The sequence below is a fragment of the Lygodium microphyllum genome, chromosome 14 (genome assembly GCF_053477565.2).
Source record: "Lygodium microphyllum isolate KBCC chromosome 14, Lygodium_microphyllum_v1.1.10, whole genome shotgun sequence".
Lineage (NCBI taxonomy): Eukaryota > Viridiplantae > Streptophyta > Polypodiopsida > Schizaeales > Lygodiaceae > Lygodium > Lygodium microphyllum.
Window position 1 is genome coordinate 118,583,108 of NC_141148.1, and position 144,179 is coordinate 118,727,286.

At 40.4% G+C, this 144,179-nt stretch overlaps 1 protein-coding gene across 1 annotated transcript; it reads right to left on the reverse strand.

The window, feature by feature from the left end:
* Positions 1-8,896: 8,896 nt before the first annotated feature.
* FUS6 (COP9 signalosome complex subunit 1) lies at positions 8,897-90,138 on the reverse strand. The gene is made up of 6 exons (XM_087693284.1): positions 89,506-90,138; positions 72,492-72,812; positions 46,483-46,599; positions 46,255-46,340; positions 9,465-9,699; positions 8,897-9,360 (listed from the first exon to the last, which is right to left on the reverse strand). Exons 1-6 carry the CDS (start codon positions 90,067-90,069, stop codon positions 9,178-9,180), a joined length of 1,506 nt encoding a protein of 501 aa, XP_087549410.1. The 5' UTR covers positions 90,070-90,138; the 3' UTR covers positions 8,897-9,177.
* Positions 90,139-144,179: the final 54,041 nt, after the last annotated feature.

Sequence of the window (144,179 nt, forward strand, 5' to 3'; positions counted from 1 at the left end):
ATAGCATTGCTTTAACTTCAAAATATGAGATTCCATCCCTTGGTCACTCTCTGTGCATGTTGCATGAACCATATGTTTGAATTTACATGCATGGAATATTGAACGTCAAGTACTGGGATTTTTCTTGTTATTTTTATGGTATCGGTTTATTCCTTGAATGGAATAATATGCTACCTATTATTCTAAATGAGTGGTTGGAGTTCTTCTAGCTCTTAAGAGTTCAATGTTGTTAGACATGGGAACACCTTGCTCATGAACCAAGGCACTTGTCATTAGTCTTTTGCATAATAGGTTTGGCAACAAGGGAGGCCACATATATGCATATCTTTACCCTTGCATTGGCACAACACTTGATGATGGGTTCATTTTCCAAGCAATCTACACATATACATATATGCATAACAAATATGAGAGGGCAAGAGATGTGTGTGTGTGTGTGTGTGTGTGTGTGTGTGTGTGTGTGTGTGTGTGTGTGTGTGTGTGTGTGTGTGTGTGTGTGTGTGTGTGTGTGTGTGTGTGTGTGTGTGTGTGTGTGTGTGTGTGTGTGTGATCATAGAGAAAGAATACTATGAGTGGATATTAGTATTAATACTACAATTAGTCCCCAACCTAAATGCAAACCAAAAAAGATGACAAATGATAACTTGTTTTTGTTCATGAGAAAGCCCATGAAATATGAAATATTTTCTAAATCTGAAGCACGATTCCTTGTTAATGCAAAACCCCCTTCTACCCACATCAATTTGTCATGCAACCATTCCTAGTTTTGTCCACACTATGTGTTTTGCCATTGTTAGTTTGTCATGCAAGCATCCCTAGTTATGCATGGAGGAGGGATGGTATAGTCCAAAGGTATCTATCAAACAACAAGATTGGTTGCATGAAATTTCCTTTGAAATCCCAAGATCCTATCTCTTTCTGTGTCATATTCCCCTCACCACCTCTATATCTCTTCCACATTGAGGAGACAAAAAGACATGATCTTATTCTTCTATGTCTTTAACATTCAATATGGCACTTCTTTACCTTGAGGTACTTTACCAACAATCCAATTTTCATACTATTCCCTCCGCAATCAAGGGTACATCAAAATCTATGTGATCAAGTTACTTAGTGGCATACATACAAGACTCTTGCACAAGCCATGCTACCTTGAAGGCAAGCTCTTTACAGAGAGAAAAGCTTTCAATATTTTCATCAATTTCTCCAAGTAAAACATCCACCTCATGTGCATATTTACATGTAATGTCCATCTACCAAATGGATGATGGCATGCCTTTGTATGTTAAAGATGCTAACATAGCAATATTCTTTTATTAAACATGCATACTCAATAGCATGTCTTCTTACTATTTCAAGGGAATCTCAATCAATATCTTTAAACAAAATCCATCTCACCAACTAAACCAATGTTTCTATTCACAAACCAACGTAAGAGGGGGATATGTCACAAAACATTACGAGAGATATCATTGTCATGAAGATCTTGTAAATGCCAATGACATCCACAATTTAGGCATGCCAACTCATTTTCAAACTCTTCCTAAAATAAAATGAAATCTTTTGGACATGCATGATTGTATCATAGTCCAAACTATCACAAGAAAGTGCTTCATTGTTTTTGCATGGTGATTTTGGCATGCAATTGAAAAGATCTCTTTCAATACATGTTGAATATACTCCTCTCTTTCTCTATTTTCTTTTGATCCCTTTCATATGGGATGTAATTGAAAAGATCTCTTTCAATACATGTTGAATATACTCCTCTCTTTCTCTATCTTCTTTTGATCCCTTTCATATGGGTTGTGCATGTACTTGATCGTGTATTACTTTTGTGACCAATGCATCTACCACCTCATCATAACCCATCCAAAAAGTGATGCATCATCCATGAATTCTTGACTAAGTTAGGCATCTTCCTCTATATGCATATTATCATTCACCAATTATTTACCTTTGAACAAGCTCTCTTTGCATGTGTCTTTTATACATGGTACATACTCTTTCTTTTCATACTTGTGTGACATGATATCCACACCCCCACTCATATTGGAAAACTTGGTCTCCTATAATCACTCAAAAGCTCATATTTCAAAGATGGATGTTTGATTTCTTTGGCCTTCATTGAATGATTCAATAGCAAGCTCACTATTCTTCTATGTTCATGTTGAAGTCATTGCCATTGCTTTTAGTGCTTACACAATGAGCATGTACACATCATCCACGCCTCAAACCATGCTTTGGAACTAATTTCCACATGTTCACATTAACAAGGTCCACTAGAGAAATTTCTTAAATTTCAAGAAAAACAATGACCTGCAATGAATAAAGAAATTTTCGTTTTGTAAAAATATTCCAAATGGTTATGGCTTGCCAACATTGAAATTTCTAATGTTTGGGAACAAAATTTTAGCGCTATGTGACTTTCCATCACCTTGAAATTCCATGGGTATATAAATCTAAGTATGTGCTCCACATGTCGTAATGATTCAATCATTTTGAATTGTTAGTAATGCCTTTTCACCTTGCTAATGCTCCTAATACTTATCTATAAAGAAAATTTGTGACAACCCCAACTTTTGTAATAGATTGGTAATTAACAATGTTAAGGAAAAGCATAATTAGCATTTGGACCTTTTCCTCAAACTACTAAAAGAAATTTGACTCTAGTAATGCTTAAAATATCTCATTCTTCTAGATTAGGATACATGATCTTGGACATCTCTTTTGTCTAGAGGAATTTAAGTTTATCATAAGACAAAAATATGCATGAAGTTCATTTTTATCTTCATCTTCGTATAGCTATATTGAAACTACATGGCCTAGTGAGCTAAATCTAAGCAAATAACAAAGAGCACACACCAAATTAGAGAACTATGATTTCTTTCAAGGGCTGCATCACAAATATGCAAGTGTACCACATGCAATCAACAGAAGGATTATTTTATTTGACAACATATAAATGAATTTACATTATCAAATTTATGTTTTTGAATTTTATTAAAGTTTTAAAAAAGCCCTAGAAGTTTCTCAAAGAAACGGGGTTATTTTATTTCTTTATCATGTTAAGTAAAGGGGGATTTTTAATGCCATCTAGATACATGTGATATGGATAGTTTCTTATAGTAAGTGTAGAAGGGATCTCTTTATTTGAAAGAAAAGTGATTTAATCATGACTCTATCCACCCATGTGCTTCCATAGGAAAGCTTAGATCTCAATGTGGTTAAATTCTAAGTGAAGAGTTTAAAGCAAACTGGATTATCTCACACTAGATAAATGGATGATGATGGTTAATGAGGGTTGCCTTTCTATAGCCTACAAAGGTGGTAGTCAATATAACCAACATACCATGCAATTTATCTTCACTTCTTAGTTAGGGCCTTTATTAATGGGTCAAGGGCATAATGCCCCCACATCCCCACTATACAAGCCAATGCAAGGGCCATTCCATGTCCCCAAGACTCAAAATAGGGGTCCTTGATAGCTCCCACACTGTTGCAACTTGATGTAGTGTCACTTGAGTTGCTATGAGCTTAATTCATTTATCTAACCCATACGTTATATCCACAAAGGTCACATTTTTACCATTTTATCACATAGACCTCATTTGGCATTGAAGTTAGGTGCCAAAAAATGACTAAAACCACACATCTCTTCTCCTTATAATGGGGGGCCTTATAAATTTGAGCACCATAGATCATTTGTAGCACCTCATTTTCACATAGTTGATGACCTTATTACTTAATGGCAAGGCTACTTTCAAACAACAGTACAAGAAGGAAAAGATTCTGAAGCATTGAAATATAACCTCTTGAAATATAACGTTGCTTTTAACTAGTTTCCCCAACACTAATGAGAAAGTTATGGTGGAATGCATATGCAAGATAATCACCCATTTATTCCTTGTGAAATAATTTGACATTATTAGAACTCAACTATAACACATATGATAAGGAGTTGTTAGCTAAAGTTCATACACTTTAACTTTCTAAACGTTATCATGGTCAAAAGCTCTACGAGCAAAGTGTTAGGTTTTGTTGATCCAACCATCCATTATGATTGACGTGTTTGATGGATATCTTTCATTCAAACCTTTCACCCAATGATTCAAAAACCAATCCAATTGGGAAATGTTGTAGCTAATGCATTAGGTCATTATCATTATTGATGAATTGTGCCAAATGTTTTTTGTTATAACTTTTGAATTGTTGCAAAAATTTCCTTTGAGAAGCAATGGTCGTTACATTTTTGCTTGATGTAGATTTCATTTATTCTAAATTATTTATTGCTTTCCTGCCTTCAATATATTTTACCAAAGTAAGTATTTCTTTCATATGAAGATATATTGCATCAATTCATTGTTTCATAAATTTCCTTTAAAATTTTTGTAGCTTGAATGTGTTTTCTTAAGAAGTGTTTTGTTTCATTAGCGGATATATTTTGGTACTTCACAACTTCAACATTTTCCTTCCAAATAATGTGATTAACCTTTATGTCAAGGACATAGAGGCATAATATCCATGTTGCATGATATTGCATCTGATTTCTTTCACCTAACCTCAAAAAAGAATTAACTACATTGATTGCATAATAATTTATTTATCAAAATATTAAATGTTTCCATAGCATTTCAATGAATTTATCATACATCTTAACATATGGTGAGAAAATAGTGACAATATGATTTGGCTAGTATTTGAGTGTAAAAGCGAGTGGGTTTATTTTCTTCCTCATAAGAAACTACTCAAAGCCAAAACAACTATGGATATCTTCTCGAAATATATTCCTTTACACCATGGAATGCCAATGTCCATAGTTAATGGTAGAGACCCTAGAGTTTGTAATGCATATTGGACCATATTTTTTAAGAATTTATGTACATGAATTTCACACCATGCATTTTATCTAGACTTCAATGGGCTTCTAGACTTTTAATATCCTTACAAAATTGGTTGGATGGACACATAGGCAAGAATTTGGTAAGAAAACACTCAAAGCCAAAGAAACTATGGATGTGTTTTTGAAATATATGCTTTTACACCATGGAATGCCTATGTCCATATTAGACTTTTGGTAGGACATGTGCATAGACTAGAATTTTGCATCTAATTCAATTTGCAAACTACAATGCACCATATCCTTATGGAGGAAAGACTTAATTCTCAAGTAATGCATGATCATTCCCCTTCCACACTTACAACCCAGTTGTTTAATGAGATTCTTGAAAAAGCATAAAGTTTGTAGAAAAACATGCCACTTATTTTTTTGAAGCAACAACAATCCATTCACCAATCCGATGAAAAAATAAGGGAAGTCAAGAAGGGACATGTTCAACACTTCATAGTAAGAAAACATGGTAGAATCATTGTTTAGGGCCATCTAATGGTTAAGCTAGCCTCAACATCTTGACCATTTAGATAAAAATAATTGTGGTTCTAGGTTGCTTATAGTTGACACCTAGGAAAACCTCAATGTTTTTCATATTAGCCTCTTTGAGACCCTATAAACAAGCCATACCAACTTTTCCTATTGTTGATGGCCCACCTTTACTGATAAGTACTTTAGATTTTTGGAACTCTAAGTAGTCATTGAGCATCAAGGTTCTCAAATTTGTAGTAAATGTGTTTAAGGAAGTGATTGATTAAGTACAAGGTGTATTTTCAACACTTCATAGTAAGAAAACATTATAGAATCATTGTTTAGGGCCATCTAATGATTAAGATAGCCTAAAGAGCTCCACCATTCAAGATTATTCATGGGATGAAGCTAATTTTGGTTCTAGATTGCTTATACGATACCTAGGAAAACCTCAATGCTTTTCATATATTAGCCTTTTTGAGACCGTATGAACAAGCCATACAAACTTTTCCTATTGATGATGACCCACCTTTACTGAGACGTACTTTAGATTTTTGGAGCTACTAACGGTCATTGACTATCGATGGTCTCAAAATTGTGGTGAATGTGTTTAAGCAAGTGATTGATTAAGTACATGAACCATCATGTGAAAAGTCCATATATGTTTTTCATACATTTTTTCATCATACTCTAATAATTTGACACATACAAATCCAATTGGTCAATTTGACACAATTCTTCATTATGCCACCAAGGGAGTTGTACGTTTGCTTAGCTTTGACCAAAGTATAATAATGCTACAACACTCTCCTTCAATTACCAAATGTGTGCCCTCAATAGATTACATCCGAACATTTGATAGCATAGAGGTTCACCCTTGAAAGGCCATGTAACTCAACAATCAATTCACCATAAATAGATTAATCTCAATCATAATTGGCCCAAGACTTAATATAAATTTAGTGAGCATTAACAAACTAATCTCAATTATCATCGGCCTAGAGTTTGATCATGGTAATTGTGAAATACATTTCACTGACAGTGAAGGCGAAATGACTAAAACAATTGAAACATTTGGCTAAATCATAAAACGCCCAAAGTAAAACAGCTGACTAAGAAGATTTTTAAATGAAAAACAATTGTTTTTTAATGCTTTTTTCAGAGTTTTTAAACATTGGATATATGATAGATATCATTTATTGACATGAAAGGATTTGCATTATTTATAAAGAAAACTATATCACATATATTGTTCAACTATTTTGCTTGGGACTTGCCCAAAGGTGAAACATTTCAAGGTGAAACACAATGTTTCAAGGGTGAAACGTTTCATGGTTACCTTGACATTAATAGACTAATTTTAATTATGATTGGCCTAGGGTTTAACATTATCCATGTGAATACAAAGTATCTGTGTGAGTGATGCCATTAAATTTCATATTATTGTGTCACTACCTAATTGTTACTTTTAGGTCAAGAGTTTGTCAATATTTTCCTTTTGTCAATCTCTACAAACTACTCTTAGATGTGAACTCTACTTTTGTTTGGTCTGGTATAGCAAGGTGTCTAATGCTTACCTTTTCCTATGTTTCTTGGGTATTTATATGTACTCTCTCTCTCTGTCTCTCTCTCTCTCTCAAGTTGGTCAAAATAATAAAGCTACCTCATTTTGCATGCAAATCTCACGACTCTGCAAAATGTTTGTATCAATTATATCTAATCTCTTACCTTTGAGAAGTTGACCCTAGTTGTATTTGGTGAATCTTTTATTCAATACAATGAGGGAAATTATGATGTGTTTTTATTAATTATTTCTACTTTGCAAATAGCCTTTCCAATCAAATTAGAGTGCAATATTTCCACTAACTTCCAAGGTCTAGTGGCACACTTTTTGCGAGTAAGCCACACTTCTAACAAAACTAATGAATATACACATATCATTGTCTCCATCATCTTGTCATTGGTTTTACAAACCTTAAAGTATGAGGATGAGAATGCTCCGTGGCCATGCATCACTATGCTTCTATCCAATTAGGAAGAGGTGATCCAATCGATTGAACAACCTTGCACAATAAAAATATTTGATTCAACAAGCTTTCATTTTAAGAGGATGTGGCAACTTTTATGTACTTAAGATCATTTCTTTAGTTAAGAGATTAAGACTTACCTTTGGTTGAAAGATCCTTGCTTTGGTTAATTGAGTCTTACATGGCATGCCTATTGGTTAAAAGATCCTTGCTTTGGTTAATTGAGTCCTACATGTCATGCCTATTACTACTTCGATTAAGAGATTGAGACTTGTCTCTAGGATAAGGGAGCCAATAAAAATACAACCCTTCATACAAATACATTACTCCCCCCTATTTAAAGAGTATCAAGATGCTAGTACAAAGACACACTCAACAATGGGATTGGACGACAAAGACAAACTTGATGATGGGATTGGAGTACAAGCAATCCTCAACCTCCTTCAACCACATGGCTTGCTCCTTCAAAGGCCCCAGTTTGCAACATATTATCGAGCATTTTTTCCAACACTTGAATCTTGGTGAGCTCCAAACTTGTGTGAAGAAAAGTGGGGGCTAATAATTTTTTCCTAACCAACCTCATCCTTGTGAACGTCAACACTAAAGGGGTGCCGCCATATTGGCCCCCTTACCCTATGACAAGCCATACGTAAGGTGACTCTTGATGTTGTGGGACCCAAATAGGTGGGTGGATCACCTGATCAACATGGGCAAAACGCCCCTATACTTCTATCAAGTTGAATCATACCCTTCTAGAGGATAACATGATCAAATTGTGTCAACCTATGTGAATTGGCCTCAGGTTGCACATCCTTGAAATAGATGTGTGAGCTTCAAACTCAAAGTTGCATTTTTAACCAATTTGTGTCAACCTATGTGAATTAGCCTCGGGTATGGCAACTGGAGTAAGGAGCAAATTTAGTGATGCCAAAGGGCACCCGTTGCATCCTAGGAGAAAAGACAATATGTATGCTTATATACAAGCATCCAATGTATGCATCCATCCCACATTACAATTAAAACTCTAGGCAATGTGGCTTTTTAGTGAAGTAAACAATTCAAAACATTGAACCCTAAGAAAAGCTACAAATTAGGGCAAATTGAATCACTCAAGAGGACCAAATGATTTAGATGCTTTACTAGATGCAAAATAAGATGTGATTGAGTCATATCCTAGATTTTGGATCACTCAATCTAGAAGGTCATTGCAAACATTATCTGAATAAATGGAAATCCTAATAACTATCAAAAGCATGCCAGATTTTTCAACATATTTGAATGGGCATCTCTTTTGTATAGTCATTACTACATTCAATAAATGATAGATATAATGTTTATGCTATCGTCTCACTCCTAAAGAATTCCGACCAGACAAGGATGTATATTAACTTATACACCACTTGGATGTGCATAAATAGCAAAATAAAAAGCACCAGAACTCCAAAATGCAATGTATATCTCTTGTTCCAAAACAAATAAAATGTCAACATGCACCTCGTAAGTAAGACTCTTATACAAAGAGGTTTTGATTTTCATGCACTGTATGCAACTCAGGTACATTACAAAACGTAAACCAACAGGTATAAAAATATATTCCAATGTCCATCGTGTAACTTCAATGCATGATGCAGACACTCGATATAACATTCTTATTGTCTGCCTGCAGTCACCTGTTTTGCATACGCTTTTACCCATCATTTGATCAAGTTCAAGCTCACATTCAGATGCTTAACTACATGAACAAATCAATGATTCAGGTGCACCCTAAAGTTTCATTGACTGTTGTGGAGATCAACCCACCCTCTTATTTACGCCCCTCATGACAAAATCTTGCCGCAAAAGATTTGCACGCAGAAGCATAGCTCGTGTGTCTTGTTCAAAGTCTGCCCCAGTTTGAAGCACACGCTGAAATGTTGAATTCCTCTGGTCAGCATGCCGTGCATAAAGAATTTTACTGTGTGAATCAATACGAGCCTGAAAAGCATGATAAAAACAGGTCAGTAAATTTGACACTACCACCAGACACCTTAAGCCTGGCATTACAAGGACAAGACTTCAAATGCATCACATCCAGTTACCTGGATCTGGTTCTCCATGATTAAAGCTGCTAGCTCTTTTTCTAAACCAGTAATACTTGTATTGAAAGCAGAGGCCATTCTATTTAGATCCACAGAAATGAAGGGATTGGTGTATTGAATGAGAGCTTTGTGTCTGATGTCCTCGTAAAGTGCCTCAACATGGTCGTACAGATGAATATCAAGTGACAGGTTGGGTTTCAGTTTTTGAAGATAATTCAGACAAGAGGCATAGCGGCTGCAAAAGACATTAACAATCAAGTCATGAAAATGAAACCAAAAATGTAAATTGCAAACAGCATGATTGTTAACATCAAATAATGCCCAAATCAACCCCTTCCCTTTTCCTACTCAATGTTTTAAGACTTTGTATCCATGATCATCTCTGTTTTACTGCTGTTTTGGTTTTTGTTCACGTGTGCATGCATGGATGCACGTGTGTGCATGCACGCACACGTGTGTGCATGCACGCACACGTGTGTGTGCGCGCGTGCACATGCACGCACTTGCGCTACAACATGTCCTCGCATTTAGTTGCTGCTTTCAATCTAGAAGAATCAAATAATGACAACCAAGTTCCAGCCACGATTTTAATAATGAAACAATGCAGCTTTCTTCAAGTACTTGAGCACCATGTAGATATCCTTCAAATGTGTTATCATTTCTCGATTCTGTTATCTAAATAATGACTCAATGCAGCAGTCTTCAACTCTGTAAGCATATATGTGCCCAAAAGTACTAACTGGACAACAGTACATTGCCTAAGCTCGTCCATGGGATGACTGAATCTCTAACACCCGCCGTCAGATCCTGGACGTAGCACAAGGCTCAAGTATCTAGTGTTGTCAAAGAACGGCCTGACAAAGACCCTTCGTAAACAAATCTGCCAAGTTATCCTCCCTCTTGCAATACACCACATCAATAGTCTTACCCAAGTTCCTCTCCCAAATGAAATGGTAATGTATCTCAATGTGCTTCGACCTAGCATGGGATATGGGATTCCGTGCCAAAGCAATGCAACTCTAATTCTAGCAATGAAGTGCAGCAGGACATGTCTAGGGATAGTTGAGCTCTCCTAAAAACCTTTGGAGCCACACTATCTCACATGTAGTAGAAGATGCCACTCTATACTCCACCTCTGTACATGATAGGGCAACTATGGACTGCTTCTTACTACTCCGAAAGATAGCACTTGCTCCCAAACTAAAGCAATATCCTATTGTTGACCACTCATGGTCAACATCTCCAACCCAATCTAAATCTCTCAAACCTAGTAGAGCAAAGGTAGAATCTCCTGTATTAGTTGGATAATAAATACCTAGGTCAAGGGTCCCCCTCAAGTACCGCAAAATCCTCATTGCAGCCTTCCAATGAACCAACTCGAGTTCAGTCATGAAGACTACAAGCAAAGCTATAGGAAACACAAAGCAATCCAAGTATTTAGAAGCCATATCAACTACCTGTAGCAAGTAGCATCTATCGCTAGTGAAACACCCCTCCATCTCGAGAGTCATGAAAAGCTCGTACAATACCACTGCTAGGAGATGAAAATCCCCCTCAAAATCGACCAAATCTCATGACCTAGAAAGCAGTAAAGAAGGGCCATATGAGTCATCTCTAACATCTCATGTAGTACCTCCTTTGTGTACTTGACTTTCTGGGTCTAATCACCCATCAAAATGAGATTGTCCACATAAAGCATGAACAACACGTGGCCTGTGGCTCAGATATGTATATACGACTAGGGGTTAGCAAAGAAATATCGACGCCCTAACTTCACTCAGAGGAACGAGTCTATCTTCTCATTCCAAGTATATTTCAGTTTGTTTTAGGCCATAAAGGACCTTCTTCAACCTATAAAGTTTGCCATTCGATGAGGAAAAGCCAAGAGGCTGCTCAACATAGATCTCATCCTTCAAATCACCATTAAGAAAGGCAAACTTCACATTAAGCTAATAAACCAACCACCTCCTATGGTTGGCTAATGCAAAAACGGCCCTAATGATAGCCATCCGAGTTGTAGGGAGAAAGGTATCCACGAAATCCACTCCTGGACGTTGCACAAGATGCACCTTGTGCTTATCCAAAGTGCCATCACTATGGTACTTGGTCTTAAATACCCATTTGACTCCAATCAACTTCCTATGAATAGGCCGTGGCACAAGATCCGAAGCGCCATTCCGCTCAATAGGGTTAAGACATTTGTTTGAACATATGAAAGAGTGGTGCCTTCTTTGTATGCAAATGTAATATGAACTAGTCTTTAGGGTGTGGAGAGATGAGGATGATGAGTTGGAAGGATAAGAATCTAAGGTGGCAAGTCAAACTAGACTCAATGCAGTGTATCCAATGTATTTATGTGACTATTTAAGAGGCAAACTCTGTGCAAAGTGGATGAAGCTTTTCTTTTTTATCTCAAACATATAGCTATCTCTATCTATGACCCTCCATGAATTTTCTTTTCTTTCATTTGGTATAAGAGCCACCATCATTGTGCCTATGAGATCTCTATCATTTAAGCAAAGCATTTAAGATTGAAGGCAAGAAGAAGAGCCATCACCACTCAAGTTCGTAAGGGGCTCTGATTCCAAAACAAGCTAAGGCCTTGCTTGTGATCAAAGTTGAGGGGTTGCTTGTGCCATAAACGGGGGGGGGGGGGTTTGCGGGGCCGGCGGCTCTTCTTTCAACAAGGTGGAGAGCAGCTTATGTGCCTGTCAAAGACACAAAAGAAAAGAGAACTTCCTTGATTGCTTAATAGATGGGTTTTATGCCAAAAACCAAGTGCCCACTACAAACGAAAAGTCGTCGGCATCAAAGACGTACTCTTGTGCATCTCAAAATCAACACCCTCATGGTAGGTAGTGGCCTGTTTACACTCCTTTTTCATTTGATAAAAAGGCATTACCCTTTGTTTTAAGTGTAAGGAGCTTGCTTCTGAGAATCAAGACAACAGAAGAGAAAGTGATTTGCTTGATTAGCTAAGAGCTTGAAAGCCCCAAAATATGGGTGACAATTGCAAGAGCATGTCGCCATCCATTGAGCATCATCGTCAACATATTCTTGTCCTTCACAGATCAACGCTATTCAAAAAACGATAGGGCTGCATTTGTTTTGAGAATATAAGCTCTCTTGAAAGCTTGGTTATTAAGGTTTTAAACCTTCAACAATCAAAACCCCTATTCACACTCTCTCTTTTGAACTAGTTTATTCTTAAGCATTAGCGTTGTTCACACTACCAAGTCTGAACTGGCCCTTGTAATGGGCTGTTCACGCCGCTTGCTGCCCAAAAATTGGATAATGTAAAAGGCAAGGCTCTTTTTATGGATTGATACATACCCTTGTAATCTTCAAATATTTCCCTTCTTTATAACCGGGCACTGCCATTTTGAGTGAAAATGCCAAGCAGTAAGATCTTCCAATATATCCCAAAAACAATGCTCTATCTCCATTATGCACAAGTTTCCAATTTCATTGTTCAAAATCCAATCCAATACCATGTTTGTCATGAAACTTCTAAGCCAAAGTCCAATAAAATCCCAAATTCTATGTATTCCAAGATTATCCATGTAATGTCCTATCAAGCCATGTATGCCTTGAAGCTATTAAGCCAATGCAAATTATTGTAGAAGCACAATCACGCTCAACAGTAAGACCCACGGACCGCTTATTATTTCAAGCGTTTCAAGCGAACGCCTATGGCTATCTCTCACCTAGCCAATGCACCTTCAATCCTACCGGGGTGTAGTGAGCTTACCTCAATGCCCGAATGAGTTGCCTTCTCCCTCAAGTACACTGGTAGCTCCACAATTCGAGATGCAAGCTCAAGCATCCTCAAGCCTCCACCTCCAAGCTCCATCCTCCATAGTTGCACGCGAGACAAGAGAAGAGAAGAGAAGAGAAGAAGAGAGGAGATGATGGAGAGCTTCACCTCCAAGATCCCTTACCCTCACACGCTCACTCCCTTACACTCACACTCTCACACTCCCTCTCTCAAGCACACACAAGCAAGCAAGAAGGAGAAGAGAAGAGAGGACACTTTACCACACACCAAAGAATGAGCTTCTCTATTCACTTTTTGGCTTTTATACATGCCCTAAATCCCTTGGTCACCCATCCCCTTTTTTACATGACCGGCCATTGTGGCAAGGTCCTCTTTTCCCATTCCCTTTTATTTACCCTTTCTCTTTACCTATACCCATCTACCTTTTATAATCGGCACAAGAAGGAGCCTAGCGTTCTTTTACAAAAGTTTTAGGGATGCCTTGCATTTACAAATGTGTCTTTTCCTTTGACTTGATTTTTTAGGCCGCCCTTGTGCTTTTGATTATTCTCCATCCTGCTTCTTCCATTGCATTTGCATTCTTGACTTTTTTTTTCTCCCTCTCGAACTCGAGTTAACATTACCCTCCTCCTAGACGAGTGCAAATCCCATGGCACTTACGGATCTTTGTTGATGAGGGCTTGGTTCTTTGAAGGATGGTTCCCGAGTTGATGGTGGGGCCTTGTGTGGATTAGCACTAGGTGAGAAGATGCGGCAAATGGTTGCATTGATGGAGGCCGAGGGTATGTAGAGTGGATGGCGAGGCCTCCGATGTCAATGGTTTGCAACATTCGTCTTTACCCGAAAAGAGAAAAAGTGTGCTACCTATGGGGAGTGTCTACCTTGCCATGTGGTGCATTGTGCTTGTGCTAGTGGAACTAGGAGTTGGGTCGCGAACCACAGCAAGCCTAGGTGTTGTCCCAAACTTAAGGAACCAGTTTGTGCATAAGGGAGATGCAATGGATGTAGCTTTGGGTGACAGGTCTAACCATAGGCGAGTGTAACCTCCCTAGGTATGTCCTGCCCTTGATGTGCCCTAAGCGTGATGTGGGGAGTCAGAAGAGGGGCTAGGGGGTTAGACACGGAGCCGACGGACCAAGGCCACTGAACGCGCCTAACTTGAAAACCCCTAGGTGCAGTGACTATAGCCAATGTGGAGTCATGTTTCTCGTGATTTCCTTATCTTTTCATTTTCATTCTTTTATTTCTTTTCTTTTTGCTTTTTGTTTTCTTTTCTTTTCTGTTGGGATGTAAAGGTCATTTATTCACCTCTGTGTATTTTACACGTGTATTGTTATGTTGTATATATGAATGCACCCTTACGGGCCCTAAGTATAAATACATTTTATTCTTTGTGTACCAACATATTGTTGGTACACCCAAATCAGCTCGTACTCTCTCTGACACTCACAAGCACTCACCTGCTCACTTCTCTGCTGCATATCTTCACACTTCCGCTACCCGCGCACACCAACAACTGGTATCAGAGCTTCGGCTAAGGTGCTCGCGCTCCTCGGAGTCCGTGCCAGACATCTCCAGTGTTCGCTCGCGTGAAATCGACAGGTCATTTTTGACCTGGCAGGCGAAGACAGGTCGTGTCTGACCAAGCGACAGCTCACACAGGTCGTGTCTAACCAGCGACAGCTCACACAAGTCGTGCCTGACCAGGCGACAGCTCACACAGGTGGTGTCTAACCAACGACAGCTCACAGGTCGTGCCTGACCAGGCGACGGCTCACAAGAGTGCAGGCGACAGCTTCCCTGCAGGCGGCAGGTCACGAAAGTGAAGCGACAGCTAAGGCGACAGTTTTCTTGCAGGCGGCAGGTCAAAATCGTCAGGGCGACAGCTCACGCAAACACGTGGCAATCAGATTTGACCTGCAAAATCAGGTCACGACAGTTTATTTGATCCTTTGTGTGATTTTTCACACTTACACAAGCCCCAGTTCATGCGTGCAAGCATGGTTTGCAGATTTGTGCAATTTTGAGCCTGGAAATTTGGGGCTTTTTCCAGATTTGATTTTGTTTATGCTTGACAATGGTATCTGTGTCAAAAATTGCAAACATTGTGTACATTAACCTCAATTAAATTGGAGATTTTGCCAAATTTGTTGGAATTTTGCTCATCCGAATAAAATTTCTTGGCATTGGACCAATAAAATTTGGGGCTTTTCATGTATTGATGTAATTTTGCTCAGCTGAGTCAATTTGGCTGACATTTGTGCACATTTGGACCTGGAAATTTGGGATTTTGTGCAGAATTTGATAAATTTCTGCATTATTTGCCTGTGCAATGGCTGGTTTATGTAAAAACAGTAGAGGATTATTGCTGGTTATGCAAGAACAGCAGTGTATTTGCTGATTTAGCTTTGTGCTCTTGCAGTTCAGTGCATTTACACTTGTACTTGTGATGGCTGCAACTTCTTCCAGTTCTGACATTAAGAGTTTGATGGAAATCAAACGGTTTGATGGTCAGGGTTTTGATCTTTGGAAAGATCGTATGCACGGCATATTGTTCTTAAAGGATTGTGAGGATGCTTTGCAAAAGGATAAACCCGCACAAATGTCTGAGGCAAATTGGGCCAAAGTCAATAAAAACGCTGTGGCTTATATAAAGATGGGTGTCACTGATAACATTTTAACAAACATTAAGGGTTTAGACGCTGGTTATGCAATATGGGAGAAGTTGAAAACTACCTATGAGATCACCACACCTGTCAATCAGGTCCATTTAATGCGCAAGTTGGTGAATATGCGGCTGGATGAGTCCAAGCCTGCAGCTGAGCACTTGAGTGCATTTACTGGTATTTTAAATCAGCTCAAGGATGCTAATTTGGATTTTGATGATAAGTTGAGGGCGATCTTTTTTATCATGACATTGCCCGACTCTTGGGAGACTTTGGTTGTTTCTCTCAATAATAACCCCAATCTCACATATGATGGTGTGAGGGGTTTGATCTTGAATGAAGAAATTAGACGTAAGTCTAGTGGAGAAGGCAGCAACTCAGCTTATAATGTTAGAGGCAGGGCTGAAAAGAAAAATGCAAATGCTGGACAAAGAAGCACGAGCAAGAGCAAAGGAAAAGAAAAGAGTGATGTTACATGCTATCAGTGTGGTCGGAAGGGCCACAAGAAGCCTGATTGCAAGTATTACAAGAAGAAACAAGAGAGAAAGAAGAATGCAGGAGACAAAAAGAAGAAAGAGGAAAAGACAGATGCATCTGAGGCAGGCAAAGGCAAGGAAAAGGCCAATGTGGCCTCCAGTGTTGTCATAGAGGAGCTCTCGGATGCAGAGGCTGATGTATTATGTGCAGTGGATTAGGATGCCCTTATATGTCACATGCAGGATATGCAGATCACCAAGGCTGATGTGATTGATGCACTTTTGTCAGTTGATGATGGTGTCACTCAAACTTGGATTGTAGACTCTGGTGCCTCTTTTCATGTGACTCCATGCTTGGAGTGCTTTGCTACTTTTGACGCAGGCTGTTATGGCAAGGCTTACCTTGGAAATAATCATGCTTGCAGCATTGATGGGATTGACACCATACACTTGTCTTTGGATAATGGACAAGAACTTGTGTTGAAAGATGTCAGATATGTACCTGGCATCAAGAAGAGTTTACTATCTGTTGGACAGCTTGACTTGCATGGTTACACCACACTATTTGGTGGTGGTTTGTGGAAATTAAAAAGGGCTTCCATGCTGATTGCTAAAGGAACCAAGAAGGGCACTTTGTATTGTCTACACTGTAAAGCCTTGAATGGCAAGTTTCTTGCAGTTGCTGAACTTGGCTGTCATTTGGAGTTATGGCATAAGAGATTAGGCCATATGAGCCAGAAAGGACTTGATGTCCTAAGTAGTATCCTAAGCAGTCTAAGATAATTACAGGTTGTGATGAAGGCGGGATTGGGACAAGAAGAGAATTCGTCAATGAAGCAGACTATTAAATCATATAGGTCCTCTGACGTACAAATGAGAGCCTCTTCGGGTTTAGTAGCATTGGCGTTGTAGATCCATGGCTTAGGTTAAAATCCACTCCTACCCTTCTCGAATATGGCATGAAGATTGGGTTATTCCTCTCGAAGGGTAGGGTGTTACAAAAAGCCATCCAGGCATCCATGTTTACATCACAACTGCGCCTCCTTCATGTGGGTTGGCACTCATTGCCCTTCACAGCCCTAGGTACTTCAAAAACTTTATCCTCCAAAAATCTGCGTCCTCGGTCTCCCATAGGATGGGATTCTACTCTCTCTCCGAGATCCATTTGTCTCCTAGCCTGCTTCCAACATTCATCGTCTCTTCCACCACCTTGACTAGTAGTACTTTGTGCAAGTTGACGGGGAATCGGAAATTAAAGTGGGATAGGCGCGGTTGGCACCACTGCTGGCTAGGCATTCAATCTTCTCTTTGCTTCCTCCACCATCTCTTGTCTCTTCCTCTTAAGCTCCGCTTTTCTTTCAGCAGAGGTATCCACCTATTGTTCTTCTTCTTCTAGGCGTGGGAATGGAGGCTGTGGAACAAGTTCTTCTTCGTAAGGTCCCATGTCAAAGCTTGTGCTAGCCTCTTCTCCTTGCTAGTCTTCCTGTTGTGCCCCCTCAACGGACCCTAGTGCGTCGACTTCTTGTGGGGTCAAGCCCGCTTGCACTAGATAGTTTCGTTGCTCCTCAAGGTCAAGGCTGACACCCACGGGTTGCGCTAGCATCTGCAGGCCTGCTCTCAAGGCCCTGTGTGAAATCCCTAGCTTCTTCTTTATGGAGTCAACAGCCTCCCCTTCCTCCGTTTGAGTGGCATCCAACAGTGTGTTCAAGAAGGTGCATTGCTGGGCTTCGAAACTCACTTGGGCAACCTCTGCCTTGCTCTCACGTAGCACTTTGTCATTTTCCACCTAAGCCAAACAGCGCGCCAAAGCTTTGACTCTTCTCTCATTATGGTTCGCCCAATCCTCTGCTCTCTTCATTTCCTCAAGGCTTTCTCCTTACCTTTGAGCCAGTATCATCAACCTCTACTCTTGATCTTCAATCTCTCTTCTAAGCCTCTATTGCTCCTCTTGCTCCGAGGTTGCCTCTTTTTTCAAATTCTCTATCTCTTCTCAGTACCTATGTGTCCTTCCCTCTCTTGCCACCTCTAACTCTTATGTGGCTTTATGGACCTTTTCCTTCTCCCTTGCAGGTCTTCATAGAGCCCTACGAGCTCGTCATTATGGCATCGCATGCTCACTAGGGCTTGAGTCTCTTCATCCAACCTTGTTTGCCAATCGGTTTCTGCTTCTCGTCCTTGGCTTGCAACTGCTCCTTCAGCTCACTTATCTCTCTTTGGCACATGGCTACTTAATGAGTTTTCTCGAACTAGAACATATCCATGGCCTCCTTTTCTATCTCTGATTCAGCCATTGCTATCTTCTTATCCTCCTTTGCCTTCTCTAGCTGCGAGAGAAGCTCTTTGACGTATTCGTCATAGTCTACAGGTGATAGCTCTATCGTGGGAATAGAGGTTGTAGAGGTCTCCACCTTCTGCCTCTTGGGATCCTGCCTAGACTCGGCGTCTGTTGCTATCGGTCTTTTAGTTCCTGTTATGGGGGTACCTTCTCTTGTTCCTTGAACCATTTCCTTATTAACAAGGTATTGTACCCACGCCATAAGGTTGCTAGTATCCACTTTGGTTGTGGAGCTTGGTGTGGATATGGTTGTGAGGGTAGTGGGCACTAGGAGTATAGGGATGGGATCGATTGGGGCCTTGCCCTTGCCTTCTTTCACTACGGGTGGTGTGATCTCTGGCGCTTGTGTGCTTGAGCCTTGGCCCTTATCTCTAAGGGGGCTCATGGCACCTAGCTTGTCCTGCCTGCACTGCTGCTCTATAGATAGACGTGTTACTATAGCCATATCTTTGTCTTCCTTCCTTTTCAGCTCTTCCTCTTCTTCATCTGCCTTCCTTTTTCTCTCCTCCTCAGATTTTCTTGATTCTTCTTTTAATCTCTCCGACTCCTCCTTTTCTTTCTTCTTCATTTCTTTCTCTTCCTTCTTAAACTCTTTTTTAGCTTTTTGTAAGTTTACTTTTTCTTTTTTCATGCTTTCCTCCTCTGCCTTCTCTTGCAAATCCTTCTTCTTTGGCTTTTTGGGCTTTCGTTGGCTACTTTGCATTCCTTGTTCTCCTTCCTCATCATTGCTTACCATCCTTTCACTAGAGTGTGGCTACTGCTCATGGTGAGGAGGTGACCTCTTTGGTGTTTCTCTGACTCCTTCTCCTTTACCCTGTCCTTCCCCCAATGCTTCCCTTATTATAGCTGTCAAAACCCCACCGAATCTGATGGTAGAGGCCTTTGAGGATGATCCTTTTCTTTTAGCCTTGGTAGCAAGGGACTCTCCTCCTACGGGTGGATCTTCCTCCTGTTGCCAGTGCTTTTGGTGAAGACACGATGGTCTTCCGCACAAATCCATTTAGATTCACTACATCAAGAGATCTTGCTGCAATGCTCTCCAGCATATGCACATTGATTCGGCTCCTTATTGAGTTGTATCTTTGGCTAGAGAACAATGCGTGCATCATTTTGACCTGCAGCTGGATTTTGGGGTCGGGGATGTCTGCCAAGCTGATGCCATCGTGTGTGTGGACCATCACCTTGTCCATTTCTAACATGGCATACACATCTCTCTTCGGCCGCCTTTCCACCTTATTGGCTAGGCCCAATGCTTTCTCCACCAACTCCGGATTCGACAAAATCTGGACTCAGCAAGTTTCTTCTCTATCCCGCACTGTCATGATGCCGCGGTTCCTACTAAAGGTCCGGAGAAACTCCGCACACTGGCTGTAGTCCACTCCTTGACCAACTGTCTCCATGTACTTTTACAAATGGCATTGTTCGACAATCTCCTTCACTGCTTGTTCCTCCATAGCAATATCCTCCAAGTTCAAGACGTGCCTGAACTTGAACTAGTTAAAGGCCCTTGTTTCCACGAAAAGGCCATATTTTGTAAACTCTTCTTCTAAAAATGACAACTTGTTGGCTTTCTATTGGCTTGCCATGCTAGGTGCCTGTCATGAAGCCATGTTCACCATTAGTGCTTTTCAAAACAATTATTTGCAAAGGAAAAAGATCACGTGCTTCTGGAATTGAAATGCTTAATTATAGAATTAAACTTCTCCCTCAAGCAATTCGAACATTCCAAAATTAATGACCCTTTTTCTTAACCATGATTTGGTTTTGATTTGTTTTCCTTTGCTTTTGAGTTTTACTCTTATTTCCACCTTACCACCTCACCTTGCAGAAATAAGAAAAATCCTTCCTAGGATTATAGGTTAAGGGGTTAAGGGTATTCTATACATGGTTACAGTGTTTACTTTTGTATGAGCCAAAGATAAAAATTGGGACCGTATTCCATTTGAGCATAGTGGTCCATGTCACACGGTCTGATGCCTGCATGTGTGATGTAAGTGAGGACATTGAGCAAGAAATCACCGCACTCGACTCTGCTAGCAATATGGACCTCCTTTTCTATAAGGATTCAATCTAAATAGGGATGCCCACTGATGAGGTCCTTAGGGGGTCAATTACGAATGGTACTCAAAACCCTATAGGAAGTTGGAGCTACATATATCGGGTCATACTCCGAGGTTTTGATCGCGTGTCTCTGTTCAGCGTTTGTTATGACTTGGCATCCTTCTAGTTCCCATTGAAGTCGAAGAGCATACCATTTGCATAAGAAAGAGGAGTCGTCAGCGAGATGATTCAACTCCTCAATTTCCTGGTCCATGGCAAGGACTTTGCTCTTGTCATAAGATGTGATAAAGCGTTGTTTGCATGCTTCTTCAATAGAAAGCTCGATGGCAATGAGTTCCTCGGCTACCTGGGAAGCTTTGACAAATATGAATTCAGATTCCTCCTATGAGCAAGATAGCATTCACACTTTCGTAAGGCTCGTCCAAAAGACCTAAGTCTAGCTGATCGTAGCTTTTAGCAAGCATGGTAAACGTGGCATCCAAGCATCTGAGGCAAGCAACCAAATCGTCGCCTGTATTCTCTGCTAAGTCTGCCGCCAAGGTTAGAATGAGTCTCCAATGGTAAGAGGGTCTAAGACTGGCAGGTGACTGAGGTTTCGTTGGGCTTGACAGTTCAGCAACAAGTACAGCTCTGGTTGCGGTTCTGGCTAGGGTTGTGGCCTTGGTGCACTAGGCGTGGCCAGTGCAGTGGATGGGGCACTACTAGATACTTGGGCGACGGTTGGGTACTAGCAGGGCAAGGTTGAGGCAGTTTAGGAGTAGCGGCTGCATTTGGGTCAATAGACTTGTTAAGTCTCGATGGGTTTAGGTTTTGGAAGGGCAATGGGCCCTGCAGCCAAAGGCTTTTGTGGCATCGATGCTTGATTCATCTTGATGCTTCATGTGATCAATCTTGAGGGCAACATTTGACTAGTGTCCTTAGCCGTCTTAGCTTTAGGTACCCAAATCCAGGTATTACCCTTATAATAGCACTGCGCTTGCAATAAGAGCTTGGGGATCCATTGTGGCTTGGCTGTTCGTCGATGCTTGTAGTTTCTTCGAGGCCTCCTAAGTTTTGAGTGAAGCTTCCTAGCCTTGCGAGCTCATAGTTGGGCGCTCCTAGGCGGCGGTCTTGGATGATTTGGTACCCACTTGAACTAGTATTCAAGGGTTTTAGCTTTGTGGTCAAATTTTTGCTAGTGCTCAAGTTTGGCGGTGTGACATTAATGTGACATTAAAGTGATATTTAATGTGACATTAAGGTCACAAAGATTAAATGTGACATTAAAGTGACATTTAATGTGACATTAAGGTAAATCATGGGGAACACGCACGAGGATGACCGTCCGGGCTCTTGGGCGCCCGAACGGGGTTAAGGGGAGCCTAGTACTAAAAAGAGTCCAAGAATAGTAGGACTCACCAAGGTTTGACGGCTGGCAATTGGATCACCATGGTCTGGCCAGCAATATACTAGGCAAGGTTGGGAGGTGAAAGGAATCACTCGTGCTCACCGATCCGACTGTTTTCTTCTGGCTTCATAGTCTTCTTCTGAGTGTTCTGACATTGGTATCAGAGCTCACGGGTTTAGTCATGTGGATCCATGGAGTTCTTCTACGAAAAGGCAGTCGACGGTTTCAGTTGTCCCACTATTCATTCACTAGACGGGTCAGTCGACGGGTTTCATTCATCACGTTATTCATTTCAGTTGACGGGTCTTGCCTTGTCGACCCGTGAAGGACTCGTGAGTCACTAGTCAAAGGCGCCTAGTGGCACGTCACATAAAATGTGACGTGACGATTATCTACGTCACGAAATTTTATGGCGGGGAGGATATCTTTTACATAAAACGCCGTATGTTGGATCGTGCGCCGTCGAATCCTGGCGTGAGCTTGTCTGAAAACGCACCAACGGACCACACGTTTTTTTTTCCCCCTTTTCGCAGGCTGAGACTGAAGCTATTTTCTGATGCATGTGTGATCAGTCGACTACACGTTTTGAAATTTTTCTCACCAGCCTCGACTGCACCTGCATCACAAGTACAAGCTCAGCAGAGAACAAGTTCAGGAAAGAAGCATTGATGGCCTGCGTGATTATTAAAGAACTGGACTGAATACTAGTCGTTTCTGCAAAGAAGCTCCATTTCCTGCGTAACCGACTTTGTTCGGGCGATAAAATTTGTTCCTTACTCTTCAGGTTTATTTACAAATCAGCAACAACTGCCTGCCATTAAAATCAAGGAAGTACTTTACTTTGTATGCAAATTTCTTATCTTTGCTTTCCAATTCCAGTGTATTAATGGCAGAAAAAGGGAAAGAGAGAGTAATGGAAGGTTCTAGTTCTGGGGACCACCCTATGGTAGATCCCCATGAACCAAAAATGCAAGAAGAACAGTGGGAAGAATTTTTTGCTACACAAGAACAATTTGATGATCTTAATGCTCGTGTGCAAGCTCAAGGGGTTCAAATGGAATTTTTAACCCAAACACTCACTGAAATAAAATCTCAAATAACTTTATTGTTAGAAAGAGATAAAAATAAGATAGAAACCTCGGATGTCCCATCTTCATCGAAAGATTTAGATGTGACTATGCGAGATCCTAAGGAACCCCACCATAAATTGAGGGATAATCCAGTTCTAAAGGATATGAAACCCCCTCAGTTTCACGGGGAGAAAAAAGATAGGAATAAAGATACAATCTTTAATTTCCTCCAAAAATGGGAAGATTTACATAAACTTAAAAATACCCCACCACATCTCCAAGCACTGGAGACTAGTTTAACTTTGGGCCCAAAGCATATAAGTGGTCGCGAACTTTAAAGGAGGCAAATAAAATACCTGAAACTTGGGCTCAATTTGAATCCGTCTTTTCGAAAGAATTCCTTTCTGAAAATGAAATGGAAAGAAATTGGGAAGATTGGGATTATGTCAGACAAAAGGAAAGACCCCTGCTGACATATCTGGAGGAATATCGTGAGATAATCCTCAAATTGGAAGGAATAGATGAATTTCAAAAAACAAGAGGATTCATTAGGGGGCTAGATAAAGCCTGCAAAAAGGAAGTAAAAAGGAGTTCACCTAAGACGCTGGAAGAGGCAATTAAATTTGCATTAATTCATGAAGATAGTATGCGTCCAGGTACACTCACTAGTCTCACTGATACGGAGCCCAAGTCTAAGGAATTGGAAACCTCAAAATTTGTGGGCAAATTTAAAAGGAAAATACAATTCTTTAAGGGTAAAAAACAACCTTTTGAAAAGAAACCATATGTGAGACCAAAGTTAAGTCCTGATGACTTTGATAAGGCCAAAAAAAAAAAAAGTTGTGTTTCAATTGCCTATCCCCTAACCATGCTACTTGGAATTGCCCTCAAAAGAAAAAGGGGGAAGACAAAGGAAAGGATAAGCACAAGGGCAAGGGAAAAGAAAAACAAATCCATGTAGTGCAGACCTTAGAATTAAAGGGGCATGAAAAGTACAAATCTTTGGAGGTCTTGCACATGGATGTACAACATAAGTGTTGTATGTCAACTTCTATGTGGCAGCCTACTTTTGGGCCACATGATTTACTTAGAGTACATGGATTGATAGCCGGAAAGAGGGTTAGAGTCATGATTGATAACTCTGCTACACATAACTTTATAAATTATGCACTTGGTCAAAAAATTGAAACTTCCCCAACAAAAGAGTGGGCATCAATATGTTGTTCATATGATGCAAGGCCAAGACAATAAAATATGGGATACAATGGTATCCAATTTGGAAATTGAGATTCAAGGATATAAAGATAAACTTGATTTACAAATTATGAACATGAAAAGAGCTGATATTGCTCTAGGGAGGGAGTAGCTATGGGGATTGGAACCATCCTTAAAACATAGTTATCACCATAATACACTGGAATTTGAAAGGGATGGTAAAAATTTTGTCATTCAAGGTGAACATGAAGTATCTGATAATCCTTTGCTGTGTTCTACTGAAGTTTAGAAGCTGATAAAGAAGGAAGTTTGTGAGGTATATATGTTATGGTCTCTTCCTATACAAAACACTTTCACTTTCTGTAATATAAAGCAGCAATTTTCTTATGTTTGTGAGTTGAATGTAAATAATCAATTAAGTAGTTTGTTAGATGATTTTAAAGACGTGTTTCCTTCTGATTTACCAAGTGGCCTTCCATCAGATAGGGGTGATATAAATCACCCAATTGATATCAATAAGGATACACACCCTATTTTTAAACCACCGTATAGATTAAGTGAAACACAGCATCAAGAAGTTGAAATACAAATTAAGGATTACCTTGATAAAGGGTTTATGCATCCCAGTAATTCACCTTGGGCTTCACCAATTTTATTGGTAAAGAAAAAAGATGGTTCTATGCGACTTTGTGTTGACTATAGAGCACTTAATAAAATAACGGTGAAGAATAAATTTCCTATGCCCAGAATGAAAGATCTTTTTGATCAATTGCAAGGGGCAAAATTCTTCACAAAGATAGATTTAAGATCAGGTTATCACCAAGTAAGAATTAAGGCACAAGATGTTCCCAAGACAGCATTTTGTACTAGATACGGGCATTATGATTTTTTGGTGATGCCTTTTGGCCTCACTAATGCACCAGCTATCTTTATGAAGCTGATGAATAGTGTTTTACGGCCTTATCTAGGACATTTTGTAGTAGTCTTCTTGGATGATATCTTGATCTTTAGTAAATCAAGAGAAGAACATTTGAAACACTTACAATTAGTATTCCAACTGTTAAGAACACATTCCCTTTATGCGAAGAAAACTAAATGTGAATTCTTTGCACAAGAGGTCAAATATTTGGGGCATATTATCTCGAAAGAGAGAATCAACATGGATCCAGAAAAAGTAAGGGCAATTATTGAATGGCCACCTCCAAGGAACTTGGAAGAGCTGCAAATCTTCCTAGGTTTATCTGGATTTTATCGTAGATTCATTCAAGATTATGCCAAAATAGCTGTTCCAATGACTGACCAACTTAAAGGGAAAGGAAAAAGTTTTAATTGGGGAACAGACCAAAATGAAAGTTTTCAAAAACTTAAGGTAGCTATTGCTACAGCTCCAGTACTATTAATAGTGGATCCCAATAAACCATTTGTGGTTGAAGCTGATACCAGTGATAAGGCGATAGGCGCGGTCTTATTACAAGAAGGTCGACCAGTTGCTTTTGAAAGCAAGAAATTAGATCGTGCAAAACAGAATTATTCTGTTTATGAGAGGGAGATATATGCAATAGTACATGCAATAAAGAAATGGAGACACTATCTATACGGTGCCAAACTTTTGATTTTATCGGATCATGAAAGCATTAAGTGGCTTAATGATCAACCGGATTTACATGGGCGTAAAGCCAGATGGGCTGAACTCCTCCAAGAGTTCGACTATGAGATAAGATATAGAAAAGGAAAGTATAATATAGTAGCTGATGCACTCAGCAGAATGCCCATCATTAATTAATTGAGTTTTACTCAGTTCACTTCTAACTTGCTTGAATCTTTAAAAGGGAAATGCCAGGTTGATCCGGCATATTCCAACATATGGGAAGCAATAAAAAATGGAGATCCAAATGAAAGTGCTTCTACTGAGGAAGGAATATCTGAGGATGTTCAACAAGGAAATGGAGCATCAGGGGTTGCTAAAATTGGATTCAAGTGGAAGAATTTTACCATTGATAATGGTAATTTACTCTACAAGGATAGGGTATGTGTCCCGAAAGATATAGAAATAAGGCGTCAGATACTCTTTGAGTGTCATGATACCCCTAGTGCAGGACATCCAGGAGTTAATAAGACTTATAGTCTTATTAAAAGGCAATTCTATTGGCCTGGAATGAATAAGGACGTCCTTGACTATGTAGTCAAATGTAATAAATGCCAGGTTAATAAAGCTGAAAGATTGAAAATGGGAGGACTTCTCCATCCACTAGAGATTCCTTCGGAAAAATGGGAGAGTATCTCCATGGACTTTATTGTTGCTTTACCCAGAACACAGAGGGGGCACGACTCTGTGTGGGTGATTGTGAATAGGTTAACCAAAATGGCTAGGTTCATTCCAACTTCAACTGATGTTAAAACACCAGAATTGGCTAGATTGTTCGTAGAGAATATATACCGATTGTATGGCCTTCCGGCAAATATAGTTTCTGATCGGGATAGAAAATTTAATAGCCAATTTTGGCGTGCGGTATTTAGGAAATTGGATACTAAACTTAGCATGAGTACGGCGGATCATCCGCAAACAGATGGACAAACTGAAAGGGTTAACCAAATCCTTGAAGATATGCTTAGGGCATATGTAAGTAAAAGGCAATATAATTGGGAAGAGTATTTAGCGATAGCAGAGTTTGCATATAACAGTGCCAAGCACTCTTTCATTGGATATAGTCCATTTATGTTAATGTATGGGTTTCAGCCCAGAGCTCCTTATGCAGTTCTACTACAAAAGGAAAAGGTTCAGGCAGCTAAAGACTTTTTGGAGGATATGAATAGTATGTCAAAATTTGCTCAAGAAAATATTAAAAAAGCTCAAAATCGAGCTAGAGCATATGCAGATCCTCACCGAAGAGACATCTCCTTTGAAGAAGGAGAATTGGTCTATCTTAAGGTGCCTGAACAAACTAAAACTATGAAAAAGGGACAATGTCCAAAGCTTTCACCGAGGTATTGTGGTCCTTTCATAATACTTAAAAAGGTGGGAGAATTGGCTTACAAGCTCCAACTACCTGTTGGTAGTAAAATACATCCAATTTTTCATGTAAGTAAATTAAGGAAGAAGCTGGGTGATTTGGATAATCTAATCTTAAATGATGACATTGAGGACCTGTTCAATGACCAATCTAATCCACATGAACCAGAAAGAATATTAAATGTTCGTAATAGACGAACAAGGAATACTATTTATCAAGAATGTTTGGTTAAGTGGAAAGATTGTTCAGAAGAAAGCTCAACATGGGAACGAGTAAGTACTTTAAAGAAAAGGTTTTCCGATTTACAGTTAGACCTTCCAAGTATCGTTTTCGAGGACGAAACCGATTCTTAAGGGGAAGGAAATGTGACATTAATGTGACATTAACGTAATATTTAATGTGACATTAAGGTCACAAAGATTGAATGTGACATTAAAGTGACATTTAATGTGACATTAAGGTAAATCATGGGGAACACGCACGAGGATGACCGTTCGGGCTCTTAGGCGCCCGAACGGGGTTAAGGGGAGCCTAGTACTAAAAAGAGTCCAAGAATAGTAGGACTCACCAAGGTTTGACGGCTGGCAATTGGATCACCATGGTCTGGCCAGCAATATACTAGGCAAGGTTGGGAGGTGAAAGGAATCACTCGTGCTCACCGATCCGACTGTTTTTTCTGGCTTCATAGTCTTCTTCTAAGTGTTCTGACAAGCGGGTGGTGACGAATCACGACCTTCCTCCTTAGGCTCGATGGTGGGTTTCTCTATCGATGGCTTTGCAGATTGTGATGGAGTCGCGCAACCCTTGCTGAAAGCTGTGACGATTCATACGTTGCCAATGGCCAGGTGAATATACTGTGACTGGTAGTCGACATTACAATGGATCTGCTTCTTAAAGGTTGGTCCTAAAAACGATTCTGTGCCAGCATCTTTCGTGTTTGGCAACACATAAAAGATCATGGGCAAGCTTTCAAACTCGATAGAGACTGCAACTTTGCACTTTCCCAAAAGTGTATATAATCGGTCTCCCAAATGAGCTGAGTTTGGCATTAGTGGGCTATAACTGTGGTTTGCCGATTTGAGTCCAATGATTGTGAGTCAGGATATTAAAATCAACGCCCTGATCGATCAATGCATCAATGGTGTGTGTCTGCTGGGCTGTAATGGTCATGCACAGGTAAGCCAAAGCTACGGCTTCCTCACCCTCATCTTCAATCTCCATAATGGTGGCTACTTGCACATTGACAGGGGCTTTTAGCATTGGGGTTTCGTATAGTGGATGTGTGGGAGGGTAGTACTTCTTTACGCGGTTGCCATTAAAGAAGCCTATGCCCTCACCTTCCAAGGTTTCGAGTTCTACATTACCGGCTCGACTTATGGCGCAAACTCTGAAAGGTCCTAACCCCATAAACTTCATCTTCTTCTTATGTTCCTTGACCGAGTACAAGGGTACTAAGTCACCCTGTTCAAAATCTCGCTGCTTGACATACTTGTCAAACCATCTCTTGCGTCATGCCTTTTCGCAGATCGGCACATGGGTGGCTAGAAGTCGAGTTTCATGTATGCGTTCTAGCTCAGCTAGATGTTCCGTTCATGCTTCCTTTACCTCTCATCTCTCTTGAATAGTGATTCTCAAGCTAGAAACAAAGAATTCTATAGGTAGAATTGCCTTAGTTCCGTAGGTCAAACAACCTGAAGAAAGTTTGTCCCACAACCATTTTAGAGGTTATCCGATAGGCCCATAAGGCTGCCATTAGCTTGTTATCCCAATCGTTGCGCGAAGTAGAGACTACCTTGGTCAAGACGTTTACCAGAATCTTATTTGTTGATTCCACCTGGCCGTTCACCTAAGGATAGTAGGGTGAGGATTTCCAATGGATGATCAGGAAGGTCGACAGGAGATGAGCGATCACCTCATTGATGAAGTGCGTGCCTTGATCACTGACAAGTTCAATGGGATAGCCAAATCGAGAGATTACTTGCTCCCATAAGAACTTAGCAATGGTTTGTGCGTCATTATTCCTGGTGGCTCGAGCTTCCCCCAACTTTGTAAGAACATCGGTGGCAACAATGATATACTTGGCTTGCGAATAATGAGCCATGGGACTGATAGGCCAATAAAGTCAATCCCCCATTTCTCGAATGGTTGTCTTGCAATGATGGGACTTAGCTCCATTTTGTCCTTGCGAACTGGCATCTTGGTTGTTGGCACTCGTCACAGTGTTTCACGAACTGTGTCGTATCTCGGAAAAGCGTGGGCCACCACAGTTGAGACTGCAGCACCTTGCGGACTATTGTATATCCACTAACGTATCCTCTTGCAATTCTGTTGTGCGCCTCAACTAGTACGTCGTGCATTTTATGCTCACACACGCATCTCCGCAGCAATCCGTCTTGCCCTAGCCGACAAAGTTGACCTACTATTAACTAATAGGGTTGGATTTTGAGAATGAGTTGCCTCTGTTGGGTCTTTTCTATGGGTCAATCACGTAGTCCGTGTTCAAGCAATTGAACTATATCGTCTGCCCAGTAAGGCGTCAAGTCGGTGTCAAGATTATGGGAGAGAAGAAAGGAGTCTCACTTTTAGCTTTCTTGCTTGCACAATGGGGGAATACACACACAGGTGGAGGCTGAAAACAGTTTTCCTCTTCTTAGTTGTGTACGCCAAAAAGAACTCAAGTACGTAGAAATAGAAGAACCCTATATATGGATCTCAAACCAAACTCAACTAACTAAGGTGGCATACTAACTGAGGCACGAACTAGAGTAGATAAGGATAGTTATCATCTAGCTATTATTCATGGGCGGTGTACCAACCGCATCTGCAAAACTGACAAGTCGGTGACATAAATGCACAATGGTCACCCTGGCATATCACGAGTGGAGCTCGATATCTCAATACTCCCCCTCAAGCTCAATCCCAATTCCTGCACACCAAGCAGGTCTCTAAACTTGCGCAGCTTCTCTGCGCCCAATGCCTTCGTGAATATATCAACTACATGATCCTCTGTGCTGACATAAACTAGATCAATAGGACCTAGTAAAACCTTCTCCCGCACATAGTGATAATGCACCTCAATGTGCTTTGTTCTAGCATGATAGACTGGGTTATTTGCCAAGTGTATACTACTCATGTTGTCACAATAAATGACAACTGGCCCATCTGTAGACTGATGCATATCATAAAGTAGCTTATACAACAATGCAGCCATTGCCGCGCCCCTGTACTCAACCTTTGTGCTCGACAAGGCAACTGTAGGTTGTTTCTTGCTGCTCCAAGTGACTGCAGCACTCCCAAAAGAGAACACATATCCACTGGTAGATCGTCTATCAGAAATACTACCAGCCCAATCAGCATCAGTGTATCCATACAACTGTATCTAAACCCCAGTCTCATAAAATAGTTCATACTGCAATGTGGACTTCACATACCTGAGTATGCGTCTAGCCACATCTAAAATGCAGTTTCCTTGGAACCTGCATAAACTGACTTACAAATCCAACAGCATAGCTCAAATCTGGCCTGGTAATAGTCATATAAATCAAACTTCCTACTGTGCGTCTGTACATAGTAGGGTCTTCCAGAAGCTCACTTGCAGCTGCCCTCAGCTTCACATTTTGCTCCAAAGGAACTGAAATAGGCTTACAACCTGTCATCCCATATTTGGACAGCATGTCCAATCCATACTGTCTCTGCAAGAGCCGTATTCCACTTGGTGATCCAATCACCTCAATGCCCAAGAAATAACGCAGCTCTCCCAAATCCTTCATCTCAAACTTCTGCTTCAATAGCATTTTCAGATGAAAAATATCTTCATCACTGTTACATGTCATAATGAAATCATCAATATAAATGACAAATAGTATAATACATTTCTCTGTTTTTCTCACATAAAGTGAGAAATCTGCCTTGGAAATCTGAAAGCCAATAGTGACAAGATACTGTCCTATCTTGTCAGACCATGCTCTAGATGCTTGCTTCAAGCCATACAAGGCTTTCTTCAACCTGCAAACAAACTCAGGATAAACAGCATGCACATAACCTGGTGGATGCTCCATATAGAGCTCTTCTTGCAAATCACCATGCAAAAAGGCATTCTTTATATCCATCTGATGTAAAGACTATCCCTTTGATGCATCCATAGCAATGACTGCTCTTACGGTTACCATCCTTGCAACCGGACTGAATGTTTCTTCATAATCAATGCCATATGTTTGTGCATACCCCTTGACTACTAATCTTGCCTTATATCTATTCACAGAACCATTTGCATTGTGTTTCACCTTATAAACCCACTTACAACCAATTGCATTCTTATCTTTAGGCAATGGTACCAATTCCCATGTAGCATTTGCTTCCAAGGCATCCATGGCTTTCTCCATTTTTCTTTTTCCATGGCTTGCTCAAAAGAAGTGGGTTCTGGTTCCTATATCACTTTGACCATATATGCATAGTGAATGGCTGTAAATCCATCATATTTCAGCCTATCCACAGGATACCTAGCTCTGGTAGACCTACGCAAAGTAGGTTCACTCCCAGGTGCTCTCAAATCATCCCTAGTTTTCCTTACTCCAGGTGTAACAATAGAAGGAATACCCAACTCATCATCAATGCTCTGTTCTGAGCCACTAAATTCACCATCCACATAAGAGTAACCTACATTCACATCAAACATGGGCTGATCTACCTTCTCTTTTTCTTTTCGTGATACCTGCATACGACTATCTGCATTGCTTTGAGAAGATTCTCATGATCTCAATCTGTCTGTCCATGGCGAAGAATGTGAACCACTGCTAGAGGACACTCTAAGTCCACTAATATCTTGTGACTGCTGATGTGAATTCTGTGCAACATTACCATTTTGTGCATCTACATTATCAATCACATTTACTGGTTTATACCAGCTACTCATCTCATCAAAAACAACATCTCTGCTCACTGTAAACTTACGAGTAGAAGGGTTATAGCATCTATACCCTTTCTGCTGCAAAGAGTAACCAATAAAGATGCACTTCTCAGCCTTTGGATCCAACTTGGATCTCAACTCATCTGGCACATGAACATAGGCAATGCAACCAAAAATTTTCAAATGAAAAATATATGATTTCCTACCAGTATACCTCTCCTCTGGAGTCATCCAATATATTGCTGCAGTGGGAGTCATGTTCATTATGTAAACTGCTGTAGCAACTGCCTCAGCCCAATAAAAATCTGACAGGTCTTTTTCATTGAGCATGGCATGAGATACCTCTCCAATATGCCTATTTTTCCTTTCTGCAATTCAATTTTGTTGTGAGATATGACTGCATGAATATTGCTGCTTTATACCATGCTCCTACAGGAACCTTGTAAACTCATTTGAGAGGTACTCTCCCCCTCCATCTGACCTTAGGCATTTTATTTGCATGTCTATTTCTTTTTTAACCATAGCTATAAGAGTTTTGAAATGCCAAAAAACTTCACTTTTCTTTTTCATAAAATACACCCAAACTTTTCTGCTATAGTCATCAATAAAAGTGACAAAATAATGACAACCTCCAAGAGATGCAGCTTTAGTAGTCCACACATCCGAGTGGATTAATTCCAATGGCTTCTTACTCTCTTGAACATGTCTAGAAAAAGGTTTCCTTGCCTGTTTTTCAAACTGACAGGCTTCACATACCTTATGCATTTCTGCAACCTTGAATTTAGGCATTGATTTAAGTCGTCGTACATTAACATGACCAATGCGTTTATGCCAGATATCAATATCTGCAACTACATCGGTCCCATGTGCAAACATTGTTGCACTCAATTCAAGCATGTCTGCATCCAACGTAAATATTCTGCCCATCTTCTTTCCTTTTGCTATCAAGCGATCTTTATTTTTCATATTCTCAACAAAGCATCCATGAGAATTAAATCTAACTTGCAAGCCCTGCTGAACCATTTGTAAATATTATGCCCTTTTTCTTTTCTTTTGCTATCAAGCGACCTTTATTTTTCAGATCCTCAACAAAGCATCCATGAGAATTAAATCTGACCTACAAGCCCTGCTCAACCATTTGACCAACAGAAACTAGGTTCTTGGTGATATTCAGGACATGAAATACATCCGACAGGTATTTCCTTTTTCCATCCTGCATAGACAAAGGAATTTTTCCAATCTGCACAATAAGATGTGCAGTATCATCACCAATCTCCACAAATCTTGGTTTTTCCATTTTCCTTGCATCCTGCATCTATTCTGCATGACCTGTCATGTAGTTTGATGCACCTGAGTCAACATACTACACATCGTTGCTTTCTTCTGCACTTGTCACAGAATTGGTCATGTGCTACACCATAAACAAATACTCGTTTCTGTCATCACCCTGTCTACTAGAAGATGCATAATTTCCTTGTTGCAATTTTCCATTTATAATGTCATTCTGCTTTTTATACCAGTCTTTAGCCATATAACCCATTTTACCACAGTAGTAGCATTCAACATTGCTGTTTGCATTTTGGTCTCTTTGTCATCTACCACGACCTCTTTGGCTCCCCCTGCCTCAAGAGTTACCACGTCCTCCTCCATAGGACTGGTTTTATCTTAAGTTTGCTGCATATTCTGATTTCTACCACCACGGCCTCCAGATCGACCTCCTCTACCTCTGCCTCTACCTCTTCCAGCATTTGAGTAGAAGACAGCTTCTTTTGAAGTTCCTCCTAAAGAAGATGCACCACAATTTCTTTGCTCCTCAGAAATTAGAAGAGCATTCAACTCCTCAAAATCAGGAAATCTTTCACGAACGGAAATGGATGTTCGGAACTATGCATAATCCTTTCTTAGACCATTCAAGGTCACACAAACTAAATCATCTTCCACTGGCGACCCAATGGAAGCAAGTGCATCTGCAATCTTCTTCACCTTCATGTGGTAGTCATTGATACTCATACTTTCTCTTTACACATTGTGCAACTCTTGCTTGAGCTGCATTTTCCTGGCTTGCGTATTTGTGCTATACATTTTTTACAAACTATACCATGCCTCCTTTGGCGTACTTGCATCTTGAATATGCACAATCATAGAGTCTGAAATGTTGATAGACAGCCAATACATAACTTTCCTGGCTCTCTCATGCTATGCTTTAAATGCCTACATTTGCTGTTGATTGGAAACATCAGGAAGAACTGATTCTTCTTCATTTCCTGCAACGAATTCCCAATATCCTTTTTCCATAAGAAAATTCATCATTCTAAACTTCCATGCTTGAAAGTTGTTCTTGTCAAGCTTTTCAGTGACAATCTGTGAAAGAGAATCAGACATCATTACAGAACACTGTAAAAAATTCTGTCACTGCAAAGAATATAGCTTCAGTCTCGCAAGGGCAAATCTGCAAAACTGACGAAAGTGGTATTTGACCACACAATCACTTCCTAGTGACGATTTTGCATCAACAAGCAACAAGGATGATTCTGTTGGGTATTTGACTCACGCCTCACTTACGCCTACGCTCATATGGGAGTGTCGGTGATCAGTAGGACACTGGGGCACTTTTTACTCTCGGTAGGAGAGGTTTTTTCCCCCAGACTTATGGTCTTATTGTCGTATATACTTATGTGCTTATGTTACACACATTTGGGCACTTAGTGTGTCGGGTGTGAACACCCCCTACAACCCTAAGATTTAAGGGTTGTACTTTGTGCTTTCTGATTACACTCATTCAGTCTATTCTTTTGAAGTGTCGTGCTTCAACTCTGTCTCTCACTCTCACACTGTCTACTGAATCCCAGCTGCACCTCAATCCTTCCTTCTCACATTTGGTATCAGAGCACAGCTCTAAACTCGGCTTCTGCATGCAGTGTACAAGTCTGCAGTCTGCAGCCCACGCCAGTTCTGCTATAAGCCGCCGGCGCACAGCTCCACGCAACCTGTCTCCAGCGCAACGTCAGTCTCGTCTAACAGAGTTAACGTCAGCTCCACCCGCCAGTCAGCTCGCATCAGCCTGCTCGTCCGCCAGCACACAGGGTCTGACGCTGCCTGTCGTCAAACTTCGTCAGACATCACGTCAGCAGAGCAGGCGCCGACCTCTGCCAGCGCGCTATTCGTTGCTGCAATCCACGTCAGCACTGCCGCCCGCCGGACGACCTGCCACACAACACACGACTGTCCTGCCCGTCGTTTGACACCTCCACGAGTCAACGCCTGCAGCTCGCTCATGCCGCCCATCTGATGAGTCCGAGTCAGCTCGCGACTGTCCTACGAGTCAACGCCTGCTCGCAACTTTCCACCCGCACGTCTGACCAACGACCTGCCACTCTGCTCGTGGCCTGCTCCACGTCAGGTACATTTTAAACAAAAAAATAATAATTTCAGCCCAGAACAAGGCTCTGAAAGAGGAGGTTCATACACGGCAAGCACAGCACAGGTGTGGGATAAATTTCATGCAAATTTCTGGACTGGATCATCAGAAATTTTGGGGCTTTTGTGTATTTTGTAGACAGTTGCATATGAACTGTTGGTACAGTCACAGAAAGACTGTTTTGACAGAAATTTTGGCAAAAATTTTAGGGATTTTGATATAACAATGTTGCAGTGCACTGTTTGCACCTTGGGAAGCGTGCATTAAAAGACAGTTTTCTGACAAAGTACGTCCTTACACATTAATTGCAGAAACGTGTTTGCTGCAATTTCTGAAAATTTACAGGTTTCCAGTTCATACTGCTTTGACATTGCTCATTTTGTCTTTGGAAATTTGTCATCATGGCAAATCACGGACGTGATGTCTTTACGTATGTATCCAAGGAAGACAGATTGGACGGAAACAACTATTCGCTTTGGTCATTCATGATGAAGAATGTATTAGTGGCCAAGAATTTATGGGATTATATCAATGGAGAAGAAACTCGACCGGGAGTTGTAGCTCCCGTTACTCCTCCTCCCCATGGCGCACGTGGACAACGGGGACCTCAGCCCGCTCCACCTCAGCCACTTCCTCCAAGAACTGCAGCTCAAAAAGCTTGGGGTACACATGATGCACAGGCCTTGTCGACGATTGCTCTAGCAGTTCAGCGGTCCATCATACCTCATATCTGTTCGGCATCTTCTTCACGAGATGCATTGTTGACTTTGGAGCATATGTTTGCACGAAAGAATAAGACTCGGCTCTCTTTCTTGAAGAAAGAGTTGGAAACTCTGAAGATGCATGAAGGTGATTCTATGCAGGATCACTTAAATCAGATTCAGGACTTGAGGGAGCAGCTCATGAATGTATATGAGTTTTTTTCGAATGCACAGTTGATATCCACCACCTTGAATTCCTTACCTCCTTCGTACTTGTCTTTTCATACTGCATTGAACCTCACCATGAGGATTGCTGAGCACCCACTCACTTTTATTCAGCTGGTTAGTTTGCTTCTAGAGAATGAGCAAACACGGAAAAATAGTGGTATGGATGCTATAGTCTCTGAGCAGGCTTTTGTGGCAAGACAGAAAGGCAAAAACAGCAAGGTGAAAAATGCTCCACAGAGTTCTGGCACTTCGGGCACATCGCAGAATCAAACACAAGGGGGGACGCAAGCAAAAAAAGGAAAATGTCATTATTGTAAGAAGCGCGGCCACTATATCACTGAGTGCAGGAAGCGCATTGCCAAAGAGAAAGAGTAAGGAATGTCTGTTTCCACTACTCCTTCCACTGCTAGTGAGTCCGCGTCCTTTGTTGTGAACAGGGACTATTGTTTTTACACTTGCAGTTATGACATCTCTTGGGCCGATAGAGCACTTAGCTCTATAGAGGATGCTGACACTTGGTTCTTTGACAGTGGTGCTTCTAGACATATTACATCTCGCAGAGATTTGTTTGCTTCAGTTAGTACACCTCCCGTTGGTAAATCAGTACAATGTGCCAATAATGCATCATACCCTATTCGTCGTATTGGGGAGATTCGGCTCACAGCCATTGATGGCTCTATTCTCCGCCTGCAGGATGCTTTGTTTGTGCCTGGAATCAAGAAGAATTTGCTTTCTATTTTTTCTTTGGCACATTGTGGTTTGCAAGTCACCTTTGATGATGACCATTGCATGGTTAGAGAAAAAGAATGCATGACTTTGGTCTTGACAGGATCTTTGTGTCATGGTTTATATGAGTTGGATGCTCTTTCAGTAGATCAGTCAACATACTTGACATCCACTCTTACTCTTGCTATGATACAGGCGGAGTTATGGCATGCTCGTTTGGGGCATGTAAACTTTGGCAGCTTGATGCTTTTACAACGTACTCAAATGCTGGATGGCTTACCTCTCTTGGAGAGACCTCCTGAGCACTAATGCAAGGGATGCATTTTGGGGAAAATGCATCGGTTCTCATTTCCTCGTGATGTTGCTTTCAGAGCAACAACCAGATTGCAGTTGGTGCATTCAGATGTTTGTGGGCCTATGCAGACCATGTCATTGGACGGTTGTTATTATTTTGTGACATTCATTGATGACTTTACACGTTTTTGCTGGGTCTACTGCTTGAAAAAAAAGTCAGAAGTCTGATGCATTTTTGGCTTTCAATGCACTTGTTGAAAACCAATCAAGATGCAAGATTAAGACTCTCCGTTCGGACCGAGGGGGGGAATACATGTCCTCTATGCTAAATTCTTTTTTGCAACAGAAGGGCATAGTCCATCAATATACTACAGCTTATACTCCACAGCAGAATGGGGTAGCAAAGAGGAAGAATCGGTCACTCATGGAGATGGCCAGATGTATGCTGAAGGCAAAGAGCTTGCCTTATAGTTTTTGGATGGAAGCAGTCATGTGTACTTGCCATATTTTGAACAGATGCCCTACCAAAGCCTTGAAGACCATCGCACCTTTTGAGGCTTGGAACAGCCGTAAACCTTCTGTTGGTCACTTTCGTACCTTTGGGTGTCTTGCCTATGCCCATACTCCACAGGTACTTAGAAAAAAATTGGACAACAAGGCTGTTAAGAGCATTTTTATGGGATATAGCAATGAGAGCAAACGCTACAGACTCTATGATCCCGTCACAAAGAAGGTTTTTGTCAGCAGGGATGTTGTTTTTGATGAAAAATCAGAATTATCCTTGGCTGGTTTGGACACATATCAAGCTGCCCGTGATGTTTTTGAAGGGCTGCTGCCCATTACTTTTGGTGATTCAGCTGGAGGTTCAGAAAATGAACCTAATGTTCAGCCAGCTGCTCCTATGGAAAGTGCAGAAATTCAGCCATTGGCTGATCGGAATATTCAGCATCATGCTGAAACTGAAATTCAGCAAAAGCTTGCACACAGTCAGGATGCTAGACAGCTACCTAGATGGTATTTGCAGACTATGCAAGATAGTCCTTTGGATGCATCCATGGCCGGTCGTACTAGAAGGCAAACTCGTTTGCATGATTCGACACATACCATGGAGTTTATTATGGCAGCAAGTACTTTTGATAATGAAGAGCCTGAATGTTATGAGGATGCACAACACAATGTGCATTGGATGGCAGCTATGCAAGCTGAATTAGATTCTATTACTAAGAATCAAACTTGGGATTTGGTGTCCTTGCCATTTGGAAAGAAAGCCATTGGAACGAAATGGATCTACAAACTGAAAAGAAAAGCAGATAGATCCATTGATAAATACAAGGCACGGCTGGTAGCTAAAGGCTACGCACAGAAAAAGGGCATTGATTATGAGGAGACATTTGCTCCTACTTCCCGTATGACGACCATTAGGTCTATGATTGCTTTGGCTGCACATTATGGTTGGACAGTGCATCAGCTAGATATCAAGACTGCATTTTTACATGGGGAACTTCACGAGGAAGTTTATGTACAGCAGCCCATTGGTTTTGTAGTTCAAGGCTCAGAACATTTGGTATGCAAGCTTAAAAAGGCACTATATGGTCTGAAACAAGCTCCTAGAGCTTGGTATGCAAAAATAGATGCTTTCTTGCTTGGTCAGGGATTTCTAAACAGCTCATCTGAGTCTACCCTTTACGTATGTAAAGAAGGGGGATCTATGCTGATTATATGTCTTTATGTTGATGACCTTTTGCTCACTGGAACACATGCTGATCAGATTTCAGCATTCAAACAAAATTTGCAGCAAACTTTTGACATGTCTGACTTGGGAGTTTTGCATTACTACTTGGGCATCCAGTTCATACATAATGCTCGAGGTATTGGGCTATCACAGTCAAGGTATATTGGGCAGCTTCTTGAGAAGTTTGGCTTACAGGATTGCAAGCCAGTTTGTACTCCCATGGAACCTGGACTGAAACTGTCATTACATGATGACAGTGATTTGTTTGATATACATACATATGCTCCTGCAGTTGGATGTCTTATCTATCTATGCAATACTAGGCCGGACATACAGTTTGCAGTTTCAACTTTGAGCAGGTATATGCATCAGCCACGTATGTCACATTGGCAAGCTGTCAAGCGTGTTTTTCGCTACTTGCAAGGTACTCGTTCTCTTGGGTTGCTTTATGCCAAAGGGGGACCACTACAGTTACATGCTTACAGTGATTCTGATTGGGCTGGTGATTATGATACACGTCACTCCACTAGTGGCAATTGTTTCTTTCTTGGCTTTTCTTGCATTTCTTGGCCTAGCAAGAAACAATCCACTGTTGCCACATCGTCATGTGAAGCTGAATACAAGGCAGCTTTCATTACCACAATTGAATGCGTATGGCTTAGACGCTTGCTAGCTGATTTGGATATATATGTTACTGAGCCTACTCCTTTGTTCGCTAACAGTCAAAGTGCCATTGCAGTGGCCCGGAACCCAGTGTTTCATGCTCGCACGAAACACATTGAGATTCATTATCGCTTTGTCAGAGAGAGGCTACATGCAGGTGATATCAGCCTTGTCTATTGTCCTACCACCAATAATGTGGCAAACATCTTCACCAAAGCTCTTTCTCGTGACAAATTTGAAGCATTTCACGATGCTTTAAATTTGATATCCTTTGGTGGCGGATGATCCTTGTACTCTTGATCACTCTTCACTCCAGGGGGGTTTCTTGGGTATTTGACTCACGCCTCACTTACGCCTACGCTCATATGGGAGTGTCGGTGATCAGTAGGACACTGGGGCCCTTTTTACTCTCGGTAGGAGAGGTTTTTTCCCCCAGACTTATGGTCTTATTGTCGTATGTACTTATGTGCTTATGTTACACACATTTGGGCACTTAGTGTGTATCGGGTGTGAACACCCCCTACAACCCTAAGGTTTAAGGGTTGTACTTTGTACTTTCTGGTTACACTCATTCAGTCTATTCTTTTGGGGTGTCGTGCTTCAACTCTGTCTCTCACTCTCACACTGTCTACTGAATCCCGGCTGCACCTCGATCCTTCTTTCTCACAGATTCTGTAACTCCCAATGTCTCTGCGTACAAGCATACGATGCAATTTCTATAGTAACTTTTCACCGACCTGTAGAACAATGGTCGCACAGCATAAAATAGGGCCTTTTCCTGAGTGCGTGCAAAAAACTTCCGCCTCCAAAACAGACCCTGAAATGGCCTCAAATCAAAAAAACAGAGCAACCTAGGGCTAAAGCCCTATCCCGCAACATATACTGTCCTCTTGCTACACAGCGAAGGGCGTCTCAATCTGAGACAATGCACTCTTGCACTTTCCGGCTGTGCTACCTGCAGAGACTTGCTCCCAAAACAGAAAAATGAAAGCAACACTGGTCCTCTTACCAGAACACCGCAAACTTGGCTTGCTTTCTTAAGCTCCTTACCACGAACAAGGCTATAATACCATGTCAAGATTATGGGAGAGAATGAAGGAGTCTCACTTGTAGCTTTCTTGCTTGCACAATGGGGGAATACACACACAAGTGGAGGCTGAAAACAGTTTTCCTCTTCTTAGTTGTATACGCCAAAAAGAACTCAAGTACATAGAAATAGAAGAACCCTATATATGGGTCTCAAACCAAACTCAACTAACTAAGGTGGCATACTAACTGAGCCACGAACTAGAGTAGATAAGGATAGTTGTCATCTAGCTATTATTCATGGGCAGTGTACCAACCGCATCTGCAACTGACAAGTCGGTGACATAAATACACAACAATCACCCTGGCATATCATGAGTGGAGCGATCGGCTCTAATCTCTCATTCAGTTATGGAATAATTCATTCCTGTATCTATGAGTTGTCTACTAGCAAAGCTCACTGGATAGTCTAGATTGTGGTCACCAAGCTAGCACAACACAACTTCTACTACAAATTTCGAAGCGTCAATATGAACATAAAAGGCTATGTTCCAATATAGGGCTCTTAAGATTGATGCAATGGTTAGAGCCTTCTTCAATTCCTCGTATGCGTCCTTGCATTTCTCGGTCCATTTGAATATTATCAGTAGCTTGTATAGGGGGTCTAGCAATCAATAAATAGTTTAGTACAAACCGTTGATAGTACCCTGTATGGTCTAGGAAGCACTAAACTCCCTTGAAATCGATTGGGGGTGGAAGATCGACAATAACCCTGACTTTCGAGAAGTCAATGGCAATGCCATTCTTGGACACCACGTGCCCTAGGATGCATCCGTGTTTTACCCAGAACTGGCACTTTAAGAAGTTCAACAAGAGACGATATAGTCTACATCATTCAAAGACTGCTCGGAGTTTATCTAAGTGTCCCCTCCAAGTGGAGTAAACACATAAGTCAACAAAGATCTCTAACTCTTTTCGAAGCATGTCCTTGAATATTTCACACATGAGCCTCTGAAAAGTAGTAGGTGCATTAGCCAACCCCAAGGGTATAACTACGTAGACGAAGACACCCCACTCAGTGACAAAGGCGGTCTTGTATCTATCGTCAAGGTGCACTTGAACCTAATTGTATCCTGAGAACCCATCCAAAAAACTGTAGCCCTCTTTGTCTGCTACTCTCTCGAGCATGTGCTCAATGTATGGCAATGGATGATTATCGCTCTTGGTAGCAGCATTTACCTTCTTATAGTTGACACGCACTCTGATCTTTCCATTCTTCTTCAATATAATCACTATGGGTAAGACCCAACCCGTGTGCTCAATCTCGTAAATGAATCCTACCCTTAGCAACTTATTAATTTCTTCCTTGACAGCGTGAGCATGCTTGGGATTCATAGGATACGGTCATTGCTTGACCGGCATTGCGTCGAGGGTCATGGGGATATTATGATTTATGACACTCGTATCTACCCATTTTAACTTATCGAAGGACCAAGCAAAGACGTCCATATACTCTCACAAGAGAGCAATGAGACTTACTTTCTCTTTCTCCGTGAAGTCATCGGCAATAAAGACACGTCAAGGTGTCTCCCTTTCCTTATATTGTGAGAAGAGCACAACTAAGAGAGATGGGAGTCGAGCAAGAGTGAGTGTGAGAGTGTGACGGCTAAAGAGTGACCAAAGTGAAAGTACGAATCGATAAGAGTGTACCAACAAAAATGTACTAGGGCACAAAAAATAAAATGTATTTATACTTAGGGCACGTAAAGGGTGCATTCACATGTACAATGTACGTGTACTGTACACGGGGGTTTAAATCGGGCCTTTATTTCAAAAACCTCCCACTTAAAGATCTAATGTGAACCTCTAGCTAACCAACTCCCACTAGTCGTATGCAATGCTCGTGTTGACCTCTGCTTAGACTTTTAGTGAGAACATCTGCAAGGTTGTCTTGTGTTTTAATCTAGATCATGTGAGTTGACCATCTTCCAGAATCTGTCTGATGAAATGATATCACACATCTATATGCTTTGTGCATGAATGATACATGGCATTCTTAGCCAGATATACAACACTCTGGCTATCACATCCCAAAACTGCAATATCCATAGACATGTCGAGATCTTCTGCAAGTCTGCTCAACCATATAGCTTCCTTAGAAGCTTCAATAGCTGATACGTATTCAGCTTCAATAGTACTCAGTGCAACAATGTTTTGCAACCTAGAACACCAAGAAACAGCTCCACCAGCAACTGTGAAGGCATACCCGCTCGTGGACCTATGAGTGTCCAAGTCACCTGCCATGTCTACATCATAATAACCCTGCAAACTAAGCATACCCTGCCCATAGCAAATACTTTTTCCTTGTGTATCCTTAAGGTATCGAAGAATACACTTGACAGCCTCCCAATGTGCTTTGCCACGATTTGACATAAACCTGCTAACAACTCCCATTGCATGAGCAATGTCTGGACGAGTAGCAACCATAGCATGCATAAGAGAGCCACAAGCTGATGCATAAGGAACCCCCTTCATAGAATTTGCTTCCGCGTCATCTTTCGGACTGTTAGCTTTGCTAAGCTTGAGATAAGGAGATAAAGGTACTCCAAAAGGCTTAGCTTCAACCATATTAAATCTGTCCAGTACCTATCCAATGTACTTTTCTTGAGATAAAAACCGCAATTTCTACATTCTATCTCTACGAATCCTCACGCCCAAAATATGCACTGCATTCCCTAAATCTTTCATGGAGAAAGTTGATTTCAACTGGTTTTTGAGAGCATCCAAGCTAGTCTTCCTTTTCCCAACTAGTAACATATCATCCACATGCAAAACAAGTATGATGGGACTGCCACCTATATCCTTTTTCATGTACAAGCAATGATCTGCATGGCTGCGTGTAAACTCATGAGATAGCATGAAGGTGTCAAACTTTTTGTACCACTGCCGTGGTGCTTGCTTCAACCCAAATAGGCTACATTTTAGTTTACACACCATTTGCTCTTTGCCAGGAACTACAAAGCCCTCGGGCTGTTTCATGTAGATTTCCTCATCAATGTCACCATGCAAGAAAGTTGTTTTTACATCCATTTGATATAGCTCCAAGTCTAAAACAGCAGTGGATCATCAATTTCAGCCTGTGGTACAGCACCATCGGACTCTTTTTTTGAAGTAAAAGGTGGCTGCAAACTCTGAAATTTCACCTTTTTCATATCTTCATTAGAGGCTAAAGTATCTTTCAGCAATTTTGCCTCATTAAACACAACATTACGGCTACGAATAATTTTCTTGGACTGAGGTAACCACACTCTGTAGCCAAATTCACCCTCGTCACCATAGCTCATGAAAAAGCCTTTGGTGGATTTTGGGTCAAGTTTGTTCCTCAGCTCATCCCTAACATTCACAAAAGCATCAGAGCCAAATATGCGTAAATGGTCATATGAGGCCGATTTGCTAGACCAAACCTCCTCAAGGATGCCATTATTTAAGGACCTGTTTGGAGAGCGGTTGCAAATGTGAACCGCGGTTTTGAGTGCCTCACCTCAAAATTCATGAGGGAGATTAGCAGTGGACAACATGCACCACACTTTCACATAAAGTCCTATTATATGTTTCAGCCACCCCATTAGAAGAAGGGCTGTAAGGGGTTGTAAGCTCCCTCTTAATACCATGCAAGTTACAAAAGCACTTGAATTCAATCGATGTGACCTCACTCCCATTGTCAGTTCTCAAGCATTTCAGCTTTCTACCTATCTAAGTGGTCACAAATGCATGAAAAGTTTTAAAAACAACAAACACTTCACTTTTCTTTTTCAGCAAGTACACCCAAATCTTCTTGGAACAGTCATCAATAAAGGAGATAAAATATGCAGCACCACCCAACAATTTCACGAGCATACTACATACATCAGAATACAGCAGACTGGTCCCCCTTCCTACCACTCCGCAACCCCTTCCTAACACTCCACACCCACCCTCACCTCCATCTCCACCAACTGCTCCCTCACCTGCCAGCACCCACCTCCCAACCCCCAAACAAAAAAAAAAAATCTCAGCTTGCACCCACAGGCAGTGATGAACCCCACCACCCCAAATCCTCCCCTCAACATGGCGCTTCCCACCAGTGCTAGCATTGCTGTCCCGACAACAAGCCATACCTTCCACAACACGCCCGGTTCTTGCGACATGATTTCTATCGTCAATGCCCCTGGTTGTACATCACAGGTTACACGGAGTTCCCACTCTTTGTAATATGCAAGAATTTCAAATAGGTCAATAGCTCCAGCTAGACTGTTGGGGATATGTACTTCTTTGTAAAACCCTTACGAGTAATATAATTCGCCACATCCTTTTTTTTTCCGGGGGGCGGGGGGGTGGGTTATTGGGCAACCATAAACCATGCCCCCTGATGCCTAGCCCAAATTTTGAAAGATGTCTGATCTTGGGGAGATTCATCCCTCTGTTTGAGAAAATACCCAAAATTACAGCATACAGCATGAAGCATGATTATGCAAAACAGAAAACATTAAGGCAGTTGGTAAAATATGTGTCTCATCTTGGGGAGATTCATCCCTCTGTTTAAGAAAATACCCAAAATTATAGCATATAGCATGAAGCATGATTATGCAAAACAGAAAGCATTAAGGCAGTTGGTAAAATACGTGTCTTCTCAGAAGCAAAGACCCAAATTTCTAGCTAGAAGTAATACCTGCATGGGGCACCTGTTCAAAAGATGCCTGAACATCAGATGATACTCCCTAACATTCTTAAACACATAAAGCTGATATAGTGTAGAGTTGCGGAAATTATCAAAGATGGATGCACTGGTATTTGAACAAGCACAACTTCCAACGTTTGATAGCAAGGGCAGCACATGTTTCAATATCTTGGTTCTCAAGCCCAAGATACATGCTAATGCCTGCCTCTAGGAATGCATGGTGAGTCGTGACACGCATCCCAAGTACTTTGAAAATAAAAGCAGATAGCTTGAAGTTTAAAGACATAAAGAAGCCTCAGTTCGTAAGTACAAAAATTTCAACTGGACAAATAGCAGACTAGTGCAGGCAATAAAGGTACCCACAAGCACACTCATTTTACCTTGCATAGAAGTCATGAATCAACTCTCGTACTTCGGGCACCAACTCCAGAAAATTATGAAAGTTGTTGTTATCGATTACTTTGTTCTGCATGAATGTGAATACTCATATTTAAAAATTCTGACTTCATACTATTACGTCTTCATACTACCACAAGAACGAATAAACTTGTCTATTCAATATGGTAAAAGCCAAGATAAAGGCAAGGAGAAAACAGCAGAGTACAGACCTTCAGCTCTGCTCTGTCAAAAGAAGCCAGGGCACAAAGACCACCATATGTCGCCACATCTTGAGGGGCAATTACCTCAGTATGTGTGTTTCCAAGCTCAAAGTTTGTGTCAACAAACTGCACACATCCAATAAGTAGCTTCTCCAGCATTAATTTTTCCTTTCAAAATGTACAAATCTGTTGCCCAAAAAAAAATTAAACATTCTTTGGAAGGACTGCAACAAGACATGACACCAAGGGTCACAAAGTCACTCCTCAAAAGCTGCAACACCAATCCATTCATAATGTTTACTTAGGCAATATTTAAATTGGACACTCAAGCATTCTGCTGGGCATGTACACTTCTGAAACTTTCCGGAGTTCCAGACTTCATTTGTGGACCAGTTTGAGGAGACCCATATGCTAGGGAGCTTTCAATGATATGCCCATCTGGCCTTTACACCAAACGGCATGATAATATGGCTGTAGAACAAAAGTGCTATAATTAACATAGATTCAAGTAAATTGTATGAGTCCTCACTAAAGAGGCATGTCAAGTTCTTGCAACCCAATTCCAGGGAAACTGTACAAGATGAATGACCAAAAGGAAGTTTTACGCTTTGAACCTTAGAAACTCTTCAAGTTCCACTTTCAGTCTAAGAGTAAAATTGAAGATGTCACAATAATCTCTTGGCATATTTATAGGAAAATATTATATTTCACTTAACTCTAAGAGCAAAATTTAATATTTCACAATAGTTTCTAAACTAACATTATTATACTCTTAAGAAAATTGAATTGCAATAATTTTCAAGAATATACTATTATGAATTATTACATCATACTTTCATAGTAAAATATTAAAATTCACTATCACTTTTAAGAGCAAAAGAATTTTAATATTTTACGATGAATTTTACTTTCGAATTGAAAATAATTATTTATTTCCACAACTAAACTAGTTCATTCATCCAAATTAAGGCCTAGACCATAGTTATTTCATATGTTGATTATACGGCATACACTAACAAGTTTGGAAGTATGAAATAAGTATAGTTCAGTCCCCCTATGAGATTCTACACATATGGTATTTCATATGTGACCTTAGAATTCATGGGAATATCACAAATAAGTTTAAAAAACATGTTTTAAAAATCATTATTGACAATTTGACAAGAGCTAAGACTTGCTTGGACCTAAATCACAACTCCTTAACCATTATAGAGTAGCAATCTTGTAAGCTCCCAAAAACAATGGCTACAGCCTACATGTGTAATCTCAAAAGAGGGAAAATGTAAGCCCACAAAAGAACACTAGCCCACTCGAACATGCATGAGCTCACTTGTGACTTGATAAATCCGCTAATGCCATCTCTCAAATTATGGGTGATTTGGTACAATACAAAATGCAATGATAATGACTCATCATAGTACATACAACAATGACACTCACAAATAGAACCATGGATACCCAAGCAATGGGTGCACAAGCCACCACCAAGGTGCCCCAAAGAGAACTTGATTTCCATGTCAATCATACCAACTCCCAAAAACACAAAGTAGTCATAGCAACTCTCTGTCTATTAACAATGTCTCTGTAAGAGCATACATAACCATGGATTCCCCACCTTCACCCAAACCGCCATGATGCACACCTTTTACTAGAAGCCAAGTCCACTCTTTGTATTGAATAGGTCTACATGCACTTGGATGTCAATCGCGGTGTCGTACTGCTGCGTATCCGAGGTGTGGAATCCACCAAAAAGTTGTGTGTGAGACATTTGTTACTTTGTACATACTTAGTCGTCGTGTTTGCATTTTGTTCTGCGTGGGCAGTATAGGGAGAGAGAGCTCTCCATTTGTATGATAAAATGCGGCGGTCAGGTTTGAGAATTGGCAAATATTCCTATGTTGCTGCACTAAAAGCATGTGCCTCGACATCAAACATTGATCGGGGAAGGCTCATCCATAAGCAGATCATGGAGAGTGGGATACAATCAGATATTATGTTGGGGAATACACTTGTTGCTATGTATTCAAAGTGTGGGAATTTTGAAGAGGCAAGGAAAGTCTTTGATAATATGCCTCATCGTGATGTGGTCTCCTGGGGTGCATTGATCACGTGACATGCACAACATGGAGAAGGCTTTCTAGCTCTTGAGTATTTTGAGCAAATGCAGCTTGATGGCATAAAGCCAAATAAAGTGATCTTTGTAAGCATGTTGAGGGCTTGTGCTACTGTAGGAGCTATAGAACAAGGCAAATTGATCCAAAAGCAGATAATAAAAGGTGGGTGCTAGTTAGATGTTTTTGTATCGACTGCCTTGGTGGATATGTATGCCAAATGTGGCCTGTTTGCAGAAGCACTAGAAGATCGATTACCATCTACCTTGGATCTTGCAATGGAGGTTCCTGAAGTTGAAAAGCTAAGGGCTGCAATAGAGGTCATTAATGAAGAGCATCTTATGGGACTTGAAGACCTTGATATGCAGAAGGATGTGTCTGTAACAATGGATATGGATGATGGATTTCAAAGTGTTACCAAGGAGAAGATTGGACCTAGCCATCCCATCCTTGATGAGACTCTTGTTCTAAGAGAAGAGTCAACTCCTTTCGGGCCTTAAATATCTTCACCAGTCATTCAAACTCCTAAAGTTGCTTTTGAGGACACTGACATTTTGGGATACATAATGCTGGCATGTTATAATCTGACCGGAACCTTACAGAGAGAATATTTCCAATTGGTCTAAAAAAGATTCTGGTATGCACTGCAACATTAGCGTGGGAGAAGCCGCTTTTCTGGTCAGGGAGAGGAGCTTTACCGGCCTGGGGAAGAAAAAGCAAGGAACGGCAAAACAGGGGGAGGGAATGAACCATTGCATTACTGTGTTGGCTTTGAAGGGCAGCGCGTGGACAAGCAACAAGATGTGATCCGACGAATTTACTTTGTGCTATCTAGCAGAGCAGAACACCTTTGCAATTGTGTGGATGCCGACGACATCTGTACACAGAGAGAGAGAGAGAGAGAGAGAGAGAGAGAAAGAGAGAGTAGCTCATATAGGATTGCCAATTGAGCCAAAGCAAGTGCAGGATTTTTACAGATCGATCTCCGAATGAAGTTTGAAGAAGGGAAAACATGGGGAAAGCTGGGACCCAATTACCTTATGCTACCTGTGAATGTGCCAAAGTGGCACACCATAACAATAATATGAATTCCTTCCGGCCTCTATTTTGCTTTTCTCTGGTCGTGGCTGAAGTTGGGGAGAGCAGTGTCATTGAAACTGGGGGCACCACTATGACAAGGCAAAGTAGTCAAGTTTCTGATTCACGAAAGAAGAAGGATGATTTTGTTTTGGTAAGAAGAAGAAGAAGACATTTCAGATGATAGCTTGATCCAGAGGCTGGCGGCAACACCTAAGTATTCTATTCTGGTGAAGAAGAAGTGCAAGAAGATAATTCAGTAGATACGCATCAACAACACTTACCTTGATGTAGAGGCCAGGGGAACCGTAGACAATTTGGCAGCTTAAGCTTTCCCCAACCCTTCAATCATAAACTGTAAGTCCATGATTATGCCAATCAGGGCCTCCATTGACACAGTGCTCAATCGTTGATACAAATCAGAGAAGTTTGAGCTGGTATTGTGCACCATGCACAGGTTTTTTGCAGTTAAACCTTCACCCCGTTGTGATACATCAGATTGAGATTCTGGACGTGGCATGCCCAAAAACAGCATAACTGATGTCCTGTGGTGACAACCTTTCCAACAGTAGAAAAATTGGTGTCAGGCTCTTGCGATTCATTGTCTTTGTAGTTATTGCTCATTGATACCTGGTTTTGCTGCACGAAACAGCATTGGCACCTGCCTGGATGAGCAGCACCCTGCAAGTAGGTGAATCCATCAATCATGAAAATGGAACAAGAGTCATCAGCCCTGGTGCTGAAATCCCTGAAGCTTATTGATGACACAAAGAAAGCTGCCAACAACAATTATGGCTATATCTGCAGCTGATTGAATAGTGGATTCTGCAGATTTTTCTGGCACAATATTAGTAGCATTGCTGCAACTCTGATACTGCACTTTTATTGAGGAAATTGCCCTCATTTGTGTAATGTGGAATGACCAAAAGCAGTATACATTGTTTGTATTTACTGGAAGGATGTTATTGATTGCAGTGTACATGTAAGCAATCAAGTTTCATGTTTCATAGGAAGACAAGGTGTATGAATACTCCAGTATTCGAGTAGATTTTCCACAGCAGATTCACTTGAATGGGCATCTAACTTCTCTACAAAATGCTGTGTTTTCTACCATCCGGAGTATGAACATGCCCTCCGTTTTCTCCCGCTTTTGCTGCTCACAAATCCTCTCATCTTGCTTATTCGTATGATTGATCTTCTATCCTGAAATTAGTCAAGGTCCTCTGTGGTCACAACTTTGCTTTTGAAAACCCTTCAACATCTTTGGTGAACCCGATGTGAAAGCGTCGCATTTAAATTTCAGGATGAGAGATACTTCAGCATCAGTTTCAGCCTCTTCTACGATTCCTGCTTTGTCCTCTACTTCAGCTCCATCATTGACTGCTGCTTCAAGTACTTCAACGGATGATTTAAAGCAGATTTTGCAGAATATGTCTATGTATATGCAGCTTCAAAATCAGCAAACACGATTGTATATGCAGCAGCAGCAGCAGTTGCATCAACAACAGTTGTCTCAGCAAAGGCAACTATATTCGGAGCAAGAGAGTGCAATCAACGCGACTAAGGCGATTGAAGCAGTTGAGAATGAAAAGAAGCTATTTGATGGCCGTATACATCGGCTTATTTGAAGACGTATGAGATCAAGATGGGATTTTTTGGAGTACCAACAAGACTTATAAGTAAATATTTCCTTCGCCTTGTCACACCTGCCTTGAGGGTAAAAATGACTGATCTTTTCCTTCAAAATTCGCATTGGCAAGATTTTAAGAAGGCCCTGAAAGAGAAGTATTTTCTTGAGGACTTTGGGATGGCTACACGACGGTCATTCCGAGAGTGGATCTACATGCCAAACAAAGGTCTAGCTGCTTCAAAATTGATACGAGAATTTGAAGAGAGGTATAGTCAGCTTGATGCTATTGAACAAAGAGCATTGGATGTTGAGAAAGTTGAGCTTTTCTTGCAAGCTGCAGATCCTGCTCTTTAGGAAGAATTAGGAGAGCTTCTTGAGGATCGCACGAAGCCTATGGATCTTAAAACAGATTGGCAAGATGCCCAGGATGCGGTCTCGACTTTGACCAAGAGGCAGATATAGAAGACCCGCCTACAGAATGGATCCATGACAACGACGCCGTCTTCTGCTCCTATGTCAACTTCTACCCCTATCATTTCTTCTCTTCCTCAGCCAATTACTTGGCCTATGCCAGTGCCTACTGTCTCTAATCCTCCTGTTCCTCCTGTTCCAAGACCGATGCCGGCTCCTTCTGCTCCAAAATCATCTGCTCCGTCGGTTCCTTCCTCTCTTGATGACATAATCAAAGGCATAACGGATTTGACACTGGAGTCAGTGAAAGCAGAATTGGTGGAAAATTTGAAAAAGCAGTTTGCTTCGACTGCGCCTACTATTTCTTCTAGTGCTCCTAGTGCACCTAGGAGAGATCGAAGATGTATTTGGTGTGATAGTACGGACCATCAGCATTGCAAGGATTGTGAATCTTTTCAAGATGCAAGGAGGAAAAATTTGGTGTTTTGGGGACAAGATGGCAAGATCTGGTTGACTGAAATAGGAGCTCCGCTTGCTACCAAATTTGGAAAAGACGGAATGAAGAAATTAGTAGATGATATGGCTGCGCGTACTTCTTATGTGGCAACTAGAGGAGATGCTTCTGCATATGGAGTCCGAGTTGAGAAAGGTTCAGAGAGTCAATTAGCATTATGGACGTATGCTTTGGAGACGGCAAACAAGGGAAAAATTCAGCACACTATTTTGACTAGTGCAGGTTCTAGCATCAGATCTGAGACGGGTTGGGATTCGCCTGTTGACAGGTACACTATTTACTGAGGGTGCTAGACTAATGGCAAAGAATGATGAAATCTAACAAAAGAAGATGAGGAAAAGTGATGATGGCTTGTAACGATAACAGCAACGACAATAGAGGTATTAGTGGTCACATGTCTTGCACAATCATCTCCTAATCGTGAGCCTCAGTCTAAGTTAGATAGGGATATTAGGAGCTTTGACACTCAATTTGTTGTGGGTTTTGATGAAGGCGGCAACTCATTCTAGAGCATGCATTTCTTTTTCAGTCGGATTTAGGAGTGTTCACACGGACTGCTTCTTTTCCAGCTCAATGCATTTCTTTTTTAGTGGATCTAGACTACATTCACTGTGGCCACGATGGGGCAACCGGCATTTATGATGGCAATTAGCATTTTCTTGTTTACTTTATTCACAATGATCAGTCAACCATCATTTATGTCCTCCGACCAATTTTTAGCACTTTTAGCTATTTATGTCAATGACCTTCAATTGGCTAGTCATTCATCTTTGCACCTTTCAACACACTCCAACGTACAAGGGATCTTCTCCGTCTTGCTGTGCTAGCTTCCATCATTCGCCTAATGTAGTGCCCTCACGATGCCTTGGGCTACATATAGGGACTAATCGGTCCTCTTTTGTATTCAGCCTCCATTCAGTTGAATGCAAATTTTCTCCTTCCATTCTCTTCTTTAATTGCAGCCTGTCTAATCCCTTCTCTCTCTATGTTCACGTTTCTCTTCCGTTGGGCACTCCTTTAATTGCAGCCTGTCTAATCCCTTCTCTCTCTATGTTCACGTTTCTCTTCCATTGGGCACTCCCACATGGTATCATCACCAAAGTGAGAACTCCGAGGTTCTACGAAGAGAAGACCACACTCAACTTGCTGTTTGGAGCAAATCTGTCATTGTTTCGAGAATGCAGATTTTCTGCATTGTTCGAGCCTTCTACAAAGTGTGTTGAACATCTGCAACTCCTTCTTGCTCTGGGGGTAGCCTCGCACCAATATGCAGGTTTCTTTAGTGTGTTTGCAAGTCTTGAAGAGTTATGGATTACCAACAGTTCGATGCTTTTGATGACTCCGATGCATATTTTCTGCATTGTTCGAGCCTTCTACAGAGTGTGTTGGACATCTGCAACTCCTTCTTTCCCTAGGGGCAGCCTCACACCAAAACGCAGATCTCTTTAGTGTGTTTGCAAGTCTTGAAGAGTATGCTTTTGATGACTCCAATGCAAAAAGCATTCAATGTTCCATCGATAGGCTGTCCCACTAATCCAACCATCGCAAAAAGCAACACAAAGATTGATGTTCAAAGCCTCAATCTCGCAAAGATTGATGTTCAAAGCCTCATTCTCGCTCTGGCAGATTGAGAAGATCGGAACCCCTTCTCCCCCCTTGCTTCTCTACATGTTTCTCATAGCACCCATACTATAGGTCCACACCTCACCATGATGGCTCCTCATCATTTGCCAAAACTTCCTTCTCTCCCTAAAGAGGATCAACTTGATGGTGCACGGTACTCCTTTGGTCCCAAAATGCGGAGTGTATTTGTGACACCTCCACTTATGGAACTTTGTTATTACTCCAATCCCCTGTCCAATGGAGGATCCCGGCATTGGTCCTACAATGAATCAAGTAACCCTTTGGGATTGGCTTCATTCTAGAGTAGGATATTTTCTCTTTACGAGTCTGCAAGATTCCATCCTTGTGCATGTGAACAAACTTCGAAAAGCAACAAAGGTGTGGACAAAGCTCTCTTCTCTCTATCATTAGAAGACCTTTGCCCACCATATTACCATAGAGAAGAAACTCTGGATGCTTCTTGTTCATGATTTTCCTTCTATATAGGATCACATCAATAAGATTGAGGACGTGTAGAATGAGCTTACATCCTTGGGCATGACAATTTCATCATAGGACATCACAATGCTTCTCATTACTCAATTGCCATCTCCCAAGTATAATGTCTTCCACACCAACTTGCTTACCTCCATCATTCCAGAGACTCTTCTATGGAAAGAGTTGGCTTCACTTGTTTTGGAACACGAACAGCGACTCAAAAGAGATTGGTACAAGTGGATCCAGCCTTACAACGGCTTTTACTGTAGGTTTGGGAGGGAGCAACAAAAAGAATAAGAAGGCCAAGAGCAAGAAGAAATGGATTGAAAATTTGAAGTCTTCCTTGGGCTCTAACACAAATTTAGAGAAGTATAAATGCCTACATTGTGGAAGGGGTACTCATCTCAAGGAGATGTATTGGAAGAAATACCCTCACCTTCATCTGGAAATGAAGGATGGAGCTAAAACATCAAAGCAATCCTCTATTTCCTTACCAATTGTTACACATATGTCCGTATTCCTTCAAATCCATGAGATGGAGGAGCCTTCTTCAAAGCAGCCTTGGCTTATTGACAATTATGCTTTGAGTCATATGACTCCTCAAAGAGACTTGTTGTAGGATTGTCATCCATTAGAGATTATAGTCATTGGTAGTGACATTTGTTCAGTGTCTATTAGTGGTGCTGGTACTTTGCCACTATTGCCTACCCATCCATCAAGCTCCATCTTAGACGTCCTTCATGTTCCAGATCTAGGAATTCCACTCCTTTGTGCTTATGGAGTTACTAGACTCGATACTCACGTTGTCTTCACCAAACAAGCAATCTTTATTGAGGATTCTTCTTCTTGAGACATTTTAGCAATAGGTTGGCAAGAGAGAGGGCTTTATAGGCTTCATTTCCCTTTCATTGTACAAAATCCTATTAGAGTGTGCAATGCAAGAGAATCATGAACACTGATGAAAAGGAGAGAAGAAGAGAAAGCAGAAAGAGAAAACTGCACTAAACAAAGAAGAAGACCGAATACAATGAGGACTGATCAGTCCATACACATAGCCCAAGGCATCAGTGAGGGCACCGGATCAAGTTGAATAATGATGACAACACCTTCAACGGTGATGGTCATGGAGATGGAGAGTGTACAGCCTGCTGTCCACAACAAAGACAGAGAAGACTGCAGCCACCTAACAGAGCACCTACAAGACAAGAAGTGAACATCTATCCCAACCAAACTGATCAGCTATATATAGCTTAACTGCAGCCAAACTGGCTGACCAACTGCCAAAACAGCAAAAAATCTGGCCAACTGCATTCAATGCAATTGACAACAATAAAATAGTGCAGAAATACTGATGTGGCCACTTTGGGAAAATCATAGCATACTAGAAAAAAATCACATAATGGCAAACACAAGAAAAGCATACTAAACTGGAAATTTTCATTAGTGCAGAAATACTGATGTGGCCACTTCAGGAAAATCATAGCATACTAGAAAAAATCACATAATGGCAAACACAAGAAAAGCATACTAAACTGGAAATTTTCATTATAAAATGTACCAAAAGATACCAAGATTATGTTCATTTCATTATGTGCCAAAAGTACCTAATTGTGCCAAAACGATCCAAATTTTTCAAAATGCACCAAAATAAAAACAACACTAGGCCAACTAAGTACAATAGCTACCAAAAGAAAAAGAAGATGCTAAAAGGTAACACAAAAGTCCCCCTCTCCGTACATGATCCCATAGGATCGAGTCCCTTGCAAATAGCGCAAAACTTACAAAGCATCTCTCCAATGAGTCTAAGTAGGGGTCTTCATAAAAGAAGACAAAAATGCCACCACAAAGAAAATATCCAACTAAGTGTGAATAAGCCAAATCAACGAGCCAACAAGGCATTGGAAAGTAACTCGGAAATGTACATGTGTTGGGATATAAAAATGCATCGTGTTATCCGATAGATCTCCAAGCCAAGCAAGAAATTAAAGATCCCTAAATCTACCATGTTGAACTCCTATCTCAAGTTGTCTGGAGTCCAACCAACCTCTTATGGATCACTCCATGTAATAATCAAGTCATCCACATATAAAATGATAAGACCACACATCTAACCCTCAATCTTATAGTAAAGGTTGGGGCCATGTTCTGAGCGATGAAAACCACTCTATAAGAAAAATCGATCAATCCTCTAGTATCAAGCTTAAGGAGCTTGCTTCACACCATAGATGGCCTTCCGCAACTTGTAAAACATAGTCCTCCTTCCCCTACACAAGAAAACTAGGAGGCTGTGAGACATAAAATCTCCTCCTCCAAGACACCATTCAAAAAGGCAAACTTCACGTCCATCTGAAAAACAAGCCAATGGTGATGAGCTACAAGAGCCAATATAGCTTGAATAGTGGACATGTAGGTGCAAAGGTCTTTGAGTAATCCAACCTTACTCGTTGGGAATATCCCTTGGCAACAAACCGTGCCTTATGTATGTCCAAGGATCCATCTGCAAGATACTTGATCTTACAAATCACTTTACATCAATCACCTTCTGCTTCGTGGGACGTAAAACCAACTCCTAAGTCTAGTTTCGCTCAATAGAATCAAGCTCAACTTACATAGCTCCATACCTAACCTCTTGTGCAAGAACCTCATCAAATGCAGTAGGCTCATGGTAGTGAAGATTCTGTGACATAAGGGCATAGTTTACACAACGTGAACTGTCCTATTGGAACTGAATCCTAGCTGATTTGCATGGGCCAATAGGTGTTTCAAGAAAATGAGTAATCATTGGCTCTTGCATGAGCCATTGATACCACCTAAGAAGGGTGATAGGCTCATCCCACTGTGAAGAAGACCAAGTAGCCTTCGATACCAGCAACGCACATGTCTGTGGAAGGAAATACTCCACCCGAATGCCACAATCCCTACAAAACTCAAAAAAGACATACATGAGAAGAAGCCCCATTGTCCACGAGCCAAGGCTTCTCTGTAGAGAGAAAAACAAGAGCAATATCCTCTTCCTTGAACAAATATACAATGACCGACTCAATGGTAGCTAGGGTAGCTTTCGAATCCTTGGACCCCTCCTTGGGCTTAGGGTACTTCTATCAACACTTCTCTAGATGAGTGTCCTTCCCACAATGTGGGCACTTAGGCTACTTCTTAGTATCCTTCGCATCCTCTTTCTTGTCCTCATATTTCTTTACCTCTGGCTTTGCCTTCTACTTCCCTACTCCCGAACTTACTGTGAAAGCCTTTGTGGAGTTGGATCGACTAGTACCAACCTCTTTGAGTCACTCATCATGCTCCAAGACTAGGGGGTCCAGCTCCTCCCAAAGAAGAGTCACTCAAGTCCTCAACCATACTTCCACTTCCATCTTTAATTTGCAAGCATGCACTAGGACAAAGTCATGTAAGCTTATGAAAAGAAAGAATTGGGCTCAATTCTCAAAGTTGAGTTCATCCCATAGGGCTCCACGATCCATTGTTATTCCCACACAAGGATCCTCCATGGAATGGGGTATAGGTAGAGTAACAAGCTCCTAAAGATCAAAGGTGTTAAGGATGCATTCCACCTTACAAGACCAAAGGAAATAGTTGGAACCATCTAGCTTGTCCTCCTTGGGAAAGAAGGGAGAACAATTGGGAAACTTAAAGCTAGTAGAATGGGCTTGATGGAAAACATGTAGAGAGGGGGGAGAAGGAAAATGTTGTTGCGAAGGAAACATACAAAAGAGCTCAAAGAGATCCATGAACAAGGAGAGAAAAGGAGAGAAGAAGAGAAAGCAGAAAAAAAGAATGATCTGCGTTGAACAAAGAAGGCTGAATATACTAAGGATCGATCCCTACACGCAGCCCTAGGTGTCAGTGAGGGCACTGGATCAGGCTGAATAATGATGACAGCACCTTTGACACTGACGGTGACGATGATGGTCAGACTACTGTCCACAATTGAGACACAGAAGACTGCAGCCACCTAACAAAGCACCTGCAAGACGAGAAGGGATTATCTGCCCCAGCCAAACTGATCAGCTATATATAGCTGAATTGCAGCCAAACTGGCCGAGCAGCTGCCCAAATGGCCAAAAAATCTGGCTGCAGCAATAGAATAATGCAAAAATGCTGATATGGCCACTTTAAGAAAATCCCAGCATGCTGGAAAGAAAAGAACACTAAATTGGAAGAGAACATAGTGGAGCTCCAAATGTCACTATCAAACTCTGACTAGGACTCACAACCAAGAGATGACAAACTAACAAAATAAGGTAGGCTAACAGATTCTCCAAGGCAGTCTTCCATAGCTGCACTTGTTTCCCTAGCATATTGTGTTTCAAAGGGGGATTCCTAAGATCATGAGGAGCTCCTTCATCAATGGACTTAATCAACTTTGGCACTTTTGTGACCAATCCACTAGCTCCCAAGTGACATTCTTCCTTATGATCTCATACTTAGCTTGCATAGCTACTCTTCATGCTAGATTGGCAAGTGCCTCTTCCAAGTCTGTAGGCTCCTTTACTTCTCTCATAATCTCAACCATCAAGGCCATATTGACTATGTGAGCAAAAGCCTTTCTTTGCTCCTCTATTCTCAGAGACCTCCTTGGTCCATTTGCCTTTTACTCAGCTATGGTACGCATAGGATTACTATGAGCATAGAGCTACTTTACCCATCGTGGCAATGGCTTTTCTGATAGCGTGATTGCACATTAGTGAACTTTTTTCTCATCATCCGAAGATGATGCTTCCTCCTCCTGGAGGAAGAGACAACACTTGGGATAGGTTCATAGTGGACTACTTTTTTGTTAGGTGATAAAGTGGTGGGACTTATATTCTCCTCCTCCACTATATGTGATTGCTCCTTGAACACCAAGAAGATACATTTTGTGCTTTTTGGATTTGACTTTTTTCTCTTATCTTTTAAAACGTGTGCATATCATTCACATCCAAAAGTTCTAAAATGTAAGACAAATGGTTTAGTACCAAAATAGACCTCGTAAGGAGTTTTGACCTTAAGAGCTTTGTGTAACTCCGATTGAGAATGTAGACTACAGTATTAACAACTTCTATCCAAAACTGGTTAGGCAATCCCTTGCCCTTAAGCATACACCTTGTCATTTTCACAATGATGCGATTTCGGCGTTCAACAACGCCATTCTACTAAGGTGTAAGAGGCATCATCAATTGACATTTAATCCATTTGCTCTTGCAAAAGTCTTCAAACTCCTTTGAGTTAAACTCACTATCACCATCTATTCTAAACTTCTTCACACTTGACCTATTTCATTCTCAACAAGTTTTAGCCTTATCACGAAGAAAGTACACTCACATCTTCCCACTGTAGTCATCAATAATCAACATAAAATAAAAAGATCCTTCCAATGCTTGTGTAGGTATTTTACTGCACTAGTCAACATGCACAAACTCTAGAGGAGCCTTCACTCTATTCTTGCTTTCTTATGGAAATGCATTTTTCTGTTGCTTGCCCATCATACAAGCTTCACACGGTTCCTTCATTTCAGTTATTGCAAGTAGATGAGTAACCATACCTTGCTTATGCATCTTCTTTAATACTACAAAACCAGTGTGACCAAATCTTTCATACCAAAGTTTACTTGTGCCCGCACCAGCTGTGACTGTAAGAGCACTTTACTCATATACGTTATTCTTTCTTTCTCCTTTGCCGACAACTTTTACCAACATTATCGATGATTTTTGCACTTGTCTTAGTAAATCTTACCTCATGGCTAAGATCAGTTATAGAAGCAACTGATAGTAAATTTCTCTTAATCTCTAAAACATAAAATACATTTGAAATATTTTTTAGTTCACCATTTGCAACAACAAAGAAAATAGTACTTGTGCCCTAAACAAGGCATTTTGCATCATTCCCAACCGTCACAATGATAGATTCTTGTAGAGACTTCATAGAAGTATATAGACCTTTCTTACTAGTTGTGTAATAGGAGACACTACTATCCAATACCCATGAGTCAGTGGTAGATATTTCTTGCACCGAGCAATACACTTCCTCAATGGTCGCTATGAATAACTCTAACTCTAGTTTAGCTATATTGGCTATCTCCTTTCCTTTAGTCTTCACGATGCTATTCTTTTCATTTGCCTTCCTGACACGACAATTTGCGATTGCATATGCTTTCTTCTTGCAATAGAAGCACTCTCCTTGAACCTTTTTCTTACCGTCTCTCTTTTTCTATCACCATTGATAGAGAAACCACATTTTCCCAGGATTGTCAAGTACAAAAGGTACGATATGATACAATATAATAAAATACGGTACTTCTTGATATCTTGAAATTTTATGAGATACAGTACACTATTAGTACGAAATAAAAAATTGCCTTGGTTATTTTGAACTACAAATAATAGAGCACATGTTTAGAGCTAAAATAGCAATGTCACTTAAGTTAATAAGATGAATACACAAGGATAACAAGGTAAAACCTAATGCGCAACATAAGCAACGCGCAACAAATAGATAGATGGGAGTTTATAGATGATACATCATATATCATACAAAAAAGCAAAGTGTAGGATGGATGGACAAAGACTCTTCATTCTTTTGTGTATGTGTGTGTGTGTGAGAGAAAGGTTGGCAATTTGGGAGAAAAGGGAAGAGAAGAACAAAGAGACGAAGTGAGAGAGGCTTGGAATTGCATATTCATTTTAGAAGTTGGAAAAAAGAGTGTAAGAGGCTTGAAACTATGATAATAAACATAAGGCTTGAAAGTTGGAAGATATTGTATAGTCCAATCGTCATGGGTAAAAAGTAGTCTATTTTTTGTACAAATTGGTATGGATATATACTGTACCGAAATGAACTAGTTTGTACATAGTATAAATGCATCGCATTAGTAGAGAATGCAACATCTCCACTGCTACTACCTTCTTGGGCTTTAAGCTGCAACTCCTCCTCCATTAGTGCTCAAAATTTCTCAAACATCAAAGATTGGGGTCTCGCTAAGTGTTTAGGGCAATTAACAATCCATCAAACTTTGGTGGATAAATCCAAAGACAGAAATGAGCCAGCTCATCACTAATCTTTTGTATCCCAACGCCAGCCATCTAGTCGTGCAGATTCTTGATCCAAGTGATGAATGCTTCAACTCTCTCTCCTTCAGCAAATTTCTCTACTGCTAGTTGATTCTCCAAGTTCTAAATCCTTGTTTGATTTCGCATTTCGTACTGACTCGTTAATACGTTCCAAGCCTCTAATGCCTTGGTTATATGTTAAATCAAGGTCAAAATTTTGTCAAAACGGCTTCTAACTAAGGCACACAATGCATCTGCGTTTCTTTGTTTCCAAGCTTGTAAAATATCTACATTTTGAGAAATCATAACACTCAAATTTGATGGGTCGAGGGTAGGTTGTGATTCTGGGTCTCTCCCCAACACCATCTCGAGAAGCTCATAAAAATCAAGGATAATTGTAAATTTAAACTTCCACAAAGTGTAGTTTGTACCATCTAACTTGCCTCCGTTGAAGGTTGGTGAATGAATCCTCAATGCTTAAATTATTGGTACAATAGCACCACCACCTAATATGCCAACACTGTTAGCAGAGTATTTGTCAGCTCATGTGTGAGTCTGAGCTTGATCTGGGCTGGGCATTTTTATTAGGTAATTTAGGTATTTTTCTGGTGTGGCATTTTATGCCAGTGGAGCATTTTATGCACCAGTCGGCCAGCATTAATGATGTCCGACCAACATTATTGCTCCCCACTTTTTCAGCCTATTTATACTCAGTGGCTCCTCCTCAGTCAGTCACTTCATCTTCACCATCTGCAGACTGTGTGGAGAGAGGAGCCAGTGCCAGTGCCCACGCAGCCAGTGACTCACTGTTGTATGCGACTGTCTCGTGTTCAAATATATGGATTCCATTTCCCGTGCATACATCTGAGTTCTCATCTGTATCGTGTTATTTTCTTTTCTCTTTTTGTCTTGTGTTTCAGCAGTTTATTTCAGCACATGTTTATGCTTCCACCGATGCTCCACTTCTGACATGGTATCAGTTTTCAGGATTTGTGTTTCTGCTGTGTTTTCTTGCTGATTTCAGGACTGTTTTGTACCCCTGCTGATCAGATGACTGTTGTCGCAGCCAGGCGACCTGTTTTGGGGCTGTTTTCAGCCTGCGTTTTTTGCAGTTTTGCCATCGCCTGATGCCTACGCACCCTCTGCTGCCTGCGTTTTTTCATCTGCAGCTGCTGGCGACAGTTTTCTACCTGTTTTTTCTCCTGTTTACAGCCTGCGTTTTGCTGATTCAGCATCTCTCGTGGCTGGGTGACTATTAATTCAGGCCGTTTTTGCTGTTTTTGGCAGTTTTTCACTGATTTTTGTAACTTTCTGCAGCAGATTTTGTCTTCTATTGATCAGATTTTGGGTTATATTGCATGTGAACTCTCATTTTCTGTAGTCTGTGCTTGTGTTTTGGCTGTGTTTCCTCTCTACATTCCATCTCTTCTCTACTTCTCTTCTTGTCCTCTCCATATGGCTCCTCCGTGCACTTCCACTGATGACAAGTTACATGGACCTGATTATCTCACATGGAGTGCTGTCATGAAAGCTTGGTTTGTGCAGAAGCGGTTATGGTACATCGTCTGTGGAGCTATTGCTCGACCTCTCCGTCCTTTTTCTCTTCCTGAAGATTTTGATGAGGACAACCATGAGGAAGCGGTGCTCACATGGGACTTGGACGATGCCCGTGCTTACTCGGCGTTGCTTCGGTGTATTTCTAAAGCGGTCTTACCGGCGGTTACCTCCTGTAGGACGTCTCCTGAAGTATGGCAGAAGTTGCAACAGATGTACGAGGCACCTTCCACCATGCGGGCCGTCACACTTTATGGCCAGCTCCAACAGATGAAGTTTGAGCCGAAAGATACTATTCAATCTTTTCTTCTTCGTGTTACGCAGGTACATGACCAGCTTCAGCACATGCAATCTGCTCTTCCCGAGGTGCATCTTGTCGGGACGGTCCTCTACAAGCTCCCCCCGGAGTTTGATGGAGTGGCCAATGCTTTGCGGGCGCAGACATCATCGACTCCTGTCAGTTTTACACATATGACCTCGATGCTTCTTGAGCATGAGGCATCCTTGAGATTACAGGGGCGGCTTCCGGCACATTATGGAGGTGAGGCTTATGTAGCTTCAGAGAGGGGTAACGGGAAGACGAAGTCAAAGGCCCAGTGTTACCACTGTGGCAAGAAGGGACATTTGCGGAAGGACTGCAAGAAGTTAGCGGCTTCCAGGAAGAAGGAGCAGAAGACGAAGCGGGATGCTGACTCTACCGATGAGTCCTCTCCTTCATCAGACTCCGACTCCGATCCTCCGACCAAGGTGAAGTCCAAGGCACGGAAGGGATCCTCTTCTTTGGATCGCGGGAAGGGCTTGGTGGCCCCTTCCTCAGCTGCTTTCTAGTGGTAGTGATGAGGTCATCCCTCACGACTCTTTTGTGCCAGAGAGGGAGTGTGAGCGGGTGTTCAGATGGGGCAGCCGCACCTCATCTATACTTTTATACAGGTGCACAGGTTCCAGAGAGGGACGTCCCTGACGCATCGACTTCAGTCTGGTGGAATCAAATCCTGGAGCTGGGATTGACATCCAGGTTCATGATGAGCTGGTTATCTGACAGAGAGCGGGAGGCTTTCGTCTGGAGCTCACATGAGGGGACACTTTGGCGGTCTAGCCAAAGGCGGGGAATCCATGGTCACCTATGTTCAGGGGCATTTTTGACAAGATGGTCTTGTATACTCCTGCGAGACATTGGTAACGGACACAAAGACATGCTATGATCTTCTCTATTTTCAGGTGTTTGGTACGATCGACATCGACATCAGGTTCTCTCCGAGGCACCTTGGTGGTGGCTTGATCACCCACTGCTTGGGTATCCATGGTTCTACTTAGTGGTTCTATGTTGTATAGTTTCTGATCCCTTTTCATTGTACTATTGTATTGTATCAGATCACTCATGATCTGAGAGAGGGTGTTAGCAGAGTATTTGTCAGCTCATGTGTGAGTCTGAGCTTGATCTGGCATTTTTATTAGGTAATTTAGGTATTTTTCTGGTGTGGCATTTTATGCCAGTGGAGCATTTTATGCACCAGTCGGCCAGCATTAATGATGTCCGACCAACATTATTGCTCCCCACTTTTTCAGCCTATTTATACTCAGTGGCTCCTCCTCAGTCAGTCACTTCATCTTCACCATCTGCAGACTGTGTGGAGAGAGGAGCCAGTGCCAGTGCCCACGCAGCCAGTGACTCACTGTTGTATGCGACTGTCTCGTGTTCAAATATATGGATTCCATTTCCCGTGCATACATCTGAGTTCTCATCTGTATCGTGTTATTTTCTTTTCTCTTTTTGTCTTGTGTTTCAGCAGTTTATTTCAGCACATGTTTATGCTTCCACCGATGCTCCACTTCTGACATGGTATCAGTTTTCAGGATTTGTGTTTCTGCTGTGTTTTCTTGCTGATTTCAGGACTGTTTTGTACCCCTGCTGATCAGATGACTGTTGTCGCAGCCAGGCGACCTGTTTTGGGGCTGTTTTCAGCCTGCGTTTTTTGCAGTTTTGCCATCGCCTGATGCCTACGCACCCTCTGCTGCCTGCGTTTTTTCATCTGCAGCTGCTGGCGACAGTTTTCTACCTGTTTTTTCTCCTGTTTACAGCCTGCGTTTTGCTGATTCAGCGTCTCTCGTGGCTGGGTGACTATTAATTCAGGCCGTTTTTGCTGTTTTTGGCAGTTTTTCATTGATTTTTGTAACTTTCTGCAGCAGATTTTGTCTTCTATTGATCAGATTTTGGGTTATATTGCATGTGAACTCTCATTTTCTGTAGTCTGTGCTTGTGTTTTGGTTGTGTTTCCTCTCTACATTCCATCTCTTCTCTACTTCTCTTCTTGTCCTCTCCATATGGCTCCTCCGTGCACTTCCACTGATGACAAGTTACATGGACCTGATTATCTCACATGGAGTGCTGTCATGAAAGCTTGGTTTGTGCAGAAGCGGTTATGGTACATCGTCTGTGGAGCTATTGCTCGACCTCTCCGTCCTTTTTCTCTTCCTGAAGATTTTGATGAGGACAACCATGAGGAAGCGGTGCTCACATGGGACTCGGACGATGCCCGTGCTTACTCGGCGTTGCTTCGGTGTATTTCTAAAGCGGTCTTACCGGCGGTTACCTCCTGTAGGACGTCTCCTGAAGTATGGCAGAAGTTGCAACAGATGTACGAGGCACCTTCCACCATGCGGGCCGTCACACTTTATGGCCAGCTCCAACAGATGAAGTTTGAGCCGAAAGATACTATTCAATCTTTTCTTCTTCGTGTTACGCAGGTACATGACCAGCTTCAGCACATACAATCTGCTCTTCCCGAGGTGCATCTTGTCGGGACGGTCCTCTACAAGCTCCCCCCGGAGTTTGATGGAGTGGCCAATGCTTTGTGGGCGCAGACATCATCGACTCCTGTCAGTTTTACACATATGACCTCGATGCTTCTTGAGCATGAGGCATCCTTGAGATTACAGGGGCGGCTTCCGGCACATTATGGAGGTGAGGCTTATGTAGCTTCAGAGAGGGGTAACGGGAAGACGAAGTCAAAGGCCCAGTGTTACCACTGTGGCAAGAAGGGACATTTGCGGAAGGACTGCAAGAAGTTAGCAGCTTCCAGGAAGAAGGAGCAGAAGACGAAGCGGGATGCTGACTCTACCGATGAGTCCTCTCCTTCATCAGACTCCGACTCCGATCCTCCGACCAAGGTGAAGTCCAAGGCGCGGAAGGGATCCTCTTCTTTGGATCGCGGGAAGGGCTTGGTGGCCCCTTCCTCAGCTGCTTTCTAGTGGTAGTGATGAGGTCATCCCTCACGACTCTTTTGTGCCAGAGAGGAAGTGTGAGCGGGTGTTCAGATGGGGCAGCCGCACCTCATCTATACTTTTATACAGGTGCACAGGTTCCAGAGAGGGACGTCCCTGACGCATCGACTTCAGTCTGGTGGAATCAAATCCTGGAGCTGGGATTGACATCCAGGTTCATGATGAGCTGGTTATCTGACAGAGAGCGGGAGGCTTTCGTCTGGAGCTCACATGAGGGGACACTTTGGCGGTCTAGCCAAAGGCGGGGAATCCATGGTCACCTATGTTCAGGGGCATTTTTGACAAGATGGTCTTGTATACTCCTGCGAGACATTGGTAACGGACACAAAGACATGCTATGATCTTCTCTATTTTCAGGTGTTTGGTACGATCGACATCGACATCAGGTTCTCTCCGAGGCACCTTGGTGGTGGCTTGATCACCCACTGCTTGGGTATCCATGGTTCTACTTAGTGGTTCTATGTTGTATAGTTTCTGATCCCTTTTCATTGTACTATTGTATTGTATCAGATCACTCATGATCTGAGAGAGGGTGTTAGCAGAGTATTTGTCAGCTCATGTGTGAGTCTGAGCTTGATCTGGCATTTTTATTAGGTAATTTAGGTATTTTTCTGGTGTGGCATTTTATGCCAGTGGAGCATTTTATGCACCAGTCGGCCAGCATTAATACTGTCCGACCAACATTATTGCTCCCCACTTTTTCAGCCTATTTATACTCAATGGCTCCTCCTCAGTCAGTCACTTCATCTTCACCATCTGCAGACTCTGTGGAGAGAGGAGCCAGTGCCAATGCCCACGCAGCCAGTGACTCACTGTTGTATGCGACTGTCTCGTGTTCAGATATATGGATTCCATTTCCCGTGCATACATCTGAGTTCTCATCTGTATCGTGTTATTTTCTTTTCCCTTTTTGTCTTGTGTTTCAGCAGTTTATTTCAGCACATGTTTATGCTTCCACCGCTGCTCCACTTCTGACAAACACCACTACCCAATACAACAGACGGCATTTCTTCTCTTCGCTATTGAAGCCCTTGTCTTTCACGTACTCTTCACTCTTTATACCATGTAAAAATTACACGATGCAGTGGATGGAATCCAAGCAAGGAGTAGAGAATAGGCAACAAATATGAGAAGAATAAAAACTCCTTTAATTTCAAATAAATTGATACAAAGATGGCATTGTCCATCCATGCGTTTCCACTATGAAGCTTAGATAGCGATCCAAACAAATAAATAACCCAAAGGCTAGATCCACAAAGGCTACCCTTTTGCCATTCGATCACATAGACCTCATCTAGCATACAAGTCAAGACCCAACCAATGTCCAAACTCACAAATTAGCTTCTCCTCATAATGGGGGCCTTACAACTTAGAGCACCAAGGATCATCGATGACACCTTACGACCGTGGGGGGATATTGAACATATCTAACAAGGAGGGAATGATGGATGGATGTGAAAGATCAAAAAAGAAAATAAGAAAGGCTGCTCTGAATTATGAGACCGTTGTCGTGCTGCTGCGCATCCGAGCCGTAAAGACCTCCATTTTTGTTGTGCATCTGTGTTATCTTTTCACGTGTGTTTCATTGTGTTTGATTGCTGCATTATCTTTCCGTCCTTTTTAGTACCCGCATCCAATGTACATACTCCACTTGTGTGTTTGTGTTTACGTGTGTTTCTGTTTGTGTGCATGTTGTGTGTGTGTCAGAAAAATATGAAAAACTGATGCCAAAGAATATTATCATGCTGTCAATTTCAATGATGAATTTCAAGAAAAGTGCAGGAAACCGTGGAATCAAAGAAAGCTTTGTAGAAGCCGACATTTAAGCTATGAAGATAAAGGTTGCACGTGAACAAGGTCAACGCAACATGCGGGACAAAGCATTTTTTAAGAAGATACATTGGCACTATATGCAATGGAGATTATGATGGAGAGGGGTCCTTGAAGAAAAGAGACCTACTTGAGGGTCAAAGACAATACAACTCTTTAGTTCACTCCATTGAGGAAAAGGTTACCAAGCAGCCTGTTATGCTAACAAGCGGAGAGTTGCGACCATATCAGCTAGAAGGTTTGCAGTGGCTGTTGTCTCTCTATATAATAACAACTTGAATGGCATATTGGCTGATGAAATGGGGCTTGAAAAAACCATTCAAACAATAGCTCTATTGGCATATTTGATGGAAAACAAAGGATTAACTGGCCCACATCTCATCATCGCACCGAAGGCAGTTCTTCCCAATTGGGCTTATGAATTTGCCACTTGGGCACCAAGTATTGCTATAGTTCTGTACGATGGACGCTGTATTGACCGCAAAGACTTGAGGGATTTATACAAAGAAAAGGGAAGATTTAATGTTCTAATCACTCATTACGATTTAATCATGCGTGACAGGAGCCCTTTTCAGCCATGCCTATTCTTGTCACAGAGGACTAAAGCTAAAGAAAAACGAGGTAAAGCCTGAGTGGCTTTTTTGCTCTCTCTCGCTGGCCTTATTCGTTAGTGTTCAGGCTCATCGTGCGATGGTATGCTCTCCGCGTGCCTGAGATTGCATCATCTGAGATCTCACTGATTGACACGCTCTTCCTTTGATCATGTTTCATGCAGAAGTATGTATCCATGCGAGCGCTCTGATCTCTCTCTCTCTCCTTTTGCAAATTCTCTCTGTGATCAAGCAATTCCCTCCAGCAGATTACAGGAAGTTTGGGTGTCTGTTGTTTTGTTTTCGAGTTTGTCTTTTGCCTCCCAATCTTGGGTGCTGCCCAGTTGCTGCCAGCTAGATCAATCTTGGGTTTCACACAATTTTGAGAGGATTGTCTCAATAGGATCCTGAAGGGGTCTCACAAAGTCTAGTGCGATTCAGTTCATCGTCTGTATTACTGAATTCGGTTCATCAAATGGCAGCCTTCTTGGGCTGAAGAGGAGTTTTGGATTTCCTCTCCATCACACAGCTGAAGGATTTATACAAATACAAACAAGGGAGAAGGAGGCATCGAGTGAAGCAACAAGGTGACCAGCACCACAACTCCCTCGCCTGTAGAGATGAAGCATAACAATGTTGTTCCGAACGGCCATTTCAAGAAGGACTGGCAGAACTATGTCTGAACATGGTTCAATCAGCTTGCTCGCAAGAAGCGCAGATGTTTAGCGAAGTAAAAGAAGGCCGTGAGAATATTCCCACGATCTACTAGTGAGCCTCTCCGGCCTGTAGTACACTCTTAGACTCTGAAGTACAACTCGAAGATCAGAGCTGGCCGTGGATTTACTTTGGAGGAACTAAAGTCTGCAGGTATTTCAAAGAAACTTGCTCCAACTATTGGGATTGCTGTGGACCATCGATGGAAAAAACCAGCTTCACCTTTTAAACTTCCAGAGTATCTTGCATTTAGCTGAACCATAGCTAGATTCTGCCAAGCTGATTGATATGTATAACACGATCCTGGCTTTGCTGAAAGCTTGTACAGGCATTGAGAAATAAAGAAGAAGGGCAAAACCTTCATACTGAGATTGCTCAGAAAGGATTTAACAAGGATCTTTCAATTGGCAATTCTTTGATTACAATGTACTCAAGGTGTGGCTCACTTGTTGAAGCACAAGAAATCATTAACAAGATACCAGTGCAGGATGTTGTATCATGAACAGTTTTGTTGACAGCATATAATGGATATGGGCTTGCACAGGAAACTCTGACACTTTATGAACTGATGAAGCTGCAAAATCTTTGCCCATTGCTTTTATCTTTGTTAGTGGCTTGAAAGCTTGAGCTTGCTTAGGAGCCTTGGAGTAAGGCCAAAAGTTACATGCTGAGATAAAAAGGACTTGAACAAAATTTGTTTGTTGGCAGTTTCTCTGTTGTAATTCACCTGACAAGCAATATAGTGATCTTTGGCATCAAAAATTGAGATCTTCTTGTTAGCCTCTTTCCTTGCAACATTTTGAACCCCGTGTTCAGCAGCTCTTGCACGAACTCTACGACACCGTACAAAAGGACTTGGTGAACTCCATTCTTCACAATAATCACAATGTCATTTAAGAAACCTCCTCATCCAAGCCATCGAAGCCTTGGAACCAAGAACCAAACATCTTCGTATAGTTTGCAAACACACAAAAGTTGCAAACGTGTGTTTTGTAAGTTTCTTTCAAGAGGGGATAAAATAAGAAATATTGGTTTTTTAATATAGGAATTTTTTAATAGTTTTAACTAGGAAAATAGGTTTTAAACCTCTATGAACTCTCTCTTAGATAAATAAGGCCAACTAAGCTTGCGTAGTAATACATGAGAGTCAATTGAGAATAATACGTTACATATTCATGATCCATTATTGACTTATGTCAAAGTTAGTCTTTAGACAAGCTATACTATGGTTCAGACCTCATACATTATGATTCATGCATATCACACAAAGAAAAATAAAATAAACATGTAAATAGTCCATGTATAATATAAATTGAGAAACTGTCAAACATTTCTTGCTTCAAGAAACATTTCGTAAGTTTCAAACTCAAAGAAACATGTTTCTTTGCTGATATGGAGGAAAAATCAACATCACCAACAAGAAGAGTGTTGTGGATATCCCACCTTTGTCATATGGCACCTATAAAACACAAAAAACCTATGTTGTCTGCAGCAAACAGCAAGCTGAAATTTGAGTTTTAAGCAACAGAAGTGTGCTCTCCTCTTTGGCTGGAAACCCCATGTCCTCACATAGTTGATGATACTATGTGAGTGCACAGCGAAAGGATAGTGTGCAGTCTACAGTCCACAACGGAAACGAAGAAGACTACAGCCAATTGTCAGAGCACTTACAAGAAACAAAGAAGAATAATCTGCCCAGCCAGCCTACTGCTGTAAATAGCAGAAAATCAGCACAACTGGCCAACTGCAAGACTACAGCCTGTTCGAGCACTTACAAGAAATAGAGAAGAATTATCTGCCCAACCAGCCTGCTGCTATAAATAGCAGGAAATCAGCAAAACTGGCCAACTGCTAAACTGGCAAATCTGGAAAATTTGGTCGATTGAATGCAGTAAAATAATGACATGGCAGGCGAAAAAAAATCAGAGTCTGGGGAGTGATCACCAGTTGGCAGGGCAGCACAAACATTGGAAATGCACACTGAACGAAGGAGAAAACATAGTTAGAACTCCAAATGTCCCTGTCACGGCTCACAACCAGGAGATGACTGACTGACAAAATAAGGCAGGCTAGCAATTACAAGAAGGAAAAAAGACCACTTCTTATGAGTGCCTATGGGGCTGGTGGACATGCTGGCTGTTGTAGGAGGAGAGTAGGACTGAAACAAATATCTGCAAGACTGGAATACCTTAATCTCCATGCGATATGCCTATGATGCACACAACTGTCAGCGAACAAAGGCTGACAAACAAGGATACTGTTAGAACTCTGGAAGTCCTTGTCTAACTTATAACGACACCGGCAAGCAGGAGATTTACATGGAAAAAAGCACATGAAAACTTGTCTACTAATACCCCCTTTCAAATCCTGGGTGCGGTGCTGCCCAAGGAGTTATGAACAAGGAAAAGAGAACGTGAAAACATGTATACTAATATCCTCTCTGAGATCCTGGGTGCAGTGCCGCCCAAGGTATACACAGGCTCCCTTCTATGGACAAAGCAAGGAGATGATAAACGTAAGCACAGCAACTCCAAATCAGTCAAACACAACTATAGATCTGCAGTCAGTCAAGCGCAATCAGAGAGGATCTAGCAAGCTAGACATCTGATACCATGTGAAAGAGCACAACAAAAGAGTAAGCAAAGAAAAAGGCACGAAACGCAAACAATATGAACAGCATCAGTAGAACAGAGAACTCAAAGAGACTCTGAATGAGCAATGAAATCCATAAAGAAAGCATGAGAACAACGTACAACACCACCAGGGTAACTAGCATCCAGATGATGACCAGAATGACTAGCAGTGCCTCCAGTCCCTCTCTCCAAGGATGCAAGGCAGTGCAATAGATGACCACAAGTGTGAGGAGAAGGAGGACTGGAGTCTCAAAGGAAGCTGGTTGACCAGCCTCTAAAGAGGCCAATAAAACAGGTCAACCAAACGAAATGCAGCCGCCCGGCTCATAAAATGTGCTGTCCAGCTAGTTGGAATAATGTTTCTTGTTTGATCAATCTGAACCAACTGATCCTAAAATCAATAGACTTCTACAAAATTACCCCCTCGTTTGTATCAGACTTAAATATTAAATCCTTCAAAGTAGCCCACAAAAAGAAGAACACCTTCCTTATATCACAGAAACAAGGTATGTTGCATGAGTCATTATACCTTTCTTGCAGCTAACTTGTACTTTTTGCTTTCCAGATGAGCTAAACCTGCAGCAACACGTAACTTGGCTGTAACCTGGGGCTCAATGTTGTCAGGCGTTTGTTCAGCCTTAGACACATAATTGGAGACGTGAACAAAGTTGCCGAGTTCAACGCTGACTAGAATTGCATTCAAGCACATAGAAATGATATGCTTGGAAGTAGTACAGTAGTCTCGTGTGCGAACAAAGGATTTGAATGCTTGTTGAAGGTCCCCACGTCCATAATAGAAATCTCCCATGTCATTTAAACCCATGCGAATGCTTTCTTTGATCAAGTTAGTCTGCATACATAGGTTTTACAGGTTAGAATGTCTTCCACTCAAAGTAACCACTCATATCACAAAGTATGTCTATATCAGCATTATATGGATACCACATCATAACAAACAATGCTGTTTTCTAGTAAATTTATTAGCAAAAGTGATTCTTGCATCCTCCAACCACTAACATAATTGAGATTTACATTGACATATGATTAGCTGATCAGGATTTCATCAAGCATGATGTGTTGGGCTTAAGAATGCAGTACACACTGATTAGCTCTTTATTACAGCCCCAAAACATTCTTATTACCAAATGACGAAGTTTCATTGAATTGCCAAACTTTCCTAGAAAGTGTCTATGTTCCGTAAGTCAACCCCTAATTTGGGAGGATCCCCTCATCTATAAACAGGAGGCAGCCTGCCCACTCAGCCATAATCTCATTTTTCAGGTCTTTCTCCTACTGGCACCAACTTTTCCCCTGTTGTCTACATCCCTCCTTGGCAAATACCTCAGGTTGTGGTGGTGACCAGCCATTTGCAGCTCCTAGCAACAGTTTCCAGCCTTCCAAACTGGCATATTCTGATCAACAACAGTTCCCAGCCATTGCCTACTATCTAAGGCCTCTCCTTACTTGTGTTTGCTGCATCCAACCCTTCTGTCAGCTGTGTTTGCAGCATTCAACAATCACCAGCATCTCCAGGGGCAGCAGCATTTCTGGTTTTCAGCTGACAGAACTGCATCTCCCTGGCACTTCTCAGTCTGCTGCCCACTATTCAAGCTACTCGAGTCATTTTCAGCCTAGACTCTCCAGCTCTGCATTTGCAGCTGCTGATTGTCTCTGGAGGCTGCCTACTGTATTTCAGGATCCATACAAAGTATGAAACATTCTCCAACTCATAGTCTTTGGCTCAGTCCTTTAGAGACATGGGAGTTCAAGGTTTTGTATTCACTAGGCATAGTGTGTTTACTGCATTGAGCATTGTATCTATTCAATCATTCATTCATCATCTCTGTTCATTGTCTCTAAGCCACCCTAACCCTACTGAGTTCTATTCTCAGCCTATGCTGTGATGTTATGATTGTGTCTGTATTCTATGTTTGAGTATTTAACCATCTATCACCAAAGTAAAAGGGAGAGTAAGGGCAAGCCAAAGAGAGAGAAAGAAATGAAATGAAATATCAACGTCTGCAAAAGGCCCAAATGACCTATGAGACCACGAGTTACGATCATCTATATGACGATACAACTATTGGAAAACAACAATAAAATGTAGTAAACAGTACAAGAAAGGTAAAAGCTATAGGGAAGAACTCTAGCTAACAAATAAAGAGCTCTATTTGATACAATCTCACGAGTGTAGGGGGTTTGGCTCTAGCCCAAGCAATAACCTCTTGTATCTGTTTGTGGAAGTGCCACCAACGCCTATGTCAAGGTCTAGGACGAGTAGATCAATTTGTAGATAACTGAGGCTGTGAGACTGTCTTGTAGCCTCCTAAGTCTCGAGGCCCCTGTGATAGACAAATGATGAAATCACCGACGCTCTTTGATGTAGACTACCACCAAAGGCTAGGATGCTTACATCAAGCTAGAGATGATGTCATGAGGACATGTATTTTTGAAACCTCACTTAACATGTGGATTAATTTTTAATCACATGGTTAAGTAAATGTTGCACATGTGAGGTGTAACTAGGGTTAGAGTAAATTTATGAGCCCGGGACCCGAGGAAATCACGGGATGTCAAAGGCAAAAGTTGCTATAAGTTATGTTGCACAAGTACTCGGTGGTATCTGGTGCCAATTATTGGTCTAGGTCATTCATTTGGCCATAAGTGTGAGTTCGTGACACTAGAGAAGTGGCGTTTAATGATACCTAACACCAATTTGATGGTCCAATATGACACAGAGACACTCGGGAATGGAAGTTGCCTGGCCAATTTGATTATTGGCCAGTTAGATTATTTTCCAGGGAACCGAAATAATTATTAGATTAATTTTCAGTATTTAAAGACTGAAAATTAATAGTTAATTATGAATAATGCTAGAAAAACCATTTGGAAAGGCTGCCACTTGTCAAAAATGCCCATGCAAGACTGAAAAATGTCTTTAGAGGCTTGAAAGAGGCATTTTTAATGTATCCAACCTGCAAGAGAGAGAGAGGAGATGTTGCTGGTCTAATTTGCAACCATTGGAGGACCTTCTAAGGCAGCCAAGGGCATGAGAAGACCAATCAACAGCAGGTGACAGCAACTACAAGCTGTTGAGATAGAGCAACAGCAGTAAATGAGTAATTCTCTTCAGTTCTTTGCATCTACAAGCTATTGAGACAAGGCAACAGCAGTAAATGACAGATTTTCTTTAGTTCTTCACGAAGAAAGTCTGAATTTTCTCCCTCCTCAGCATTCTCTCTCATCTCCCAACCTTTCTACAATCTTGCTCCAAAGATTGCAGCATTGAGATCACCAAAGGTTGAGAATTTTCAGATTTCTCTGCTGTAAACCCTAATCTGCAACAGAAATTAGGATTTAGCACCAACCTCGAAAAGTGTGCCAAAAAATTGGAAGCTCCAAGACTTGGATTCTACAGAGTTGAAGCAGATTTTAGCCTATTCAAGTGGAGGAACCAGCAAATAATTGAATTTGGGACATTTTCCATCTCCATCAAAGCGAGTGAAGGCCAATTGATTGCCCGAATCAAGGGGCAAATCAAATTAAAGACTTACTAGTCATTTTGAACAACAAGGGGAGTTGGAATACCGAAAGGAATTGGGATAATCCCATTGTACATCAACTTCTTCTTCAATTAAGTTAAATAAATACCGAAAGGGGTGCCAGTTTTGGGACCAACAGAGTGTCCAATGTCCAAGATTATACGATAAAGTGTACTTTTCAGTTTTGTGAATTTGTTAATTGTTGTAAATAGTGCTTAATTAGGTTATTTACCACCCTATCCGAGGAGGAAGGTTGGTTAAAAATGATGATGCCAAACAAGAAGAAGACTTGTAGACTGAAAAATGTACATGAAGATGGAGCTTGAAGGAGAAGGGTGCTAATGCCAAATAGATGATGGTGTCGCCAAGTGAAAGATGCTCCAAATGCAAGACCTGATGATGGAACAAGGTGCCTAAAGTAGAAGAGAAAGGGTGAAGGCAGCCACGAGCCACGAATCTTATAACAACACAGTGCACAATTCCACTAGAAAGGCACTCTTAGAAATTGTGGAAGAGGGAAAGAAAGTCCCACCCATCTTACATACAAAAGATAAGATCTTCGAGCTCAAAAAGTATATCGAGAGTTTGGATTAAGCTTATACTAAAGTAAAGACAACTCTCCAAAGACTCAAGCAAAACAAACAAAAGTAGCCAATCGTCATCGCAAACCTTTGGTATTTGCAAAGGGTGATTGGGCCTCGTTACGCTTTGAAAATACCATATTAAAGAAAATGAACGGTAAAGAGCATCTTTTCCCCAAACTCAGCATGAGGTATTATAGGCCTTTCCAAGTGTTGCAAAGGATCAATGAGGTGGCTTACAAGTTGAAGCTACCTAATATTTGAGTCTTCTTAAGTCTTATTATCCTAATGTGAGTCTTCTTAGGCCTTTCTAAGTGTTGCAAAGGATCAATGAGGTGGCTTACAGGTTGAAGCTACCTGATCTTTGAGTCTTCTTAAGTCTTACTATCCTAATGTGAGTCTTCTTACGCCTTTCTCTCACGAGAACATTAAATTTCACGAGGACGTGAAATTTTATTGCTTTGCTTAACATTTGATTAAAAGTTAATCAAATGTGTTATGCCTGACAAGTACTAGGTGGTTTCCCATGTCAGATTCAAGCCTAGATCAATTTATTAGTCACTAATTTTAGTAATAACATTAGAGATTAGGCATTAATTGATTAATCAATGTCAATCTAAGAGTCAATAACTGCTCAAGGATACTTGGAAAACAAATTGACCTAGCTAATTTAATTATTGGTTAGTGAAAGTAATTTTATGAACACTAGAATAATCATTAAATTAATTTTAAAAATTAATGTTCTGAAAATTAATTTAATAAGTTAGATAATGTTGAAAATTGAAATTAGAAGGTTGTCATATGGCAAAACTTCCCAAGCAAATTTTGGTCATTTAGTACACTGTGTTGGATTTTTTATGTGCAATCGGGGTCACTTGCAATATTCATGAGGGGGATATGTCACCAAAATGAGAAATTACCTTAATGGTTTAATTTAACTTTGCGAGGATTTTTAATCAAAATAAACTTTAATTCTAATATCCCAAACTCTTGATATGGTGACCATTGCATCACAGTGAAGGATTTGACACTAAGACATACGGTGGACAAGTGTGCGGGCCATGTGGTACACGATTAGGGCTAAAGAAACAAGGTGCAACATGAAACTTTCATTAAATTAAAAGTTTGCACCTTAGAATAAGTCACATTTAAAATTTCACCCAATAAGCAACTCACTTAGGGCACTTAAGTTATTAAGCAAGCCCTAAGGTAAAGTTTCGTCCAATGACTAGCTCACTTATGATTAATGACTAAGTCATTAAGTAGCCCTTAATCAATTAAGAAGCAGACGGTTATGCTTATCTTGGCTATTTAGGGCTTCTTCTCTCTCATTTGGAGCAATCCAAGTTTAAAGACAACCACTCTTCTCTTTCTTGCTGAAAAAATTTGCAAATTTCAGCCATGGAATGAGCTTACAACATAGATAGAGTATGGACAGAAACCAATTTTTCTCCTCTTAGCATAGGAATTCCATTGGGCAGCATCATAACTCCATATACAACAAGGGTTTGGCAAGTTAGAAGTGTTCATTCCCAGTTTTAAATGCTCTATAGTTAATTAGAGACCAGCAATGAAGGTTGTAGTGACGAGTTAGGCACGAAGATCGAGACAACAAGTGTTCGTTGTGAGCAGAGAGACGGAGTGTAAAAGAGAGCAATAGCAGAGAGTGAGCATGTTTATAGGTACAATGACAACTATGTACCTTTAGGTTTTTAGATAGATATATATGTGTAAGTACAAGTGCTAAGGATGTGTTTACACCCGAGCACATTTAAAGGCATGAGGGTCTTTATTTTCCAACAATCTCCCACCTAAAGGCTATGTGCCTTAAGAGGAAAAAATAATCAGCTAAGTCTAGGTATGTACAAAGCTGAAATACATATATCTATCCAATTCCCATCATCTGTCGGCAATGAGCAAACCGCTCTGCTAGAAGACCCTTCGTAAGAAGTTCTGTAGGATTATCATCTGTATGCACTTTGACAAGCTCAATGCTCTTGATGTCAAGTACATCTCTAATGAAATAGTATTTCACCTGTATGTGCTTTATCTTTGCATGAAAAACAGGATTCCGTGCTAGCATGATAGCACTCTGACTATCACAATGGAGAATAGGTAACTCTGTGATGCTAAGCTCTCCCACCAGACGTGAAAGCCATAAAGCCTCCTTGCATGCCTTAGTGGCAGCCACATACTATGTCTCTGTAGTAGACAATGTAACGCACTTTTGTAGCCTGGATATCCAAGAGACTACTCCGATGAAAGTAAACACATACCTAGAAGTAGACTTTCTGCAATCCGCATGACCAGCATAGTCTGCATCCGTAAAGCCAACAACAGATGCCTTTTGCTTCTCAAAGCAGATGCACAACTCCTTTGTGCCTTTGAGGTATCTCATAATACCTTTCATTACATCCCAATGCTTCTTGCCAGGGGTTGCCATGTATTTGCTAACCACTCCCACTACAAAGGCAATGTCAGGACATGTAGCAACCATAGCGTACATCAAACTGCCAACAGTTTAAGCATATGGTATCTTGGCCATTTCAACCTTCTCATCATTAGATGTAGGGCTATCCTCTACACTGAGTTTCACATATAGAGGCAATGGAACCCCAACTTCCTCCCCTCCATATTGAAACGCTGCAAAAACCTTGAAGATATACTCCTGTTGAGATAGATAGAGTAAGCCTGTCGACCTATCTCTGAGTATTCGCACGCCAAGAATGTGATTTGCATCACCAAGATCCTTCATGCCAAAGCTGCCATAAAGACTTTGCTTCAGTGAGTTCAGACATGAGTATCCCTGCCAACAATCAGCATGTCATCTACATACAAGACCAAGATAATCAGGCTACCATCTGCTATCTTCTTGGTGTACAAGCAATGATCCACTTGACTTCTATGAAAGCCTTGGGACTGCATGAATGTATCAAACTTATGCTGCAATTCTCTTAGTACTTGTTTCAGCCCATACAAACTCCTTTTGACTTTACATACCATCTTCTATTTCCCTTTTTCCACAAACCCTTTAGGCTGCTGCATATATATGTCTTTATGCAAAAGACCATGTAAAAATGCAATCTTTACATTCATCTGTATGAGTTCCATATCTTCAACTGTAACCAAGCCCAAAATGGTTCTCAATGTAATCATCTTGACTACAAGAGAGAAAATCTCATCAAAGTCAATTCCATGCTCTTGCTTGTACCCCTTTGTAACCAATCTTGCTTTGTACTTTGGTGAGGAACCAAAAGTAACCTTCATCTTGTAAACCCATTTGCATGGAAGTGTTTTCTGCCATTTAGGCAACTGCACCAAGTCCCAAGTGCCATTCTTCTCAAGAGATTCCATCTCTAATAACATGGCTTTATACCATTTCTTGCTGTCCTGTTTGCCCATTGCTTCTTTGAAGCAAGACGGTTCACCACAGTCTATCAACATGACATAATCAGCCACATAATTTGCACCATGAACAAATCTATCAGGTTGTCTAGTAGCCCTAGACAATCTCCTAACCCAATGATCATTGTTTGCTGGCCTGCAAATCAGCATTAACAGCTTGTTGTCCTGGCTGTTCCTGCACAGGTAGTGGCTTATTATCATGGGCAATAGCTGGCTGATCATTTTCTGCATTTATAGGTTCATTTACAAGAGGTCTTTGTTGCTGTACAGCGGGCACATTTTGTTGTCCAAAAGGTATTTCTTCCCGAAATACAACCCTACGGACCTCCTCAGTCGTTTCGGGCTGTTTATGCATGCGATCTTCCCGAAAGATAACATCATTGCTGCATACTACTTTCCTTTTCTTGCGATTCCACAGTCTATACCCCATTTCACCCTCATCACCATATCCTAGGAAAATGCATTTACAGAACTTTGACTCAAGTTTGCTACGTTTTCCTTTACGAATGTGCACAAAAGCCTCACAGCCAAACACTTTCAGATAAGCATATGAAGATGCTTGCCCGACCACGCTTCTTGGGGAACTCCCCCCTCCCAAAGATCTGTTTGGTGACCGATTAATTAAGTAAACGGCTATCATAACATCCTCTACCCAAAAACCATGGGATAATGCAGCATAAGACAACATCGTACGGACCTTATGCTGTATGGTCTGATTCATACGCTCTGCAACTCCATTTTGGGGTGGATTATGAGAGGCAATGAGCTCCCTGTTTATCCCTTTGCTATCACAATATGCCTGAAAGACCTTGGACATATATTCTCCACCATTGTCAGAGCAAAGACATTTAAGTGTCTTATCTATCTGATTTTTAACCAATACCAAGAATTTTTTAAACTTGTCAAGCACTTTATCCTTGCTACGAATAGGATAAACCCATACCTTCCTTGTAGCATCATCAAAAAAGGTGACAATATATTTCTTTTCCCCTAAAGATAATCCTAGCATCTCACATACATCTAAATGTACTAACTCTAGAGGAGAAGATTTCAAAGAAAGAGACTTTTTAGAGATGTCTGTGCATGTTTACCATAAATACAATGATCACAATGCTCAAAATCAGCATAACGAAAACAAAGCAAGTAACCCAAACGAGAAAGCACTTTCATTCCTGTTTGACTCATGTGTCCCAACCGGCCATGCCACAAAGAAACGCTTGGCTGCTCGGTTACGGCAACAACATGGTCACACACACTAGATACATAAAGTGGATACAAAGTATCACTCTTACAACCTCTGGCAATAACCCTAGATCCCTTAGATATCTTTCCTTTTCCATCACCAAAGGTGGTATGAAAACCATCATCATCTAGCTATCCTGTGCTAATCAAGCTCTTCTTGAGCTGAGGTACATGCCGTACGTGCTGAAGTGTGAAGATAGAGCCATACTGAAACTGTAACTGTACACTGCCAATACCTACAATCTCACGTGCATAGTTATCCCCAAGATGGACAACACCATGTCGACCCCTTGTATAGTCAAAGAACCACTCACGATGAGGGGTGACATGAAAGGAAGCATCTAAATCGAGAATCCAAGTATGCATGTCATCATCTGTATCTGCAAGTAAAGCATGTGCACCAAAGTGTGAAGAGACAAAGAGTACGTCACTTGCACTATCACTGTCATGAGTGACTACATTTACATCTTCAATTTTTATACTGCTTTTCTTAGACTGACTATCCTTCTTCTCTTCCTTGCTATTATCTGTCTTCTTACCTTTTCCTTTCTCTTTCTTCCATTTGTAGCAATCACGTTTAAAGAGACCCTTCTTGCCACAATGATGACATTCAACATCTTTGCCACGTGATTTACTACGTAAGCGTCACACCCAAAGATCCTAAAATAAGAGACATCAAGCTTAGTCTTGAAGTAAGCCTCAAAAGGTGTCATCCTATCAACGGCCAAATTGGGAGATCGATTGAGGATGTGAACTGCGGTAGCCACTGCCTCCGCCCATAGAAACTGAGGTGTCTGTCAGTGCTCCATCATGGTGGAGCGCCATCTCGATCACACTTTAGTTCTGCTCCAAAATGCCATTCTCTTGGGGAGCGTTGGTGTTAGCAAACTCCTAGTAATGCCCCTATCTGCACAAAAACGAGCAAACTCAAAAAGAGAAGCCAATCCTTGAAGTGAGAGAAAGCCTTCAACTTCAAACTCAAGAAATAGGCCCAAGTCATCTTGTTGTAGTCATCTACGATCAACATGAAGTACAAGCTCCCCTTCAGGGACTCCATCCTCATCGGGCCACAAAGATCCGTAGATACAAGCTCCATGGGTGAAGTAGACCGCCTAGAAGCTTTGTTGGAAATCGGATCCCGATGCAGTTTTCCACAAATGCAGGAGACACATAGTTGATGGCTCACCACTATGTCCGGCAATCCTCAGACAAACGACCTTCGCAATGCCTTTCGAAGGTATTCGTAGTAACAGGTGGCCAAACCGAGCATGCCATAACTCGGACTGTGTCTGAGAAGTAAGAAGAAGAGAAGTAAGAGCTGAAGAAGACTTCAATTTGTAGAGGCTATTCTCCTCATACCCTGCAAAGAGAACTTTCCTCGATCTACGATCAAGGACTCAAACAGTATCACTCTCAAACTCTACCAAGAGACCAAGAGCACAAATCTTATGGACTGAAAGTAAATGATATCCCAAACCTAGAACATGCAACACCTCAGAAGTGTGGGTACCACCACATCCATCTGGACTAAGCTGCATCTCACCCCATGCAGCAATAGACACAAAAGAGCTCTCTCCAATGAGAATCTGTCCACACGAAGGTCACAAATGGGCAACACCAACGGGAGGAGTCATGTGGTAGCAGACACCATTGTCCATGATCCACTCACAAGCCTGAAAACCGCCATTGCAGCATCAAAAGTCTTCGGTGTAGAGTCCTCAATGACTGCTAAGGGTAGAAAAGCAGCTGATGAGGATACAACCACCACTCCAAAATCCTTCGTGTCCTTTTTGGTGTCCTCCTTGTCTTTGTCGAGGCAATCCTTCTTCCAGTGACCAGTCTTGCCACAAATATGACAAGTCGATTCCTTCTCCTTGTCCTTCTTGGATTTGTTGTCCTCCTCCTTCTTTTGGTCCTTCCCCTTCTTCTGAGAGGCTTGACCAACCAAAGCCTCCGATTTGGAAGCATTATGTCCCTTCAACTGTTCCTCCTGGTCCAAGACCATAGGAACCAACTCTTCCCACTGAAGAGTCAACTCCCGCCTTAATACAATGAGAACGGAATAAAAAGTACTGAATCGTGGCGGCAACTGGGATAGTAAAGTGATCGCCATGTCTTCGGAGGAAATAGGCTTCCCCGCATTTTGAACCTACATCTAAAGCTGTCGAAGCTTGTTGATATATTCACGAAGCGAAGAAGACTTATTCACGGACAAGGTCCACATCTGCACCTCCAAAGAAACCCTCTTCATCAGGGTAATCCGGTTGTACATCTGATCAAGCTCCAGTCATATCTCTCGAGCCACCATTAAGTGCTTGATATGAGCTATCATGACTGTAGTGCAAGACAGAAACAAAAAAGATCGAATCCTAGCATTCAGTTTGTCCCAATGAGATTGGGCCTTGGTCAACTCCGTATAAGCATTGGAAGAGAGTTTAGACTCATCCCTCACCAAGGGCCTGTTAATCTCCTCCATCACCAATTCCGCAAAATCATAAGACTCCAAAATGGCCAATATCATCACCCGCCAGATGCGGTAATTGTCACCATCAAGCTTTTGATACAATGGAAGAGCTGGGAGGATAGGCACCTTCTTGTCCATTATCGCCTGGAACTCCAAATCAGTCTCTGTAGACATATTAACCTAAAATGCCTGCACAAATGCAAAATCAGCCCCCTTTGACTGTGAAAACGCAGCCTTCTAGGGCCGGTTCCTCCGCTGCCCAAACCTTCTTCACCCGCGGGAGGCGATGAAAAGGTAAAATCTACAATGGAAGGCCTCAAACGCAGCCTTCCTCCCCTTCGAACAACAATAACCTGCAGCAAATTCATCGATTAGACTCCTTTCCCGCACGCCCACGCTCACTTCAGCCTTGATCTGATGAGCAGCCCTCCCACTCGCCATCGAATCCTAGAAATGCAGCCTTATGTCGCGCTGAAATCTCCTCTTCAGATAGGTTCAACCCTCAGTCAATCCATCTTCACCGCTTTGATACCATGTCAGAGTGTAGCAATGGGGAAGCATAGGACAAAGACTGAGAGAGAGTGAACACAGAGAGAAGAGAGAGAGAGAAAAGGAGAGTGTAAACGCAGAAAATCTGCGGTGTAGTATGCTGCATAAGAGTGCAGAAATACACAAGGGAGCAGAGGAAATATCTATGTATGTCTCCGACTTGATGACCTTGATCTCCGTCAGCCCGAGCACAGTCCATCTCAGCCAACAGATCTCAAGATCAGAATCTGAAAATGAATGACTGATTGGAGTGTGCGTGTGCCACAACCCGGCTATAAATAGCCAAAAAGAAAAGGCATAAAAATGACCAAGTCGGCTGCGACTGTAATAAAATAATTCCCAAATAACTGTCCGACTGCAGGCTAACGTGGCGCCTCCTGACATGGCACCCTGCACTGATCTGCTGTCCACTATCTGTCCAGGAAATGTGATCTGCTGTCCACCATCTCTCCAGGAAATGACTATCTAACAGTATTCAGAATGCATCCAAGATATCGTGCTGACAGTATGTCTACCATGAGGTCACTACTCAATATACTAGTTACTGTGAGATGTATGCAAATAAGTATGAGTTCCACCCGGGCACTAAAACTATACCTTTGCATTAATTTATGATCAGTTTGACATGAGTTTTGGCCTTAGATTTGAGACTAAAATTCTAATTAGTTTCAACTCAATTTTTTATCAATTTGAGAAACGTTTATAGTCACTTTTGGGATCAATTTTGCATCAGTTTCTAATCAAATTTTGCAATCAATTTGTGATCACTCTGGGGTCACAGTTGCAACAGTTTGTGATCAGTTCTTAGATCAGCAAGTGATCAATTCATGGTCAGTTTATGCTCAATTTTCAAAGTTTTATAGCTAGTTCCATAGACAGCAGCCTATTAGTAAATGCCACTCGCAATTTCAACCATGGTTTATGCTGAGAATATGCTTTACTATGGTTGTGAGGTTCGAACAGTTGAGAAACATGAGTTATGGATGCATCCAATGGGTTTCCAACAAGAGTTCTAGACAAATTTTCAGTTTTATGTTATGTATATGCTGACCGAAAATTTTCAGCATGTTTGGGGCATATGGCATGGTTGGATAGCAATAGCCAATGTTGTGATTGTGATGCCAGGGATTCTGCTGTAAACCCTAAATTTCTGCAAAAATTAGGGTTTAGCAGCCACCTCAAGACCTGTGCCATCAATCAAAGTCATCGTACACTGAAATCAGCACCTACAATCTTGGGAATTGTCAAGGATTTCAGATGCCAACCCATCCATTGTGAATTTGGAACAGCATTTGGCCAATTGGAGTTCCATTAGAGCAAGTCCTAGGTGAAAATCAAGGGGAAATTTGCCCAATTTGTTTGCTGATTGTTGGAACAGCAAGGGGCTTTTGGACCAGCCAAGGAGATTGTGGAATCTCCGCTTGTAATCAATCCATTAGCAACTGAAATTTAAGGAATATCAAAAGGGGCACCAATTTTGGGGCCAACAAGGGGTTCACTATCCAAGAATACTAAGGTATACATTTCAATTTGTGATTATTTACCGACTACTGTAATTAAGTGCTTAATCAAGTATTACCACCCTATCCAAGAAGGAAGGCTAGTTTCATGATTCATATTACTCAAAGGGGTTATACAAACCTAACACTAGGCCTAGCTAAGATAAAGAAGATGGTTCACCAATTGTCCCGAATGCCATATGTCCTCCTTGAGCAGAGAGGTAGCCAACCTCACCAACTGGCTCGAATGTAGTAGAAAAGCTAGTAAGAGGGGGGTAAGTTGAACCATACTTGTTGAGCATGAATTCTTCAAACTCCTCATCTGTCGTGAAGCTAGGAAAAGTAGAAGAAAGTGAAGGTGAAGGTGAAGCATCGTTTTTCTCCTGGAGTCCATAATGCCTCCTCACAGCCTCCAGTGAACGGAGAAGCATGAAAAGACACCATGGGATCCCAAGGAGGAGTCTGAGACATTGTGTGTTGGTTACATATCATTCATGTATCTCGCACAAAACCAAGCCTCCACAATATATACAGGATACTCTTTACAAGAGTACCAGCTCTGACACCATGTGAAGATACGCTAGGGTTTGCACTGAGAAAACACAAAATGTATAAACAGGACTAAAACGCAATAACTCAAACAATAACACAACAAACGCAAACCCTAAATGCAAAACGCAAAATGCAAAATACAAATACAAATAGAGAATAAAGAACTTTGAAGTGAATGAATCGATGTTGTAAATGAAGAAGAGAATGTATAGAATGCTCAAGGGCAAAGCTGTCCAACAGTCGGTGGCTCGTGGAAATGGGTTGAGAGAGATGTCAATGTATGTCATCCACCGCAGATAGATCCTGAGTGTAGTAATTACTAGTCAAAGCAAAGGCTAATGAAGAAAAGTAGTGAAAAAACAAAAACAACCTACTCAAGATGATGGCAGCTAATCATGGCAGCAATGGGAAGCTAGGCAACAACTATAGACCACATAGCAATAGTCGTTGGGGACTAGACCGCTAGACGAAGAGGGCTAATGACCGAAACTTGTAAGACAAGGATAGGGCTGAATGGTCGGTAGCCTATCCATTTATAGATATGGAAGGATTCTCCCAAATTAGGGTTTTGATTGTGGGACATAGAAACTCTCTAAACCTGCTCACCGTTTAATGATACGTTTGGTAATTTACATGTTTTGGAGTTGTTTTAAAGAGCTAATCTGTACGGAATGAATTTTTCTCTCAACGGTTACCTTAGCCAAACCTCAAGTGAAAGTAATTGGGAAAATCTTCGCTATAGATACCGTTAAAAAATGATAAAATAATGTAGATTGGCCTACAATATGTTGTCCTCGCTAGACCTTATCAAATCAACCATCAAATGGCAATTCGACCAATGTTGCCCATCACCTAGGAACTGCCCAGCTACCTATCCAACCTACCCTAAATGCACACGCACTCCCAATTGTGCCCTACTTGAGCCAATGTCTGTCCTAGAGGTGACCGAATCTCTAACACCAGGACCCAAGACAAGGCATTAGTTTAGTATGTATCATGGGTTTTAGGCACAATGTCTAGCATTCGAGTGGACACCCCACAAAGGCAACCAAAAGGCCCATTTAATGTTTCCCCAACTGTCTCTTACGTTCCATCCTAAGGCCTCTATATTCCACTCAACTCTCATTCTTGTATCATTGCAACATGTTGCATCATTAGATAGAGAAAGACTAAAGGAACCACTACTAGTCGTCATTGTGTCGATACCTTATAGTATTATTCTATATATCTCTAATTCATCTTATGGAATCCATTCCCTGTATTCTATGAGTTCTTGTGTTCATGTGTTCTTACCTTCTATCAAAGTTAATGCTTTCTCTTTCTTGCTTTTGATCATTGCATATTCTCACACATCCAACCTGGGACAACATCACTATGTCCAAATTAGCCATTGCCTGCCCAAAATTTGTTACCAATTCCACAAATTATCATCGTCTACCTAGAAATAAGCATCAGTAGCATGGACAGCACAGCCAACTCTTAAGAAGACACAACCAACAAGGGGAGGTGATGGTCTACCTGGTGGCAACCACAATCTATCAAATATAGCCCATATGTGATTAAATTTAAATGTCTTGGCCCAAAGCTTTGGCCATTTGAAAATGCACAATAGAAAGGAAAGCGAATATAGAAGAAGACTAAATGAAATGCAAGAGAGAAGAAACAAACTAACTGATGGCTGAAAGATACGCGGCTGCAATAGTCAACCCCAACACACAACACTAAACATCAATGTGAGCACCAAATGGTAGCGAGGGGAAGACAGAAGAATGAGGAGGGGTTGGCTAATCACAATGGATGAATGAGGGAGGGAGGCAAGCTGCCTATAAAGTGGCAAAACAAGGCCACCACAAGTGCACAAGTGGCCAAGCCTAAGTGTGGGCACTGAAGAAAGCCTACGTAGCTAGCCAAAATGGTCATGGTGCCTAAAATGCATCAATGTACCCTCCATCTAAAGTATCTAAAAGACATAAAATGACAAACAAACACAATGTTCGAGCTCCGAGTGTCCTCATCTGACTTGAACTAAGGCTCACAACCAAGAGATAACTACACATAACACACATGTCTACTAACGTGCTCATCCAATTTCAATAAGTTATACGAATTTTTCGTTGAGATTCATTTAAGTTAAATTCATTAAATGTGTGCACAAGCTTACACAATTATTGATTTGTTTTTCATTCACAAAACCTTAATCACTAATGGACCTTCCCATGTCCATGCAACTCCTGCAAATTTCTAGACCCACTCAAAAGCCAAAGCTAAATCACATCCCCATGACACCCATCAAAAAATTTGAAATTTGTATAATAATAGGCCTCCTCTAGTATAATATCATCCAGCCTACGATCAAATACCAATCTACAAGATAACTCACATATCAATAGCTCCAACAATTCTAGTCATCAGAATAATTGTGTGGTTCCCACCCAGGAACCCTATTTTGATGGAAAAGATTATTTGTCCCTCTCACTCTTGACAAGTCTCATATCTATGATTGAGAAACTTGTCAAACCGCATTGTCACTCCTTAATCCCCTAGCATGAATCACATTCTCAACCAAAGCAAACCATGAAGGAAGGAATTACTAATCGAACCACACAAGTCCATGTGATTAGATCCAAACCAACTAACATGGGAAAACTCAAGGGGTTAAAATTGCCCTATCTTGCTTGTCCTACTGGCAAATACAGTTCCATACATTAAGTTTGTAAGTTCTGTATACATAGAGTTGGAAACAAGTAAATGTGCATACCTCTAATGTGATTCAAATGTCAAATTTGCAAAATAGCAATATCTATCATTATGTGAAGAGTAAAGTCCTTTCTAGTAGAATTGTAAGTGGTGCAATCTATAAAAACCACCCTCCTGAAGTCCTTGAATGTAAAACCTCCCATGATCTAAAAGAATGCTCATCAAATCAAAATGCCTTTCATAATTGTACAAACTAACAAAACAATAACTAAATTATTGCAATTTTGACCACAAATGATACATCTTGAAAAAATCTCCGATGCATCAATTTGTATCCTACCCTCACATAGCAATCCACATGTCTATGGTCTCCACACATGATCTTACCATGGATGATATAAACTGATCAAACCACTACTATTCACCATCCAACTATCAACTCAAGTGGGAGGATCCACAATGGGCTTAGTATCAGCTATTATGACTTCGAGATGATCAAAAAGATCTTCTACAAGACTCTCGATTTCCAAATAATAAAAGTACAAGGACGCTACAATTTTTCACCTCCGACAAATTTATGGCCCCACTTGTCAAATGATTTCCTTTGCAATATATTGGAAGATGAGTTGTACTTAAATCCATAGTTGCAGAAACAAAACAAGCTAATCTTTGATCTTTCTCCATCCTTTGAACACCTTTTTACCTTCAATTTTGGTCGAACTTGTGCACTATTGATTTGATTGGTTTCTCTGTCTTTGATTTAAAAAGACAGCCAGATATCCTTGTTACCGCAATAGAAACAATCAAAGAGCTGCAGCACAGCATCGCATAAAGATACACGTGTGACTAACTTCTCAAGTGCTCAGACTAGTGTTGGGACACATGTTTGACAACAATTAAGGCGTCAAGTTGCATGTGGATACGTGTTTTAGAGTAGAAATGTTTAAACGTATCGATGTCATCGGAGAGTGTTTAAACGTATCGATGTCATAGGAGCGTATGTAGAGGGTACCTTGTAGCCATTCAGTTCAGTTTCCAGCTTCTCCAATCTCTGTGCAGCGCGCCGGTCAACAATATCGACCCAGTCGGGATCAATCGTGTAGGAAGGCCCCAAGCGTCCATTGATCTTCTCGCACACTTCCTTGTAAAGGACTGTGTTCTCAGCCTTACGGACCTCCTCAAAGGCCATGCGTAGGGCCTCCAGCTCCACGGTCGGGTTATGGCAGTGATCAGCAATGAAGAAGAGGCGCATGATCTTGGTACGGCCCCTGTACAGGCTAGCATAGGCCTCGATGTCGAAGTGGTCACCGGAGGAAGCCAGGGGGGCGAAGGAGTTGTGCTGATGTTCTTCATCAGGCGGCTGTCTGGCCTGATCAGCAGCTTCCACATCCTCCAAGTGCACGCCTGATTTCCTGAATTCTGACAATTTTCCGGACTTCGACATCGCTGCGGCCGCAACCTCTTCTTCTTCTACTGCTGCTGCTGCTTCGTCTTCTTCTCTTGTCTCTCGCGCGCTCAGAACTTCGACGGGGTTGCGTTTAGCACCGAAGGCGCCTTCTCCCTGACTCTCTTTCATTTGGTTGTGGCGATCAGCTCGTTGGACCTATATGGACTTATGAACTCCATTATTTCATGTGAAGGTTATGGAGACACTTCTGAACAGTGTAAAGTTCTATTTAGTACTGCGCGACACAACCGTTCACACGCACGATGCTACTAGTTTTCCAGCTCGCCTTTTGGGTCATATTAGGAGCCTTTGGCGTCTTAGCATTAGGTGTCAAGGTGAAGGCACCTCTGGAGCGTGTATGTGCAACCTCTCTCTCTCTCTCTCTCTGTGGATATCTCTCCCCTTAGCACTCCAGGAGTCTACTCATTTGGTATAAGTAGAGCTAGCAGTGCATCTCTAGTGTTTGGTAGCCCTTTATTGACCTAATAAGGATTATTTGAGTAAGGCTTAGGATATGGGAGTCTTCTAAAAGCACAACACAATGGATGCAATATTTGTTATTTTTGTTAGGTCTAGATTACTTTGACATCTCGATTTGAGGGCTTCAAATATATTGTTAGTAGCTTTTCTTTCAAGTTTACCACATGTTGTATTCAACTAGACTCTATTTCCTTCCCCTTGTCTTTTCTTGAAGGTATGATGCTTACTTTTGCCCTATCTCTTTGTCAAAATAGGTCATTTATCTTTATTACTTCATCAAATACTCTATGTATATACATTTCTATCTATGCTAAAGTTTTTGGCTAGAGCTTTTTCAAGAATTGTATAATACACATGTCTTTGGGTAAGTCAAATTTGGTCTCTGTGGTATCTAAGCTCATAAAGCATGTCCATGTCTTCTTACCTAAGCACGTTCCAAAGGCTTGTGAATTTCATTAGCCATTCGGAGGTTCTTAAGCTCAAAGACTTGTTTGAATTGCTGTACAAAGCTACAAGGGTCATTTCTTGCTCTATGTAGTTGTTAATATCTTGGATTTTCTCATATGGATATTATACACCCAAACAATTCAACAATGTTGTTCCTATGGCTACGCCAATTTGGACAATTGTGGAGTTATCCAGAAGCTTGACTAGGAAATTTTACAAGATATTCTTTGGATACTATAATAGACGAAAGGTTTACTGATGGTGATCCGGGTTTTTTACAACCCGGATTATTACCACAAAATTTGGTCAAAGCCCCTATCAAGAGCTTACCATATCATTTTGGGTTTACTCTTCAGGCACTAGGTATGCTACATTGCTTCTCAATTATGATAACTCTAGCAAATGGAGGGAACAAGTTCTTACAAGGCATGTCAATGTAAAGAGTAAAAGGGATGGTTATCTTAGTGAAGATGAAAATGGATTACACCTAAGAGTTGAGTGAGTGCATAGATTTTTCAAAGGACTAGCCTCCAACTACACATGGGCTCCGTCTGCATCACTAAGATTTGGAATCTATCACCATCATTAGAGGACACTTCACCATAGCACACAAGTCAATATCCACATCATGGTGTCACTTGGATCTTGCACAAAAGCTTACAAGCATGGACCCCTTTTGTCACATGCTTATATGTATTTATATATATATGGGGGACTAAACTCAAAGCAGCTTTTGAAAGCCATTTTTCATAATCTCAATAACTCCCAAGAAAAAGCGAATTTCAAGAAAATTCTCGCGATGCCCGATCGGTTTTAACCTGGTCTACAAAGTTGCAGAAGAAACTTTTTCAAATTCCTCACGGATTTGAAGTTACGAAGGCGCAGACTGCTGGCTACATGCAATTTTCTTATCTCTTTCACCACACCAACTTTCCACTCTGTCCTTCTTGTAAATATATTATAATAATGTGCTTTGGACACCCACCTCTTGTAATCTAGCTCCATTTCTCTATTTTGTCTACCACCACCCTTGGCTTCTTACATGATGACCAAGGTGAGGACTTGTCCCATCCACTATGCTCCATATTTTCAAAGATGCCATACATCATCTAGGATTATGTTAATCAAGAAGATTAGCTTAATTTAATCCCTCATGGAGGCTATATAAAGAGCCCATGGAGAATGAAGATGGGGGAGGAAGGACAATGACAAGCCCATGAGAGCACTCTAGAATACCCTCATCTCTTTGAGGTGAGCTATGAGTGAGTTCTTTTATTATGTAGCATAATGGAAAGCTTCCTCTACCTCTTCTTCTATTATCTCCCTCTCCTCTCATCTTCTCATTCCATGTAGCATAATGGCAAGCTTATTCTACCTCTTCTCCTCTTATCTCCCTCTTCTCTCATCTCTCTCTCTCTTATATTCCAATATGGTGTCTAGTACATATATTCTCTCTTGTAAATTTGTGTTTTGGTTCTCTTGATTCTCTTTGAGAAAATGGATGTCCTAGCCCATCCTCCCTTTGGCTAGGTGGTGCCCCTCTTTAGTTCTCTTAGTGAGGATTGGAGGTTGGATGGGTAAGAGGCAACCCGTTCATCATTTCAGCCCTCATTTTTGGTGCCCTTGATGAGGACATTCTCAACCACAATTCTCTACCTCCTTATGTGGAATGATACAACACATGGTGGTGCATCCTCTATAACAAGTTCCCCAAGTGGCTCTTCCTCAACGCCTTCACCAACTATTTTTGAAGCTGGTCGAAGTCCACGACTCCCAGAATTGTCTCCTAAAGAAGCTCAAGAAAGAAAGTATGCCTATCGGATGACCGCACGCATGCGGGTAAAAGGTGTTCACTTTAGAAATTCCATTATCTCACAACGGAAAAAATTATGTTGCCATCAATTACTAGGTTCTCATAATTGTGGTGAGTGTTTTGCAAACAAAGTGAAGGCCCTTCCGAGAGGTCCTCGTCTCCAAATCATCAAATCCCTCTCTCTCTCTGGCCTAATCCATATCAAAGGAGGACAACTATGCATGAACAGTGTGGAGTTTTGTAGAAGTGCAAAGTATGGAGACTACCTTCAACTGTTGTTAGCTCGAAGGTTGGGTGTGGTTGAAAAGGTGGCCATCACACCTTATGAAATATATGTCACCGAGGATGGACACACCAAGGCAAGAACAATCACTGGTGAGCAAATTCTCCGTATAGCAAAGTTGGTGGGTTCCAAAAAGAAACACTCTGGGAAAAATCCTTCATAATTCAAGAAAGTGCATTCCCTCTACTCCCTTAAGTAGTCTCCACTCATGAATAATAACAATGGCCCGAATTTCTACACCTTCCACTCTGTACAAAACATCTGAGTTAATGTATGCATCAGTAGGAAGATTTTCTTCGAGCAGCGTCTTGTCATGTACTTTGGGGCTGAAAGATTAAGGGAGATTCTTGTATCACCAGAACCTATAATCTTCCCAATGCTAGACTACAATGCATCCTTCAATGTACATGTCTTTATCCTATTATAATAGTTTCTCATGAATTAGAACGAGTTGTATGGACCTATCCGTCCACTTGCTATGCAAACTGTGCATATTGTAGCTAGCACAAAGCTTAGATTCCAAGGCATTATTAGAAGCATATTGGGGCCTAGACGTCTTGCTGAAATCAATGCATTTGTGAACCCATTCATCCTTCCCCTTATAAAATACAATTTAAGTCTAGACGTTTTCATCTTCATACTCTACTAAGGCAACATGGCATTTCCAAGTTTTTTTGGGCACAAAGGGGAGAAAGCTCTAGATTTTTTGGATGACTTAGAAATGGCCTTCCTAGTCGCAGGCCGGGATGATGAAGCAACCAAAGTACGGGCCTTCTCTTTAGTTCTAAAGGGTGATGCTCGAGTGTGGTATCAAGCTCCCCCCCAGAGGCTACAAGGGGTAATTGGGAGGATCTCAAGACCGCATTCATGCACAAGTACCAAGATACAGAGCCACCTGAAGATATTTGGAGACAACTCTTAGATCTTCGCCAAACCGTAAGCAGGGGAATACCAAACCTATAAAGGCATGTTTATAAAATTGTGGGATAAATGGACAGCCTCTTTAGCCGAGGGAGAAACAGTACCTGATTGTCTTAAGAAAGTTTGTTTTCTAGCCGGACTCCATCCTCTACTAAGGGAGAAGGTCAAAGGAAAGTTTCCCACATCCTATGAAGAATCAGTCACTTATGCGAGGGAGAAAGATAGAAAATTGAAGTATCAAGCCCAGTTGAAGGGGGAGTTGAGCCCATGCAGGTTTTACTAACCATGCCAAGGCCTAGAGAAATAGCAAAGGCCCCACCTGAACCAGAGATACCATAGCAAGAGCTCTTACAACGCATTACTAATCAACTTGAAAGCCTTTCATTAAAGTTGGTGCAAGGAGTGCGGCCCCCTCCCCTCATAAATGAAGGCAATCGAGGTCCAAGGAGACAAGAAAGAGAGTATGTTTGCTATAATTGTGGGGAGACTCGCCATGGTATGTACTTTTGCCCTCATCCTAGGCATTTTCCAGGAAATGGATTCCAACCAAGAAGGAGGGGATAACAAGTGACACCACTTAGGGAAAGGTTTGTTCCACCGAATCCAGGGCTTCCACCATCGGTTCAAGTTCTCCAGCATCCTCGACCACTTGCAGAGGTGCCGCACTTGCCTGTCCAACCACTAGAGAATCATGATGTTAGGATAATTAGTTTAGATGAGAGTGATGTCAAAGGGAAGGCCAAAGTAGTAGAGGTTGAAGCAATGCCAGTGAAGAAAGCTCGGAGAATTGAGAGAATGGAGCCTACACCACCAAAGGAGATTGAAAATATGGAAGAGGAGGCAGAGTCATCAATGGCTGCAAAGACACGCAACAATAAAAAGAGGAGGACTCGCTCACGCCGACACATTGAGCCAGATGATTTTTCCCTGGGTAAAGATACTAGAGCTTATGATTTGCTTGCTAATGTGAGGAATCAAGGGCCAAAAATTTCATGGCCCCAATTACTACATCTATCTCCAACAGTGTGGCGACAATGGTCAAAGATGGTAAGCATTAGACCCATGAAGAATAGACATGTGAATGCAATCCAAGCTAGAAAGATGAAAGATATTGTGCCTCTAGTGGAAGCCGAAATCAATGGGCATAGAGTGTTAAAGACATATGTGGATGGAGGTGCAAAGATTTGTGTCATGATAGAAAAGTTGATGCATCGTTTGGGATTAGAGATAAATGAAACTACTAAATTTGGGGCCAAAATGGCTAACAATGTAGTAGTAAATTGTTTGGGAGTTATAAAGAAAGTCAAGATAAAGGTGTGTGGAGTGCAATTGGAGCTTGACATGTATGTGATGCCAGTGAAGGGGGATGGCTATCCATTCATTCTTGGGCGACCATGGCTAATGGGAATGAAAGCCAGACAAGATTGGGAGACAGGGGCTTTAGAGCTAAGACCACAAAAGGGGCTGCATAAAAAATGGAAGAGCACTATCTACAACATGAAGGAAGGCCGACAGGAGGATCTTGTGTTAGAGACCACCGCTGATGAATGGAGTTCCAGCGAGGGTTGGTCATCTATGACAGAAGGAGAGTCTTCTAATGAGGAGGAAGAAAGCTCTCTAGAAGTGATGGGGATTACATTAAAAGGGCCTTCTAGTAGTGAAATTCCACAGCAGCTTCCAAAGGTCGAGAAGGAGGGGTTAGAAAAAATGTTGGGTAAGGATCTATCAGTTGAGGAGAAGGCAGGCTACATGGAAGTGGTGATAAAATACTCTACACTTTTTATTTCTGATTATGAACACATCACAGGTGTGACAACAGTACAACATCACATTAATCTAAAAGAGGGAGTACGGCCAGTGGTGCAGTGACTACGACGATTGGGAGTAGTTCAACAAAACGCTCTACTCACTGAGGTGCAATGACTTTTAAAGGTAGGCTTCATCTATCCAATAGGGGACTCAGAGTGGGTTTCACGTGTGGTGGTGATACCCAAGAAGAATGGAAAATGGAGGATTTGTGTGGATTACAAGCCGCTAAATGCTGCAACTAAGAGAGATCACTTTCCTACTCCCTTTCAGGATGAAATACTCAACGAGGTGGCCGTGCATGAGAGATACACTGTTTGTGATGGGTATTCAGGTTATTTCCAGATCCGAATAGCTGAGGAGGATCAACAGAAGACCACCTTCATTACACCTTGGGGTTGTTTTGCTTACAAAGTAATGCCATTTGGATTAACAAATGCCCCAGCTACCTTCCAGCGATTTATGAATTATGTCTTCCAACCATATTTTGGGAAATCCATCAGGGTCTTTATTGATGATTTTTGTATTTATAGCTCTAAGGCTTTACATCTAGGGAAGGTGGATGAAGCTTTCAACCGCCTTGCACAAATGGGGGGGTAATTAAACCATGAGAAGTGTCGCATTGGCGAAAGCAGTGTAACTTTGTTAGGGCATGTCGTAAGTGAGAGGGGCATTGAAGTTGATCCAAACAAAGTTAAGGCCCTATTGGCGGTGCCATCACAATCTTCTGTGAAGCAACTAACCTCTTTCATTCAGAAGGTGCGATATATGGGGCGGTTCATTCATCTCCTCTCCCAATTAATATTTCCACTGCAACAGTTAACCCACTCTGAGGAGCTTCTGTGGAGTGACGACAACGAAAGGTTCTTTCACGAGCTGAAGAAGGCTCTTAGTACCCTTCCTATAATTTTACAGCCGTGTTGGGATCAGGAGTTTTTTGTCAATCCGAGTTTTGGGGAAGATGCTCTAGGGGTAGCACTAATACAAAAGGATGCTAAAACTGGCCTAATGAGACCGATTTACTTTTCTAGTAGAGTAATGACAGTGTCAGAACGAGGGTACAAGATGGTTGAGGTGATGGTTTTGTCTCTAATGTTTGCTGTAAGAAAGTTTCGTCCTTATCTTCTCCCTAGGCCATTCACAGTGATCACGACAGAAGAGCATTTTCCCTATGCCTTACAGCACATGGATGTTTTAGCTAGAATCGCTAAGTGGGTGATACAACTCCAAGAGTTTGACTACACCTTCAAGGTGGAGGATTCTACTCGAGCTTGCCTAGCTGATTTGTTGGCCCATAGATGCCATCAAAAGAAGGAAAAGGAGAAGGGAAAGGTAAAAGAGGAGACACCTCCTCTTGAGGAGCCGCCGCCGGTGGAGAATGCCCATGCCCTCTACTTCGATGGGGCCTAGTAGCGTATTAAAGACAGAGCGGCAGCAGGAATAGTGGTGTTCAGTCCCGAAGGTGACAAACTTTATGGAGAAGGTATCAGCTTGGAGGATATCCATTCTAACAATGAGTCAGAATATCAAGCCTTGCTTTTAGGTTTGAGGTGGTGTCTTTCACATGGTGTCACTCGACTTAATATTTTTGGGGATTCTATGCTCATTGTTAAGCAAATGAAAGGAATTTGGGCTTGTAAAAATGATAACTTAGTAGCGAAAATGAGGGAAGCTAAAACTCTCATGAGAAAGCTATAGAAAGCCCAAATCTATTTTGTGCCAAGGCGCACAAATGGCGATGCAGATGCTCTAGCAACTGAAAAATTGAAAGAGGTAATGGTGGGCATCATTACAGTAAAGCTTCCCTTGTTTCAAGGTAAGTTTCAACTACAAGATGTGCTTTATTTTCTCAAGCAAGGTGAGGCACCTACAGATATGAGTAAAAGTGAGAAAAGGTGGCTAGCTACTAAGGCCACTAAATACCGCTTGATAAATGATGTGTTGTATTGCAAAGGAAAGGATGCAGTGCTTAGAAGGGTGCCAACAGCAAAGGAGATTATAGATGTGATTAAGAGCTGCCATAAGGGGGTTTGTGGCGGACATTTTGCTCAAGAAATAACCAGCAAGAAGATTCTCCAAGCCGGTTTTGTGTGGCCTAGTCTACATCGAGATGTGCAACATTGGTGCCGCACTTGTGACCATTGCCAAAAGGCCGGACCAAGGAAGCTAGTGCATGAGGAACAAAATCCCATACCTACATATGGTCCATTTGAGAAATGGGGGATTGATGCAATAGGGCCACTCCCACGAACTCAATCTGGCAAGGAATACATCATAATGGGAGTGGACTACATGACAAGGTGGGTAGAGGCTTCAGCAACTAGTAGGATCACAGCCCAAGAAGTGGAAAAATTTGTGTTTGAAAATATTTGTTGCAGGTTTGGCACACCTTTGGAAATTATCTCTGATCGGGGTCCTGGTTTTAGAGCAAACCTAGTAGGGGAGCTAATGAAAAGGCTAAAAATCAAGCACAGGCATTCTACTCCCTACTATCCATAGTGTAATGGTTTGGTTGAAAAAGTGAATGGACTGATTTGTAAGATAATTACCAAGCAGGTACACATGCACCCCAAGCACTGGGATAAAAAATTGAATGCAGCTCTTTGGGCTTACAGGACTTCATTTAGAACCTCGCTTGGCTATACTCCATTTCATCTCGTTTATGGCCAGAGGCTTTGCTTCCTATAGAGGTGGAACTAGCCAGTTTGCGTATTTTAGTAGCCAGTCAAGAGAAGAATCAAGATAAGAAGTTAGCGGAAAGGATCTTGGATGTAGAGAGGCTGGAGTTAGATAGAGAAGCAGTAGTCCAACCCTATTCCATGCAAGCTGAAGAGAAAAGGAAGACATTTAATAAGAAGTTGGCTAGCAAACACATAAGGGAAGGATCACTTGTGCTACGCTATGATAACCGCTTTGATAACAGAAAGGATGCTAAACTTGTGTTCAAGTGGGAAGGGCCATTCATGGACATAAGGAGATATCCAAATGGCAGCTATAAGCTAGGTGACATGGATGGGAAGGCTCACAAGACAAGGGTAAATGGATGGCGACTGAAGCCTTATTTTCAAAGAAATATGAACACTTTGGAGCAGTCATTCAATGTAGAGCCACCAATGAGGGGGTGCAGTCCTCCTTGCTCTATTGGACCATCATTATCAAGCTAGAGGCATGAATACCTCTAGCCTAAGGGGAGGGCTAATGATCCGGGTTTTTTACAACCCGGATTATTACCACAAAATTTGGCCAAAGCCCGTATCAAGAGCTTACCATATCACTTTGGGTTTACTCTTCAGGCACTAGGTATGCTACATTGCTTCTCAATTATGATAACTCTAGCAAATAGGGGAAATAAGTTCTTAAAAGGCATGTCAATGTAAAGAGTAAAAGGGATGGTTATCTTAGTGAAGATGAAAATGGATTACACCTAGGAGTTGAGTGAGTGCATAGATTTTTCAAAGGACTAGCCTCCAACTACACATGGGCTCCGTCTGCATCACTAAGATTTGAAATCTATCACCATCATTAGAGGACACCTCACCATAGCACACAAGTCAATATCCACATCATGGTGTCACTTAGATCTTGCACAAAAGCTTACAAGCATGGACCCCTTTTGTCACATGCTTATATGTATTTATATAAATATGGGGGGCTAAAGTCAAAGCAGCTTTTGAAAGCCATTTTTTATAATCTCAATAACTCCCAAGAAAAAGCAAATTTCAAGAAAATTCCTGTGATACCCAATCAGTTTCGACCTGATCTACAAAGTTGCAGAAGAAACTTTTTTCAAATTCCTCACGGATTTGAAGTTACGAAGGCGCATACTGCTGGCTACATGCAATTTTCTTCTCTCTTTCACCACACCAACTTTCCACTCTGTCCTTCTTGTAAATATATTATAATAATGTGCTTTGGGCACCCACCTCTTGTAATCTAGCTCCATTTCTCTATTTTGTCTACCACCACCCTTGGCTTCTTACATGATGACCAAGGTGGGGACTTGTCCCATCCACTATGCTCCATATTTTCAAAGATGCCATACATCATCTAGGATTATATTAATCAAGAAGATTAGCTTAATCTAATCCCTCATGGAGGCTATATAAAGAGCCCATGGAGAATGAAGATGGGGGAGGAAGGACAATGACAAGCCCATGAGAGCACTCTAGAATACCCTCATCTCTTTGAGGTGAACTATGAGTGAGTTCTTTTATTATGTAGCATAATGGCAAGCTTCCTCTACCTCTTCTTCTATTATCTCCCTCTCCTCTCATCTTCTCATTCCATGTAGCATAATGGCAAGCTTCTTCTACCTCTTCTCCTCTTGTCTCCCTCTCCTCTCATCTCTCTCTCTTATATTCCAATATGGTGTCTAGTACATATATTCTCTCTTGTAAATTTGTGTTTCGGTTCTCTTGATTCTCTTTGAGAAAAGGGATGTCCTAGCCCATCCTCCCTTTGGCTAGGTGGTGCCCCTCTTTAGTTCTCTTAGTGAGGATTGGAGGTTGGATGGGTTAAAGGCAACCCGTTCATCATTTCAGCCCTTAATGGTAAATTCTAATGCAAAATGCAAAAAGAAAAACCGTCATTATTTTCACTAGAATGATTGTAGGTATGCACACCAAAATATTTGTGTCAATATATATTGATACATGTATTGATGCACTTGGCAATGCCCATATCAAAGGACCTATCCACATTGTAAAAAATATTGCTATGCCAAAACTTTCCCTCTCTACAAGTTTTGGAGTTAGAAACTCATTGAGAGTGAAGACAAATACACATAAAAAACACTAAGGTAATAGCATCTTACTTCCCTTCTTTTTTCATGCTTTTTTAGCTTTCTTGTTTGCTTATCTTCCATGCACTCTCTTTTCATACTCTCTTTAAAAAAGGAATGGCTTCAAGGTAGGGTGTCACTTTTACATATAGGCTTCCGTGCTGGTGAAAAGGTAGATTTTGAGCGAGGAAGTGCATCTATGCATGCATGCTCAAAAGAATAATAAAAAATGAGAATGCATGTTGTTTTACACCATTATTGTTTGTAGTAATGGAGATACACAACTTAGAGAAGAAGAAGCTTGAGAGATCATGAGTAATGTGCATTAAAAAGTACCAATAGAGAAGATTTACAAAACCAAGTATGCCCTAAAGTGAATAGATATAAAAGGCTAGGAGAGAAAAACCTCCTAAATAAGAAATAAAGTGCCCCAATAATCCTAAGCATGTTTATATATGTCACTATTGAAATATAGAAGCAAATCCCCTTGGAGAGTGATGCAGTGAGCAAGAGCTAGCACTCATGTATAGGGAAGTGCCAAGTCCAATGAAACAAAGGTCGCATATGCCTAGCCACCTATATTTACATTGTATTCAATGCCCATACACATGTATACTACAAGTGGCGGTTGCCCATCATTGTCATCTTTATTCTTTATTATTTGCTATGATAGAATGATAAACGAAAGGCAAGTTACACATTGTGTTTGTTGGAGTTTCCACATATCGGTCTTGCTCTCTTGAGTTCAAACCTCCATAGCCATTGCTCTCTTGCTTCTTCCTGAGCTTCTCTCTCACTCTCATTCCTACTCACCCTTTCAACTGGTATAAAAGCGGGGCATTCGAGGAGCTTTAATCATTCTAATTTAGCCCAAGAAAGAGAGCTTCAATCAAGCTTTTATGACAACTGCTTCTTCTTCCATTTGAGGTACAAAGCAACTCCCCACGTTCTCCATCTTCTTGCCCAACTTCAGGAGGGCATTTTGATCATTGTCTAATGATCATTGAGCCAATCACAATAAGAGATAAACTAGGAGCAACCCTTGCAATTTTTTGTACAATTTTCGGGGCTCACATGCTACTCCTACATTTGATCAACTACACTAGCCTTTACCTCCTACTTCTTGCCTAGCATTTGGGGATTCAATCTAGCTTCTTGGAGTCCATTTTGGGCATCATTCTAGGTTGATATGATTAGCCTATGATTCACTGTTGTGGACAAACCTATTGTTCAAAATCCAAGGCAACAAACTCTTGAAGAGTTATGCTTCTCTGATACTTATGCATTGAAGATTCAATGCTAGGATGATATATTAATGCTTGAGAAGGCTCTATAGACTGATTAGAGCTTGCTTTCCTCAACCATTGGAATAGTTGTTACTATCATAAATAGTGGACGCTAAGCTTATGTATTGAATATCAGTTAAATACATGATTTTATGCTACTATAAAATAGTATTGGATTATATGCATGCTTACTACTGCTAGTTATGCCTAATATGATGCTGCTTGAGCTTTGAACTTTGCTGAGGAACTTTGATTGGGCTTCCAAACGTTGTGATCTATATGTATCAAGCTTACCTTGCTCTTGGCTACTTTGGTTTTCTTCTAGTGGGATTATTTTCAATTTTCTATTACAAAGGTGGCCTTTGGAGTTTGCAGGATCTCTCTTTATGCTAATTGGTTTATGGAGAGCTTGTCGTTACAATCATTGACCATTGTGGCCTCATCTCTATTTGATATTTTGTTCTCCAATACTTCCTCCTATCAAACAAATTGTCAGTCATGGATATATGCATTATTATGTACCAAGCTTCAATGTTCATGATAAACAATGGGTTGGTTACAGTGTGGTAAATCTCACAAGTGTTTGGAGATCTCTTATGCACAATTGGCATAAGTGCATGGTTGGGATACATTTATTTTTGCCACTTCTGGACATTGACAATGTTTGGTACTTAAAGTTGCATGCTCTTGTGTGGACATTGCTAGTTATATTATAAGTCCTATTGCTATCTAAACTTGTCTGCTAGTGGGAGCACTCTATTTTGGATATTGGCCTATAGTTTCAAGGGCCCCTTATTTAAATTCAATTTTGAGCTACTTTATTAAGAGTAGACACTTGTTTTAGAAACTCTACTACTTTTATTTCATGGACAACAATACGTTGGGTCATAATCCCCCTATTGCATTCAGTTTTGGCTCAGTTTTGAGATTGATTTATTGTTATTATAGTAGCCCGTTCTCTCCTTGCTTTATAGTCATAATGGTAGGTGCTTCTATTGCCTCTAGGGATAGTGCCATCTCTTTAACATTGATAAGATGAATGGCAATAACTTTAACTATTGGAAGACCCAAAAATGGCAGGTTTTGGTGCAAAATAATTAGGTTAATACATGCTGACACTTGAGATGACCTTTATGAGTTATTCAAGTCCACTATCATTTTGGCTTTGTTTAAGTAGGTATACTTTAATGTCATTGTTTTAACGGAGGTGCATGGTAGTTATGGGAGAAAATATGCGATCTTTATGATAAGCAAAGCCATGTTTTATAGTTGTACTAGCTCGAGAAGCTTGTGGACCTTCGTATAAAGGAAGGCATGCATATGTGTACTCATTTAAATGAGTTTCACTCTATTTGCAGCTAGCTTACTTCACAAAAGATTATATTTGACGAGAACACAAAGTCTATGTTTTTGCTTGTTACCTTTCTAGAGTCTTGGGATATCTTATGTACTACTATTAGCATTAATACTCATGAGATGGTTTTAAATGCTCAAATGTAGAGGGAGCCTTGCTTATTAAAGAGAATAGAAAGAATATAATTGATGTAATCCGTGCCTCTCATGAGATTAAAATGACATGCAAGAATAATCCAAGAGGTAGTTATGATTGCCATGTTAGAGATCCATAGCAAAATATGTCTAAGTCTAGACCTCGTGAGTAGGGTCATAGTAAATATTATAGTCCTAAGTCATCTCTCACATGCCATTATTGTGGACAGTAGGAACATATATAGCCACAATGCCATAAGATGTACCACAATAGGCATGAGAAAGGTAAAGAAAAAGTGTATGATAATGCTAAGACATCTAATGATTAGCATATTATGAAGTCTACTTTCAAGATTGAGGAGATAAATGCATTGGAGTATAATCATGATGATTTTATATTGGTTGCTTCCTTGCTTGGTGCCATGAAGTTGACTGATGGTTAGTTTTCTTTCTCTACCGATTACTCGATTTGGGTGCTTCCTTTTATGTGATCCCACATTGTACTTGGTTCTACACTTAACGTACCCTTATTAGTTTAGTGCAGTACATGGTGTGAGGCCCTAGCTTAGATATTTGTGGGACCATGCCCTGAAAATCCTTGGGTGGTGCTAATTACTTTGTCATGTTTATTAATGACTTCTCATATAAAGTATGGGCCTATCTTATAAAGTAGAAGTAAGAGGTTTTAGCCACATTTCATCAATTTGTTGCCTTGGTTCTGGGTACAGGCTAAAATTCCTAAGAGATGATACTGTGGGTGAGTGTGTCTTACATGCTTTTGAGTCATTTTGTGATGATTGGGTGGGGTATTAAGTATCAGTTGACCACCCCTTACATCCACCCTTGAACGGTGCTATAGAATACATGAATAGGACCATGTAGGAGAGGGTATGTAGTATGCTAAGCCATCTAAGCTTGTCTCATTAATATGGAATTGAGGTGGTTACTACTACAATTCATTTGATTATTAGATCCCCATGCACTACTCTTGGTGGTAGGGTTTTTGAGGAGGTATGGTCTAGTAAACCTCTCTCCCATGCATACTTATGAGCATTCGGATGTAAGGCTTTTTTCCATATTCCCAAAGACAAGCACAAGACATTGAAACCAAAGTCTGTCAAATGCATTTTTCTTATACATGGTGATGCAAGTGAGATGGGCTATCGCCTTTGGGATCCATATGCGAGGAAAGTTATTTGTAGCCATGATAATATGTTTCATAAGGAAAAGATGTGCAAGCAACTTAGTAAGTGATTAAGATATGGAGGGTGATATTTCAGGAGGAGTCACCTATTATAGTATGGCCAATCCCAATTAGACGGCCTGCACTTGTTATTGATGCTCCAATGGCCTAGGATTAACCTATTGTGCAGGAACATTGATGATAGATGGAGAGGATAGGATGTATCGACTCAATAGCCCATTTTTTGACACTTTACTAGAGCCTTGCATCCTCCGAATCGATATGACCTTTCTCTACATTATGTCATGGTGGAAAATTCTAACGAGCCCCTTACTTATTATGAGGAGGCGATGCATAAATATAATAGTTCCTCTTAGGAAAGGGCTATGCGATGTCAAAGAGTTTACTGTTCATGATATAAATCATGGGATTCTTATGAACTCGAAAGAGTTTCACTGGGAATTATATGAGATATTTGCATACAAAATTCAAGCATTGTTATCCAATATCTACCTCGGTTATACAAGTTCTTTTGTATTTAGCATATAATTTGTAGTTATACCATGTACATTTATGAAAAATAAGTCTATGGGAACCTATAACTTAGACATCTGAAGTAATTGACAAGTTTGCTAGATAAATCACATTAATTTAGGTACAAAAATATGGACAAAACCCAAAAATATTGCCAAAAACTGACAAAAGTCCACTAGGTCCACAAGGGACCAAAAGTAACTGACTTAGGTGACCAGCAAGTGACCTAGGCTGGTCAAAAAGTGACTTGGGTTAGAGCAGAGAGCAGCCTGCATTTTTCGGTGCAAAATGCGGGCTGCATTGTCTGAGGAAGACTGGAAGAAAGCTGGAGCTGAGATGCATGAAGTGGAGCATGCAAACTAAAGATTAACAGGCCCATCTACTGAAGATGTAAACATGGTGAGAGCTTCACTTCTCTACCTCTTTGGACTGACGAAAATGCATGCTGAAACTGTCTATAAAGAGGGGAAATCTGAGAAAAGAGTATTGAGCCTGCTCTTATGCACGACTTCTCTCATCTTCTCTACCTTATTCTTGGTCCAGTGAAGCCCGACTTGTGCCCAAGTACTTGAGTGACTTTGGGGCAAGCAAAGGGTGAGGATATTGAAGACTTATGGACTGTTATGGGCTGAAACAACCAGTCATAAACAGGGCAGCCCACTATCTTGATCTATTTTTATGAGCAAACATGGGTTTTTTATGGTTGTAATAGAGGAAAATGACATTTTTTCTTCAGGACATTGTTCATAGATGATCAAAAGTGCTTCTTCTTGAGTTTATGCACTCATTTTGAATTTGTTTATGGGCTGGAAATTTTTATTTTAAAATAGGGCTGAAGCTAAAATTATTCTTTTTCCATTCATTTCATGTATCTTTGGCCCAAATCTTGGATGTATTTGAATCTAGCATCAATATACTTGACCCAAATGATTGAAATCCATCTGTGTACATGAAATAAATGCCATTAGAGCTTGCATTTGACATTCATAAATGAATTAGAGATCTGAAAATGTCCTTTATGAAATGATGTATGCATTCTAAAGCATTTGATGTAATCAAGTTAGTCTTATTCCTTCTGTTCATGTATGTTAAGTACAAAGTGAGAAGGCTTGAATTCCTCTTCCGTACCTAAATTCTTTCTAAACCCCAAATCTTATCAAAACCCAATCCATTTTTCATTTCTGAATCTTGAATCCCAAACTCTTCTTCTGCACTAAAAGCCCCGTTGGAAGACCTTCAACTCTTAACGCGACGACAGTGGTGAACCCGACGTGAAGGTCTGCTGCAAAAGAAGAAGTCCAATGGGAGAATCATCAAGCTCGGGAGGAGATGCTTTGCAACAGTTGGTTCGTCTAATGCAAGAGAGCCGACAACAACAGCAGCAGTTGCAATTGGGACAACAACGAAGGCAAGAAGAAGAACGGATTGATGCTGCTGCCATTAAGGCCTTAGAAGCAGTTGGGCATGAGCTCAAGCAATTTAATGGGCAAAATGTGTCCTCTTTTATCCGTCTCTACACTGATAAGATGGTCGTCTTTGGAGTTCCTCAACATGCCTGTAGTCATTACTTTGCCCGCCTGGCTGTGCATGGCCTCCAAGACCGAATTCATGGTCTTTCCCAAAAAGATGCTGGATGGACTGCGTTCAAAAAGGCTCTTCGAGAAGAATTTTTCCTTGAAGATTCTGGCCTTATGACAAAGAAAATCTTCACCGAATGGGTCGAGAGGCCCAATAAGGGTCTAACTGCTACTGCTCTTCATCGAGAGTTTGAAAGCAAATTTGCCCAACTAGATCCCGATGACCAACAAGGTATGGAAAGTCAAAAGATTGAGTTAAATTAAAAGCTGCAGATTCTTCTCTTAGGAGAAATTGACTAACCGACTTGAAGACCCTGACTCTGAGTCGGGATTAAAGACTGCTTGGAGTGATGTCACGGAAGCAGTTAATATGATTGCTCGAAGAGAGCGATTGCACCTAAGATGGGGATCAACCCCTGTAACAACCGATTCTATGAAGGAGCCTGTTTCAGCTTCTCGACCTCCCGTCTCTATGGCCAAGCAATCAAGAAATTCTGTTGTTCCTTCTCCAAAGAAGCATGTCATGGATGAGTTAGTTAAAAGCATGCGAGATCTCCATTTTAATTTAACAGAAATTAATTCTAAAGTAGAAAGGCTTGATGTTAAAGTAGAAGAAAGGGGTCGGTCAACCGCCCAAAGACCTGCACGAGAAAGCTTTAAAAGATGCTGCATTTGGTGTGATAGCCTTCAGCATGACAAGAGGGAGTGCAGAGCATTCCGTGAAGTCGAAGCACAAAAATTAGTCTTTTGGAAGGATGGAAAAATTCATGCAACCGAAACCGGGCTTCCTCTTGAGTCAAACTTCGGTAACGGCGGCATGAAGAAAAGATTGGAGGATTTGGCAACAAGAACAGCCTATGCAGTTGTTGATGCTGCAACTTATGGGTTGCAAATTGAACTGGATAGTCCGAGCCTGTGGATTCATTTTCAGCTTTTGCCCAGCTAGCTAAAATTAATAATCAAGAATCCATGATAGAAGAAAAGAGAAGAAGATGTTGCCGGTCCTTCATCTTCATGACCGACTAAATGCATAACAAGAAGCAAACTAGACCAATAGAAGGGTGCTGAAAATCCGCCACCACCAGAATTTGTCATGGGAGATGCCCCTCAAGCAAAGAAGACAAAAGGAAAAAGAAAAAGCAAACATCCCAGTTACAAGTTGCAGTTAGACATAGAGACCGCAATGGATCTTAAACGGATCCTAGAAGAAAGGATTCTTGAAAGTAGAATTGAATTTACATTAGGTGAAATTCTCAGTATTGCAAAACGAGGATTTCATGATGTAATAATTGTTGTAATTAAACGAAAAAGACAATATGTTGGTGAGAAAACTGAAGAATCCGTACATGCTTTTTTGCAAGTACTTCATGTGTATTTGCAAGATGAAGAGAAGCTGAAAACTCAAGGGATTTGATTGGAGGCAATCAAAGAATTGATTGCAGCCATAGAAGCCAAAGATGAAGACATTTATGAAGTAGAAGCTGAAGAAGCCATAATGGTGGAAACTTCACAATCTAAAGTGCAACCCATGCAAAAGAAAGAGACTTTTCTTCACAACATGCAGGAAGAAAGTGAAACTCACTTTATTCCAAGTAGTCACTATTCCCGTACCCATTGGGCAAGGGCGACTACTGAAACTGTTGTTAAAATCGGTGAGAAAGAAACTCCATGCATTGCCCTTATAGACCATGGTTCAGAAATTAATGTTATGTCAAGAAGTCTCTATGAGAATGGTGGATGGCCCATTGACGTGGACCCAGGGTGGCGCATGAAGGCAGCTAATAACTCTTCTCACGATCTTTATGCAGCATGTCCTTATGTACAAGTTACTATTGGTAATGTAAAAGATGAATTTCATTTCTTTGTTCAAGATTCTTGCAGTTATCCAATCATTCTTGGACAACCATTTATTTCCGAGTCTCGTTTAGAGACAAAGGCTCTTGATGATGGTTCATCATACGCTCGGATAAGAAGTAAGGATAATGATAAGGCTATTCAATTCCTAACTGTCTATGTTAATCACCATCGGAATAGGGATTGATTGAGAGATCATCCCGTTCCTCCTAATGGCCGAGAATTTAAGGGTTTTCGGGTAGCGCTGCTATAAGTGGAGGCTATGGCAGTGTATCTTGTCATAAAAAATTGCCTCCACATACGAAGGAGGCAAGGCCAAAAGCTGATTTGCAGGTTTTTTCAACCAATGGAGTGGGCTGTTATAAGCAATTTTCAACCATGAACAGGGCTGAAAGAAAGTATTTGAGTCATATGGAGCAAGGACTGAAGCAAATTGATGTTTTACCTAAAGATGAAGAAATTTCAGGACTATTTTATGGGCTGAATTATAATGATACAATGGCTGAAATTTATACAGCCGTTCATGCAGAAAATTAGTCCATACAGGTATGTACATTGGATATGTATGACATAATTCAAGAATTTGGAGATTATGAAGCCTTTGGACAGCCAAACAAGGATGAAGCAAGAGTAGAAACAAAATATAAAACAGTTGATAAGAAGGTCAAGCCGGTAGCTACTCCTTCACCACCTGAAAGCGAAGGATTGGCAGAAAGGGTATCCAAACAACCAAGCCTTCGTGATCCTAAAGATATTGGTCACCAATTTATAGCTGAAAGTCTACAAAAGCTGAGAATTGGTGAAGACTCTTTCCTCTTGCTGGCTGAAAAACAAATCTTCATGCAGATGTTAAAGAACCATGGTAAAGCCTTTTCATTTCAGTCGCATGAAATTGGCTGTGTGGATCCAAGCATTGTGGCACCAATGGTAATTTTTACGGTCCCACATGTGCCTTGGAATCTTAAACTAATTCCGGTTCCAAGGGCGCATTTGCCTAAGTTATTGGAACTTTTAAATGAAAAGATAAAAATGTGAATATTGGAGCCATCTTCAGCTCCATATTCCAACTGATGGTTTACCATACCTAAGAAGAATGGATCTTTACGATTCATTCAAGATTTGCAACCCGTTAATAAAGTCACTATTAGAAATGTTGGATCAGGACCAATTGTGGATGAGTTTGCTAAAGCTTTTGCAGGAAGGGCAATCTATTCCATGGGAGACTTATATTCAGGCTACGACCAATTTCAGCTTGCTTTGGAAAGCCGAGACATTACTACAATGAAGATGCCTCTTGGCCTAGTCCGCATGTGTACTCTACAAGCGGTAACGAATTCAGTAGCTCACATGATGAATGCCATGCATAAAGTATTGAGGGATTATATTCCTCAATCGATTCTTCCTTTCCTTGATGATGTTCCAATCAAAGGATGTGAAGTTCATGAGAAAAATGAAGAACTCAATGAACTTGGATGTCGAAAGTTTGTTTTTGATCATATTAATGATCGTGCTCAAATCCTGTCTAAATTAGAAGAAGTTCATCTTACTCTTTCAGGAGCTAAATCTGTTTTTGGAGTTGAAGAAGTCCTTGTGGTCGGTCATATGTGTGGACCATATGGCCGAAAGCCTTCTCCATCTAAAATAAATGCAATCAACAAGATGCAAGAAGAATGTACAAATGTTTTAGAAGTGAGACGATTTCTTAGTGCATGTGTCTTCTACCTTATTTGGATACCACATTTTGCCCATGTTACTGAAAGTCTTTATCGGCTTCTAAGAAGGGCCAAAGGTTTCTATGGACAAAAGAACACACCCAGGCTATTCAGAAACTCAAGAAAATGCTGACTTCAACTCCTACTTTAAAGAGAGCTAACTACTCTAATGGACAGCCCATTATACTCACAGTGGACACAAGTCCTATTGGAATAGGATGGGCAGTTGGTCAAGACGACCTTGAAGGCAACAGATATGTGACCCACTTTGGAGCAAAGGTTCTTAATGAACGACAAAGAAGGTATGCTCAAATTAAAAGAGAGCTTTGGGGAGTAGTAACTGCATTAAAATATGACAGGGAGTACTTCATGGGCACACATGTTATAGTTGAGACAGATTACCTTCCACTCTTGGGCATGATAGCCAACTGTTCCACTCTTGACATAGCCATGCTAAGATGGATAGCCTATATTAAATCCTTAAATCCTGATTTGAAACATATTGCAGGTAGAGATAATCCAGTTGTTGACATGCTTTCACGTGCCAGATATATGGATGAAGAAGAAATGATGGATAAATAAGAATCAGAGTTTATAAATGAAGCTGTTAATGCAGGTACAACAAAAATTACAGCAAGAACAACAGGTTCAGCTGATAAAATAACTTTTGCATCAGCAAGGAAGGATGAATCAACCAATGAAGGACAATTGACAACTAGTAAACAGCATATTCCATGTTGTGTTATGGTTTGTTCACACTTTAAAGAAGAATACTATGCAGATGATTGGCTAAAAATTGGCCAATTTTTAAGCACTATGACGAAGAAGGAAGAATGGACTCATGAAGAGTTCAAGAGAATTAAGAGAAAAGCCTAAGGTTTTTTTCTTAAAGATGGCTACCTTTGGAGGCATGCAAAAAAGAAAGGAAGAGCGCATGTTCGTGTCTTAGGTGACAAAAAGACACAAAGACAGGTCATGTAAGAATTCCATGAAAGCCTATTGGCTGGTCATAGAGGCATATGGGGTACTTTTGCCAAAATAAAAGAAAATTTTTGGTGGCAAAACATGTATAAATACATTGAGCATTTTGTTGAGTCTTGTCATGCTTGTCAAATGTATTCTATGGTAAAGCATAGAGATGGGCTTCAGCCTATCTATCCTTTATCCATTCACTATAGATGGGTTATTGATTTAGTAACCATGCCTACATGAATTTGGAATATGAGATATCTAGTACTTGCTAGAGAAGATCTCACAAATCAAGTGGAAGGAAAGGCCTTGACAACAAAGTCCACTCATGTTGTTTGTAGATTTTTACTTGAAGAAGTATTTTGCAGGTATGGATGTGTTGCTAAAGTAACTGCCGATAGAGGAGAATTGGATGCCGATGAAGCTCGCCATTTCTTTGCTCGATTGGGAATTAAGCTATCTCTTACTTCAGCCTACAATCCTGAAGGCAATGGTAAGAGTGAAAGAGGCCATCAACCAATTCTTAAAGCTTTAGCAAAATTATGCAAAGGAAAGTTGAGGGAATGGCCTAAAATGCTACCATTCGCATTATGGGCTGATAGAACAACCCATAGTGTAGTAACTAGATACATGCCAGCTAAACTCATGTATGGACAACCACCTATTATGCCTATTGAGGAATCCATTGTTACATGGAGTATCTTGCCTTGGGATGAAGGCATGAACAGGGAAGAATTGCTATCTTTACGCATAAAGCAACTTGAAAGAAGGCCAGAAGATGTTAAAATAGCCATTGAAAGGCTAAAAACAGCAAGATTAAAGAATAAGAAGAGGTTTGATAAGCACCATCGACTTCGTCCAAGAGCTATTCAAGAGAATGACTAGGTTCTTGTTTATGATAGCAGCCTGGACAATCAACATAGTGCTCAAAGGAAGTTAGCCAAGCGATGGTTTGGACCATATGTTGTAAAAGTAGTACATCATAATGCTACTTACTCTTTGGCTGAAATGGATGGGACCATAAAGACTCCAATAGCTGGGAAACGAATCAAACTCTTCAAACGAAGAGAATCTTAAACTTATGAACTTGATGATTTTGATACAAGCCCTTTACTTGAAGACATGCAGGAAGAAAAAGACTTAGGAAATGAAGATGAAGAAGAAGACCCTCCTTGACCTGTAATCTTATGAAATGGCACATGCCGGAGGATGTGCAAGTTAGGAGGGGGTGAATGTCAAAGAGTTTACTGTTCATGATATAAATCATGGGATTCTTATGAACTCGAAAGAGTTTCACTGGGAATTATATGAGATATTTGCATACAAAATTCAGGCATTGTTATCCAATATCTACCTCGGTTATACAAATTCTTTTGTATTTAGCATATAATTTGCAGTTATACCATGTACATTCATGAAAAATAAGTCTATGGGAACCTATAACTTAGACATCTGAAGTAATTGACAAGTTTGCTAGATAAATCACATTAATTTAGGTACAAAAATATGGACAAAATCCAAAAATGTTGCCAAAAACTGACAAAAGTCCACTAGGTCCACAAGGGACCAAAAGTAACTGACTTAGGTGACCAGCAAGTGACCTAGGCTGGTCAAAAAGTGACTAGGGTTAGAGTAGAGAGCAGCCTGCATTTTTCGGCGCAAAATGCGGGCTGCACTGTCTGAGGAAGACTGGAAGAAAGCTGGAGCTGAGATGCATGAAGTGGAGCATGCAAACTAAAGATTAACAGGCCCATCTACTGAAGATGTAAACATGGTGAGAGCTTCACTTCTCTACCTCTTTGGACTGACGAAAATGCATGCTGAAACTGTCTATAAAGAGGGGAAATCTGAGAGAAGAGTATTGAGCCTGCTCTTATGCACGACTTCTCTCATCTTCTCTACCTTATTCTTGGTCCAGTGAAGCCCGACTTGTGCCCAAGTACTTGAGTGACTTTGGGGCAAGCAAAGGGTGAGGATATTGAAGACTTATGGACTATTATGCGCTGAAATAACCAGTCATAAACAGGGCAGCCCACTATCTTGATCTATTTTTATGAGCAAACATGGGTTTTTTATGGTTGTAATAGAGAAAAATGACATTTTTTCTTCAGGACATTGTTCATAGATGACCAAAAGTGCTTCTTCTTGAGTTTATGCACTCATTTTGAATTTGTTTATGGGCTAGAATTTTCTGTTTTAAGACAGGGCTGAAGCTAAAATTATTCTTTTCCCATTCATTTCATGTATCTTTGGCCCAAATCTTGGATGTATTTGATTTTAGCATCAATATACTTGACCCAAATGATTGAAATCCATCTGTGTACATGAAATAAATGCCATTAGAGCTTGCATTTGACATTCATAAATGAATTAGAAATCTGAAAATGTCCTTTATGAAATGATGTATGCATCCTGAAGCATTTGATGTAATCAAGTTAGTCTTATTCCTTCTGTTCATGTATGTTAAGTACAAAGTGAAAAGGCTTGAATTCCTCTTCCGTACCTAAATTCTTTCTAAACCCCGAATCTTATCAAAACCCAATCCATTTTTCCTTTTTGAATCTTGAATCCCAAACTCTTCTTCTGCACTAAAAGCCCCGGTGGAAAACCTTCAACTCTTAACGCAACGACAGTGGTCTAAGCTTGACTCACTATTGAAGAATTGGATCTAGTTTCCTTACCTAATGTAAACATGCATTTCCCATGTAAGTGGGTGTATAAGCTAAAGAGCACTCTTGGTTTCCCTAAACTAGTATATAAGGCTTGATTGGTTGCAAAGGGTTTTTAATAAGAAAAGGGAGTTGAATTTGATGAGATCTTCTCTCTTGTGGTTAAGATGACTATCCTTTGCTTACTTTTGGCCTTGGTTGTATAGCTAGATCTAGACTTAGGATGTTAAGAGGGCTTTTCTCCATAGAGACCTACATGAGGACATCTATACGTAGCAACCTAAGGGCTTTGTGGAAAAGGGTAAAGAACACCTAGTATGCAAGTTGAGAGCGAGTCTTTATGGATTTAAGCAAGTACCTAGGGAATTATATCATAAGTTTGATGCCTTCATGCATTCATAGTTCTATACTTGCAACACTATGGATTAGTGTCTTTATACAAAGAAGGCTCGTGATAGTAACCTTATCATTTCGATATTGTATATTAATGATATGATGATTATTATAAGAGCTCATGATGAGCAAGATGCTTTGAAGATAACTCAAGAGAAGCTTTGAGATGAAGGAAATTCTCACATACTTTGTATGCACATTACACACAATCGCTCTAAGGGACTCCTCAACTTGTCTCATAGAAGGAGTACATCCACATGGGTACTTCAGCAATTTCATATGCAAAGTGGTAAGTCCATTGGCACCCCTTTACCTTTCCATGTGAAGGTTAGTCAAGCAAACTGTCCCCAATTGGATGAGAAGAGGGTTGAATGGGCAAGATTCCATATGCATTTATAGTGGGTAGCTTGATGCCACTAGATTTGATAAAGCATTTGTAATGGAATTTGTGGCTTGTTATATGGGAATACCTTGTGCCTTTGCTATGGCAGCTAGGATACTAGAGCCATGGGCCACACTAACTCAGATTATATTGGTAGTGTAGATTATAGGAAGTCCACCTTTATATGTGTCTTTATCTTTGCTGGAGGTATTGTTTCTTGGATGCCTAAGGTCCAAAAAAGCTATGTCTTTTCTACTATTGAGGCTAAGTACATTGTGGCCATTGAGACTTGCAAGGAGGCCCTATGTAACACTTCTATGACTTCTACACTACATTTGGACTCAATGAGTGCTATTCAATTGGCATGCAATCCAATCTTTCATGTGAAGAACAAGCACATTGAAGTTTGTTATCACTTCATCACACATGTGATGAAGGACAAGCGGATAGAGCTTGTCAAAATTTCTACGTATGAGAATCTTACTAATCTACTCAATAAAAGTCTCCCAATGGAATTTTATGCCTTCCTTAGGAAGATGATGGGGCTAGGATGAGATGATATCTTTTCTTATCTAGTTGTATTTATATGTATCTTTTGCATTTTTCTCCTCACTCTAGGCACATTTTCCTTTAAGTGGGAGGTTGTTGGGGGTTAAGGGTTACCAGTCGCACATAAATTGAATAAACTATCTCATATGGTGTTACATGTGACTATGAACCACTAAAAAGAGGCAAAAAAGGGTCATAGATATTATCCGAGTCTATATTTGTCTCTTTTGTATATGAAAGTAAAGACTAAATATAACATCTTCCAAAAAGATAACACCACTACTAACCAATACACTCTTACTTTGTGGATGATATAACTTATAACCTTTGATTTTATTAATATACCTGACAAAATACATTTGATAGCATTATCATCTTATTTCTCATGTTGTTGGAGTTACTAAAGCATAAGGTAAGCAAAAAAGAAGAAGATAAGAAACAAATGGATTTTTGCCATGCTAAGTCTCATATGGAGTGATAATCATCAATGAAAGTCATAAAAATACTAGTTGCCAAAAGATATTGTTTGCATTGGACCCCGAACATCATTGTGTGCAAGCTATTGTTTGCAAACAATTCTCATTAATCCATCTTTTGGAAATAAATAATGCTACATTTTACTCAATATGCAACCTTTATAAATGTGTTTTTCATGTGCCCCAAGAGTAGGCAACAAAGAGCCATCTCAAAAATCTGCAAGTGTAATAAAACTAGCAAAATTCAGATGACCAAAATATGCATGTCAAAGTTTTGCATTCAAGAGAGTCTATGAATCTACAATTACACATACCATGTCTTCCACAATTTATCATAGTTATTGAGCTTGTATAGTCCAAAATATAGTGAACTAGATGAATAATTGTATTTCTACAAGAGAGATCATGAACCCATTTATCATTGACAAACTTTAGAATCAAGTCAATCTTGGCAAGTGTAGAAACTAACAATAAATTCTTCTCGATCTCTGCTATACACAAAGCATCTTTAAGTATGAAAGTGCTACCATTAATAATATCCAATATAAATTTTCCAACTCCTTGATGTTATAGGAGGAGTTATTAGCGAATGTGATAGTATTGTCGTTAGAAGCCAGCTTCAGAGAAATGAACAACCTATGTAGAAAAGTAATATGCTTAGTGGCTTCATTGCCAAAGTATTATATATTTGAATCCAAAATAGGCATGCAAGAAGCATGTAAAGGAGTGTCATAACTACAATGCATACTAAATGCCCACTCTATATCCTAGACAATATTTGTAGCTTTTGATTTTGAAGGAGAGGCATTTGCAATAGCCATACTAGCTGCTTTTGTAGGCTAGTAGAGGATAGTCTTAATGACATGATATTTTGCCTTACAATATTGCAATAGATATTATTCTCATTTTTCTTTGCGTCCTCATTAGTCTTCTTTGTCTATAAAAAATTTGCAAATTTCTACTTACTAGTAGAAAACATGGTTTTTTCCTTCTTATTTTTGTTTTGATTAGCCATACAAGCTTGATCTACAACAAGTATAAAATGGACTTGTTTTGTCAAGATTGCTCTTCTTGAATAAGAATCAAGAAGACTATTGAGAATAGTTAGCACAAGTGAATTATTTGGCAAAACCTCATTTTTAGCAATCAACTACTCCTTTATACATTGCAAGTTATTTAGACATCATATTTTACTAGCATAAAATGAAATGGCTAACATTTATGTGATGAGGCAAAAAGCACCTTACAGTTGTTGGGTGTTGACTAAAATAGAATCCACATATGTCAAAGATTGCGTTCTCTTCAAAAATGAATATGCAAAGTTGAATGTATGCCCAAAATGTGGTGCTAGTTGATATTGCACTAGCTTGTAAGGTGAGATTGTAAAATATTACACGGCGCAGCGAACAGAATCTGAGAAAGAGATAGAGAGTACACAACAGATAAGAGGAGAATCAGTAAATTCTTTAACTCCAAACAACTGATACAAAGATGGCTCTGTCCACCCGTGCGCTTCCACTGTGTGAAGCTTAGATGGCGATCTAGACAGAAGATAGGTGAAGAGCTTAAGGCTAGCTGGAATAACAACTCTGACTGGGTGAAAGATGAGTGTAAGATGGCTGCGAAGGGGTTTAGCTTTTATAGCTTGCGAAGGTCGTTAGGTCAGCCTGCTGACCGACCTACCATATGAGCCTCCACTAGTCGGCCAGGGAATATTCCAGGGAATATTTCCTTTACCATCGGGCCGGGGGCGCTGCCCCCGGACCCCCACCAGGGGGGCCGCTGGCCCCTCTAGGACCCCCCAGCCAGGGGCCACTTTCACGGCCCCCGGACCCCACAATAGGGGCCCCTTTTAACTCCCTTACACCGCAACTCGATGCAATGCGCCTCGAGTTGCTACCAGCTTAACCACTCCGTCTAACCCAAAGATTAGACCCACAACAGTCACCTTTTTGCCATCTGGTCACATAGACCTCATCTGATATACAAGTCAGGACTCAACCAATGTCTGGGCTCACACTTGGCTTCTCCTCATAATGGGGGCCTTACAACTTTGAGCACCATGGATCATTGGTAGCACCTAATGAGGGTGGGGCATTGATCATATCTAATAGATAGTACCAGTCAAAGTGTTTAAGCATTCCCTCTTATACCATGGTTCTAGCACACTTAATGGCATGGAAACATATTTAGGACCAATGGCCTAACTTTGACAAAGAGTGTCGACACTTAAGATTGCACCTTGCAATAGATTGGTCCACCCTTTTGGCTACTAGTGAGTGACCACATAAGTGCTAGGTCCATGGTTTTAGCAAACTATAATATTCCTCCATGGCTTTTAACCAAGAAGAGATTTCTCATTCTCAATCTATTGATTATTGACCAGTACAAGGTGAAGAATATGGATGTTTACCTCTGTCCTTTATTTGAGGAGCTCCAAGTGTTATGGTTGAGCATTCCAATAATTGATAAGAGATTGTGTGTTAACCAATGGAGAAATGTGTTGGTTTGAGGGATCTTAATGTGGTCCACACATGACTTTCTTAGGTATAGAGAATGCTTAGACATATATCACATGCCCTCTCGAGGTGGAATAATTTAATGTTACTTATGAATATAATGCTTGTTCTAAAAATTGTGTGCCAAGCTTTGAACTATACAAGTCTCGTGGTTATCAATAATACACAGTATCTGTACATATGACAAGGTACAATGCATGCATGTGTTAATGTAATTCAAATTTCTTAAGTATATATTAATGGCTACACTTGACATTTCAAGAAATACACCAAAATAAATTTACTCAAAATGATGGCAATGGAGCACACAAATATAGAAGGAATGTTTATATAATGCATTGCTCAAACATTTATATAATTAGTTATTAGCTTTTTATGTTCTACATTTTCTACACATATGGAAAATTCATGTAACATTTGCAAGATATTCTACATAGTGAGGAAGTTTACCTTGATGAAGCCAAACAATGAAACTCATGTTCTTGTTAGTGCTAGTAACTCTTTTTGCATGAATGGTGGCCAACTATGTATCATCAAATAGATTGATTAGGTATCCTTTCGCTACTTGCCTTGTGTGTGGGCCAATGTTAAATAAATGAAGGTCATGGTCTTTGAAGAAGATGATCAATGAAGGTCATTGAGGTTTCCTTTTGGAGGAGTATGAGCTTCAATGTGGTTTTCTTAAAAGACCACCTTGGCACATTGATGGCCACAGATTGGAAGACCCTATGGATGCAATGAGACATTGTGAAATGGAATGAAAAGGTTTTCTATATTCTAGACCTTATCATAGTAGGATGCCTTGCTAATCAAACATCTTCTCGATCCAATGTACATATTCAAGAATGTTGGAAGTCCCTTGGGAGCATCTCATATCATCAAGGGTGTCAATAGCTACTCAAAAGACCTTATGGAGGTGAATGACATGCAAGAATATTGGCCACATGAGTGTGAGAATGGTTGCATTTGTCTCCCAAAGGCACCACGAGTCATGCTAAGGGCCAATAATATAGGACAAGGGGTATGATCTCAAAGATTTGCATATTAACCCATCTTATGCACAATCTGCGTGGAGCTTTCACTAGTACATTATGGTCTCATGGTTGGCACAAGATGTACCATGTATTCATTCATAAATATGGATGCAATGCTTTCATGACTTAATATTTCTTTGAAATTTACTTTTTTTTTTTGTTCTTGTGCTTACAATTGTCTTGCCAATTGGATTCACAAGATTACTGACCCAAGTGACCCAATTTGTAATATACAAGTTTGGCTGGATAGATCTATGGATATCATACAAGGAAATCCATATAATTTCTATAGATGTTGCAAATAGAAACTATATTGAAGTAGTGGTGCTATTAGAAAAGTCCACCACCATGGTCATCTAAGTATATGTGGTAGTACACCTTGTGGATTACTTATCATTGGCACGGTACATAATAGGTGGATGCTCTTCCTTGAATGCTTTATGAAGTCTTTGAAGGGCTTTGTGTGACAAAAGGCAAGGCCTAAGAGTTCCATGGCAAAAGGTTGATCGATCCAAGAATTTCTAGTCCATGCTAGAAAATATATACAGGAGATCAGTTGAGTGACATGGAATCCCTATGGCACTTACAAGATAACCTTGGGATAGTTAGAGAGGTTGCATAAGGTCAGGGAAAGGACAAGATGTTTTGTAAGCTACATCATCCAATCATGGAGACATAGTGATAAAATATAAGATTGTAAAGGAGTAATAAAAGCTAGCCAAGTTAGGCTTTTAGGGTATCTCATGGATAACTATTGGGACCTAAAATGGCCCGACACTTGCTCTAATAGCTCTAGTTAGCTCCTAAGCACACCAAACAACCCAAACGGCTTTGCAGCCAAGAGCGTCTAGGTATAACTCTTCTAACTACTGCATTTGTATATGCAATTTTGGATTGTAGTCCAACTAATTACCCCTTCTGACTCGAAGAAAAGGAGGTTTTCCCATGTAGGCGACTATCTCACCCCAAATCTTATGCATAAATGGCCCCCCTGCCAATTGTTATGGCCCCTACAGCTCTCCTACATCCCGAGGATTGGCTCCATGATGCACTATCTGAAATATATAAAACATAATAACATACTTCTCTCTTGATATTTATTGTTCTAGGAGACTTTTCATAACCTCACATGATATTTTCTCTAAGAATAAATGTGCTAATCTATGGTTAGGGATCGTCTTCCACTCCACGCAAATCAATGGATTTTTTCAAGCAATTGCTATGTATCCAAGAGGTTTATTTTGATAACATGCTTTTATACTCTTTCCATGCAAGATGAAATGCTCTAAAGTGCACAAACCATAGAAAAATAGCATCGTGTTTCATATGCACAATCATATATTTTCCTGCTTTTCACCATATGTATTGTGACGATGTAAAAGATAGCATCGAGAAAACTAGTGCTTCTATCTTCCTTATACTAAAAAGACCAGCTTATATGTATACGAAAAATGTAAGAAAATTAACATGTTTAATCTTATTTCCCCCTTCTCACCATCTCCTATCAATAGATTTTGCAAGCATTGTCATATTCTTAGGTATGTAGTGAAATAAGAAAAACCGTATTAGGAATGCACCTTAACACACAATATGAGACCAATTGAAGCAATCTCCATGCCATGGAGCTTGTACAAACATTGCACAAATATATATTTATTATTTCACAACATTAGGATACATGTAATCATTCAATTCTCCTCAAAATCCAATTTTTTGTAAATTTATTTAGTTTTACGTATATAAATGCTTTTTAAAGCCCATTTATTATCATAGAAAGCATGGTGATCAAGCTTTTTTTTTCTCAATAAAAACACTTTATATGCACATACACCATTCATTTTTTACCATTTTCAAACGAAACAAGACTTATCATAAAATATTCCATAAAATCACTTTATTTTTTATAATTTTGAGATCACTTAAGCAGCCGATTGATGCTCCACATAGTCGCTAACAACTACCTTCATGCTCGTTTACTCCATTGCTTGCATCATATCACGTTCTAGTACCCCTTTTCTCTCTCTCCCTCTTAGCCCATATGAATAGCCACTATGGCAAGAGAGAAAGAGGAGAGAGAAATACTAAAAATTGATCTTTTGATAGAATGCATCATTTTGCTTGATTTCTGCGGTAATCAAGAATGAAGAAATTTAGGAGATCATGGTCAGGAATACTCCTCTCCAATTTAACTGTCCCAAAATGATATTTTTTGTAGAAATGGGAGGTATTGAAAAAAATGTCCCCCCACCCCCCCACGGCATCCAAATCATGAGAAATTTTAGTTATTAGTCCCCCTTAAGCTCTTGATTAGCAAATAACCAATTTGATCTTCATGCATTCACACTATTGACAAGTGGTTTTTTAAAAAATCGGAGGGGAAAACAAGCTCAGATTTAAGATATAAAGATATAACCGCGTTCCTAATATCATTTTTGTATTGACTTTGCCTCCTTGGGCACTGTTTTTAGTCTCTTGATAAAGTAGATGCTTTGTAATGCTAAAGTTGCATCTCTTTAAATGGATACCTAACGAAGTTCGATTGATGAACATATGCTTTCAACATGTTTTAGGCCATCCACATTTACTTAGGAAACTTTGGCGCCTTTTCATTTTTATTGCAAATGCTTTATTTTTTGCTTCAATTTTGGCACCTAGTCACATCTCTCAACAACAATTCGTGCATTACCAGAGGGCTTAGATGTATTAGCCACTTGCATGACACTCAAGTGATGAGCTAAGTAGAGTTGCACATTAGGGGATCAACGTATGTATGAGAAATGTGAGATCTCTAGGGATTTAGTGTCATGAGGTGTACACTTCCATTGCTAGGGGGTGGAATTGGTGATCCCTAACAAAGTCTAGGCCTAAACCATGGAAGCACACTAGCTCGGTCAAGTAGGGAAGCATGTGCTCTAGAAGGATAGTGTCCATGGGTTTTCCCTCAAATGGGGGTGTGCATATAACGACGTTGGGTGGGTTTCTCTACATCTTCGATCCCTTTTGCTTTAGCTGCCTATGTAGAAGCACCCCATTCATATCGAACACAATTAATTTTTGAGCTGTGGGAGGTATTTGTACATGCACACGTAGGAGGGTGAGCAACCATGTATTCGTATGAAAAAAAAGAAAACTACATTACAATAAGATATTGTACAAGTTTATGTAAACATGTTATCTTTGCTCTTAGATATCTTCCATCTTTGGCAAAGTGTTAGAGACATGTAATCTGTCTATTGGAAATTTAGCGCTACCAATGCAAAGTTAGTACATCCCGCATTGCAATCTAAAATGGTGTCCCCTTCCTTTGCATACGTTTGTAAGAACGAGCTCTAAAAAGCCCTGCCATGTTGCATGCCACCTACAGTATTTGGTAGTCATATAATGGATTAGGAATTTACTAAATGTTTACAAAACATCTCTATAGTAGTTTAACAACATTGAATCTCATATTGACCTCTCATTGGGGATCCTGATGTATCTCACACCCACTCATTTGCAGTAATGTCCTCTTTTGTGAACTACAGAGAGATGATTCCATTGTAAGTGATATCTGAACGCATGTATGCTAGAATATATATCACATGTACCTACATTTAAAGCTTGAAATACTAATTTTAGTAATTGTACTCACTAAACAGAGCCAACAAGTGTGATATATAAACAATATCCAGCATGACCATATCATGATTTTAAAACTCTCACCTCTCTACCTCCAATGACACATACAAGAATATTGTAATGAACAACCTATGCCATGTGTAAGGCCCAAAACTTTAGCCTGACTCCATCCATTAGTGTCCATCCTCCACAACCTGCTCGACAAGCTCTACCATGGAGTGTGTTATGGCAAGGAAAAGTAACATCTCGGCGTTCTTGAGAACATGATCAGCCAGATAGATGGCATCGACTGGCTTTGCCTCAATACGGGAGTTCCATGACGGAATTCCATCCCCTAATCCATGCACGACACTATCTTCAAGGAGATGAACCACCATGATATCGCATGCTGTGTTTGTGGTTTCTTCATTAACCTCAACCATCTTGTTTTGGTTGACCTCCTCCAATGCCTCTACCAATCGAGAGAACGCCTCACTTGGTTGATCTCAAATGGGTTGCACATAATATTACGCCACTCCACCTTCACCATCATAGTGGCATGAGAGACAACGACTTGTAAGGGGTCTTCCATGGGGCTTTCAATGTTATGGACCTCTGCATTGACTCCTCGATTAGTAACACATTCTTCTTACTAAATGTTAACGATAGATAATATTATTTTTACATGTTTGTTTACCTGCATGTGTGGTTGGAACATCTTGCACAATTGTGTTGAGATATCGAGCTCCACTCGTGATATGCCAGGGTGACCGTTGTGCATTTATGTCATCGACTTGTCAGTTGCAGATAATATTACGCCACTCCACCTTCACCATCATAATATTTATCTCAAATGGGTTGCACATAATATTACGCCACTCCACCTTCACCATCATAGTGGCATGAGAGACAACGACTTGTAAGGGGTCTTCCATGGGGCTTTCAATGTTATGGACCTCTGCATTGACTCCTCGATTAGTAACACATTCTTCTTACTAAATGTTAACGATAGATAATATTATTTTTACATGTTTGTTTACCTGCATGTGTGGTTGGAACATCTTGCACAATTGTGTTGAGATATCGAGCTCCACTCGTGATATGCCAGGGTGACCGTTGTGCATTTATGTCACCGACTTGTCAGTTGCAGATGCGGTTGGTACACCACCCATGAATAATAGCTAGATGACAGCTATCCTTATCTACTCTAGTTCGTGGCTCAGTTAGTATGCCACCTTAGTTAGTTGAGTTTGGTTTGAGACCCATATATAGGGTTCTTCTATTTCTATATACGAGAGTTCTTTTTGGCTTACACAACTAAGAAGAGGAAAACTGTTTTCAGCCTCCACCTCTGTGTGTATTCCCCCATTGTGCAAGCAAGAAAGCTTCAAGTGAAACTCCTTCCTTCTCTCCCACAATCTTGACATGGTATCAGAGCCTTGTTTGTGGTAAGGAGCTCAAGAAAGTAAGCCAAGTTCGCAGTGTTCTGGTAAGAGGACCAGTGTTGCTTTCATTTTTCTATTTTGGGAGTAAGTCTCTGCAGGTAACACAGCCGGGAAGTGCAAGAGTGCATTGTCTCAGGTTGAGACGCCCTTCGCAGTGTAGCAAGAGGGCAGTATATGCTGGGGGCAAGGGCTTTAGCCCTTGGTATCCCTGTTTTTTTGATTTGAGGCCATTTCGGGGCCTGTTTTGGAGGCGGAAGTTTTCTACACGCACTCAGGAAAAGGCCCAGTCTTATGCTATGCGACCACTGTTCTGCAGGTCGGTGAAAAGTTATTGGAGAAATTGCATCGTATGCCTGTGTGCAGAGAGATTGGGAGTTACAAAATCATCCTTATTGCCTGTTGATGCAAAATCGTCACTAGGAAGTGACTGTGTGGTCAAATACCACTTTCGTCAGTTTTGCAGATTTGCCCTTGTGAGGCTGAAACTATGTTCTTTGCACTGACAAATTTTTTTGGAGTGTTCTATAATGGCGTTTGGTTCTCTTTCACAGATTGTCACTGAAAAGCTTGACAAGAACAACTTCCAAGCATGGAAGTTTAGAATGACAAATTTCCTTATGGGAAAAGGATATTGGGAATTTGTTGCAAGAAATGAAGAAGAACCAGTTCTTCCTGATGTTCCCAATCAACAGCAAATGCAGGCATTGAAAGCATGACATGAGAGAGCCATGAAAGTTATGTACTGGTTGTCTATCAGCATTTCAGACTCTATGATTGTGCATATTCAGGATGCAAGTATGCCAAAGGAGGCATGGGATACTTTGTCAAAAATGTATAGCACAAATACGTAAGCCAGGAAAATGCAGCTCAAGCAAGAGTTGCACAATGTGCAAAGAGAAAGTATGAGCATCAATGACTACCACATGAAGGTGAAGAAGTTTGCAGATGCACTCGCTTCCATTGGGTCACCAGTGGAAGATGATGATTTAGTTTTTGTGACCTTGACTAGTCTAGGAAAGGATTATGCACAGTTTCGAAGATCCATTTCCGTTCGTGAAAGATTTCCTGATTTTGAGGAGTTGATTGCTATTCTAATTTCTGAGGAGCAGAGAAATGGTGGTGCATCTTCTTCAGGAGGAACTTCAAAAGAAGCTGTCTTCTACTCAAATGCTGGAAGAGGTAGAGGCAGAGGTAGAGGAGGCCGATCTGGAGGCCGTGGTAGAAATCAGAATATGCAGCAAACTCAAGAAAACCAGTCCTATGGAGGAGGACGTGGTAACTCTAGAGGTAGGGGAGCCAAAGAGGTCGTGGTCGATGGCAAAGAGGCCAAAATGCAAACAGTAATGTTGAATGCTACTACTGTGGTAAAATGGGTCATATGGCTAAAGACTGCTATAAAAAGCAGAATGACATCATGAATGAAAAACTGCAACAAGGAAATGATACATCTTCTAGTAGATAGGGTGATGACAGAAATGAGCAAATTTTTTATGGTGCAGCACATGAACAATTCTGTGACAAGTGCAGAAGAAAGCAACGATGTATGGTATGTTGACTCAGGTGCATCAAACCACATGACAGGTCATGCAGAATGGATGGAGGATGCAAGGAAAATGGAAAAACCAGGATTTGTGGAGACTGGTGATGATACTGCACATTCTATTGTGCAGATTGGAAAAATTCCTTTGTCTATGCAGGATGGGAAAAAGAAATACCTGTCCGATGTATTTCATGTTTCGAATATCACCAAGAATCTGGTTTCTGTTGGTCAAATGGTTGAGCAGGGCTTGTAGGTCAGATTTAATCCTCGTGGATGCTTTGTTGAGGATATGAAAAATAAAGGTCGCTTGATAGCAAAAGGAAAGAAGAAGGGCAGAATGTTTACGTTGGATGCAGACATGCCTGAATTGAGTGTAGCAATGTTTGCACATGGGACCGATATAGTTGTAGATATTGATATCTGGCATAAACGCATTGGTCATGTTAATGTACAACGACTTAAATCAATGCAGGCCCAAAATATTGTTGCAGGATTGCCTAAATTCAAGGTTGCAGAAATGCATAAGGTATGTGAAGCCTGCCAATTTGGAAAACAGGCAAGGAAACCATTTCCTAGACATGTTCAAGAGAGTAAGAAGCCATTGGAATTAATCCTCTAGCAGTGGTTCACATTCTTCGCCATGGACATGCAGATTGAGATCATGAGAATCTTCTCAAAGCAATGTAGATAGTGGTATGCAGGTATCACGAAAAGGAAAAGAGAAGGTAGATCAGCCCATGTTTGATGTGAATGCAGGTCACTCTTATGTGGATGGTGAATTTAGTGGCTCAGAACAAATTATTGATGATGAGTTGGGTATTCCTTCTATTGTTACACCTAGAGTAAGGAAGACCAGGGATGTTTTGAGAGCACCTGGGAGTGAACCTACTTTGCGCAGGTCTACCAGAGCTAGGTATCCTGTGGATCGGCTGAAATATGATGGATTTACAGCCATTCACTATGCCTATATGGTCAAAGTGATACAGGAACCAGAACCCACTTCTTTTGAGCAAGCCATGGAAAAAGAAAAATGGGAGAAAGCCATGGATGAAGAAATGGATGCCTTGGAAGCAAATGCTTCAACCCTACTAAATCTGACCCTCCTTCTGGCATCAAGCCTTTGCTAGTATGTCGGCCATTGAGTACCATGGATGTGATTTATATGACTATTACCAGGCCAGATTTGAGCTATGCTGTTGGATTGGTAAGTCAGTTTATGCAGGCTCCAAGGAAACCACATTTGGATGCGGCTAGACGCATACTCAGATATGTGAAGTCCACATTGCAGTATGGACTATTTTATGAGACTGGGATTCAGATACAGTTGCATGGATACACTGATGCTGATTGGGCTGGTAGTATTTCCGATAGATGATCTACCAGTAGATATGTGTTCTCTTTTGGGAGTGTTGCAGTCACTTGGAGCAGCAAGAAACAGCCTATAGTTGCCTTGTCAAGCACAAAGGCTGAGTACAAGGGTGCAGCAATGGCTGCATGTGAGGTAGCTTGGTTGCATAAGCTACTTTATGATATGCATCACCCTATAGATGGGCCAGTTGGCATTTATTGTGACAACATGAGTAGTATACACTTGGCAAATAACCCAGTCTATCATGCTAGAACAAAGCACATTGAGGTGCATTATCACTATGTGTGGGAGAGGGTTTTACTAGGTCTTATTGATCTAGTTTATGTCAGCACAGAAGATCAGGTAGCTGACATATTCACGAAGGCATTGGGTGCAGAGAAGCTGTGCAAGTTCAGAGACCTGCTTGGTGTGTAGGAATTGGGATTGAGCTCGAGGGGGAGTGTTGAGATATCGAGCTCCACTCGTGATATGCCAGGGTGTCCATTGTGCATTTATGTCACCGACTTGTCAGTTGCAAATGCTGTTGGTACACCGCCCATGAATAATAGCTAGATGATAGCTATCCTTATCTACTCTAGTTCGTGGCTTAGTTAGTATGCCACCTTAGTTAGTTGAGTTTGGTTTGAGACCCATATATAGGGTTCTTCTATTTCTATATACGAGAGTTCTTTTTGGCTTACACAACTAAGAAGAGGAAAACTGTTTTCAGCCTCCACCTCTGTGTGTATTCCCTCATTGTGCAAGCAAGAAAGCTTCAAATGAGACTCCTTCCTTCTCTCCCACAATCTTGACACATTGTAGCTTCGTGGGAGACGATGTCTTGCAAGGGGACTTCCACGTGACTTTCAATATGGCCCTCTGCATGATAAATTCATAATTAGCAACATATTTTTCATTCAAAATGGTATTATAGATAGTATTATTGAGACACGTTAGTTCACTAGTGTTTGTGGCTAGGACATCCTCCATCATTATAGATTGAAAATAAAAAATTGTATCCCCTTGTGCAAAAATACAGACCATTCTCATTGACATTGTACTGTGGGGAAAAAAACCAGGAGTCGCACACCTTTGAGGAAGCAGTGATGATCACCATAGATAAAGAAAGAAAAATTAAGAAAATAAAAAAGAGAGAACTATTGAGAGCACCAAATATAAAAAATAGAGACTAAAACTAGCAAGGGGATGGGAAAAATGACCAAATTTTAGCAAGACAGAATGGTCAATTACCTTCAGAGGTTGAGGATCAATTGTTTGGACAAATGCAAAACATGAGGTTAGGAGCATTAAGAGGAAGAGCTTTGGAAAGAGGAAATGAGAGAACTATAGGACAGATCGGTCAAGAAAATTTACGAGGTGGAATATGAGAAAATGGGAGATGATATTTTCAAAGACCAATGATGAGTTGTTTTTCTTATGGAGAGATAGGTCATATAAGCACAAATTGTCCTTATCCACCTGAGAAGGAGGGGATATATATCGTTTACCTTAAAAGCTTCCAAACAAACAAAATGAAATTAGGAAAGAAATAAAAGATCATACCACTTCCCAAGCACCAAAGCCAATGGAAGAAGAGAAATGAAAAAGTAACATTAATTGTATTCTTCTGGAAAATCAAAGTGAGGAGAATAAAACAGTTGATGTGATGCCCACAACCAAAAGGAGGAGAGGTGTAGAGAGAGATGAACCTAAGACTAGTAATGTTGGTCAAGAAAGAGGGAGAAAGATTAAGAAAGGAGAGAAGAAAGAGAGGAAAGAAAGAAATAAATTGAGAGCACTTAAGAAACATTATCATACTTCTGACATTCCATTGGGAGAAGAGGAAATAGATTATTACCTAAAAAGAGATATGATAGGTAATAAGGTTGATATATATTTTTCTCAATTAGTGGAGTTTTGCCCTAGGATGAGAGGATAGTGGAAAAAATTAGTGAATCTGAAGTCCAAGGAAAGAAAAAGAGGAAAAGTGAGAATTTTGAGTATAGAGGAGTGACTTGATAATTGTCCTATTATTGATGCTTGGTATAAAAATCAAAATATAGGGGAAGCATATATTGATGGAGGAGCACAAGTTAGTGTAATTACTCATGCTTTCGTAGAGCAATTTTGACTTTGAATAATCCAAGGATCAAATTTTTGAATCATGCTTGCTAATCATGCTAAAGTGAGGTGCCTAGGCATAATTCAGTCAAGGTTTACAATGTATCTATGAGGATTGATTGTCATGTAATGCCAATAGGGTTAGGAGCTTTTTTGCTTATCCTTGGTAGACTGTGGCTTGGGAAGGTAGGTGCAATACAAGATTGGGAAAAAGGAATCATCAAAATTTATGATTGTAGAGGAACAAAAAAGTTTGATTTGACTTCAAGAAAAGAACTCCTGAATGAGGATGACAATGAAGAAGAAGAGGAGGAGGAGAGTGACAATTTTGAGGAAGATGATAGTGAGGATGAAAGTTCTAGAAGTGATTGTGATAGAGAAGTATCATCCATTGGAGTAGAGTTAGTAAATTTGAAAAAGAAATGGGGAGAGACAAGAGAGTCGAGAATTTCTTGATGATAGATTTGAGTGTTTGAGAGATGAAGAGAGAACTAAGAAGGATTTTTAAAGTTTTTTAGAAGACCATGAGAGGGAGGGCTTATAAATTGAAAGATTTAATGATAAAGTTAAGGATTGAGATTTGTTGCCAAAAGAGATTGATGTAGTTGAGTGTGGATGTGAGCTTCTAGATATGGGGGATAATCAAGAAAGTATTGAGATTATGGATTCTAACTCTTATTGTAATGGTGCTATTGTGTGTGACTTTGATGAGTCTTGTTTGGCTTCTTGTAAGTTGGCTAAATACGGTTTGAGGAAGCCTTGGAGAGGCTTTTGTTTGTGAAGTTGCTAATATTGCTTTGAGTAGACCTATACTTTTTGATATTTGTGTGAATGATATGGTTGATTTGGGCAACAATGAAGAAGATAAAACTTCATTTGATAATTTTGTAGTTTCTTTAAGTTCTTTTAGCGTTTTTAATAATGATTGTGATGATTGTGATTGGGGTTTTGAGGATCCTAAGAGGGACATAGATGAAAATATGAAAGGAAATTTAAGAAAGGATTTGAAAATAATTGAAATATTAAGGGAATAGAGATCTAAAACTAGGGAAAAGGAGATAAAAAGAGATTGTGAGGTGGAAGTTGAAGAGGATTCGAGAGTTGAGCATTTGGATGAGGTCTATGGCCCTAATTTGTTGCCTAATATTGAAGCTTCTTGTGAAATTTCTCTTGGGTTTGTGAGGATGCCATGGAAAGGGTTGAACATTGTATTTGTGCTGAATATGATTTTGAGTCATGTGTTGATGACAATATGAATGGTTTGAATGGGTGTTCTGGAGAGACCCCGTGTCTTAATGTTTTAAGTTCTTGTAGTATTGAGAGCTAGGCGGTGATTAAGTTTGATGTGAGTGATAGTATGATTGGGTGTTTTGTAGTAATGGGAGACCCTTTTTTAGCATTTTTTAATGGCTTTTCTGATTGTTTGGATGTCTATGTAGATGGATTTGAATTTGGCAACAAAGAAAGGTTTGGAACCTTGTTCAAAAACCTTAGAATTATTATGCTTTCTCTTAGGGTGGATAGGAGGGGTATTTGGATTGTTGTAGATGATGTGTTTTTCATTGATAGTGTGGGTTGTTTTGAGGGTTCTGGATTGGAAGACTATGCTAATTTTGAAGAGAATTTTATGGACGATTTTAGTATGCTCACTGAGGAGTTGCTTGAGAGAGACGTGATGTTGATTTTATTGGATTTTGAGTTTGATGAGGAGCTTGGAGTTAGATCATTGGACTTGATTTTTGATTGGTTGGTAAATATTTCATCATTTTATGAAAGCAAGCTATGAATAAATGTGTACATACCAAGGGGAGGGCTAAAACACTTTCACATAAACTAAAAACCCCTAGAGAAACATGAGATCGATAGGATTTTTTTAGCTTAGTTGTTTGTGTAACTGTTTTGTTTTGATGTTTTGTAGCTCGATTTTTTGTGTTTGTTTAGAGAAACATGAGATCGGTAGGATTTTTTTAGCTTAGTTGTTTGTGCAATTGTTTTGTTTTGTTGTTTTGTAGCTCGATTTTTTGTGTTTGTTTAGAGAAAAAAATTGTTTGTCTCATTATTTTGGATTTGTAAAGCTTGAAAACTTGATAGCCTTGGTCGAGATTGGTGTTTTTTGGGACCAAATTGGGTTAAGACTTTTATTGTAGCTACTGGATATCTTGAAACATGTATATTTTCTTCTTGATATCTTTGCACATCACACGGGATTTTGGGTTCATGAGCACTTCATGTTGCACTTGTTGGATACATTGCACTCGGTGGTCATCTCTTGATTTTATTAATTACTTTCATGCCATGGGTTGGGTTGATGCACTTTTTGCACCATTGTCAAGCACTAGCAGGGCATGATGCCCGCTGTAGCTATATACAATAAATCTTAGATGCATGCATATTGGAGAGATAACCTTTCATTATGCATGCATAATTCTTTGCACATGTGAGAGTTGGGATATTCATCACCGAAATAGGAATTGTTGGATGAGTGGAAAGGTGGATGGGTGAGTTTGAGGGTCCTGAAAGATGCCTACATTTATGAGATGGGTTGTTTACTTGGTCAACATCATGAGGACCATATATTTTGTTGAGTGATTGTGAGATTTTGGGTGGATGGAGCGGAGTACAACATTTTTTCTTTGATGAGGGTCAAGAGATGAGCTTAAGGATCATAATTGAACCAACGGATTGTGTTTGCATTCTGCATAACACATGAGCATTTGAAGATAGGCTAGGCACTAATTCTTCAGTGTATCCATCTTTTTGTGTGTGGCATTGTTTGTATGATTGCATATCATGGATTTGACTTTGCATTTCTTCTCAAATCAAATGTGACTGAGCATGCATTTCCATTTCAAAGCATGTCTTTAGATAGGACACATTGTGTGGTACACTAATTGAAAATTGTATTAGAAGTCTTTGATAGATCAAGCTATCAAAGCCCTTTTCATCTATTGCCATGATCTTCGGGCTTTGGCATCTTGATAATCAATGTGTCATAGTTTGCACTGGCATCTGGATTTCAAATGCTTGAGAGATTAGACTTAAGTGGATGCTAATGATTTTTAATGTGACCACATTAGAAGTAAGGATGATGAAATAATATAAAGTCTCGACAGCCATTTTGACAAAGTCCTTTAAAGCATAGGAACAAAAGCCTTGTGAGAAAATGCAGAGTTGAGCATAAAGTTACGATAGAACATTGGAACATGGCGTGGAAAAAATAGTAATCTTCTGCATATGATAATGCCAAAGAGGCTATTGACTGTGTTATATGGTGGCCTGATTATGTGAGTGGTTCTATGGAGACTTCAATGTGCTTATCGGGGTCTACGAAACTCTCTAAAGAGAGGAACATGTTTACAATCTCCTTCTCATCAATGTGAATAGATTAGAGTCATGAACTATTGCATTCATCAGGTAGCTGGTGGCATTAGAATTAAGCTAGAAGCTTATGAGTTGGAAAGCAAGTAAGCAAGGAGGCTGCCATGCTAATCAAAGAGGCTAATTTGGGCAGGAATGAAGATTAGAAAAGCTAAAAAAATGATAATCATTGAAGAAATATGCAAGAAAGGGATGTTGCTCGAAAAGCTATGTTAAAAGGTTAAGGGGGTGGCCAACATATGGAAAAGAAAAATGCCTTTAAGCTTTTAACAAGTTTAACAAACGATAAAAGATAAGAGTCTTTAAATTGATTTTATTTCATCATCATGAAGGGGGTGAAAGTCTATATAAAGGGGAATTAAGAAGAGCTAAGGGCCCTTCTCGGATTTTTTTGAAGTCACGAGTGTGAGGAGAGGAGGGTCACACTTAAGTTTTTTTTGGAGAAGAGAGTATGTTTCTTCAAAACTTTTACAATCATAATGCGAATAGCTTGATGTATCACAACAATCAAAATTTGAGGTATGAAGATAATGTGTGAGGTTTGTTTTGAACTCAGTGTCTTTGCTTAATTATTTTGAGGTTGAAGTTGCTCTACATTGTGTGTGCTTTCAATGTGTTTGTGACTGTTAGAGGTTAGTCATTGTTTTTTTAGGCTTAGGTTTGTTGGCATTTGACAGTATATTTTCAAAGCTTGAGTAAAGTATAGAAACCAAACAAAATCTTTCACTTTATTGATACTCCTTGTTATCTCGTTTTGGGGTTGTGTAAGTGCATTATCTTTGCACACCACCCATGAAACAACACTTCCTTGGAGTTTTGACTGGACTCATAGTGACAATGACTTTAATCTTTTCTGGATCAGTTGCAATTCTAGCCAAACTAACTACATGCCCCAACAATACTCCGTAGGGGACTCCAAAGGCACATTTTCTCAGACTTAGAGCAATGCAAAACTACTTGCAATGCTAAAAAATATTTTCTCAAAATTATTAACTGTCTATCCCTAGTGGTACTTTCCCCTAGATCATCAATGAAAACTTATAACTCTTTTGGGGGAATGTCACTGAAGGTTTTGTTGTCTGTGTATTGCCAAGAATATGATGCATTACATAATTTGAAGGCCATGACATGATATGAGAAAGATCCAAACATGGTTATGAATGTCATCTTTAACTTGTCTTCCTCTACAATGGCCATTTGATTGTAGCCGACAAAACAGTCCATAAAGGGATATATATTTGATTGTAGTCTTAACCGTAGTCTAATATTTGATTAACAAATGGCAATGGATAATAATCCTTAACTATTTGTTTGTTGAGCTCTCTAAAATCAATGCAAAGCTTGATTTGATTATTATTATTATTCTTTATAGCCATAAGCAAATACCACTTTATGTGGTACACATGAGATATTAGACTAGCCTTACATAATTTTTGTAACTCTTCGAATAGCCCATTTCTTAACCTAAAAGGCATGCACCTCACTTATTACTAGACAAGTTGGCAATTTTAGCTGGTGAGAGTTGAGCACTACCTGGACCCTTGAACAAGGGTGCTAGGTGCCTACCCATGCTCCATCGTTTGGGTGGTAATAAGTGGAGTCTTCCAAGGAATATGTTCTTGAAGGAAGTAGCGAAATCATAAGCTAGTGGCACATGGTTCTGCCTTTGAGCCGGATTGGGCACCTAGCTCAAAAAACAAAAACAAAAAACTTCTCTCTTTCAAGGGAATAGTATGCACAACTAAATTGGAGGGAATACATCTCAATATAAGTATCAATTATAACTTGTTTGGAACCAGCTCTCCTGCCAAAGATCAAACAACGAGCTCGTATGTCAACTTGACTATCAGATTGCAAGATCAACATCCTTCATAATAGCACTTAGTAGCTTGGCCACCTTGCAAACCTAATGACTCTAAATTCTAGGATACATTTGACATTAGCAACAATTTCATGGACTTTAGTAATATAACCTTTCGGTTATCTTAGATTGTTATAAGCCATCCTTAGGATTGTGGAGGCATCTTTTTGGATTTCTAATCCTAGCCTCTCTATCAATTTTGAGCTCATAATGTTAACGGAGAATCATGTATCCGCAATGGCATGGTCCACTTACATACAATCAATATAAGCAAGCATCCTTCAGCAATGTTTTTCGGCATGCTCAAACTAGTCAATACCAACACGGGCTATACCCCAGATTCAACAATATATCTACAAAAGATATTCTTAAACTCCTTACGCACTCATGGGGATAATTTAAATAGCTGAAGGAGGTCAACATGAGGCTTGACCTCACAAAGAGAACTCGCTTGGTCAAATTCCTAAAAGTTAGCAATAGCTCTCTTCTCCTACCAAACCATCTACTCTCTTGGTTAGCTTATAGGCTTAGGTGACTCTTTCATGGCCTTCACTTTCTTATTCATTGGCTCCTTATTTAGGTTTACTTTACCATCAACAGCCTTCATAGGACACCCTTGTATGTCAGGGCTAAGGATTTTCTTGCCCTTATCATCCTATTTAGGGGTTGCCTCAACAACTTTTACACTACCTTTATCTCCCTCTTTGGCCTTATGAGCTCTTGTAATTGGTCATAAATTAGAAGTATTAGTGGCATTGACATGTACTATTTCAATCAAACTTATGCCATTGCCATTGCCACTAGGTAGTTTTCCACAACAACCTTTCCTCTCTACAAAATCTACTTCGGTCCCTCATCTTGTTGAAGATTGTTTCCTTGTCCTCAGTGATTAATAGGACCAAGCTATTTACTTCCTTCTTGAAGGGAACTAATCTTGCTCCAACAAGTGTTGGCTAAGTTCTTACACTCCCTGCATATGTCACATTCAACATTTGGATAGTTTCAAGGAAATTGTTGACTATCATGCCACTAATAGCTAAATCTTAATGGACCCGCATCATCATGCTTCCTAGTGCCCATTAGATTTAGTTGACTCTTTAGGAAAATAACATCCATAGTGATTTGCCGATATTATTTAGTAATCATGTCGATGTAATGTTTCATTATATCCTTAACTTCCTCAACAATATTTGATGTACAGGATTTGTATAACCAGTGATGTCAAGAGCCATCCCCACACTAGATTTTATAATCTACAAAGGGGTTGGTAGCTTCATAGACCCTTGGTTTATGATGGGACCTTTCTCACTGCTCATAGACGTCGTGGGTCTTGGTTGGGCAACATTAGGCCCTGTAGGTGTGTGTAATTAAGCAACCCTTGATTTAAAGTCCCTAGACTTTGACCCATGATACCATTGGTATTGACATATATGATGTTAGTACTACATTTGGCACCATCCCAATCATTGAGAGGGCTTGTCCTCTTGCCACATAAGCATCATGAATTCTTGACTTGACTCTCTCTGTTGATGTTACAGTTGCATTTAGATCGTTTAATACAGTGTTACTCAAGTGCAATTGGATCGTGAAATCTAACTCTCTTAAGAAGAATTACAACTGAGTGGTAGGGAGTAATTGGATAGTATTATCCAAACAATGAAAGACTTCATGTAGCTTTTGAGTGTACACTTTTATTCTCTCATTGAATTCTTGCCGAATCTCATTTAGTACATGTAGCAAATATTGATTCCTATTTTTAGGAGAGAACTCTCTATGAAACATAATGTAGAACACTTACATAGGGGCAATCAAATGTACCACAAGTTGATAGTACCACTGAGATGTACTTCCCTTCAAAGTCATATTGAAAAACATCAAATGATGTGTTTCCTCATCGACTTCATAGTTAAATATATGTTTTTGAAAGTCTTTGATATGTAATTCTGCATCTTCATTTGGACTTCCACTAAAGATAGGCAATGGATACCCTAAAGCAAGTAGAGGTTTTGTGTCCATTGGGATTCATATTGCTTAAGGGGATATTAAGGGTGGTTGTGCCATCCTTACAAATATAGAAATAGGCTTAGGAGACACAACTATGGTGCTAATAATGGCACCACTAGATGGTGGTGTTGATCCACCACTTCAACTGATGTAAGGAGTTGATCACCCAGCTTTAGGTGTTAAGGGTAAACTACCACTTGTGCATATACTAGGACTGCTCTTACTATGAGAGGCTATAAGGACCTTAACTTTAAGTGATACTGGACTAGTATGGTCCAAGGAGTATTTGAGAAAAACATTTGCACATTTCCTTAGTCGTTCTTTGTATTGTTCTCATTAAATTTGAGAAATATCTAGCTTGCGCTCATATTCTTGCCTCAATAGCTCTTTCTTTGCCCACTTGTCAGGATCTAAAATGAGCCCAATACTAGCTTTGACTGCTCTGGTCCATTTGGGCTCCTAAACATACCAAACGATTCCACATGGCCTCATCGCTAGGAGCATTTGGGTACTATAAATAAATCTTATAGTTGTTGCATTTGAAAATGCAATTTTGGATTCTAGTCCAACTTATTACCTCTCTTGACTCCAAGCAAAAGTCTTTTCTATATGTAGATGACCATCTCACCTTGAATCACATACATAAAGGGCATCCCCTAGCCAACTACTATGGCCCCTATGACTCTTGTACACCCCATGGATTAGCCCTAGGATACATCATTTGAAACATATAAAATATCATAACATATTCTTCTCTTGATATTTATCGTTCCAACGGCTAGAGATAAAGTGCAGTTGGAAAGCAAATATGCAAATACTATTGACATGGCCGAAATACAAGGGAAACTAAACACATTGACACAATTGCAATATCATTTAAAGAGTGAGTTCGAGTAAGGAAAGCCAAGGACAATGCATATTGATGAAATAGAAAGGTTGTGGAGTTGGCCAATGTAGTTATAAGGGTGTCACAAAATTATGAGTAATTCCAAAACTATGTAGGTTATGAAATGCAACAAAGGAAAGAGCCGAATCAAGCTTGGAAGGAGTAGTGCTCCACCTTGGAAATCCTAATGAGATGGTAGAACAAAAGCCTAGAACATGCAAAGGAAAAAATGGACCAATGGAAAGAGAAGAATGCAACCACCATGCTTGATTTGTCTATGAGACTAGCACAATTGGAGTATAAACAAAACTTGGGAAAAGAAAGAGCTAGAGTAATGGAAGCGATGATGCAAATTTTTTAGTAAAGCTTTACCAATACTTACTAAAAGTGACATAAAAAAGTGAAGTAGATAGTTGAGAATCTTAGAGGAGGTTGTAGATAACTAGAAGAGCACTCAAGCAAAGCATGGCAACAACCATGTCCTAATTAGAGTATAGGATGACAAAGGAGGGTTATGTGCTATGGTTAAGGAAAGGTGGGCTCTCTACAAAAGATATAAGAATGATTGCCATCCTAGTAGTTGACAAACTACTTCTAGCTCATAGAAGAATTGTTATCCTCTCCTCCACTGCTAGAGCGGTAGAATAATGGGACCTAATGGATGTTAGGGAGTCAACTCCACACTATCTATAACACATGAAAGAACACATCTCCTTGGAAGTATTGACAAAAATCAAGTAGAGAAGACAGGAAAGAGTGGAAAGAATTGAATGTATCATCTTAATAAGAAAAAGAAATAGAAGAAAAGCTCATGTACACACTCCTCTTTGACATGAACAAAAGAAAAGAAATAGAAGAAGAGGCCCTATACACACTTCTCTTTGATATAAACACACAAATTCATAGATATGTGATAGTAAGAGTGGTAGTTCATAAAGCAACGTTGCCAACTTACTATCTCGAGTTATTGAATGTGATATTCCCACTTTTATTTTCAATCTTCTTCTTGAAATTAGATTTGGAGAATTTTAGACCCCTAAATATAGAGAGAGTCTTGAATAAAACAATCTAAAATTCGTAACTGGACACCTTCTAGGGCCGATGAGATATGTAGACATCCTTCACAAAAATCACCATATGAATGGTAGTCATGGCCATAAGTCATAACAGACTAAGCACATTTAAAACTTAGGAAGTAAGAGAAAGATTAATTCTTTTTAAAAAAAGAAAGCTTATGGAAAAACAAGATGACAAACCCATCGCCATCCCCCTCCCCCCTTTTTAACAAAAAAAATGGTGCTATGTTTCTCTCTCTCTTCCCAAATTGGGAGATGCTAAAAGCACAAAACAAAGCTTGAATTCTCCTCCTCAATCTTAGTAGAAGACTCCAAAAACCTCCCCTTTTCTCAATTTGACAAGAGGCCTAGATTGGAGCAAGATCATCTGAGAGCTAGGTGAATCGGTCATGGCATCTCTAGCAACCTCTCTGGACCTCAAAGATCAGATTGCATCTTGAAAGCTTCTAGATTGTTGGATTGCCAAGATACCCTCCACAAAGGGCTCCTCTTCTTGGCCACAACCCATAAACCCCTTCTTCTTCAATTTAACTATAAATATGGGGCATGAGGAGCCATTGGGGAGGTAGCCTGATTGAAGAGAAGAGGATATTCTCAAACTAAGAGTATAGAGCAAGGGGGAGTGGGGCAAGAGGAGCGTGAGGATGGAAATTATTGTCATGAAGACAAGGAGGATACTCTACCGGCTCCTAGAATCGAATCCCCCATCCCTTCTACCTTCACTTCCTTGTGTGGAATCAAGACTCTACTCGATTCCTAGTGATCGCCATCCCCCATCAATCCAATTGTGACAACCCCTAAGCTCTATTGCCAAAATCTCCTCTATAAAATCATGATTAAAGACCATGGCCTTGAAGAAGAAAATTATGAAGGTCGCAGAGGTAGGAGATGCTAATAATGCTGCGGATATGACCATTACAAACTGAATGGCAATTACTAGGAGATTACAAACAAAGATGCGAATACCATCAACCAAGCACTCTTCATAGATTCCATGACACCATATTTTGATATCAAAGGCGGCTAGAAGATCATCATCCTATGAGTTGGTAACAAAAAGATGCATTTGTAAAATATGACTTTTTAAAAATCTCCTAAAAAAATTCTTTTAAAGAAATTCTTAACCACACATTCCAAGGGATAATTTGGGTTTGTATGAGATGTTCCAAGGAGAAGTATAAGGAAGGTACTATGTTCTTAAAGAGGCTTAAAATTTTTGATATGTATTGAACTAATGGAACCTTTGATGGATAAACATAGACACTAATTTTTTGTATGAATTAAAAGGGTTCTTGAAGTGTAATTTTCATAATAAAACTAATCAATATTTTTTTTTGGAGAAAAGACCCATGAACTCCGTTGAGAAAAGAAAATACCATCACAGGAATTGTTCTCAAAAATAGAATTCTTGTTTAGATTCAATTTGGATTAGATCACGATGAGGGGAGGATAATCCAAGAAGATTATAATTGGAAGATATTGCCACTAACGCTAAGATTTTCCTTGATATTATTATTTTTGGGAAGGAAAGAATTGTCTCAAAAATAATTTTGTTAAAAGTTTACATATAATGCATTCGAAATAAGATGTTTGTGATTGTAAGTTAGGTACTAATCTTTCCTAAAATCATTAGGCTAAAAGATGGATGATCGTATATAGATCACCAACCGAGGCAGTATTCTGATGAATGTAGAATGCCGACTGAGGTCGTGTTCTTTGATGGCACTAGACCTCCCTAAGGCTAGCAAGGATAAAATCTAATCTAAGGGTTTTGTTTTTTGTTTTTGCATTAGCAAGTATAGATCAATCATGGCGCGAAAGGTCTTATTGTAGGAAACTCTAGTTGGTACGAGGAGGTGAGGATACTAGGGGGATTTGGTCATAAACTCCTTAGACTCTAACAAATTGCCAACTACCCTTTGAATTTCGGATAGTATCCTGGAAGTTCCAATACTAGCTTAGGAACTGAACTTGAAGAGAATAATACATTCGGGTTGACATCATAGAACAGAAAACATTGTAAAAGTGATTTTTCTTAAAGGAACTATTGAGAAGGAATTGCTTTATTGTGTCTTTTTGTCGTGAAATAAAGGCGTGTAACAAATTTGTAATAGAAGATAATCAAAGAAGTATTGAATTTAAGGTGGTAGGTAATTATGTAATTAAAAATACTTTTTGGAGGAAAGTGGGAGGATGGATCCCCAACGGATCCAGACCTATGGTTGGGTGGACTCGGTGAGTTGAGAGCTTTCCTAAAAATGGAAAGAAATTACATTTTTAATAGGTAAATGTATGACCACTAGAGATTAGGAAGCATGAGTTGCATCATTTGAGGGCCCAGAATGGGATTTCACACCATGGCCAGAAGGGATCGAAGTGCCACACTCCCCTTTGCTTCCCATTGTCTTTGAACCAAGTGTAATGCAAGTCCGTTTCAATCGGGTAATTCTATAAGAATTGGAAACTTGAATTGCTGATACTAATTAATCGTTAGTAGTTGATTTGACTCATAATAGGAACCAAAAGCCCAGGTCGATCCTTGTGGGATGACCAAAACTTCCATTGGGGGGTAGATTGAAGTGAACCTAGATAACAAACTCTGAGGTATTTCATCAAATCCTGGATGGGATTTTCTAGGACATCTCTTGATGGGCAACTAAGAATGTGCCGATGAGAAAGCAGCTCGAGCGGACATGTTACAGTTTGTATCAAAGCGCATGTTGATATAGGATACGATGCAAGAAAATAAAACTAGTTATAACTACATCATAAAATATCTTAAGTTGTGAAAGTCTTCTCTTGTTAATATATGTTCTTGATTTTTGGTAGAGGCATAAACCTTGGGAACGATTCTTGATTTTCCAAGTTATGTTCATGTCAGCAATGCACTCCTCTAGTTTCAGTTGGAGAAACCATATGATGCGAATATTAGATCAGATATACAATCCTTTGCCCTTGTATTATGAAAGACGATGGATGTTAAGGGGAGGGTATTGTTACATTGATGCAAACTGTCTTGCTTACCTCTAGAACAATTTAAAGAGGCTAAGGTGGATGGAAACCCTTAAGGTTTCCAAGATTTATCTCCTCTATGAGGCCAGAGTAAACTCTAACATGTTCATTGGAGGACAACAAGTCAAATTAAATTGATACATCTACGAGGAGGTTATAAGGGTTATACCGGCAGATCGAGTCATGGTTGTAGGAGCTTTAGTTACTGCAACTACAAGAAATATGGATTACACAATCTTCCCCTAAAACATAGATTTTTGGATATCCATTCCCTGAATCCTAATTACTATGTAATGGATGTATTGCAATGCCATGTCTAGGTTGTAGTAGGGAATCCTCTTCCAAGAATAATATGAGCTTCTGAACAACTTGAATAATGTATTCCCTTCCTATTGACATTAAAGAATAATTTTTGTCTACTCATTATAATAAAAATTGGTTGTCTCCTCGGTAATTAGGAATAGTGGAAAGATATTAGTTGTTTTGATAAAATTTTTAAACCCTAGTAGAAATAGAGTTAACTAATAGAGGTGACAAAGTTAGAAGAAATTCCTTGCATTTCAAACCGTGTATATATTCGCCAAGCATTCAAGCGGTGAAATAAAATTTGACTACTTTTTAATGAATATATGGTTCTCAACTCTCCTATCCAAAATGGAAATATGGGATGGATTGATTCATTGAAGCTAATCGCCTTGACTATATCATAGATCAACCTTAGGTGAATCCAATGGATGGAGGACTCAAAGGCTCATTAAACTATCCTTCCTGAATAGGACCCCATTCTTCATACTAATGATTTACTAGATCATGAAATTATCATGTAAGCAAAAAACCAATTAAGTTCGTCTTGATCGATGGAATTGCTATTTTAGGGAGTAACCCTCATCATAAGGATATCTAGACCTTCCCACAAAAACCAGTGAGGTCTATAAGTTACTAGAGATTCATAGGTAAGTCGAAATAAATTTTGACTAAGATTAAAACTCTCTTTTAAAGTGTAAATCTTAATCATTATCAAAGAAACCAAGTAGTACACAATTCCCTTCCTAAATTAGTGAAGTAGATTAAGCAAGTTAACATCTTTTTTAATATCGTGGAAGAGAAAATTGATCATGAAAATTGCATAATTCCCCAGAGTGTCATCCCAAATCTCAATATTATAAAAGCTCAAGAGAAGAAATTTCTTCTCAAGTAGTACAAGCCACTGGAGTTTGATGGTAAGGGAAGGAATATTCCAATTGAAGTAGAAATATGGATAGAATCTATGGAAGATTATTTCATTGCTCCAGGGACTACATCGTCAAATCAAGCAATGATCGCCAAACTAAAACTCATAGGAGATGCCCATCGTCGTTGGTGGAAACAATGGTGCAAGGACCAAAGAACGTCTGAAAGTGCTTTCACTTAGGACAAGATTAAGGATGCTGTGCGTGGGAGATACCTTCCACCCACACATCAAGCCCAAAAGATGAATGCATTCTTCAACTTAAAGTAGTTAAGCCTAAGCCTAGAATCTTAGTGCTCCAAATTTGTAACACTTCTAAAATATGCACCTACAATGGATGTTTCACAACAAGTATCCAAATTTTGCAATGGTCTAAATGCGCCCTTGAATACGTGCCTTGAGTCAATGAGACCATCATATTTACATGATGCATTGATTTGAGCAGCTCTAATAGTTTAGGAGATGGAATGAAGGCCAATAAATGAAAAAATTTGGAACAAAACTCATCATAATAAGGGAAACTTCTAAGGATATGCAAAAAGAGACCAAGGAGAGTATCAACCAAATAGGATAAAGAGAGCCAAGTCAAATGCAGTGGGAAACTTTGAAAGGTGAGAAGGATCAAGCAAGAGAGCACGGAGGTGAGAGCCATGGTGGATGGAGCAAGAGCAAGAAAGAGAGAGAATTCAACTGTGGGAACTCTAATAGTCACAGTGTGTGACCACCTTCCCTTTATTCAAATGTCATTGAAAGAATAAAGAATGAAGTGACAGTGATGGGCATCTGCCACTTGTAGTGTGCAGATGTGGGTACTATCAGTGTAGTAATACATTGGTGGCTAGGTGGAGGTTCCTTTACCCCCAACAACCTCCCACTTAAAGGCGAATCTACCCCAATGAGGAGTGAGAGAAAAAAAGAAAAAAGATAGTACAACATATACATAGATACAAGAGGATGAGGAAAGAAGTCATCTCATCCAATGCCCATCAACTTCCTAAGGAAGGCAAAAGGCTCTATAGAGAGGCTTTTGTGAGCAAGTCTGTAGGGTTCTAGTGAGTTGAGATCTTGATAAGGTCAATAGACTTGTCCTCAACGACCCCACAAATGAAGTGATACCTGACCTCAATGCATTTTGTCTTTGCATGGAAAACTAGATTCTTGGCTAGATTCTTGGCTAATTGGATGGCACTCATAGAATCCGAATGGAGTGTAGGGGTAACATTTGTGATACCAAGATCAATAACCAAACAACCCAACCAAGTGGCCTCCTTGCAAGCCTCAATGGCTGCAACATACTCAACCTTTGTAGTAGTAGAAAGAACCATGCATTTCTACAACCTGGACATCCATGAAACACCACCTTTAGCAAAAGTGAACACATAGCCAGAGGTGGGGACTTCCTACTATTTGTGTGTCCTGCATAGCTAGAGTTTGTGTATCCCATGACTCTTTTATCCTGGTTGCCATAACATATGCACATATCAACAATACCCTTATTCATGTACCTCATGATACCCCTCACGGCATCCCAATGCCTCTTGCCAGGTATAGCCCTATAACGTGCCACAACACCAATTGCAAAAGCAAT

Bases quoted from the DNA above. Each gene is read 5' to 3' on its own strand.
- FUS6 (XM_087693284.1), bottom strand. From the start codon at position 90,069: ATGAAAGAGAGTCAGGGAGAAGGCGCCTTCGGTGCTAAACGCAACCCC. The intron at 72,813-89,505 runs GTACCCTCTACA...CTATGTATGCAG, and splicing joins CTGAACTGAATGGCTACAAG to ACTAACTTGATCAAAGAAAG. The intron at 9,700-46,254 runs GTAAAATGAGTG...TGTCTTTTGCAG, and splicing joins ATTCATGACTTCTATGCAAG to CCGCTATGCCTCTTGTCTGA.